Consider the following 144,179-nt stretch of genomic DNA (forward strand, 5'->3'; position numbering starts at 1 on the left):
CTCGGTGTAAGTAAACAATCTTAAAATCAACCGTTACATGTCTGTGCCTAATTCTAGCTCAGCGCCCGCCCTCTCCGACCCGGCCTGCTGGCCACAGCCTGCGTGCAGAGCGACAAAAGGGCCCAGGTTCCGGCCCGGCCCGCACAGAGACCAGGGGTGGGGGCACCATTTCCCTTCTGGGCTCCACTCAACCAGTGCATCCCACCCAGCACAGCCCCATACACACACATGCATGATCATGCACCCCCACCCCGCCACCCACACACACACACTCACTCAAACCCCTGCGAGCACCCCTGTGCTCACCTGCCCTCTCTGTCGGCCCAGCTTTTACCTCCCAGCCCTTCACTGGGGAGGGGGCGGGGGGGCGGATCCAGGTCTTTGGTTCCCAGGGGCGCAACGGGTGTGAACCCATGCATCTTCGCTGGGGAGCAGGCTCGAGAGCAAGTTCTCCTCTGTGCGACAGCTAGCTGTTTCAGAGCACACATGAAGAACAAGAAGATGCTTCTGCTTTCTCATCTAATCTAGCTCTCCGGGACTGCTGACACATTACGGCGGCCGGGACAACGGTAACCTGATTGACACTTCTGATCTCTGGAAGGGCGGAACCTCTGAAGGAGAGTCCCAGTGACAAGTTCACTCTCGCTGCCTCTCTCTGTGGTCCGTGGGGGCCCCGCTCTCTCCCTCATGCTAGGGATGACAAGGAAACATCCCCGCTGTCAGAAATGAGAACAGTCTCCTAATTGACTAGGTTTGCCAATGGCTCCCGGTGGGGAGGCAGCTGCACCACACATTCCGGTGTTTGAAAAGTGTCCCAGCCTTCAGAAAAAGTGGCTGTTATTTTCTGCGCAGCATCCTCACACACGCAGCGAGATGCATCAAAGCTGTGCGTGCGCTTGTATATCACATAGTGAGCGATCCAGTTCCGCTGCAGGGATGCCACCAAGCACACTTACAGCACAGGCTGCTCCTTCCTGGGGAAGCACAATATCATTGCAGAGAGAGAATTAAAAACAAAACCGACTGCAAAGTACCACTCCTGAGTATGCAACAGAACCTTCCGCTTCTCAACTTAGCGTAACAGGGCCATGGCAGGCTAGAGCCAAGCACAGGCAAACCCACCAGAGCAGCAAATATCTGAGCATCTGCCCAGTTGCTTAGGCAGGTTTTGCACCCGGCACTAGTCGCTGCCACAGCCTCACTGTTATCAGTCCTTCAGCTAGGCAAGGTGCCTGCTTGAGCTCTGACTGACTCGAACTATCTGAGATGAGGATGGTGCAGTAGTTCCGACCCACTTCACCCCCACCCCTGCCAATCTGGCAGGCTACATTTCCCATGTTGCGACCTCAAAATGCAGAATGCAGACTCACCTGAAGTCTCGTGCTTTACGGAGAGATTGGAAAGAGAGAACGCAGTGCTTTTGAGGATGTTTGCTTTTTCTGTGGAGCTTTTACCATTTAGAAAAGGGCAAAGGGGAAACAAGGGCAAAGGGGAGGGGAAATTGGACAGGTGATAAAGGCTGGCACCGAGGGCAAAGAGGGGGTGGAAGTGGGGGCCTGGACGATGTGTACAAAATGAATCGGTGGGGCAAATCCAAGCAGCAAAGGGCTTTCAGAGCAAAGATGGGTTGTTCCATTTCACAGTCACCTTGCGTCAGGCCATGAGGCTTCATCGTTACCTTCAGTCCCAAATGTTTTCTGACGGTGACAGCAAAGCAGGCCTGCTCGGCTGCCAAAGAGACAAACCCACGTCTTGGTTTAGGGCTGCAGCCCCCGCATTGTGTTAGGGATAAAACCAGTACATTCAGTACACTGGCCTAGGATGCTCTGGTTTCAGTCTCCAAGACAACCCTGACGTTGGGGCTTGTGTGGTTTGCATTGCTTCTGGCCGACAGAGCCATGAATGAAGCACCTAGAGATATGACACGTTAATCATCTCGTTTTCTTTCAGACCATGCAAAAAAGGTGCAGAGGACTTCAGAAAGATCCCCTGTGTGACAGCTTGCTTCTCGAAGAATCCATGTCAGCATGAGCGCTGACACATTTCCAAGGAGAATGACCCGGGTCCCTGCAAAAGCGGGAGTCTGGTCTGCTTTGGTTAGCTACGCAAACAACACTCTCGGCATCCCCGCGACAATGGAGCCCGGAAGAGCCTGCGAGATGACGGGACTCGTGCAAGCGGGAAAACACCCATCACGCAAAGGGACACTTCCCTATTCACAAAAAGTGAGATGAGGAAGGCGATCCCTTAGCTTTTCACAGGAAGTTTCAAAAGCCCTGCTCCTGCCACGCAATGCCATCTCCTGCCGCATACAAAGGCCATGAAAGCAGACTAAACAGCCATTGTGGCCTAACACCATCCAAGGAATGGGCCAAAAGCAACAACGCTGTTGGATCGATGCATCCCATGTGGCCGTTTTGTCAGTACAGACACCAGAGAAGCTGTCCCCTCCCTAAAGACCTGACATGCTAAAGACAAAACAGGTAGAAAGGGGGAACTTTGTCATTCCCGACTTGCAGGCGAGGAATGCTGGGCGCATCTGCATGTGCCATTCATGTGCCTGAGTGCACCTGGGATTGCAGCCCATTGAGTCGGGCTGGAGCAGCCCCAGCTGGTAGGGAACCAGGGGGTTGAGCCTGCCAGCCCAAGGCTGCTCCTGCCCAGCTTTGTGTGCTGCAGAGGGGCTGGCTGGGGCATGAGGTGGAGCCGGCGTGGGGCTAGCCAGCGCACTTAATAACACCGCCACAGGCTATTACCTGTGTTTGCAAATACTATCTTCTGGTCGCATTGATTACTTTACTGTGGCCTACTAGCGCCATGCATGTAGATGCCGACACTTTGCCACAGAACTAATTAGCTCGGCAGCAAACATCTCACATAGACATGCCCACAGAGATGTGGGGCTAAGCAAGCAGCCAGTGCAGCCAAAATATTTTAGCTTGGGCTTTCTTTTTTTTGTTTTTTTTTGGGGGGGGGGAAGGGCAGGGGGCTTAAGAAAAAGTTTTCGTGTTCAAAGCATATTGGCCAAATCAATTGCAAAGCCACAAGTTGCTCAAGAACCACATGTGGCCCTACTACCGGCAAACATCCTCCACCCCTGCCTGGGGCTTCAGATGCTTCCAAATCCTACATGTAGGCCAAAGCCTGGAGGCTCGGGGTTCGGATGCCCCTCAGTTTTGCCCACCCTCAGCCGCACAGCCACAGGGACAAGCTAGGGAGGACTCTCCCATTTCCATAAAGCAGGCGTATAGCCCAGATCTTCCCACTGGAAGAGAAAGTGGGAGACTGTGCCTGACCTCGGTTGAGGTACTACCCCATGCCAAGAAAGTGGCCCTCCTCAGTGACTAAGAAAACCACCTTAGTGGTCATGGTTGTCTCGGCCGGGCTGAGCCGACTCGAGGTGATTCAGAAATTACTCGTTCGTCAGGGCTGGCTGGTGAATAGAGAGGCTGACAAAGCTTAATAGTTGCAAAAAACTTTACTTATGTCGCGGGTGGCTGCGACGGAAATGGTTCGGTCGTCTGGACAACAATGTGAGTTGCTCCAGCTGGCGAGGCCAATGCCAGTAAACTCGTCCATAATTCAAGCCAGCGGAAAAAGGGTATGTCTGGGACTGCGTTCGGCGACGGGAAGAAGGATCGATAGGTGATCAGTCTATCGATCAGCTAGCCGCAAGTCGGATCTCTAAGAGGCACTCTGCAGCGTGCTCAAAGCTCTTCGACTTGGGCGAAAATCGCACTAGTTTTTAAATGGCCAGCAAGCCAATTACTGGCCGCCATGTGTGAATAATTTAGCACTAGCCAATTGCGGGGCACGAATTTTTATCCGAATGGTGGGAACTCTTTTCACCGTGCATTTCTGTGCTGCAAAGAGAATGCATCCTGCAAAGACAGCTGCAAAGTGGCGGGAACTCTCTCCTGCACGCAGGTTCTTTATGCAGCAAAAACCCTCGCTATGCAAGAGGCTCTCGTGTGTCAAGAAAATTCCATAGTGCCGAGGCACCAAACTCATTGGGTTATGACATGCCCCCTTGCCGACGGCACAACTGGAACTTTCGACACATGAGCACATCATATGGCATCTTTGTTAGAGGATTCACTGACTTGGCAAAGCCTTCGCAACCAATATATATATATATAAATATATAAACAAATAACTATGAACACATAACAACAACTGCTGATCATCGTCTGATTGGAGAACAGCTGCTTCAGTCCATCTTCTCCTATAGTAGACAATGTCAGTAAACACTTAAAATAAAATAATGCCATAACAAGTCCTGAGCAGATGGGTTCTTTGCCGACTCAGTGCCTCCCTCACAACCATTACTCTTTGGCTTCGAATGGACTGCAGTCTGGTCTCATAATCAGATGGTTTTGGATTACTGCTTTTGCTGGAGTCAAACCTGTGAAGAAAACAGAATAACAGGACAAAACACAACAAAAGAATCATAACTGGCTTCACTGTAAGGATACTGGGTGAACGTCGGAACGACGAGTCATCCAGTTGTGATGAACAATAATAGGGGGACAATCTGGCTTCTCTTCCAGTTGGACAGAATAGGTATTGGGATATTGTCCCGGCCGTTGAACTGTCCCTTTGTGAACTTGTGGGTGAGATTGATGAGGGTGAGGTATTGAAATCCACACCAATTCATGAGGTTGGAACTTGGGCTCCCAAGGTGGGGGTTTCTGGACATTAGCTTCATCCCATAACGGCTTAGTAGTGTGTAGTGAAATAAGGACATCGTGATTAAATTTAGTCCAATTTTTAAACGTCCCTCCTCCTCTAAGGCGAAGCTGCTCCTTGTATAGACCTATGTTTCTCTCCACAACGCCGTTGGACTGCGGATGGTACGGCAGATGAAGATGCCATGCCACATTGTGAAGATGAGCAAATTTATCCAAAGCATTAGAGTTAAACGGAGGTCCTCCATCAGACTGAATTTCATGAGGGGGTTGCCAGGTGGCAAACACAGCAGTCAAGGCAGCAATAACAGCAGTGGCATTGCTTTTTCATAAGGGAATAACCTGCAACTGTCTGGTCCCCAAATCAACCACAACTAGTCCTTTATTTGGTGGTTTAGACCCTGGGAGGGGTCCCAGCAAATCCACGTGTCAAACTTTTCCTGCCTGAAACTGAGAAGGATCGAAAGCTCCGATCTGATGCTTGGTTTTATGACATTTTTCTTTAGCACAAGTTTCACAGGCCTGAGCTACCTTTTCCCAATCCCGCCTGGCTCCATATGAGGCCGGTTCTGTAATGGTTCAGCACCAATGTTGATGACAAGCCCGTGGTCCTGGGTGACCCCAATTTTCATGAAGCCACGTGAGGAATGGATTTGCTTCAGGATCAGTGGTAGATGTGACAGACAAAGCTATGTCGGTCCGGAGTGGATCCTCCAAGAGCTTATCAATTACCTCATGCACTGGATCAGTATCTGAACGATGGGACTTAGTGTACCTAATCAATGGAAGGTGTACAAATCTAGTTAACATCCTCCAGATGTCTCGCCAATCATCCAAGTTCTCGGTGGGAAAAGCTGTGCCTGTAAGAATTTTGTAGATATACTGCGAATCAATCGCGATGATCGGAACTGGGAGTGTATCGTTATGATACATCAAACAATGTTCCAGTACCTTCAGGAATCCTAATAATTCACATTTTGGGGACAAATTATCATCTGGGTCAGCTTGAAAAATTTCCTTATCATGACAAGCTTTACAGTAGTACCCATAGGCTCCTTCATGTCGGGAGGTTCCGTCCGAGGCCATCCACGCTGGGGCAGAAGTTCCATACAGTGTAGGAACCTTTTCCTCATCTTCTGGGCTTGGATCAGGTACCGTGTCTTCCAACCTCCAACAATGCCAATTATAATGGTGGGTTAGTACTAGCATATTCCAGGTCTTAGACTCCCCTTGAAAATGTGGGTCGATTCTTCCCACGTCCAGCAAGGGTAACAATGTGGCACCAGGAGCGCGTAACGTCCCATGCCCCCTTGCTAACGGCTCCACCAGTTGTTCGGCTAAGAGAATCTTTCCCATAGCTCCATATCTATGTTGCACCGCTTGAAGCGTCTTGTGGGCTGTATATACCAACTCATCGCGGGGGTTATGCACGACAGCCCACACGTGATTGGTGGTGAATCCAAGGGTTATGGTTAGTGACTCACCCAGATCGATGGCATGGAGTTGTGTACCTTTAACCGTGGTTAGCAGGCGAAGCAGATTCTGCTGATCCCCTTCTGTCCAAGGCGTGGACTTTCGGGACTTGTCACGAATCTGTCGCTGTAATTTAGTGAGGAGTGCCAGATCACTAGGTCCAATATAATGTTGATACCAATTTAAATGACCCAAAAGCTGTTGAAAATGCCTCTTAGTGACAGGGTAGAATGTTTTTAGCGGATCGATGTTAAGACCCTCGTGCGAGACTCCGTGGCGGATGGAACCAGCGTATTGAGTGCCAAGGAACGTAATGTCACCTACAGGATGTAGGCTTGATTTTTCCTCGTTGATGGTCCATCCCTCACTTTGAAAGTGAGGAACTAGTTGGTTTATTACACTGGCAACTACAGAGCTATCGCGACCCATGATGGCAATATCATCAACATAACTCCAAATTTTTAATTCCTTTTCTGGGGGAAGAGAGTGCAAGGCTCAAAAATTCTTCAGGGTGTTATTCATAGCACCAGTGGCTTATGATGGAGCGTTACAATATCCTTGTGGACAAACTGTCCACCTGTACATGATGCCATCAATACACATATTCAGTATTCCCTCTGGGTCAGTTATTGGGATAGAAAAGAACATATTTTTCAGATCTAATGTAACTCCGACCCACGGACTTTGCTGGAACTGTGCCATCTCAAACATACACTGTGGCAAAGTAGACGGATTAGGTTGTTGAAGTACTTGACATCTTTTATTGACTTCGATAGTCTACAACCAACCGAGCTTCATTAGGCTTCCCAGGTTTCGCCACTCCCCATCCTGATGATAGGTAGGTGCTGGCTGTTACGGTCTTAATACAGCCTCGTCGCTCGAGTCCCTGCAGAAGGTCAGTAAGGGACTGTTTCAGAGAATCCTTAGTTGGGATTGGCCGATATCGCCAGGTGGAAGTGTCATGAAGCGTTGGTCGATGCCAGTCCTGCTCTGGGATAATTACGGGTAATTCCTGTAGCACTTGTTCCCTGAGGTCAAGCGTTTTTATCCCTGGGATTCCTAAAATGTTGATGCCCCCTAGAACAGCTTCTAGGGGATATCGGTGATCCTGAACCCAAAACTTGACCTTCGTTGTGACGGCGATAGTGTTAAGCCCTTGTACCTTGATTGTCTTGGTGGTCTTTTGATGATGTATCATCGAGGTAATCACATTGGTCTGAGCTCCAGTATCAAGAAGGAAGGATACCTGTTGTTTGTCATCCGGATCGGTAGGGTTGTAAACAGTGAGTTCAGCGTATGGTCAAGAATCAGTAGGATCAGGTCTGAGTTGAGGAAGGCTGCCGGCGGAGCCGATGGCCATTACTCGTTTTTTGACGGATCCTCAAAATTAAATCCCATTGTTTCAGCCATACTGGCCTGGGCCTTGTCTCCCAAAAGTCTCAATTGAGCCTTTGTTAGTCCGGTGTGAGCGAGAAGAATTCCGAACATAGTTCTTTCCTTCAGAGTTCTTTCCTTTGAGGTTCTTTCTTTTGGGGTCCTTGGAGGTGACCCCCATGGCTCTCCCTGAGGGGTATACCCTTGACGCCAAGGCCTCAATGTTGGAGCCAGGTACGCTGAAGGTCGATCCGTTGTGTCATTAGAAGCTTCCTCACCTTGCTTCATAACTGCCTGCAATCGTGGGAGATGGCCTAAAAGACTTCCCAGTGGTTGTCCTGCTATTGGGTTCAAGAAGAGTCGGAGTGTAACAGCATTCGCTCCTCCGTACACCTCCACGCAGCCATCTATGGCTTCCAAGGGTGTTGGAATTGCCCCGGGGTCAAATAGGTGATGATGAGCCCATCTCTCTTTACACTGGACTGCTGTTAGTCCCATTGGATTTGTTTTCGGGCTCCATGAGAGTTACGACACTCCAACTATAGCCAGGAGAAGTTGTTCTGCTGTAGCCTTCTTCGGGCAACCCTCGTGCCAGGTGTGAAATTTGTGGGTTACCTGTCCTACCACAAGCGCTGGGAGCGGGATGGGCCAGTGGGCACTGTCCGTGATCACATTCAAATCAGTAGCGCGCCCTCCGCTCCACGCTGCTTGTCGTGTCAGAGCACTCGCTTCTTCTTTATCCAGAGTGTCGGATCCAAATTCCACTATCAGTCTTTCTAACCATATGGCCAAGGTTTCTTCTGGCCTGATTTTTCAAGAGTCTTTGCAAAGCTCTTGAATCTCTGGTCTGGTGCGTGTACGAGAGATAGTGGTGGTACGTGTAGCACCATCTTCATCCTCAACATGCTTCGTCACAGCTATAGGGTAAGCTGCGGCAGAGAGAGGGTTAAATTCTGCGTCTGGGAGCATTGGGTACATCCCTCCTCCCATTGCCCCCTCCCTGTGGTAAAGAGGCGTGATTACAGGGAATGGCGTCACCTTAGGGCGTGGAGTCACCAAGGGAATCCCTTCTGGGTCTTCCATAACTCTGCCCCTCCTTTCCGGGTTCTCCGGGTAGCTGGCGCTTCTTTCGGCGCCATTTTCTGCTAGCAGCATCGTGCGGCTGGCACTGTTAATAAACGCTGCTCCGGAGCCCTTTGCTGTCTGCTCCAGCGATTCCTTACCCGCAGTATACATCTGAGCCTCCAGATTCGCGTATTCCCTCAATAGGCCCATCACTGCATGGAACAGCACATTCATCATCTTTCCCTTTTTCCATTTAATTAGACCCCACTTCGGCTTGTGATGGCCCTTACTTTCTAAATCCTCCCGCAGCTGAACAAGGAACTCATGGCCCCGCGACTCAGGCACCAAATCCGGACAGTTGAACCAGTCCGTGGGGGTGGGTTCCCCCCCCCTCCTTCAAGTATCGCGTGCATTGGGCGAACTCCTGAACAGGGGTCAGCTTTTCTGCCTTCCGTGCTTTCACCCCGGCTAGGGATATTGTTGATGTTTCTTCCGGGGGCCAATAGTAAACCCGGTCGCTCCCCATTATGCATCCGAACTCCCCAAGGGATAGCTTTGTTCTCCACTCTTTCACCACGGCTTCTTCTCTTTTTTACGGAGAAGTAACCATCAATACTTCTTTCCTCCCCTTCTACCACCTGGTGGCAAGCGATATGCGCCCATAGATCGTTAGCATTCTCTACGTGGCGGTTCCCGGTGCGCCAGGGGCAGTACCCAATTAAGTTCTCCTCCATCACCATGCCCTTTGATCCCCTTGGCATGTACCGCGGCGATCCCGATCCCATCCTTGTCGCCATGTCTCAGCCGGGCTGAACCAACTCGAGGTGTTTCAGAAATTACTCGTTTGTCAGGGTGGGCTGGTGAATAGAGAGGCTGACAAGGCTTAATGGTTGCAAAAAACTTTACTTACGTCACGGGTGGCTGCGACAGAAATGGTTCGGTTGTCTGGACAACAATGTGAGTTGCTCCAGCTGGCGAGGCCAATGCCAGTAAACTCATCCATAATTCAAGCCAGCGGGAAAAGGGTACGTCTGGGACTGCGTTCGGCGATGGGAAGAAGGATCGATAGGTGATCAGTCTATTGATCAGCTAGCCGCAAGTTGGATCTCTAAGAGGCACTCTGCAGCGTGCTCAAAGCTCTTCGACTTGGGCGGAAGTCGCGCTAGTTTTTAAATGGCCAGCAAACCAATTACCGGCCGCCACATGTGAATAATTTAGCACTAGCCAATTGCGGGGCACAAATTTGCATCCGAATGGCGGGAACTCTTTGCACCGTGCATTTCTGTGCTGCAAAGAGAATGCATCCTGCAAAGACAGCTGCAAAGTGGCGGGAACTCTCTCCTGCATGCGGGTTCTTTATGCAGCAAAAACCCTCGCTGTGCAAGAGGCTCTCGTGTGTCAAGAAAATTCCATAGTGCCGAGGCACCAAAATCATTGGGTTATGACAGTGGTGTTTCCCCTTTAGCTCAGGTGTGGACTTTCAGGACCTTATCCAAGTCACGGCGGACATATATGGCGTAGCCAAGAGCTGACCTCGGAGCTCCTAAATCACAATCCAGCGCTGTAAGCCCATGCTTCTCGGAGCTGGGCTACATGCAGGATGTGGTGTAATATTTGCTGCGTGACCTTGGCCGAGTTACGCCTTCACCCTTCTGACAGCACATCTCCTGTCCTGCCACTTTCAGTGAGAGAGGCTTCGACTTTGTCATTTCTACCTTTTCCCCGCTACATCTGGTTACCCAGCTGATTTTACCTACCACCCACAGCACTTGCTTTTCGCTTGTCACTCCTGCCGCCGGTGTCATTGAACTGTTGCCATATCATCTGTCCACACGAATCTGTTTGGAGGAGACGGTAGGAAGAACAGCAGGGAAAATGGAGCAGGGCTGCAATGAAAGAGAAAAAAAAGGTGTCCTTTATAAATGAGCAAGGCTCTTTGGGTGAATCTGATATCTTTTATCAGACCATAGTTAATCATCCTGATCAATTGTCCCTTTCTCTCTCAGCCACAACTGCTTGCCACAAAGGCAGAGGATGCCAGGGCACTCATGACCCCCACTTAGAAAGTGTCCACAGGCAAACGGCACCAGGAAGCCCACAAGCAGACCGTGGCATCAGGGATAAACCGAGTCACGTATTTGGCTTCATACAGAAGAACACCACCGAAGGCTTAAAAGGGAAATGCTAACCCAGATACATAAATATAAAGTAGCCAGAAGTCAGACCATGCCAAAAGGCTCGGTAGAAACTCGGGGCCAGATTTGCAGACAAGCTGGTCTCAGCTGGGTTGGGAATGAAAGGTGCCAAGCTGCCCTCAAGCAGTACCCTCTCCCTTCCCAATGTAGCTGTCTGGATATTAAGCCAGCTAAGCAACATTCCAACATCCCAAAGGTGACTTTCACTACCATTGGTAGCCAGGGTCCTTCAAGAGACCAATCCAACGGATCTGGGTGACAGGTGCAGTGGCACCCGAGGCAACCCCCTTTCTCTCGGCCAGACACATTCTTCTTCAAAAGCTAGGAAGCTGTTTGCATGCAAACTTACCCAAAGTCTTCGTATGAACAGAGGAATCCCCGGCTCAGAAACAATTCTTCCTCGCTCAGGTTCTGCCAGGCTTTAAAAGCTGTTTTGCGTGGCCCGACTGGGTTTTGAGTCTGCTATGGTGGTGTGGGCTCCAGCCTCAGCTGGGCCCTCTAGTAAAATATGACGCTGAAAGTATATTATGAAAGGACAAAGTGGTGCATAGACAGGAGCTACTCCGACATGTTTAAGACTAAGGAAAATGAGGGAACCTTTAGCAGAGACTGGCAAAGAGTATACACTGTCCGCCTCTGGGACCGTAACCACACATCTGCTTTCCCACACACCCAACTATGAGACACGCATACTGGAATGAGACAGGGAAGTGTGCAGGGGCCGGGCTCCCCCAGACATGGTTGTTCAGACTTGCAGGCTGCCGCTGCAGCCCTCCTTAAGTGGTGCATAAAGGTGGGGTGCCCACACGTGAAAGAGTAAATGCAATCCGGTTCTCCTGTAGGAAGTTACGAGGCTCTGTTATAATAATGGATGCAAGGGAAGGGAAGAACAGCATGGGAAGATTGTTCCAGCCTCCTGCCGAGGGTTCAGGATTGAGAGTACGGTCGGGGGTAGAAAGGTAAGAAAGATTTATTGACTTCACAAAAACACAACTACGTGTAGTAACAAGACAAACAATGACAGACAAGAATAACTTGCATCCGCAGCTTATCAGCAGTCCCCTCCAATGCCTGACATACGACAAGTTTCTCTTTCCACAAAGCTCAGAATAGTCGGGTGTTCCCGATCGGCGCTGTCTGAGAGGTGCTGGGTAGGACCCTGGCATTTGGTCCTTGGGCTCTTTGAGATGATTTCCGGATTGTTTCAGCCAATTTATAACTTCTGAACCGTGCTGATAACTTACAGCCACTCAGATTCTTTTTGCTTCAACTGTCCTTAGACTGAGCAATAGCAGTACAAGCCTTGCATTTCTTTGATAAGGTTAATTTTAACTATGCCATAGGGCCTTAGTACTTCCAGGTTTTGCCAAATTGACTAGGCCTTACTTGATACAAGACCTTACTACATATTAAACTTAATTAGACTTTTAGCAACAACATGTAGCTTAATATCTAAACAAATGACAGACAGCAACACTTGGTCTAATCTTCACAGAGCCTTCAGCAGGCACCTTTATTGCACAGACATAATTTTCAGCTATCACAGAAGACTGTATTTGGAGTACAGGACAAAGCCCCTTTCCTTGAATTTGATCAACAGAGGAGACGAGTCAGGGATGAGAGACAGTGGAAATGTCAAAAGAATTTTTTACTCCTCAAAACCAGGACACCTATGTAACACTTTAACCATGGAGGCAATGGGGAACATAGCTCTTCAGATGACACGTGACTGGTACAGGAGACCTTGCCAATGAGGGCCACGTTCAGAAACACCAGCCAGGCTTCGGGTCTGCTAGTGCCAGCGTGCCTCCTTCTCTTCCCACATCCATGTGTTGCGTGCAGCACGCCTGGCAGCTCGCACCGCTTCATGAAAGGTAAATATGTTTGCTTTATGGCATGACTCCAACCAGAGGCCTCTGTGGGGAAGGAACTGGAATACAGGCAAACAGATAATGGAGAGAACTTTACTCCACACTCGCAAGACACTGTCAAACCAAATAGAGCCATTTTGGGCACAGAATATAAACTCAAGATGCGCTAGAGAGAAAGCATACCAGATTCTCTCTCTACCATCTCAGATGTACTGTTTTTGAAGTGTCCGTGCTGTTCATACTGTCATAACCCAACGATTTTTAGTGTCTCGGCACATTGGAATTTTCCCGCCACATGGAGCTTTCTTTGCACAGTGGATTTCTCAGCTGCAAAGAGAAAACCCCAGTGCAAAGAGCTCCCACCACGTGTATGCAAATTAATGTCCCACTATTGGTCAATTCTAAATTATCCCTACATGGCGGCTAGCAATTGGCTCACTAGCTGTATAAAAGTTTAGAGCAGTTTCCGCCCAAGTTGGAGGACTCCACAACCATCTCATGGGGAACTCTTAGCATGCTGTGGAGCCTAGCAAACTCCGCGTGTGTCTTGGAGGAGGACATAGAGGCCTGATCAGCTTTTAGCCACTCCCCGTCATAGTGGAAAATTTGACATATCCCCCGTGTTGAGCATGCAGAGTCGTACATCGACGACTCATCTCGGTTCGGTGTGAGAAGAGATCTCACTTGTGTTTGTTTGTGTGCAACTGTAACTCAAGCAAGTTTCCTTCCTGCACTGTGACCATCGGCAGTGTAAGTAAAGCTTTCTTTGTACAACCAATATGCTTCCGTGCCTAACTCTACTCCATCGTGGAAAAACCCCACCTGACGGTCCGGGCTACTGGCCATAGCCTTAGACCGCCCTCGGTCCCAACACATACGGGATAGGGATAGATGTGATTGCCTCACCTGGCATCCTTTGGGATCAATATCATGCAAGTTCAAGGAAACATACAAGAGACAGTCTACGGCGTACCCACACATAAGAAGATGCGTCGGTTCGAGAACCTTTCCGGTAGTACTTGGGAACAACAGGGAAAGGTGTCCACATGCTTTAGGGCATGACACCATCGTTAGTCAGGGTCAGGAGGAAATGGTTCCCCAATGAGGGTGTGGTGGAAATCAGGCAGCACACTGGCTAAGGTACTAGAGCGGGCGATACCCTGGGGAACCCACATCCCTTAAAAAGGTAAACCAGCTGGGAGTGCAGTCCTTCCAACAGAGTGGCGCATGCTGGCTCAAGGCCAGTCTTTTTAAAGCAACTCAGGTGACAAACATCCTGTGATTTTAAGGGGAGCTGTGGGCCTAACTACCGTTTAGAAATCTGGAATTGAGTGGCTCGGTTGCATGAGGTGTGATGAAAAATACCTTGAGAGAGAGAGAGAGAGCTTCTGCCCTGAAGAGCACACAAGCTAACTTAGACAAAGCAGAAGCAGCAAAATGTGTGGGAAGAGAAACCGCTGGCCCCAAGTTATCAAGCAGACAGAGACAAAAGCCAGGAATGTTCACAGGGGTTGAGGTGCTGAGTGGCATTTCCCAAGCATCCATGTGTCTCTAGCTCCTCCTTAAAACTCCCTAGGCACACTGGAAAACCTGTCCCCAGCTTCCTAACTTCTGTTCCAGGACTCCAGACTCCCTCCCTGGCTTTTCCCATTTGTTCCAAGGCAGACAGGCTCAAGGGTAAAGCAGTACAGGCAACCCCCACATATCACTCTCAATCAGTCCCTGGAAAAACCAGCGTGAAGCTAAACGAGCGCTCTGCAAAACTGAAAGTATCTGACAACCCCAAATGACACCCATGATAGTTTTTCCTGCCCCGTCATGGTGACGGCAAGCATTATCACAAAACACACCGAGCGCAATGTGAAATGGCGTATCCATTCCAAAGGAGCTTCCCAGGGAAATAGCGCTAAGAGAAACAGCATTAAGCGGGGGTTGCTCATAGGGACAGTGCCGCAATCTTTCTCTCGCTAAGCAGTCGCAAAAAAGGCACAAGCCCATTTTTTTCAATGTTGCATGCAATCTCTCTCTTTTGAGCAATGCACATTCAAGATGGTAAAGCCAACGGTTTTAAGCGGAGCCCATTCAATGAGGTAGCTACACGAGGGTGGGCACAGGGGCAGGTGAGCGGTGTGGCGCTTTCTAGCTGTTATTTTGCTCCATTAAGATATATTCCCTTACCCTTGTGAACGTCATTTATTTTTCCAAATGTTATGGGAGCAGCTTCAGATCAACTGCAGATATTAGTTTACAGGCTCAGCTCTTTACCTTGACTGAAAAGAAAAGAAAGGAAAGGGGCAATGTCACTAAGCAATGCATTGGTAGCATTGCTTGAGATAAGAAATCGCGTCTCAAATTTCCTTTTTTCGGCACCTGTGCATTTGTTCCTTTCAGCGGTGACTGTTCATCCGTCAGGTATCAGATCTCAACAGGCACATAACATCATGAAGAAGCGAGATTATTTTGCTAGGCAAATCCAAGCATAGGTAGTGTGTGAAAGCTATGGTTTGGTGATCTCTAACAATGGGATCAAATCCTTGAGCCTGTCCAGGGAAACAAGATCCTTAATCTAATCTCAACTAGGCACAGGACTTTGAATAAGGGTGCCTTGAAAGTGGATTTTCCTTGCCTGTTTTTAAGCAGGTCCTCAGAAACATGTTGCCATGATAGAATTAGAATTCAATTTCTGAAAAAAAACATGATTCTTCTCTTATTCACATTTGTTCTAACTGGGCCACGATGCTCAAGATTATTTCTGGCTGCCCCAGTAAAAATGGCAGGTTTTCAGACCTATTTCAGCTTCCCAAGGAACAGGTCCAAAGCCTACATGGACAGGCTTGCAAGGGCATTGAGATGATATTGGACATTCGACAGGTGTTAGCCATGGTCTTTTGGGCACGGTATTGTTGTTTTCAGCACATGATTTCCAGGGTGATCTTTTCTTTCCCATTTTGACAAGGCCTCATCTAGAGGCTAGGTTAGATGCAGCACCCGGGAAATTGGAAACAGAAAAAAGCAACAGTGGAACCAGACAAACTTACTCAAGAAGATCTATCAGTTAATTGTACAGATCACTCTCGACTGCTTGCGTCAAGATGCATCGCTGAGGCCACGTCCACACAAGCACGAATGTTTATTTCCCCGGGAACAAAAAGCAGCGGCACACCTTGGGCCACCACTACTGGCATGGTTGCTGGCCCCAGCAACCTTACCTGGGGTTCTGGGGGATTCGGGGAGCTGCAGCCACAGCGATACTGCTGCTTGGAGTCTGGCTTGGAGATGAAGGATGGCTCTGACAGCCGAGCTCTGATTTTGATGGCTCAGGCTGCCCCACATTTTTTTGCATGAGGGTTTTTTGGTTTTTTTGTTTTTTTTTAGAGGGGTGCAGGGGTTATCACCTCGCCACACACACTACCTCGCAGCACGGCAAACGCCTGAATGCATGGCATGCAGCGCTACAGACAGGTCTGTGGTACCACATCCTGCGTGGCTGCGCTCATCTGGCCGTGGCCAAAGAACCCACATGAGTTTGGGACCCCAGGCTGCTATTGCAAAGCATGACCCCACAGTAAAGAGATGTCCCCACCCTCATCACTTTAAACATAATAACAGACAAAAATAACTAAAATCCTTTCTGGGCTTGAGGACTGAAGACAACATAAGATTCAGCAATTTGCCCAAGATGGGAGAGAGAGTGGAAGACCTGGGAAACAAGCCCAGGCCTCCTGAATGCCAGACTTTCCCACTAACCATTGCATTTGTCTTTTTCTGCCAAACCATTCCCAAATCAAACAGTTATCCAAGGGTACCTCCCAGTCCATAGCCGACTGGTGCTGCCTTGGTCAGGACGAGCAGGGCATGTGCCCATCCCCTGCGACCAGTCACGCTGACTGGGTGGGGGGTCCACCCGTGGCTGATCTACATGCCCAGGGGAGGAGACCCCCCCTGCGGCCCATCCTGTGACACTGCGGCCACTTCTGGGAGCGGAGGCGGCCGCTTCTGATAATGGCTACAGGAATCGGCCGGTGCTTGCAGCAATTGCGGCCAGTCAGGGTGCACCGGTGCTCTCAGAGGGTGTATGTGCACCCCCGTGCACCCGCTACAAGTCACCACTGTCGTAGTCCCTGCCCAGGTAGTCTCTGTTAGGCATTGCTCCCTGCACCTTCCTGTGAAAAAACAGAGGTAAGGCAGAGATACAGAGCTCTTCTCTTGATAGCCCAGTCACCAAGGACTGCACTGGTCTAAGAATGCCCCATAGGCCTTACATGATGCGCCTTCCCGGCGTGCTTGCTAAGAGACTAAACCTCACCCATTAGAGAAGTCTGGGAGAGATGTTTCTTGCAATTTCCCTCTTGGGGCAGGAATTAGCCGGAGCCTTTGACGACACCCTTTCTCTTCCCAGCATCGCGCTGTTGCTGCCTTTAGACAGGACAAATTGGCATGAACATCCCATTTTCCCCACCACAGTCAATTACCTGCTTGGGCAATGGTGCCAGGGACCAGGTGCACTTGGCACATGGCGCCTGGTGCCCCACCAGAGAAGCCCGTTCCATCCAGATGGTCCGTTTCTTGGAAGAGATGTCATGCAGTGCAGGCCTAGGCAGAGCAGCCCCTCCCTCTGTGCAGCCATCCTCTGGGGGGGGGGGGTGCGGGGGGAGGTGGCATTAGGAGCATTTCCTTGTGCCGGTGCTCACTTTTGCAGGGTTCCAGCTTTTAAGATGATTCTATTTCCTCCCCTGTCCTAAGTGATAGACAGGAGGGCATCCTGCCTCCATGACCTCTCTTCCACAGGCCCAGAGGATGGAAAGTCCTACAAAGGGTGGCCTAAATAATGCCTGCTCTCCTGGCTCAGTCCGCCCACGCTCCCAGTCTACTGTGCATCAGCACCAGCTCAGAAAAGTGTAGGGGATGTCCAGACAAGCTGATCCTCAGTTTTAAACTATTCGCACTTCTGATGGCATCGGGTATTCTCAAATTCCAAACAAGACAGCTCATCAGCAGTTGTGGAGTGGAGAAACCGCTCTGGAATTAAAAGAGTGAGAACATTTTAACAGGTCCGTGCACAGAGGACAGCTTAGAAGTGGCCTGGCTGAAGATACATTGCAGCATGAAATAGTCTCTTGCCTCGGATCAAAATCATCTCTCACTTCTAGAAGATTCCTATAGGGAATGAATCCAGCACAATGAAATTAAAAGCCCATGGCTCATCATAGAAAAAGAAAAGTGATCTACAGGGGGTTTTAGAGAGATCCTCTCAAGGTACATACCAGGGACTCCACTTTCTAGTGCATTGACTGAAACATTAAAAAGCCATCCACCAGCAACATTCAAGCCAACCAAAAGACTGAGCTGGTTTAGCTTACTGAGGAAGCAAGTAAGTTGGGACATGGTAAAGTATGGCCACAGAAACAGAGGGCAGAGAAGGTCGATAGGGTATTTGGCAGTACCGGTTTGCACTACACCAAACTTGAGGTCATGCCATTCCACATGGGTCGATATCGGTGATGTTAGCAGTACAGCAGGCTACAAAAATCATCAGATAGTTACCAAGAGTATCCACAGCTACAATACTAAGGGTCAAAATAAACCAGTACATAAACCCCTAATAACCAATCTTCTTGAAAGGGTTATAAGCTCTCACACTTGCTATCTTTAATTTCTGGAGGCTAGAAGACACATCTCCTTAGGGTTTCTAATCCCATCATTTTCTACTAGGATGCTTCTTGCATGACCTTCTGAGGACTCTGACAATCAGAGGCAGGTTAATGAATGAGATGGACCACAGCGTTTTTTAGTCCAGCAGTTCTCGCTTTACAAAGGCCACATCTTCCAGAAGGGAAGAAAGAGAGGAGAGCTCTTAGTTAGCAGCCAAAGCTACTTGTTCACCATACTGGTAACAAGTCAAGAGGCTGCGACTTGGATGACTACACAGTCCGGTGGGTGGTGAATTGGCTAGAGGGTTGCAACCAGAGAGTCGTAGTGGATGGGTCAGTATCAACCTGGAAGGGTGTGGGCAGTGGGGTCCCACAGGCCTTGGTCCTAGGACCGATACTCTTCAATGTCTTCATCAACGACTTGGACGAGGGAGTGAAGTGTACTCTGTCCAAGTTTGTGGATGACACAAAACTGTGGGGAGAAGTGGACATGTTGGAGGGCAGGGAACAACTACAAGCAGACCTGGACAGGTTGGACAAATGGGCAGAAAACAACAGAATGCAATTCAATTAGGAGAAATGGAAAGTACTGCACCTAGGGAAGAAAAATGTCCAGCACACCTACTGTCTAAGAAATGACCTGCTTGGTGGAACGGAAACAGAAAGGGATCTTGGAGACCTAGTGGACTCCAAGATGAACATGAGTCGTCTGTGTGAAGTCATCAGAAAAGCTAATGGCATGTTATCGTGCATCAGCAGATGCATGACAAACAGAACCAAGGAGGTGATACTTCACCTCTATCGGGAGCTGGTCAGACCGCAGTTGGAGTACTGCATGCAATTTTGGGCGCCACACTTCAAGAGGGATGTGGATAACTTGGAGAGGGTCCAGAGAAGGGCCACTTGTATAGTTAAGGGCTTGCAGGCCAAGCCCTATGAGAAGAGACTGGGGCACCTGCACCTCTTCAGCCTCCACAAGAGAAGGTTGAGAGGCAACTTTGTGGCTGCCTATAAGTTCATCATGGGGGCACAGAAGGGAATTGGTGAGGTTTTATTCACCAAGGCGCCCCCAGGGGTTACAAGAAATAATGGCCACAAGCTAGCAGAGAGCAGATTTAGACTGGACATTAGGAAGAACTTCTTCTCCGTTAGAGTGGGCAAAATCTGGAATGGGCTCCCAAGGGAGGTGGTGCTCTCCCCTACCCTGGGGGACTTCAAGAGGAGGTTAGATATGCATCTAGCTGGGGTCATCTAGACCCAGCACTCTTTCCTGCCTATGCAGGGGGTTGGATTTGATGATCTATTGAGGTCCCTTCTGACCTTAACATCTATGAATCTATGACTTATTGTCCTTGCCATGATATAAAATTTAGCAAACCACCTTCATTTTTATAAGCAGGTTTTACATGATTGTATGAAAGCAATTTATCTATATCTATCTAAAGTGAAGTCATGAAATAATGATGGACCTAAAATTTCTGGAGTAGATTCCTCAAAACCTTTGGAGCAATTTCCTCAGGGCAGCTTGGATCTCCTTGTTCCTCATGCTGTAGACGACTGGATTTATCAATGGAGGCACCACAATACAGAACAGCTTGCAGGAGATCCAGAGGGTACAGGGAGTCAGAGATGGGCTTCAAGTAGGCAATGACGGCAGTGAAAAGAAACAGGGAGACCACAATAAGGTGAGGAACGCAGGTAGAAAAGGCTTTCTGATGGCCCCGCTGAGACGGGATTGTCAAGACTGCAGTGAAGATGTGAACATACAACACAAAAGATGAAAACAAAACAGCCTAAACCTAAACACAAACTGAAGACAAGAGCGGCCGGCTCTGTGTGGTGAGACAGGATTCTCAAGACTGCAGTGAAGATGCCAGATGCCCAATGCCAGAGCTCACCAAAGCCACTCCCTTTGCTTCTTCTAGAATTGACATGAAACCGTTCAAAATTAAGTCCAATTTTTGTGCAACAGAAGACTGACATTTTTCCCCACATACCTTGCTTTGGCCTCCACTGGGGCGACAGGGTGGTAGCACCTGCCTGTCTTACAGGAGCGGTGGAGAGAAAAGTATGTTTGAGATTGAGAGAAGATGGTGACAACACACAGTGCCTGAGATTGCAAGAATAAGGAGTCATGTAGGGCATGTCCTCCAATTAAAGCGCCCTGTTCCCAGTTTCACTAGGGACCCGCCTAAACTTAACAATTCTTCACGTTTTTTTTTTTCTGCAGCAAAATGCGCCCCCCTTCTGGATCCCTCATTTCCCAGCATCCTTATGTTTCCATTGACATGAGGGAGATTTGGAGGGGCCTGCTTTGCTGCAATGACGTACGATTCCCATCTGAAGTGCATCCCCAGGAAGCCTACAGAGTCAGCTAAAAGGCTGAAAGTGTTTAACCTTTGGAAACCATCTCTACAATATCACATATCAAATGCTGCAAGAAACCCAGCCAGCCGAAGAGGAGCTACCTTGAGGCAGGGCTGCGGACTGGTCTGGACAAAATTGCTGCTCTTCCTTTCGCTCCAGTTATGTGCACACTAGTCCCGCTCAGAAGGCTTCAACTCAAAGGTTACCATTCATGAAAAAAAAAAAAAAAGTCAAAAGGACAGATATCTCTAGGCAGGCATTTTTTTTTTCCCCCCCAACATGCACCGGTAACACATTTCCAACCCCAGCGATAGCAGCAGAGATAACGTTTGTGATGACATGCATTCAACCTGCTGCTCATTATAGAAGGGGAGCCAAATGTTGGGCATGATATTGTGCCTATGAAGAACTGCTGTGCTACCAGCTACTGCAGGAATTTTAAAGGAAAAGTGTTTTCCCCCCAGAAGCAAAGGACACTTCGAATAGATGCAAGAGCCATGTCCAGATGAGGGTGGCTATGCGGCATGGGCCACATCTGCAGTGCCACACACTGCACATTCAGCTCTTCTCCATGCTGCAAGGGAGCAATGCAAGGTGGGTTTTTTGTTTGTTTGGGTTTTTTTTGGGGGGGGGGCAGGGGTTGTGTGTTGCAAGCCCTGGATATCCAGGGATCACAAAAAGCTGCCCAAAACAAAAGTGGAACAGTGCACATGGGGGTAGTGTGCACCGCTGAGAGCCAGAGGCTGGCTGGCTGGAGCCACACTGCAGCTGCCGGCTAGTCTCTTAGCAGCAGGATCACCGCCGCTGCAACCCAGGAGGCACCTGGGACCCCAGGTTAGGCTACTGGGGCCAGCCCAGTGCTGGCCGCAGTCTCCCTGACCCCACCGGGGGTAACCTGCCGCACACCTCTGGTGGAGACTTCAAAAGCATGACAGTCATAATGCAAGAAAAGAAACCATAAAGCAAACATTAACAGAGACAGACCTGCACAACTACCAGTCTCTTTGCAGGTTCAGGAACATCAACTAATGCTATATTGAAGAGAAATGTTGGGGCTGACTTGTTTTCCCCTCCGTTCCCTTTTGACTCGCAAGAAGCAAAATGGCTACACTACCGCCACAAACACCGCTGCGCTCACTGTCACTCCAGGATCCAACGAAATACAGAAAGTTGACCTCGGTTTGCTTGAAACCTAACGTCTCTGCTTCACCTACGTCTTTGGAATGGAAGGGCACCAATACACGTGGTGGACCTCTGCTTGGGCACAGGCTAAAGAGTACACATTGGAGCACTCTCAATTCATCAAGTCTGCTAGAGTGTGCTAATTAGCGTGCTCCGGCAGCATCCGCATCATGTGTATTCAGCCTCCCTGCATTTCAAAAGGGTGGCGGGGGCACTTTACAGCTTGCTAAATGAGCTTTAGTTGAGCTGCCTACCCCTGCTGCTGCTTTGAAGGGCAGGATGCCAAATACAAGGGAGGCTGCGGGTGCTTTACCGCACGACTTTGTCTGGGCCTCTTATGTATGAGCCGTTTACATCTTACCAAGCATTTTCCTGCTGACAGGCACTGTTTGCAAATATTGTTTGCCTAAGAGAGGAAATAAGAGTTTGACCGAGGTAACGGTTATTTTAGCAAACATGGGGCAAGCTTTGCAATACAGGTCTGGCATCTTCAAGGTCTTCCCATTGCCGTTACCTGGTTGCACTTGGCTGATAAGCGTCACCCCTTTGTTCGCATCCTGTTGTGTGACCTGATTTATTCAGGCCGATGCAGGGCCTTCTCTGTGCCATTACATCCCTTTCCTGTGGCCTACAAAGACCGGGGCAAGAATAAGACTCATACCCCGCAAAGATTTGGCTTGTCAAAATTGCAGGCCTCATGAGTTCCAGTTAGGTGCTCTAGTGCCACCTGGGAATTACCTTACTATAACTGACTGCGAGCCCACCTTGTCTGCCACCTTGTCTCTGAGAGAGACAGCTGCTAGATTGAAATTCAGGCCCAGGTAAGACTGCCTGCATTACTCTTGTTAGTATCCACGCACGTCAAGTGACTCAACCTAAAGGAATGGAGGATTCTTCTCTCATCTTTTGCGATCACCGTGACTAATCCCTGGTGAACGCTTAGTTTTTACTGGTGTTACCAGTTCACAGTTCGACAGCACTGCTCCTTTAGTGGCCTCCCCCAGGTACCCAAATGTTATTTCTGTAGCACATAGGAAATTCTGATTTATTGAGCATTGACTTGTAACAGAAACAGGCTGGACCATGTGACTGTGTCAGTAGAAGACATCTCACAGCCAACCACTTGGAATGACCTGTTCGGCATTTCTGGTTCAATGGCTAAAAAAAATGGCCAGGTTATGCACAGTAATAATAAAATGGTAATCTTTTCATCAAAACTCCATTCCAAATGTTCCATGCAGATCATTTTACCAGGCTGCCTCTTTGTCCACAGTACCCCTCTGCATCTCTTCCCGTCATTGCGTTATCATGCCCTCCCAACCCGTGTCGCTCAGCTTGTTGCTTTTCCTTCCCTGTCCTCTCAGATTGTACCTACCTTGTTTTTGGGGCCGACCTCTAGCAGAGTGGGGACCTGGAAACTAGAAAGTTCAACCCCAAATCCTTCTCACGGGGCATGTCTACACGTGTGCATTTACTGCACGACAACCAAAATCACCACACGGTATGAGCATGTATCTCCATGTGCATGTCCATACGGTGCAGTAAATACAGCAGCCTACAGCAATGTGAGCATCAATTTGAACTTGTATCATGCCAGTCTCACATTTCTGCCTGAAGAGTTACTGCACGGTAATGCACGAGTCGACTCCTCACTGTGTAGTAATCCTAAGTGTGTTAACTGACTTGGGACTACCTCTAGTCATGAGTCTGTCCACATGCAGCATCAATGAGCTCAAATGCCTGCATATGTAGATGTCGGCATATTCCCACATACATGCACAGACATGCCAGCAGCCAAGTCATGCTAGAAGCATGACCAAGACTGGGTTCCAAGACAGACACGTGGTCTCCCAAGAGAGATTCTCCCAGGAGCCATTTCACTCAGATTGCTCCCAAGTGACTCTTCTCCATGAGCAGAGCTTTGTGCTGTGGGCAAAAAAGAATGAATGGGCTTTCACGCTTGGGCTTTCTCCTAGGAGAGCAGAGACTCCTCCAGGAGAAAATGAATGTCTGTACCTAGTCTCTGCTATCCCGGTCTTGGCTCTGCCACCCAGTCCATATCCTCTGCGTGGTGAAATCCCCTTGATTTTCACTTTCAGCAGCGTCTAGTGGAGGGGCACCATCGGCCAGCCCCTCCTGAATGTTCCACGGGCTGTGCAACAATACTCACGATGGAGTCAATACTCGGGTTTTTCTTTCGTCTGCCTCCCAGAAACCCAGCTCTTTCCTACCAGATGATTTTGGTGATAAAACCTTGTTGAACTCCCTGACAAAGCTTGGCTTGTGATAGAAATTCATTCTATGTATTCGCTGGTCTTTCTCTTTGGTTTTGAGAGTGTCCAGATGTCTAGAACACAGGCGGATCTCCACCTCTCGTGGCCGTATGTCAGCATGAAAGCAGTATTGGAACTGAAGCATTGCAATCTGGGTGTTAAATGGTCAATTCTGACCAAACCCCATTTAAGCCAGTAAATGCATCTCGTGCACAGCTGAGTTGCAAAAGACTTGTCTTCCCAACTGACCTGGGTGGCTCTGCCAAGTTTTTTTAAAAGGACTTGCCTTTCGTGCTGCCCTGCCTTCTAAAGCAAGGTGCTCCCATTATACAAAGACATACTAAGCCAAAACGACAGCGCATCTGCAATATTCATAGCAACCTTTGTGCCAAGTATAGGGAATGCCATTGCAGCTACTGTAAATGCTTTGGGGATACTATTACTGTATTAACAGTAAGCACCAAGGAAGTCTCTACAAGATGGTTCCCCACAGATCCAGCCATTTCATACACTCCACTCAGGGTAAGGAGGGCTCCACAGAAATAATAGGTATGACAACATGTAAGCACTTTGATGGACAGAAGATCAAACTGACAGTTTAAATGCATTGGGAGCCCGCCGAGCCTAAGGACCAGGCATTCCAGACAGCCTCTCAATAACTCCCATCTACCCAGGGCCAATACCATGCCAGCAAAGCAGCTGCAACATTCACAAGAATCTACAGCGGGTCTCTTGGAACAGCTGGTTCCTGTATATTTTCCCATTCATAAGAAGGATGCTTAAAAAGGTTGCTGTTCATCCCTGAGGGCCTTGTTACTCTGAGTATTCAAGCCTTAAGCCACCTGGCCTTGGGAATCCTCCACAGGTGTGAAATCAGAATCATTTTGCATCCTGACAAAGTGGCAGGAAATACTACTTGATCAGAGAATGGGCTTGGTCATTAGCGTCTTCGATTGCAAGGGAAAACAGCGGGATTTGTCAGCACGCATTTTAAACGCAGTCTTTTGCATTCAATGTCAGGCTGAGGAACGAAACTTCCCAAAGTAACCGGAGATGCCGCTTAAAGGTTCATGACTTTTCCAGGCCACCGGGCACCAAAAAAATATGACTCACGAATTCAACACCCACGTTCCTTCTCTGGTCAGAAGGAAGGCTTGTTCTGTTCATGAGACAGAGGACTGTTATGCTGAAGATTTTGACTACTGTTATCAGGGAGAAGCATTTAAGCTGTGTCTGTACACACAGAGTCCAATAAGAGTTGGACACTACTGGGCTAGGCCCTGGGCAAAAAAAAAATATCTCTCTCTCGTTTGTCCATAGGACTTGCACTCTAAGGAGGATCAAGCCTGATCTTTTGTTTTAAGACCTGGGCCGAGGAGACAATACTAGGATTATGCATATCATCTCTGACAGAAGAGGGCTGACTCTTAGCGTCACTTCCTGCAATGCGGCACAAGTTACTTCATCTCTCTGCACTTAAGTGCCTCAGCCGGAAAATAGGGACAGCAATACTTCCCTAAATGAGGCCTGACATTCAGCCAGGCCATACGTACCAAACTTGAACAATTTAAGTAGTGCTGGTCTGCTTAAAGAGCCCCAGCTCTATGCTAAGAAAAGGCGCGAGTATTGAGTAGTCAAGCCAATCACTTAAAGTCACTATCGATGCTCCCGGTTCCCAGATCCCATAGCATCCCAGCAGCTAAAAAGCTTCTCCCCATTATAGAAAACCTTTGAGAACTTCCAAGTGTAATTCTGCATCAGATACCTGAATAACACGGCTCTGGCCTTTACAAACCCTGCTTTGCCACAGTCAGGGAACAGGAGACATACCGAGATGGCTATCTAAAGGCAAGTGGGCACTAGAAACTTTCTCCGATATAACGAGGGCTGGAGATGTAATGTCTTCTGCTCCGTACTGGCAAACAGCCCTCCTGCAAACAATGTTAAATTGGCAGACTTTGTTGCTGGGCAGCTCAGTTCATCTCTAGAGCTGGTATAAACCTCTATATGCTGCGTGTCCACTAGGGCAGGTTGCCTGCATAAGCTTTACACGTGAACATTTTCAGCATAGCTGAGGACTTCGGCAAAACAGAGGCCTTCAGAAAGAGACTGTTTGCTTCCTCTTTCATCTGGGTATCAGCCAGAAAGTAGTCACTGGACTGCAACCCAGAGTTGATTTCAGCAGAGATGTTAGAGGGGAAAGAACACAAGAACAAAGGCGAGAGCACTCCCAGCCACAGAGAAGAGCCACAAAATGCTCTGAGGGGGATAGAGAAATATTTTATGGCCAGAGACTAAACAGCTGAGCCTGTTTAGCTGACCCGAAGAAGCTAGGTAATTTCATTGTGGTATACAAGTTCATTCACAAGGAGAAAACACCAGGTCCTAAAGGGCAAGAAAGCAGAACTGAACCAGAGATGACTAGCCAAAGAAGTAATTTTGTATCTACCAAAAAATATAAGTCAGCCAACTAAAATATAGAGGGAAGTCTGGGCAACAGCAACCATGAAACCATTGTGTTCGCTGTCCAAAGTACGGCAGACCAATCAGACAGCAGGATTGGAGTCTTGGACTTCAAAAATGCAAATTTCAACAAGCTGACATCACCAGCAGGGCAAGTGCTGCGGGACCAGGGACCGAATGGGAAAAATGGGCACAAAGATTGGTTGTTCCTTAAAAACATGATCCTTAAAGCACACAGAAAGTCCATTCCCAGATAACAGAAGGGCTGGGAAGCCCTCTTGGCTAAACAGGGAAATCACGGTCCTCTTAAGAAAGACAAAAGAGGCTTCTAAACACTAGAAGCTGGGGACGGGACCTAAAGAGGACTATTCCACGACAGCCCGCATTTGCAGAGAACACATAAGACGAGTTAAAGTGGTGACCGCACTTATATTAGCAACGGGAACTGAGGACAAGAAGTCCTTCTTTAGGTACATCTTTAGGGAACAGGAGGAAAACCCATGGGAGTATGGGGCCATGGCTCAGCACCTCAGAAGAGCTGGTTGCCGGTACCCAGGAGAAAGCTGAACTCCCGAATGACACTCAGTATTTCACCAAACCAAGGGGGAAACCACACCAGGCAGAGCAGAGGATGAGCATGGTAGGCCTTCCTACTATTGTCATAGAACTGGTGTCAGAATTGGTGCCAGCAGGGTGGAGGTGGGCAAGGAGCCCTTGGAAGAAAGTGACGGTGGAGCACACAAGAGAACACCTTCCTACTGTTCCCGTAGAAGTGGTGTATGAGCAATTGAAAAAAGGAGACGGGACTGGATGGTCTTCAGCTGAGAGCGCTCAAGGAGCTGGCCAAAGTCATTGCAGAACCCCAAGCGAGACTCCTCCACAACTCATGGCGCTCTGGAGAAGTCCCTGAGGACTGGAAGAGGGCCAAACTTGTGCCCATCCACACGAAGGGTAGGAGGGAGGACCCGGTTAACTATAGGCCAATCAGCTTAACTTCCATCCTTGGAAAGATCTGAGAAAAGCTCATCAAGGAGACTATCTGCAATAAGCTTGCAGAAGGTAGGATTCTGAATGGCAGCCAACATGGCTCCATCTCGGGCAGGTCTTGTCCAACCAACCTCGTCTCCTTCTACGATCAGGTACCTCGCCGCCTAGACATGAGAGCGCAGGTTGACATTGTATACTTTGACTTCCATGATGCCTTTGATTCAGTATCCCACAATGTCCTTATGAGAAAACTGGAGGACTGTGGGCTTAACACTGACAGTCAGGTTGGTGAGAAACCGCCTGCAGGATAGCACCCAAAGAGTTGTAGTGAACAGATCCATGTCGTCCTGGTGAGAAGTGGGCAGCCATGTCTCACAGGGGTCAGTGCTCGGTTCAGTACTCTTCCACATCTTTATGAATGATCGGGATGTTGTTACCTCTCAGCTCTGTGTTCTTGGGGAACCCTGGCACAGGACGCAGCCTGTCTGACTCACAAAGAATCCCGCCCCCACCTGAACAAGAACTGATTATGAAAGACAATGAAGATGCAGCGGGAGACGCATCTAAAGCCCTCCAGATAAGGGTGACAAGAGAGAAACAACTGCCCCAGGTCTCATTTGCATCCAAGATGGAATCAGATGACAATTCATTTACATTGGAGATGGAGAACAGAAAGCCTGAAGCAAAGACCGCAGTGAATTCTGGAATTAGAGGAGCAGGGGAGCACTGTATGATGGGAAATCTGTGCTCCAAATGTTAATTGACCCACATTTACACACACCCAGCTCAGCATTTATCAGACCAATTCTAATCTGGATTTACAAAGGACTCCCCCCACCCCGACACACACACCTCATCTACCCAGAACTAAGCAGAAGTAAAGTTTAATAGGCATCTTGGGCCATACATTCCCCGGTCCCACTCTGGGAGGCCTAGTTAAACTCGATTGACTAAAACTCGATCACTAGGTTAGGAAATGAGGCGGCAAGAGACCGAGTCACAGCGGGTATGGGCAACATTTGAACAAAGGTAAAGAGTTCATTACAGTGTCCAGCCTCTTAGAACCCTGAGCACAAGTGTTGTCATACTGTTCCGGAAATGACTGGTGGAAGTCCTCCCCACAAAGGTTTATGAAAAGTCATGCTAAGCTGAGGCTTGCTCACAACAGGTAAAAATCCAAAATTGTGATGCTGCAAGCTATCTATTGTTTCTGAAGAAACAATGAGGTAACCCAATCAGTATATCTGTTATCCATAGGAATTTCAAGCTGGCTCTTAAGTGTCTGGTTACCCCTTAAAAACGTATGTATTTCCTGGTGGTTAATCAGTTTCTTGAGATGTTCCAAACCAGATACCCACTTCTCAATGGAAAAGATAATTATTTACACTATTAAGAATGCTTTAAAGAAGCTGAGCTGAGGGTATAAAAATCTGTAAAAAAAGCAGCAAAATGTGTGTGTGTGTGTGTGTGTGTGTGTGTGCGCGCGCTTCAAGAGGAGAATTCTCTCTGACACCATCTGCTCTTGTTCTTGAGAAGCTGGAAGAAACAGATAGTCTCCCTTCAAGGATCGTGCTAAGAACTTTAACCGTCAGCATTGCCTTGGACTGGTGCGATCCCAGCTCTCGCTCTTGCTCTCTTATCTCTAGGCGTACGTTTCTGAACCTGAACTGTATTAGTTAAGCTTGAGCTAAGTTTTCCCAAATCGTGAAACCAGGGTAGTATTGTAATTGTTTGAGTTTGTTTCCTTTGCATGGCTATTACTACTAGCACCTTATATATTTCATATACTTAGCAATAAATAACTTTTATATTCAAACTGGTAGTAACTGGGTATAATTTTCCTTCTCTACTTCTCCTTCCCCACTTGCTCTGCAGCAATGCTTCTTTTACCTAAGCTAAAGATCCCTGTAAAACCCAGAAATACTGTGGGGTCTGCTCATCAAGAGGCTAAAGATTGGGACATGCTGAGTTTGAAATACAAAAGGGGATCAGCGTGTACAGACTGATTGACCCAGTTTGGCTCAGACGGGCCCCAGTGAACTGAATGCTGGCCCACAAGGGTGTCAGCTGGACACCCAGCCAGATGCAGAGGTAGTCTGTTCACCTGTGTGCTTGTGTCTGACTGCAGTTTATTGTTGCTCTGATGAACTGATTCTTGGCATAGGAGGGTGTCATCCTGTCCATGCTGATCAACCCAGCCGGGTCAGGCATGTCACGTTAATCTGTGTGTGTATGACTGATTTGGTGACTGGAGGAACCCAGCCCCATTGAAACCGAGTCCTGCAACAAATCTCCATTGGGGGTGAGGACTGGCAGAAGGGAGAGAGACAGCTTCATATAGAAACACAAGTAACACAAGCAGCACACGGACAGAATTACAAAGACCCTAGAAATGTATCCCTAATAAATGATCACACTCCAAGGTGAGGGGCAAATCTGGTAACACTACAAGGTGGAGACAACATAGAAATGGGCCCGGGGACTGTGCCACCGCTATCTGGGAAAGAATGCGTGTTCACAATCAGATCACTTCCTCACATCCCCAAATCATCACCATTCATCAGAGCAGTGTGGAACATCTCAACAAAAAACCCTCATATTTCATTACATCTTACAATGCTATCTTAGTAGATGTAAAACTGATGTTTTCATACACAGACTAATTAGCCTTGATTAAACAGCTTTTCAAGCAGGTTATTAGTTTCGCGCGAATTCCTGGGCAGCCCAGAGTCATTACGAGTTGAACACTTACCGGACCCTAAGCATAAATAGTAACAGGGAGTACCAGTACTGCATTTTAAATCTTCCAAGTGCTGTTGCAAACATGAATGAATTAAACAAATGTTAATTCATGAATTTTCCCCCTTAAACAGAGATCTGTGTTAGCTTCATCTTACATCAGGGGGCGAAAAAAGGAACCAGATCTGAATGCAAAGTCTGAAGACTTAGTTATGAGTTGTGTTCCTCATGGGAAAAACAGACCCAGGCAGGTCCAAGGCTGGGATGAGAAACTGCCGTGCAGTTCAGAGGTGGGTTGGGGAAGTGGCACGGATGAGTCAATGCGATGCTGTTCCTTCCGAGTCTGTAAAAAATCAGGGAGCTGCTGGAGCGACCGCAGCTCTGGGACAGGATGCGAGACCAGGCTCTGGCCACTTGCATTCATGAAGAAGCTTACAGTGCTGCTTTTTGGTGGTGTAAGAGTTTTAAAGGCAAGGGTCCATCTAAAGCCATCATGTTCTGCTGACCGAAATTCCTCTGGTGTCCAAAGGGACGTTAGAGAAAATGCCTGAAGAGTCTGGAAAAAAAAGGAGAAGAGGAGTCAGTCCTATCTTAACCACCTCTGGTTGGTGGCCACGAGCTCATCCTAAACCCACTGAAATTGTGGCGGCTTCCCACTGTGGACTCCAGGTAGCAAAGCAGTTGCACGATTGACAAGAATCACGTCTATCTAATGGGAAGAACGCTCCGCCAGCTTTCCTTGAAGCCTCATCTTTTGCGGGTTCTCTTCATGCTCCTTCCTTTTCGCACACAGACAGTCTGATGACTCTGAAACTCATGCTAAGCTTGGCCCTACTCACAAAAGTGAAAATGCAGAATAATAATGCTAACTGCATATTGCAAGAGGATACGAGTTAATGGCTAGGCCATCTAAGAAAGAATAATGAAATATCCCTTCCAGCTTATCTTGCTGTATTCAGAATGATTTCAAGCACGCTCCTAGGTGTCTAGTGTATAGCCATATGAACTGTCTATCCTTGATTAATTAGCATGGTAAATATTTCTGTTGCGACTAACTCGTGTTTATGTGCAGGAAGAGACCTTCTCCATATGTAATAGATGTCTCCTCTTACTTTAGTATGTTTTTCCTGGCTGTTAATCAGTTTCTTGATATGTTTCAAACTGGATCAACTCTTGTTACCGAAGAAGGTAACTCATTCAAACGAAAAATTTCTGATAACCAGTGATGAGCAGGTTTTTCCTGCCAGTTACTGATTGGGATTCTGTCTTGATTTACACAACTAAAAGGATGCTTTGAAGATGCTGGACTAAGGGTATAAAAAGGCAGTAAAACAGCAAACAGCACGCACGCTTCAAGAGTGAGTAATCTTTCTGACCCCAGTTGCTGATGCGTCCAACTTACTTGAGAGGTTGAAGAGAAGGAGACTGCCTCTTCATCACCTGTTTGGTAAGAAATCATCACCCTATAGCTAATTACTGGACTTTGATTTGGTTTAGGCTCACTTGACTTGATTTTAAATACTTGTAGTAAATAAAGCCTTTCTGTCACTCATTGAACGAGGTGTCATGTCAATCTCTGGGCTAGTCCGGGATCCTAGATTTTTATTGCTAACAAGTCCTACTGGAATAGGTGAGCATCCATATCCCAGCCTCAACAACAGCCCCGTGGTCCCCTCTTATATGAAGTTATGTTACCTTTGTATACTCTCAAGGGGTTATCACAGCTCCATGGAGCCAACTCTTTTGGGATGAGTAGAGCCAGAGAGGGTGCAAAGTGTATGCCAAGGTAAAAGAGGGCTAGTACTATTTTTGCTTACGCAGCTCCTCCAAGGCAAAGGCCAGGGATGGAGCTCAGTGTGGGATTGCATTGCCAGATGTTGTTCCTTAAAACATTCCCGCCTAGTCAGAAGGGAACAGCTGTGCAGGGAGCATAAGAGGCAGTGAAAGCAGACTTGACAAGTCAAAATCTACTTGTCATCTTGTCTAACTTGGTAGCTCAGCAGTAACAAAGAAAGAAAACCCCTTACCCAGGCTCTCCTAAGCCATCTCCGAGAGGTAGACTTGCAGCATTGTTTCTTTTCTGAGCGTATGCTATGCAAAGGGAGACCATTTCTGGCACCCGCAACAAATTAAAGACAACACTCCACGTAGTCACTCACACCCTTAGGCTTTGTTGGGCCTTCACCATTGACATTCAAGCTGTAGAGGCTGACGGACTACACTGAGGGGCATGAATGGGAGTTGGTATCTAGTATCCAGAACTGTCCTAGGATCCACACTCCCATCCACAAAAAAAACATCAGATTTCTGTCTTTAAGATTAAGGTGTGTGCACCGCATCCCCTCCTCCTGGCTATCCCTGACACTGTTAGAGCTGTCAGTTAATGCCCTTGCCTTTCTCATGCAATTGGTCCACATCTGAGCATTGATGCTGAGGGGTCAAGATTCAAACCTGGCTGAAGACAGAACTGAAGGTGGGTGATTATACTCGCACATCAGCTGTGCTCATAGAGAACCACTGAAAAGCAGGAAAGACAACAAGAAGCCAACAGAGCAAGGAGAAATGTTTAGGATGGATGGTTTATCATTAAACCACATACAAAAAGAACTTTAAAAGTCACCAAGTAAAGTAGCACAAGTGAAGAAATGCCAGGCTGAAGATGGCCTGTTCACCACCCTCTTTCCCTGACTCGTGCATGCCAATCCAGTCTTAAGTCACATGGTAATATACTGGGGCTTTTTCCAGGTGACCCCTGCCTCATTCAGTCCAAGAGATGGGCACTGCTCGCTCTCATGAGAGGGCATTTTCAATTCTGTTTTCGCTGCATTATTCACGGTGGTCCTGGGGCCTTATTTACTGTGTGCTCTTATTCAGACCCTGCTCTGTGGGTTCAATTAATAATTTCCTGATAGGTTTTTCCATAGCAGTCATCACACAATGTTTGTCAGAAAAAAAACAAATGTGGTGGGCAAGTTTGTTATTACTCTGAAATAAAATAGTTTTCTGATAGCATACTGTTAGGTTAACAATAATTTAGATTATTGAGAAGTATTAGATTTGCAGCTGAATATAAGGCATGACCTGTGGCCTAGCAATGCTGCTGACCACAAGGCAGAATAATAGCTAAGCCAGCCATTTACTTATGTTAAGTAATCATTTTAACTGTGTTAACCATTTTCTGAGTGAAATGCAGCAAGTTAATTTGTATAAGTCTATGTGCTGTAAACCAGATACAGCAAGGAACAAGGTAAGACGAAGAAGCCATTGTTCTAAGTACAGTGATCGTGTCCTTAAGAAATATCTATTACTGTGCAAGTTTTTGCTAACGTATCATGTTACTGTTACTTAACTTTAAGCTTTTAGAAAGTGCTAGTTCAGCTTAACAGAAATATGCTGTTATGAGGATTTGTGAAGCACCGCCCAAGTATTGCTTTTGTTAACCCTGTAGTCTTGCCTTGTTGTAAAAAAGGATAAAAGAACGCCCCACCCTTTAGTTGGGGGGGGGGGGGGGGAGGCATTTTGCCTCTTTGCTGGCTTATGGTCATTGCTCAAGCAAATAAACTGCAGTAAAGCCTTTACCCGTGTTGCCTGGTTCCTATGCGGCTAGACAACAAACTCCAGGGAGTTTTCTCCCACAACACAAATTAGTTTTTCAGCAGCCCTGTAAGGTGAGGAGATATACCCTCGCTTTACAGATGAGACACTGAACAAGAGTGATTAGGGTCACAGTGTGCACGAGTTGTGGATGCCCAATTCCCAATGCCTAGGACTGAACTTTCCAGAACATGCACCATCTTATAGCATTTTCTCCATTCATAAAGGGCCTCCTTTCAGGTCAGCTGCAACTGCGAGTGCACCACACTTCTGCTTTTGTCCTTGCAAGATTGCAGTTGTTCTTTTAAAGCCGTTTGTGTGCGCGTGCATCATCGTGTACTTCCAGAGATCACTTTCCAAGCGCAGCTCCTCTAAGGGTATTAACTAGGGTGAAAGCTGTCACGGAGAGAGATTCAGCACAAAGTCCTGGGATCCGCTCAGTTCTTCTTTGATGATGTAAATGGTACATGGTGTGTACCGATGCTCTCAACATGGGAGACTTTCACCATATGAACAGCTCCATTTTCCCTACAGGTTTTCAATTGCCCCTCTTTGCACAGCTAACAACTTATATCAAAAAGAAAAAAAGCCATGTTATTGTGCTCACTCTGTCCCAAATAAAGAAGGAAATGATCAGGGATGGTCCACCTACTAGTGCATGCCACATTAAGTCTGAAGCTGAAGACATACCATGCAATGGATAACTCTGGCACCAGAAGGAAGCGAATGTAAGGCCAAATTATGGGAGGGCACAGAGACAAAGCCAAGCTTGCGATCCAGGGAAGGCTTTTCATGTCAGCTCCCTCCACACAAGGGGATGCAGCTTCGTCCTCGCATTTCCTTTGCTGCCCATGCAGAACCATTCTTCGGTGAAGTCATGAGGAGATGATGCAATTTTGCGCACAATCGCATAGGGCAGAACTGGGTTTTGAACCCTAAGGTCCAAGTCTGCTGCTTTCACCTAAAAAATATACTTCCTCTCAGGCCCTCAAACAGGTCAAACCAGGGGCGGACAACTATTTCGGGCAGAGAGCTGCTTCCTGAGTTTTGGCAAGCCATCGAGGGCCGCACAACCAGCAGCCGGGGGCAGATAAATATGCATTGTCTACATTTTTAGGGGCCCTGCATTTTGCTCGCCCCTGGGTCAGACCATGGCTGACTCAGTAAAGAAGCAGGGTCAAGGGAAGGGAAGGATTAGGATGCTGCCCATACGGAGGCAGTCTTGATTTGCCTTTAAGGACTGGAGATCACAATCAAAGGGACAGCTAACACTGCCATCCCTGCAGTCTAGCTGGGAAGAAGCAGGGCAGCAGGGAAAAGGCCAGGACTCGAAGCAAACTTCCCAGCACTTCCCGGATGACAGATTTCATTTTGAAAATGCGGGCACTGAATATTTTGGCATTTTGGCAAATGTCTCTCCTCCTTTTTAAGCCAAATCTATTTGTTTTTGGCATGTCCTCCACCCCCGCCCCTGGAATTTAGTTTTTCAGGGAAATTACTACTTCTCAAAAAATATTTTGCTATGCGCCAGTGCTCGAGGGCATGGGGCATGACACAGGCAAGCCCAAAGGCAAAACAGCAGGCCCTGACCTATCTGAAGTTCATGGGTGCTTGCCCCTGACAACACTCGGGCCAACACTGGAGGCCCACACCAAAGAGCTTGCAATCTGATGGGAGAAGACCTTGAGCCTGAGTCTGGTATAAGTTCTAGTAACTAGTGACAGGACAACTTATTCATCCTGCTGCCACGCTGACCATGGCCAACATAGCCAAATTCTTCTGCAAAACCAACTTAGGATTCCAGTTTAGTTGTATCGACCATAGTTTCATTTCTCTAGACCGTAGTTTTACAACTTCCTTCACTCAGCTTAGCATGACCAGCAGCATTGCTTGGATTGTTTGAAATCCTGAAACCCCTTCTACACAGTAGCACTGATGCTGCTTGTCACGAGTCACACACTCCCCCCCCCCCACCACTCCCAGTCTTCATGAGTCACCGATTCATCTTGCAGACTCGCTCAGCTATTGCAGGTCCTACACTTTCCCATGGGACAGAACACTGTTGGATACTCACACAGTCTCCCATGTTTCCATCTCAGCAATACTCCTTGCACATATGCAGAGAGTTGCACCTTGTGCCCCGTGCAGCTTTGTATCCCATCCCAGTCCTGGGCTCAGTCTGCCAGTCAGCTGATGCAACTCAGAGCAAGCTTCTCCTGGCCTCGGTGGCAACCTTTGTCCTCTGCCACATCCGTCATGCTCCATGCAGCAAAGTCATTGGCATGGGTGCTTTGCATCTCTTCAGTGCTGCCTCCATTGTGTCCAAGCCGATGAGGAAGTTTCTATCACTTAGTCCAGATCACGCCTTAGCAGAGCTTGGCAGAGGAAAATACACACTGTCCACATGCATTCTATAAATAACAGCGATGAGCCGGAAGAGAAACATTGAAAATGAGGGTGGGAAGAGACCTCAGGAGGTCACATCTAGTCCAACCCCTCTGCTCAAAGCTGGACCAGCCCCAACTTGATCATCCCAGCCAGGGCTTTGTTGAGCCCAGGCTTAAAAAAACGCCAAGGACGGAGATGCCACCATGTCTCTGGATAGCCTGTTCCAGTGCTTCACCACCCTCCTCGTGAGAAAGTTTTTTTCCCTAATATCTAATCTAAATTTCCCTCGCTGCAACTTGAGCCCATTGCGCCTGGCTCCGTCATCTGCCACCACCGAGAACAGCCCAGCTCCATCCTCTTTTGAACCTCTCTTCAGGTAGTTGAAGGCAGTATCTGAAGGCCGTCCCTCAGTCTTCCCTTCTCCCTATTAAATAAGCCCCATTTCCTTAGCCTGTCCTCACAAGTCATGTCCTCAGCCCCCTCATCATTTTCACTGCCCTCTGCTGGGTTCTCTCCAATTTGCCTACATCCTTTCTGCAGTGGGCTGCCCACAACTGGACACAGGACTCCAGATGTGGATGAATAATGTGCTGAATAATCACTTCCCTTAATCTGCTGGCAACGCTTCTAACAGGGCAGCCCAGGATGCCATTAGCCTTCTTGACAACAAGGGCATGCTGCTGGCTTATATTTAGCATACTGTCCACTGTCACCCCCTGGTCCTTTTCTGCAGAGCTGCTACTTTAACAGCCGGTTCCCAGCCCAGACTGGTGCATGGGATTGTTCCATCCAAAGTGCCAGACTAAGTGTAATGACCCCATCCTCCCTAGAGGCAAGCTCTGAGGAACTTCCTGCTGGGGTGCTGTTGCCTTTGGCATCTCTCCCAAGCCAGACAGCCTCAGAACCAAGTGCCTCTGATATCTGGGGGCAGTTCAAATATGGATACAAACTCTGGCTCAGGCCCATCGCTAGCAATGGGAGTTCACCCTTTGTGAATATGCCCAGTGATCTGGGGTACTGCTATTTCTAAGGCACACAGGCCCGATTTCAGTGCCTACATCACCAGCAAAAGTAAACAGGCTGTGGATCCTCCACCCTTCCACATACCAGGTGACTCTGTTTCGGTTCTTAAGACAATGACAATAATAGCTTGACAGATATCGCATTCTTTAGGTGGATAATGATAGGATGGCCCAATCCAGGCCAATAGGAACTGGAACAGGTCCATAGCTGTCATTTGTGGTGTTCTCAGCTTCCTCTCACCTGATGTGATGCTATAAGAAGGCCACCCATAGTGAAACAACAGGAAGGATCTCCAGGCACAGAAGAAGAGTGGCATTTCTCCTTAGTGACTCTTTCCTAGCAATGGGCCCTGAAAGGAAGAATTTGCTCCTCAATAGCCAGGTCCTTCTGGCCAATCTCTTCCACTCTGTGGGTGCATCAACAAATAGGTTTCCTTCAGAGCTGCCTAATTAGCTCCACAGTAAAGTTTCAGCATCTACGTGTGCATCCCTATGAGACCTCAGGAAACTAACTCTGCCATAGGTTAGTATTTGTAAATGCAAGTGCAATCCTATGGCAGCAATCTTCGGTGCACAACAATGCATGTGTAGGCACTGATGGGGCTAGCTGGGGTGTGAGGGGCTGCCTTTGAGGGCAGCACATTGAGTCAGGCTGGAGCAGCACCGGGCTGGCAGGCTGACCCCCTCGGCCTCTGCCAGCCAGGGCTGCTCTGATCTAGCTCAAAGTGGTGCAGTTGAAGTTTGTTGTTCCTCATTAATTGCACGTGTAGCTGCAGCCTGTACCTTCCCATCACATCCAAATCTCCGTGTCATTGAAATACTCTCATTGGCATCACATCATAGTTTGGTCCCGGGTCCCTGAGTTGCAGCAGCTGGCCAGTAGGACCACTTCTCTTTAGTTTCATCCTTCCTGGCTGCTCCAGTCAATCCTTAAGCCTTGATAATATTGGGCTTTCCTAAAGATCCTTGTAGGTCAGGTCAGCTTGGTGGTCCAAACTGGGATGTACCCAGAAGAGATGCAGCAGCATCCTTGTGCCTGGTAAGTGTGCCTCCTTCCTCCACCATCTCTTGGGCCTCCATAGAGTCCTTGCTCTCACTCTGCCATACTACATGGGTGCGTCATATCTTCCCTGCTAGCGTAGCAAGCTGGTCTCCCACTGCAAGGATTCCTCTGCTTCTACTGAACCAGGGCTTTCCATGGGCAGTGCTTGCCACTTGCTGCTTCCTCCTATGCAGGCTTGAGTGTGCATTCACAAGCAACTTTTCTGCACGTGCTCATATACATAATACAGGCCCTGCCTAATCAAGTCTGTGTGTGTGCAGATTTAGGAAAGAGTACATGGACTTAGATATCAAAGTATCTTCCCAACCAGGTCACTGAGGGAGCATGTTGTGGGGGTCCCGGGGGTCCGTGCTTGTAAACAAGACAAGTTTACAAAGCATTTGCCAATCCATCTGCACAGGCTGCACATGAGGGCTGCGTTATGCGGGGCACCCAAAGTACAGCATAGATATTTAATTCTGTGCACTGGCATTCCTCCCATCTTCCCAAGCTCCTCTCGGGCTGGCTAAAACCCCGGCTTGTTTCCTCATTTGATAGAAATGTTGGTAAGACACGTCCTTATGAAGACTTGATGCATCAGCTGAGAATTTTTAATTCGTCATCCTAGCTAGCCACGAAAAGAGACTCAAGCTGTCTCAGGGCAAATTGGCCCAAGGCCTGGACCAGACACTTTCCCTCATCCCTTCTGTATTCATCAGCACAAACAGGTTGGGTTTTATTATGGATCCTGGTCATTTGCAGGGAAAGGTCGAGCAAATGTACAATTTGCTTGATGTGATTTGTGAACAGGCCCAGTACCAAGGATCTGTGTCAAGCTCATTCATTGCCTTTCACCCTGCACAGAGAATGAAGGAAAGATATAACACTGCATGTGAAATCTCAATATACCCTTGTGCATATAGGTATGTACCTGTACAAAGCACCAGGCAATAGTGAAGGTCCTGCACAAATAGATCACAGTGTAGTTAAAAACTATTAAATTCCAACCTCATTTTTCCCATTTCCTCACATACAAGCGCTGGGCTTTTCATCATAACAATCTTATTGTACAGGAGGAGTTGGGGCTTGTTTATGATGCACCTTAAAAAGAGATGCTGCTGAGGTGAGGTCACCTCACTAGTGCCAGCCTCCATCCTCCCACTGGGAATGGGGGGCTTTCATCACCACATGCCCAGGAAGGGCATAGAAGGCAGTCATGAATACACAGCAATCCTCACGCCCACACAAGTCCCGATTCAAACAGTAGGGACATGCACAAATACCAAAGCACAAATTCAAGAGTGCTAGTGCTCTCCAGGAAGACCGCTCAATCCAAAGTGTCCTTTAGGTACGGCCAGATGTCTTTGATAGTTCACCAGATTGGATCAAATACTGTAAACCTATTAATCCTTAGCATGAAAGTGTAATACAGGCTGTCAGTGCCGTGAGAACTGTACAATAAAACCCTCAGTCTTTTTTCTCTCTGCTAAAGAATTGCATCTTGACCTTTGTTAAATGCATCAGTAGATGGCTTAAAATGAGGATGAGCTTTTAAAAGCTCACTGGAAAAGGCAAGCTCACATTAAAAATTCAACTTTTACACTGGTCACTTTTCCCGCTGGATACTTTTCACTAACTGCACTGCACAGCCCGGTACTATTATCCAATTCCATTTTAAGCAAGGTGGCGAAGCCTACATGGATTTCTAAATACATGTGCTTGGTCGCATTCCTACAACTGGCATTTCACAGATTTTATCAGCTTTTCCACCTTCGCAGTTAATCAGTCCTTACTAACATGCCCTACAACCCAGATGGGACCACATGGGGAAACAGGAACCTGTGCTAGAGAATATGAAAGCTTAACTGGGGTCCACATGGAAGTGCTTCTTGGCAAACAGGAGGAGGGAAGGAATGAAAAGAACAAGTTGAATAACCTGATGCATGAGTGAGGTTGGGCTAGACTGTGATCTCGGTAATACGCTGGAAATCCAGAGTAAGCAGTCAATGAGCTGACTTGGTTAATGCTATTGTGGATGTGTTTTTTTGTAAGAGAGTGTGAGGACCATCCCAAAATGGCCTCTGGGAGGAGGCCAAACTAACACCCCGAAGTGGGGGGCCAGCTTCACGGAACCCAGAGACCACGGGATCATGACCTAACGCATCTGCTGATCTGCTGAAAATAAAAAAAAGGAACTATGTAACTAACTGTTCTGGAAAAGTACCCAAAATAACAGCTATGGAAAAGGGAACTTCGGCAAGGCCCGAGGTGACTAGGCAGAAAACCTGGGAAAACTGTGTTGCTAGAAGGTGCCGTTTCGTTGTTGTAGAAAATGGTGGGGACTATGTTGCCATCAGAGGATCTGGAACCAGGGGAAGGGTGAGAAGTGGCAGCAACCAATCTGGTCAGAGACCAGGGTAACCAACCTGCCCTCTCTGTCCCAGGAACAGAAGAGGAGATGACGCCTCTGGAGGGAAATTCCCCTCCAGGTAAGGCAGGAGTAAGTGCCGTTATGAAATCCAAAGTACAACAAGCTCACGACAGAGAGCCTACCATGCAGGAATGAGAGGTGACTCCCTGGAAGCCAAGAGATCTCCAAACTAGCTGGTAGGCTGAGCAAAAAATGCAAAGAAAACCTGGGCCATGTAGGCTAATCAAGTCATGGCCCAGGGGTTAGACAAGTTTTTCACTCCCTGAAAATCTTTAGCAGTGCTAGCAAAATTTTCCACAGGGAAGTAGTATAAGTCAGCACAAGCCTCCCTAAAAATAAATTTTAAAATGTCAGAGTATTACACTCACCAGCTAATGAAGTTTGTGTTAAAATCCTTGGACACCTAAAAAATGTCCAAGGATTAACACGCCAGAGAGCCAAAGTAGATAAACTGGGGGGAGGTGGTACGTCAATTAAGTGAGGAAATGTTCATTAAAACAGCTTTAAGAGACCAGTTGAAAAATAACCCCCCGCAAGTCATAGTAACTAAGACCATAGGAAAAAACACCCTTCATAAGAGAACAGGCCCCTTGCAGGGTTTTCTGATGCAATGATATGATACCTGGATGAACCATCCCCTAAAAGATATTATTCAAAAGTTACAAACTCTAATTAATTTAACCAAAAAACAATGAAAATTAAAACAAGTAACTATAATTTAAAAAAAATGTCAACAAATGAGGACAAAAAAAAATCCCTGCCAACAGCTCTAAATTAAGCTTTAAAAAGTGAGAACCCCCCTAAAACAAATTAATAAACAACCCACCAGTGAGTTATATAAACTCTGGAAAAAAAATAACCTCAAGAAAAAGAATAAAAACTGCCGTGCAATTGCAGCTGTCCCCTCAGGCCCCCTCTTAGGAGAGCCCGACACCTCGGTCAGGATCTATCCCAATCTAAAGAACCTGCACCTAAATTAGGGGGGCCCTGAGGAGGGGAAGCAAAATACACCCCCTCCCTCACTCCTGATGGGGCAAATCCCCAGGGATTCCAGGGGGTACCTTTTTCCCCAAATTCAAATTGGAGGGAGGGAGGTGGCCAAATATTTCCTGATAAATATAGGGACAAAAGTAACAATCTTCCAATGGGAACACCCCACCCCCGCAATAGACACCCCATAGTGCTGAAAGAAGTGTGGGGGTGGGGGGTGGACCAATTAGAGAACGGGAAATTAAAAGTATGTAAAGCTAGGAAAGTGAGAAGTCCCAATGGTAGTAACCACAGCTCAACACCCAATATGAATATTGGGAACCAATGTCCTGAGTCACTATGCTATAAATAAAACCCACCAGAAAGTAATAGCCCTAAAAAAAATGGTTCCCATGCCCACAAACGGGCCATGGGTCCGCTCAAAGTAGAATGTGGGGAATACCAAATTAAAATACAAATCAAATTGGAGAAGGGAGCAAAGCCGTGTTTTGTGCGTCCCTATCCATTGAGCCCGAGGCTGAAAAAAAGGTAAGTGAAATGGTGCAGAAACTATTACAAGCCAGACTGGTAGAGCCCACCATTTCTCAGTAAAATGCCCCTTTGTAGCCTGTGTGAAAGGCTAGTGGAAAGTAGAGAATGGTAATAAGTTATCGAGAAGGAAATAAAAAAACCCAGAAAATCAATCCCAGTAATTAGCACACTTCCCAAAACATAAAATGAAGCCCAAAAGGCCAGCGCTTCCCATTTTACCGTAATCGACATCTCAAATTGTTTCTGAGCAATTCCAGTAAGGAAAAATGACAGAAACATATTCACTTTCATGTTCAAAAGGAAACAGTATCAGCCATTGCGCCTGCCCCAGGGCTGGTGCAACTCACCGATATTAACGCATCAACAGGTACAAAGGCTCTTGACTCCCAGCCGCAGGTCCAAAGTGATGTACATGACATATTAATTTAAACAAACACTCCTAAGGAGTGAGCCAATATCTCTCACCAAATGCTACAAGCGATAGAAGCAGCTGGGTTCCAAACGAACAAAAAAAGAAATGCAATAAATACAGTGCTCAGTAAAGTACCTAAGTATGCAATTCAATGCACAAAACCTAAACATTTTAAAACAGACCAAAAAAGCATTAACCCAATTTCCCCCACCCCGCACCCGAAAAAAACTACAGTCCCAGTTGGGACTGATGAAGTGGTATACGGCAGCAATACCAAACTTTGTGGGCCTAGCGCGCCCACTCTATCAAGCACTAAAAGTCAAAAATAAACCATGGACATGGAGAAAAAAAAAAAAAAAAAATCACCAAAAAATGCTACAAGCTATCTTAAAAAACCCTCCCCTACTCCCTCTGAACCCTAACACCCCTAAGTATTTAAGAGCCAAATTCCAAAAAGACACCATCAATGCAGTATTATATCAAAGTCACCAAAAATGAAAACAATTAAAAATTATTAAAAGCATAAAACCAAGCACTACCCAAAACAAAAACTCACTATAAACCATTGCAAAAGAAAATATTAACTGTAGTTTTTAAGCTCGAGAAAAAAAAAAAAAAACAGCTAATAAAAGATCCCCTTTAAAAATTCAAGCTCAGCTGAAAATTTTAACTACTTCCAAAAAAAAAAGCGCCCGCCCACGGGGTCTCCCCACCAAACCCAGTAGCTAAAATAAAATTTAGTTAACTAAGTACCTGCATTAAAAGGCAAAAAAAAAACCAAAAAAAAAAAACCCAAAAAAACAGTGCTCCCGTGGCTAAAAACCCCTATAAAAAGAAAAACCGTAAGCCCCATAACCTGTGCCAACAGCTTTAACTCTGCTAACCCCCACGCTCTATTCACTAACAGAACAGCAAACAGACCAACACCTACATAAACTTAATATGCCCCCCAAAACGTAGTGAAAATGAAGTTTAAAAAAACAAAAACAAATGCTCAATTAGCTAAATAAAAAACAGTAAAAAAAAATTGCTCAAAAAATCAGCCAAGGTTAAAAAGAAGTAAAAGTGTACACAAACAGCTAAGTATATACAAAAAATCCTACTAAATAAATCCCCTATTAAAAAAAGGCTAGATAACATCTAAAGAACAGGCCAATCTATGAAATAAAAAAATTAACAGCATATCTGGAAAATAAGTGGCCAAATTAAAATAGCCATTCAACATGTAACTAAACATCAAAAAAAAATTCTCCCGAAACCCATGCAAATGCTAAGGCAAACTCATTAACTCACCCCTCCAACATTAGCTCCTTAAACTAGCCCAAGCTGCCCATGCCTTTGCACATGAAAAAAAGAACAAAATGCAAAAAAAAAAAGCTTAGGCAAGAAAAAAAAAAAGAGCTACAAAACAAAAAGTGCAAAAAGCTCTAAAAAAATGCCCAGCCTGTAGCAGTTGTCAGCGGTCCCCAAAAGGCATATAAACATTTAGGTTTTAAAGCCAGAAAAAAGTGGCAAATAAATTTTATCAAACCTTTAACAACGAGCAAGGAAAAGAAATATATATTAGTGGCAGCAGACGTAGCCACAGGCTAGCCAGAAGTGTGGCCTATGGCCAAAGCAACCAAAAAGGCAGTAATACAAGCTTTAAGAAAAATAAAAAAAACCTCATTTTTAAAAAACCACACCGTTTAAAAACGAACGATGTCTCATTTTAAAAATTCGATAGTAAAGCAACAGTGTAAAAAAGCAAAGGTAGAACATCAATTCAGCATCCCTTATCATCTGCAGTCAAAGAAAAATAAAACATTTAAATCAGAAAATTAAAAAAAATTAAGAATTACTCAAAAAGTTCTTAAAAAATGAGTTTAACAAATCCCTTAAATATGACGCGCCTTGCAAACACGTGAAGAAAAATTAAAAACCAGTCCTTTCACACAAATACTAGACCAACCTTGTAAATTCTGCTTAAATAAAAGCAAAATCAAATCCAAAACAAAAAAAATAAAAAATTGCAATCACTCCCTCCGACCTCCGTTAAAAATAAAATCCACTTCCCGGCCCAAACAAACAAAAAAAAAAGAACAAAAAAGTCTAGTTCTAGCATAAAAATAAAGCAATACCGTATTAGTCAAAATCCCCACCAGCAAAAACTGAGTTCCTACTGACCAAACAACGGTTTTCCAGAAACGGCGTAAAGGCTATGGTACTGTTGCTAATAAAACTAATCTAAACTAGCTATTAAAATTCAAACATCAAAAAGCAACCGTTATTAAAAACACAATAGCCGTCAGGCTAAAAGAGGCCTGAAAGACAGGCCTATTCCTCCAGTTGTTACCCTGGCTACTAAAAAACGAGGTTTAAAATACATCCACTAAAAGCAACGCGGCCCAATACTTTTTATCTGCCTACAGCCCACCATAAGTACATATCTAATTTTTATCTAACACTCTTATTTCACACCAAAAATTCCAGCAACCTCCAAAGCTAAAAGCTAACAAAAACCACCCCCAGCCCTTACGAAGCACATGAGTGTGCCCAAATCAACGCCACAAAAACAAAGAAAGCGCAACTATGGAGAACTACCTGCTGTACAGTACATGTGTCCAACCTCAATGAAAACATTACATTCCTCTACAAAATAGCTATAGTCCCGAAAACCAATTAATCTCTGTTAGCCCACAACAATAAATATATCACCAACAGGGAAGAGTTTCAACCTGGCAAAGCAAAAAATGTGCAAAACTTCACAAAAAACCATATAAACATGCCGTGCGCGACAGGCTTCAAATAAACTTTATATTAATATTTGCCAGTATCGCAAAATCAATAGCAAATTGTATGCCCAAAAAGCATCCTATCCCGGCAAAGGTATAAGAGGCTTTATATAAATACAACCCAAAACCTAACCTACTAAATACAAGACAAACTAAAACTAAAAAGAAAAAAAAAAACAAAAAACATCTTCAAAATTTCTGTAGATCCTACCCACACAAAAAAAATTCCAACAATTATAAAAAATAAAATCCCCAAAACTTTTATAATGTTCTCTTCATTGTTTTGTTTTTTTTTTAATTGTAGTCCTACATTAAAAGGTTAATGTCACCCAAGTCCATCCGTAGTACAAGTAAACAAAACCAATCCTGTCTGCTTAGCAAACAAATCCCAGTCTACATCAAAAATGCCACAACCGTCCTAAATTCATTAAAAGTTACCAAAACGGTGCTTAACCAAATAAATATAAAAGTAGTAAAAAATAAGGTTACTAAAATAAAACAGCTTACGCAAGAAACCTTAAAAAAAAAAAATCAAATAGTAACTAACGCAAAATACCAAACAAATGTCAAAACCCTAACCATAACAGTCCAACCGCTCAAACAATGACACACCATCATGCATTCAGTGTTAAAAACAATACAAAACCTCACAAACAAAACAAGTTCTGCCATATCTTACATTACCATACAAACCTTATATTGCATCAAGATAAAAAACAAATGCTTTAAATCACGTCCAAAAACCCAGAATTATATCCGGTTCCTATACAAAACAGTACCCAAAATACAAACCCCTTTTTACAAAAGTTATTTCTTCAAAAATAAAAACCACCCTTAAAAATATATATACACATACACACACATACATACACACATACACACACGTAAAATCAGTAAAAGTAAAAACCAAAACTTAACCCCTCTATAAGTATGTCCCTGTCCTTATAGTATTAGCAAAAAGCTTAAACTCCCAAATCCCCTGTAAAGTAACTCTTTCAAAAAAAAAAACTCTTAAACCGTAAAAAATATACACAATACCAACAGCACAAATAAATATACTATCATAAAAACTTCCTAATAAATCCTTGTAAATTGCACCAAAAATATTTAAAAATTACATTTTAAATAAAATTTTCAACCAAACAACAGTAATAATTAACAATACTATTAAATATCTATGTGTAACTTCAGTAACCTAAAATAACAAAAATATCTCCCAAGCTCCTATTAAAAAGTACCATTGTAACGCTACCGCTGTAAAAAGTAAAAAGCGTATCTATACTCAACCTACTTATTCCCGAACTTTATCCTTAACAAAAGGCTTCCCAGTAAATTAAACAATGTCATTAAATCCTTCATAAAAAACTATTTACCAACAATTAAAAAAAAGTAAAAAAGTTAGTACTTATATTAACACTCTAAATAAAACAAACAAACCTGCATATAATACACCAAAAAAGTAAACTCCTAAAATTAACAGCAAAATTAAAATCAGTATCTAAACACCACTAATAAAACATTTTCATAAAATATAACCCCACGTAGACAAAATTAATAAATTGTTACATCCTATAATCATTATTTTATTATACATCATTATCTTATGTTTTTTAATGTGTATACTTACTTGCTATGCCCAAAGGCTATATTAACAAATAGAAAGTCTAACAAATTACATCAACAACTATATCACCCTAAACATTTTTAATCAGCATAAATATATGCAAATGTAACTAGTCAAGAAAAAAAATTGTAAAATCCATCCCAAAAAGACCTCTAAAAAAAAAAAAAAAAAGCCAAACTAACACCCGCGCAAAAAAAAACTTCACAACACCCAAAGGCCACAAAATCATAACCCAATACATCTGCTAATCTGCTAAACCCCCCTGCCAAAAAACTTCTTTATATAACTATTCTAAAAAATTCCCAAAAGAACAGCTATAAAAAAGAACTTCAACAAAGCCCAAAGTAACCCTGATTTGCAACATACATTAAAGTTTACTCTAACCCGTAGAAAGTAATAAAACTAAAAACTTCATATAATTAAAAAATCCCATAAAAATCAAAAGCAAAAAAATATAAAAAAAATCATAAAAACTATACCTTAAACAAAACTAATAAAAAAAACTAAAAACCCAATAAAAAAATATCCACGCGCAGAGCTGCCGGATGATTCGACATGTCGAGATCACGCCTGGAATGCGCACCCATTGAACAAGAGCCAACGGGCAGCGAGTGCCCACTACATAATGCTCGGGTTGAGCATTTCTGCTGGAGGGCATCTTTGAAACATGAAGTGAAAAAGGCCCAAAGGCCAGAATGGGCGCAGAAATGCTCCGATGTCCCAGCTACCACAGGACGCATAGGTGGAAGTAGCAGCAAGGGAAGAAAGGCCTTGGACAGCCTGCCTGCCTGTCTTTTCCAAGAACCCAAGGAGAGGTTGCGGGTCACCCACCTGCACCCTAAACGTACTGGGAAAGGGAGGGAAGAGCTCCCCTCATGGAATGAGAAGATGGAGGGCAGGGGTCGTTTCCAGGGTATACACGGCCAGCGGACTGCTCTTTTCCAGAAAAGAGGCCATCTCAGAAGTAGCAAACACACCTCAGAGGCAAACACATTGCAGCGGCCAAAACATCTGAGCGTGCTCCAAAGGGAGCCTTAAGGGCAAAGCACGGCAGTAATCTAGCCTAGCGCTAACAAGGTCTGCACAGCTGGAAAGACATCTCACAGGAGACTCAAGTGAAGCAAAATAAAAGAACCCCTCCAGATCAGTGCTCGCCAATCTTTTTAAGGTGACCATCACTTTTTGAAGTAAAGGGACAACCCAGGATCTACCACCCGGCAGTGGGGCATCAGCCTGTTGGAGTTGCAGGGGAACCCTGCAGTGGGTGACCACTGCTGTATGTAGATAGCACCAGATATGCTTTTCTTTTCATGTGATGTAAAACCGGAATAACTCACCTGAGGGCAATGGGGTTCAACTAGGAGAACAAACGAGGATTAAATCGGTTTCTTTTGGTAAGAAGAGCTTATATCCAGAGGCAGAATTTGACTCTTTGATCACCTTGGCCCCAAACAAACAAGCCTTTATTCTTTTGTGGGATGGGATCAGAAGTCACTGTAAATCAGGGTCTGGGAAACAACACTGCTACTCCTATCCTTTCCACCTATTACTCAGGATGCCATCTGGCTTGGTGCTGAAGAAAGGCTAGAACGTCTTACACAAGACTTGACACTGTGGTCCAGCAGCAGAGCAATGGAGCGGCCTTCCAGCTCCTAGGAGATGAGATCCTCCTGAGCTGACACTGCCGCGGCTACATCTGCTTTCAACAAGCTAAAAATAACAAAGGCTTTGGTGACTTTGTCCGAAAACAACGGGGAGAAAAATCTGGGACTACAAGTGACATTACAAACCGATACTGAACTCCTTGCAAATCTGCTTCACAGTTCATTGTGCAACGCCTGCTCCAACATGCAAGATTTTTGGTCAAACTAATGCAATGGGACAAGCTGCATTGATGTTGCTGAAGAAATCGAGGTAGGTGTCTCAGACCTAAACCCTCAGACCAGGTGATGGAACAGCAGGTGGCATACGAGGTCCATGCAATGCCAAGGCTTGATCAGAGACTGTAATTAAATCCAGCAGTATTAGGAAAGATCAATGGTTCCTGAAGTGGGGCCGCAGAGAAGTTCCCCGTCCAAAGCAGCTGGGATCCACCCCCCTGCCCAGTCTTGGAAGAAAGGCACATCATGATGGGGGCAGGGCGAGGAAGGACGGGGTCCTGGCATTTCTCTGCTAAGTCCATGTTCCAATGCGGCATTGTCCATGAAAGAAGCTATACTGATGTTGCAAGCTGGAGCCATATGGATACTCACGATGCTGAAAAGCATGAAGTCGGAGCAGTGCTCTGACACCCTGCCCCCCATGCACCTGCTCAGGCACCGAAGACTCAACCTCACAGAACCTCAGCAGCCACTTCACAAACATGCAAAAACTGGGAGGTGGATAAAAATAATAGTCCCAGAAGTCAATGGAGTTCAACACAAGTAAGACGACCTTCTGCCTCTCCCTGGATGGATCCATATTCATGGACCCCACACCAACTTCAGCAGAAGATTACAAGATGAAACCAGAGTGCTTTTTTTTTTTTTAAAGGACCCCGAAGAGATACTGCAGCACCTCAACACTATAGGTAAAATGGGATTCAATTAATCTAATCTAACCTCAATCTCATCTTTACTAGTAAAAGGCTTGCTGCACAATGTACTTTAAAAAAACCCAACAAAATATCAGGACTGCCACAACCGATCCCCCTATAATTTATTTGGAAACCAACCAAAACTGTGCGGTGCACGTTAACTGTCCCCTGGCCAAGTGGAACTGTGAAAGAACGCGCTGCACACGACAGACGCCAATCGTGGCTGTCTAATGCACTCGGATGCTACAGTGACCAATACGTTGTTACAGTCTGTATAAAACAGAACAAGAGACACCAGCTTGCAAAGGTAGCAGATTGCTGGCAGCCAGTTTAGCGAAAGGAATTAGATGGTAAAAACTGCTCTGGGGTTTTAGTATATGACATCCACAGATCTTGTAAACGGCATGCCTCCCTGTAAAACAAGGTACTGGGACACCTGGAAGAGAAAACTGATCCAACGTAGATAAGAGGTGAGTTTGCAGAACAGACCAGGCAGTCTGTGATTAATTAAAGCCGGGCCGCTGAGCAGCTGTCCCAGCCCTGAAGGGAAAGCAGAGATTTGGGAGACAGCAACTGCTGTGTGGATATCAATATGCACAGTAGAAACTACCCTACAGATTGCACTTGATCTGTGGTCACTCTCCTTCTGAAAACTGTGTGAAAGCAGAGCGCAGGTAGCTCTGAAGGCAAACAGTCCCTGGCAAGGGAATGTGGAGGTGGATCGTTCCTTCCCTATTCAGGAGAAGCCGGTCCTCAGCACAGGCTATAGCTTTGCAGGAATCAGGGGGCTCCTCCTTAGTCGTGCCCCTTCACCTTGCAGTAGGCTGTCTCTTCCACTCTGAACCTCCTCTGCTGCCCTGCAACAGCTGGAGCAGCTCTCCTCAAGGGGTCCAATGCCTGTTCTGGAACATCTTCTAGCAGATATCGCCCCAAGGATAGACTGGGCCCTGCACTACCGAGCAGGTAGAATGGATACATTGGCCATAGGCTAGTGCATAGCTTATGCAGCGCGCTCTGTCTACATGTGCATGCTTGTGCACCCACTACTCAAAGGAAGCTAAATCAGTACCGCTGCATCAGTGCCAAAAACTCCATGTACACAGCTACAATACTGCTGTCCAGGGCACTTGTACACATGACAGGGGTTTAGTCTCCACTTCCCCCTAAATTGAAACAGTGGGCTTTAAATTGAAACCCACCATTTCAATTTAGGGGGGTTATTTTTTGTCACATTATTGCGAAGGGCTCAATCCTTTTTTTCTTTCCCAGCGGAGCCTGTCTGCAGCTGGTGGGCAAGTTGCCAGTGGGCCGAGCAACCCCTGAGCTGCGGGGGCCCCAGTCTTTCCCTCCATGGCAGTGGTGCCTCCAAGGGAAGAGTTGGATCAGGCTGGGTGCTGCCTTCAAGCTGGCAGCCCCCCTGGGCAAACCTGGGGGGGCTGCCACCATGAGGAGAAGGACCGGGGTCCCCCTGCAGCTGAAGGGCCACTTGGCCCACTGGCAACTTTCACCCCAGCTGTGGGCAGGCTCCACCAAAAAAAAGGATCGGTCTCCTCAGTGCTTCTGCCTTCAACAGGCACCTGCTGAAGGCACAAGTGACAAGGGGCCTGATCCTTTTTTTTGGTAAAGCCTGCCCACCTCTACCACGGCTGGGGGAGCGAGCTGACTAATAGCTGCAATGCATCATTGCTAACTCAACTACATCAGGGAGTAGTTTAGTTTGCAACGATGCAAACTCATCTAAAACTCCAAAACTCGTGCACATGCAATGTGTGAGATCATTAAGCCACACAAAGTGACATTTTTGTCACGTGTCCATTGTCATGTCGTCACATGTACGAGCAATCCTAATTGCACATAGGGAAGTAGAACAGTACACGTAGTGCTGCTGAGCTGAAGGTGCCCATTCAGGTCCTAAACTTGGAGCCCTCTGTCTAAAGGCAGCAGACAAACACAAGGAGGAGGAGATGGTGGTGCCCTTGGTGGAAAACTCATCGTTTCCTTAATCCCCATTCGTAACCACCAGAGCCCACCCAGTAAAGGTCTGACTCCTAGCAGCTTATTGAAGGAGAAAATTCAGACTCTCCAAGATGCTGGCTTTTTTTTCTTGATGTGTCTAGCTGTATAAAAGAGGTATGTCATGTCTCATCTGGAAAAAAGTCTGAAAAGCTCAGAGCTGCTGTGATAATAAGAGGAGGAAAAAAGTTCTGTATGCAACCTGGATTTTTCTTTTAGGTGAACTTCTTCTAAAGAAAGCATAGAGAAATCCCATCTATATTGCTCGGTAAACAAAGACAACGCACACAAAAGTGCCATGATATTTAACGGACGATGAATCATCCAACCAGTAAAAAGACAAGCACTGAAAAATAGCCACACACTTGACTTGGTACACAGTCCAGATCCCAATTTGGATAATTACATTCTCTCCACCTGACAAGAGCTGGCATACTCAATCACAATACCCTGTTTTAAAACCATTTCTGTTGTTATAAAGCAGACGAAAGAAGACTGACTTTAGAGCATAAAATCACCGCCACACCTTTTACATCGTGTTTGTCAGCAACACCGAACACAAAACACAACGAAGGTCACAGAACACTTTTACAGCAAAGGCCTCAGCACACTCCTTTGTTTAACCTGTAATAAAGCTTTTGATTCACTTGACTCCCGCACAGACTACTCACCTAACATTGTGAACGTGCCACTCAGTGCTCCCAGTTGAGGTCACTTTTGTGATATCACATGAGGTCCTTCCCCTCAGGTGACTTGATTCCACAGAATAGTCTCGGGCCTGACTTATTGACTCGAAAGCTCATTTACATCACCTAGGCAGCATAAAAGATATGCATAAAAGGGGTTGGCTATATCCCCTTTGAAGCTGTTTCAACGCACTCCTTTTCCTTACAATCATTAGTCATGAGATGGGGAGAGAGAGAGGAATGAACTGGGGGCTGCTGATATAGGGTAGAAGTGAAGATAGTTGACACTAATATTTACAACAAATGAATAAGCCAGCAAAATGTGTAACAGCTTGGCGTGCAGCAGAAATAAAGGCTACGGACATGTGTCCTTGCAATGAGTTGTGATTTAGGATGTTCTAAAACGTCATTAGTCTAACTGAATATACGTTTAACTGGAGTGTGTCAGTGGTTCCTCTGAGTGCACAGCTGGTCAGAGACAATGAACACCATCTCTCTACATTAAAATGCAGTGGAATAAGCAAATCTACATCACCCACAAACTACAGTATGGCATGTCCCACAGTACGGATCACCGAATCACGTGGGCTGTGTAATTGCTGGCGGGGATAGAACTGTAACCTGGGTATACATGCCAAAAACACCACTTGGGTGGCTAGAAAACTGCCGTTCAGTTGCACTAAAGAGAACAGCCTTCTGCCCTCGGCTCCCGCGCAGCACATTCCTCTTTCCAGCTCAGTGCACTCCACGAAACAAGGAAGTATCGACATCCACCTAGCACAGGTGGGGAAACCAAGTCCCAGAGATTTGATGTGACATCACAGTAATAATTTGCAGCTAGCGTTCCAGCGTCTGACCCTAGTGCCCTCGGCAACAAGGTGACAGCACTCGGCAAGGACGCCGCAGTCTTGCCTCTGGGATCACAAGCCAGGATCAGAGTCAATAGCTGAGGAAAACAGTCATTTTAACAAGTGTCTCTGAAAGAGATTTTGTTATCCACACTGGACGGTCCCCAATGGGTTGCTAAACAAGATGTTGGATCAAAGTAATGACCTCCAAAGATTTGAGTCACATTGGAGGAAATAAGCAGAAAAAATAAGCACCTGCTATAAATGCATCTATTTTCCAAAAAGTTTGATCTGCTCTGCTTTGCTCAGACCTCAAGGGACTAAAGTGCCTGAGCTCAACTTGTCCCGTTGCAATGAATGATACCACTGGTGGGTTTAAACACAGTCACACACTCAATGTGTTTTGCTGGATCAGGGGTTTTACAGTGGCACGGATCCTGACCACTAAATTTAGTCATCGGGAGCTAGTTTGACAGGCGACTTTGGTCAACCGATAGATAAAGGGGTTGCTCTTTCCACAACATTATAAATGGGAGAGGGATCCCTGCTGCACGGGACAGGAATCCTAGGGACAGGCATCAGGATGGGCACAGCTGAGATAAGAGCTGGCCCCACCACAGATGCAGTGCGTGACCTTTGCTAAGTCATTTTGGCCAGATTTCTAAGAGTGCCTCAGCATGAATGGGCATTTCAAATATGCGTTGGGACCTGTCTCCTGCTGATGTTAACAGAGTCACTTTTAAAAAACCTCTCCAGGCTCCTGCCCACCTCTTTTGGTACCCAAATACCTTTACAAATTTGACTCGGTCCCTCAGTGCTTCATTTCCTCTTCTGTAAAATAGGGATCGCATTTCACTATTGTGCAGAAGGTTATGAGGAACAAAAATACAATCAGAGGCTGTGAGGTACTTGGGTACAATAGGTTTTGGGGACTCAGATATGATAGGTTTGGGGGGGGCACAGAAGTCCTCAGCTAGATATGCAAGCCTATGAAAGTGCTACTCCAGTGAAGTAGGAGACTGTACGTCTCATAGGACCTGGTTTGGGTTTTCTTTTCCCCTCGCCGAAAGCATAATTCAGTACAAGTGTTAATGCAATATTGAAACATGAGAACAAGAGGACTATGGATGCAACAGTTATTACCACTGAGTCATTATCATTAAAGGGAACATAACTAGTTCTCCTTGTTTGTGAGTCTGCAAAACAACTAAGCATGTGTTTTGAAATTATGTATATGAAAGAAAGGCTTCCTTCCCTCTCTTCACATAACACAAGAAGTGTTGGCTGTAAGAAACCACCCACGTAGAATATCACTTGGGTTCAAACTGGGTGTCTGTTCCCAATATTTAAATACAAAGATCATTCACCCCCTAGAGTTGTTGAGGAGATTACGGGAAAGGCCGTCAATTTGTCTGCTTTATATTGCCCTATGATGGTCATCTGTAATACTTAGATAGTAGTGCGGTATGTTTTAATTCGGCCACTTTCATGTTACTGTACTTTCAGGAAGACAATTATGTATGAATGAGACAACTAATCATTCTGGCAAGCATGTTTCCCGAGTAGACTTTTAAAATATAGACATCCCTCACAGAAGTGGGTTTCATTGTTCTGCAGAATGAACCTAACCCAGAGCCCAGCGAATCAGTAAAACAGATTTCAATGCAAGAGGGATCAAGGCTCCAAATTGTCAGGTCATTCGAAGGCTTTAGTATGATGCTTGTGCCACTTTGGCCAATAAGAATGCAAAGAGCCACTTTGTTCAAGGGAAGAGCTCGGTGTCAAAGAAAGGGAACAAGGTAATGCAGGATGAAGACGTTCAAACTTGTGAGGAAAAACTAGTTCCTGCATTACCTCTCCAGGCATTTGGGCATGGGGTCTATTCTTGGTACCTGTTACAATAGGGAATTGCACCAATGAAGTTGTACCTGTTTTACAAACAAATAAGATCAGAATTCGGTCAGGCAGGGTTTGGTGAATTGACCCAAAGTATTCCAAGGTCCAAGTTGCTCTGGGACAGATCCTGAGAAGCAAAAGTCAGTATGGCTCCCCTGATTTCACTGGAGCAACACCAGTCAGCACCTGCTAAGAACTGTGTCTCACTTATGTTTTAGAGCAAAGGACTCCACATACCGGAGCTCATAATGCAGCTATTAAAGAGTCAGTATCTGCCAATTGGTACCAGGCTGCGGTAACTGAGATAACCGTAAGCTGCCTCTACATGCTACTAGGAAATACCAGAGGTATTTCATGTCACTGTTGTGTGGTCTGTTGACTTTCCAAATGACTCCCATTGTACTGCCCTGTGAACTACACTACTCGCTTGTGGGATCCAAATTATTATTTTTTTTTAAGCTAGTTTTTAAAAGAAGTTAAATGTCACTGTTAATGCCTGCAAGGCTGAATGCTCCATGCAGGATTAACCTTCAGGGTTATTTAATTCAGCTATCAAGCACTGGCCATATCAAGCAATAGCCTCAGCATTTGCCAGATAACCAGTAGAAGACATTTCCCATTCGCACACAGAGTGCACAAAGCTGGAACGCAGCGCCCGGGGTTTTCTCCTCTGCCCTGTGTCAAACAATTATAGCATACAAGAAAGGAAGTCACCACAAGCGGGAACCTAATACAGCATTAGGTGAAGGTCCACAGTTCCCACTGAGCTGGGTAGCAGTCATGACCAACCTGCTCATGGTATTATGAATGCCCTGGACCCAGCTCCCCACTCCTTTCATTTCATTGTAAGATGGTATAAAGCTATAGAAAGTGCAGGAATGAAGAACTCCCCCTTCCCATGAGGATTATTCCAAACTGAGTATATAAGGCTGGGGCTCAGCTCCTGAAGTGTCAAATGGGGAAAATATGAGTAGGAAGTCTTAAAAAGTTCAAAACCATAGAAGATCCTTTCCTCTTACCTCTGGTGTGACATGAGCAAAAAAAAAAAAAAAATTATCCATACATTTCTGTATTGAGCCTCAAAGAGCCAGCTGTATAATCAGAGGCTTACACTGCAAGCCATCCAAGGAAAGGCGGAAGGATCTGGGACTCTTCAGCCTGACAAGAAGAAGGCTGAGAGGTGACCTGGTAGCAGCTTACCGCTGCGCTAGGGGAGCACACCAAGGGCTCGATAAGCAACCGTTCACTGGGGAAACCGAGGGGAAAACCAGGAGTAACGGCCACAGACTCCCAGAAGACCGATTCAGGCTCAACATTAGGAAAAACTTCTTCACAGTCAGGGTGGCCAGACTGTGGAATAAGCCCCCTCCAGAGGTGGTGCAATTGCCTACCCTGGAAATCTCAATAGGAGACTGGACGGTCACCTTGCTCGGGCCACCTGACCCCGGCTGTCTTTCCTGCTTGGCTCAGGGGGCTGGACCCAATGATCTTCCCAGGTCTCTTCCGGCCTGACAACCTATGAAAGATGAAGACAATCCATCCTGCAGCCGAAGTCAATAGATGGAGTCATGCAGAACGGGAGTGATGGCAAATGGATCGCCCAGCTAGAATATGAGAGAATTAACAACAGCATAAAACCTCAATTAATCACCAAAATTTACTGCATTCCTTCAATTCCCAGGGTTGGCAAAGATGAAGTAGAAGATGCTAACTAACCTAATTACCCTAATGAACTTCTGCTACTAGACCCAATTAACCCAATCAAAAAAGGTTACTTATCTCTTCAAACCAAAGCCCCCCGGTGTGCCAACACTGTGCCCCAAGGGTGCCCCTGCTGTGTGTGCTCTGGGCAGTGCACAATGAGCTGCTTGTGCAGGCTGAGGGTGCCCAAGCCACGACGCCCTGCTGCTGTCCATCCTCCTGGTACCCAGGCTCACCTGCGCTCTTGGTTTGGGACCCTGAGCTACAATGATCTGGGGCGCAAGCCTGGGGTACCCCGCAACCTCCACTGCCACCCGGAGGGCTATCTGTGGCACCCCCACTATGCCTTCCTGCCCCCTGCTACTGAGGGCGTCATCGCTGCCACCATCACTGCCTTTCTCAGGGTGGGAAAAGCCCATGCCCACCGAGATATGGGAGCAAGGGCTGCTCAATAAAGTTTGAAACTGTGCCCTGTCTCTCTGCACATTGTGTGGGTGGGAGGGGACAAACCAGGGCCAAGGGAGTGCTGGTGGCCCAGGCAGGCAGAGGGGGCAGGGGCAGGGACAGGGACTGAGGCTGGAAAGGCTCTCTCCCCAGCATGGCACGTATCACGTGTCGGGGCTGGTGGCTTGGTGTGGTCCTCCCCATCAGTGACGGCATCTATCTGTGCTCAGTGTCCATTGTCTGCAGTGCACACCGTACACGTACCCAGCTGGGGGCACCCCCGGGGAGGAGCTGGTGATGGTGGTGGCCAGCAATGACATGGCCAGCCATTCTTCATGGAGGGGCCTGGGACTGTGCAGTAGCTGAGGCAGGCAGGTGCTGACCAGGGCTCCCCAAGCTGCTGGAGGACCCTGCAGCTGGGGAGCTGGGCAGGATGGGGTGCTTCATGCCCAAGGCTCCCTCCTATGGTGACATGTCACTGGAGGGGGCAGAGCAGGGCAGGACAGGCCACCTATGCTGATGAAGACAGCCAAATTGTGGCCTGAGCCCCAGGGTGCCAGAATATGGGTCAGCTACTGCATAAAGGTCATTGTCTTGCGGGCACAGCTGGACCAACAACTGAGGTCGGTCATGGCCACCCACTGTGCCTGCAAGGCTTCGACCTTTATGTGGTACTGCTGTGCCAACCTGGAGTGCCCTCACTCCCATATCCCACCCAACAGGGCCTCATAAATGTGGGTTCGAGTGCCTGTCCCACTCAAACTGGTGCAGTACCTCTGCATTGCCTCAGAGCACCATGAGGTCACCAACCTCCTCCTGGTTCCAGTTGGGTGGACAGCACATGCGTGCGCAAGCAGGCAGAGGTGGGCCTGGATGGGGATGACAAGGAGGACATTGTGGGTCCCTCATAGGGTCTCTGGGCCCCCACATGACTGTCCCTGAGGTACCCAGTGCATGGACACGGCGTAAGACAAGGAGCTGCACAGCTGAGGCTATGCCCCGCAGCACCTGCAGTCGCAGGGCAGGATGCTGGGGGTGTGCAGCAGAGAGGTGGCGCTGGCCCTGGTGCACTCGGCTGCCTGCAGGTGGCCCTGGGGGCTGGCAGGCCTGAGTGGGGGCCACAGGCTCAGCTGTACCCCTGGGGTGGGGGCGAGCAGGCACAGCAGGGCTGTGGCCTGCCCAGACCCCTGTGCTGTGTGGCCCCGGGCAGAAAATAGCTGCAGGCTTTTAAAGCCTGCAGACAGGGGCTGCCAGCGAGGCAGCCCAGCCCTGGAGCAAGAAAGACTCCCAGCCACTAGCCTTGGGGCTGGCCTTAGTGACTGGGCAGACCCAGAAGTAAACTTCCTGCGCGGTCACATCTATGCATACGTTACTACGCACATACTAAGTGTGATTAAGTTTGCACCCTAAATTGGCAGCTAGCAAATTTAACTGATTCAGGGAATTTACTGTGCAGTAAGTGAACACACGTATAGAAGTGTGCACTTACTCACAACAAATAAGGCAACTGTACAGTAATGAGTCTCGTGTAGACACGTCCACTGATGACAATATTTCTATCGCCATTGCTGGTGTCATCTCAATGGGCCACGAGATTGCTGGTGAGCAGATATAATGGAAGAACACAGTAGCTGTCTGAGAGCAGACAGCACCCATTTACTCAACATGTTAGCTCCACACAGAGGGCTGGCACTTAAGAGCCATTTAATTAAGGACACAATAGTGCTTTACGCTAGCTCTCTGCCTGGGAGCGGGGGATTACACATGAAGGCCATGATCTAGCACTGCTCTGAATCACATTTCTCTGCAGTCAGTGGGACTGGAACAGGTTCTTCAAATTAGGCAAACACCCAAGTGCTTTGCTAAAGTGCCAAGTCCCTCGCAAGGCCTTCATTTCTGGATATAGCTTCCTATTTCCTGTGAACTGACAAGCCTACAGCATGTGATCACAAGCCAGCTTTCTTTTAGCCTTTTGTGTACAATAATACACTAGGCAGATTTGTACATCCCTGGTTTCCAGTGACAACACAAAAACAGGCCCAATGCCAGGGGTGAAAACACACTCCAACTAACATCCTCCCTTATCAGCGCACAGTCCCCTACACACGTGCAAACTGAGCGCAGTGGCTATGCAGCTCTCTGTCTGGTGGGTTATTAGTGAATAAGAGGCAGAAAGAATGTGGCTTCCTAACCAAATCCCGACTGACGACGAGCAAACCACCAAGCCACCTTTGGGATTTATAAGCTGAGCACATTTCATCTGGGAGTCATAGAGAAAGGTATGGTCCCCGCTGTGCCTTTTATATTACACAGCTGCTTTTCTGACTGCAACTGCATGCTAACTGGTAACTGAAGAGAGCCACCAAGCCTGGTAAATCATAAGGAAAAAGCCTCATGGCTTCTTCATCCTCCTTGACTGAATGAAACATATTAAACGTGCAAAAAGAAGATCTAAAAAAAAAAAACAGTAACAAAGATTTTTCATTTCACCTTATCCATGGTGGCCTCCAAACAATATGGTGCCATCTGTGCCTACCTAATTTTAGGACAAGGCAATGACTAATACAGTGTTTGGTTATCTCTAGGAGCTGTGGGGTAGCAGGGCTGAACAGCTAGCCCAAAAGTAACTGAGCCAATTGTGCAGAAAGGTTAGAGTTAGTGGGTCTACTCCTGATCTCACTGCTGCCAGTATACAAGGGGTGCAGCTCTACTGAGATCAAAGTGACACCTTTTTTACAGAGGTGAGATCATATTGCAGCCACGGGCTTCTGCCCAATTTCTGCTGTCTGTTTTAGGATTAAAAATAGCTGTTGATGAAGTCAGTCCAGCTTTACAACAATGCGGCTGGAAAGAGCCTCTCTCTCACTCCCAGTCTCTACCTCAAACCACAGAAAAGCTCAATTCTATCATTTCATCTACGTGGCTGCAAACTTCAAACATTATTTTGCACCCTGCTTTGATTTCATAGAATCACAGACAATGAGGGCTGGTAGGGACCTCAGGAGGTCTCATCTAGTCCAACCCTCCGTTCAAAGCAGGACCAGCCCCAACTAGATCATACAGCCAAGGCTTTGTCTAGTCAGGTCTTAAAAACCTCCAAAGATGGAGACTCCACCACCTCTCTGGGTAGCCTGTTCCAGTATTTCCCCAACCTCCTGGGGAAAAAATCCTTCCTAATATCAAACCTAAGCTTCCCTTGCTGCAACCTGAGCCCATTGCTCCTTGTTCTGTCATCTGCCACCACTGAGAACAGTCCTGCTCCCCCCTTCAAGTAGTTGAAGGTTGCTATTAAATGCCCCCCGAGTCTTCTCTTCCCCACACTAAATAAAGCCAGTTCCCTCTGCCTCTCCTCTTAAGTCACGTGCCTCATCCCCCTCGCCACTTTTGTTGCCCTCCGCTTGATTCTCTCCAATTTGTCCACATCCTTTCTGGAGCGGGAGGCCAAAAAGTAGACACAGGACTCCAGCTGTGGCCTCACCCGTGCTGAATAGAGGGGAAGAATCACTTCCCTGGACTTGCTGCAATGCTCCTACTAATGCTGCCCAGGATGCTGTCATCTTTCTTCACAGCAAGGGCACTGTTGGTTCATATTCAGCTTATCGTCCACTGTGACCCCAAGGTCCTTTTCAGCAGAGTCGATATCTTTGGATATTGTTGAGCAGATTGAACACATCTCTCTCCAAAAAAGATATTGAACAAAGCTGGCCCCAGGACTGAACCTGGTGCACTCCACATGAGATCAGCTGCCATCTAGATGCCAAGCCATTGACTACTGGCCTCTGAACCCAATCATCCAGAAAGTTTTCTATCCACTCTATAGTCCATTCCCTCAACCTGCAATTCCTTAGCTTGCTTGCAAAAACGTTGTGGGAGACCATATCAAAAGCCTTGCTAATGGCAACGGATATCATATCCACTGCTCTCCGCACATCCACAGGGCCAGTCATCTCATCACAGAAGACCATCAGGTTGGTCAGGTGTGATTCGCCCTCAGTGTGGTGTATCCATGCTGACCATTCCTAATCACCTTCTTGGAAATGGATTTGTCAAGGATCTGCACCAGTATTCTTCCAAGGACTGATGTGCGGCTGACCAGTCTGCAGCTCCCTGGGTCCTCCTCCTTCCTTTTCTTAAAAATGGGCACCATCTTTGGTCTTTTCCAATTGCCTGGGACCTCTCCCACTCACCACAAGTTTTCAAAGATAATGGCCAGCATCTCTGTAATCGCATCAGCCAACTCCCTTAGCACCCTCGCATGCATCCTCTCTGGCCCTACGGGCTTGTGCACGTCAGCTTTTCTAAATAGTCCCTAACCTGGTCTTTTGCCCTCCTCCCCAAACTGTACTGCCCGGTGCAGTAGTCTGGAGCTGACCTTGCCTGTGATGACTGAGGTAGAAAAGCCATTGAGCCCTGCAGCCTTTTCTGCATCCTGTGTCAATAGCTTGCCTCCCCCATTCAGTTAGGGAGCTATACGTCCCTGATCTTCCTCTCGTTGCCATATTTGTAGAAAACCTTCTTGTTTCCCTTTGTGACCCTTGTTAGCTGCAACTCCAGTTGTGCTTTGGCCTTCCTGGTCTCATCCGTGCATGCCTGAGCAACGCTTTTAGACTCCTCCCTAGCTGTTTGTCCAAGTTTCCACTTCTTGTAAGCTTCCTTTTTGTGATTTAGCTCACAGAAGAGTTCCCTGCTAAGCCAAGCTGGGCTGCTGCCATACTTGGCAGTCTTTCTGTGACTCGAGATGGTTTGTTCCTGCACGCTGAGTAAGGATTCTTTAAAATACAACCTGCTCTCTTGGACTCCTTTCCACCCCAGCCTGGCCTCCCAGGGAACCCTGTCCATCAATTCCCCGAGTCAAAGTCTGCTTTTTTGAAGTCCAGGGGCCTTATTCTGCTCATCTTCTTCCTTCCTTTCCTCAGGATCCTGAACTCAATCATCTCATGGTTGCTGCTGCCCAAGTGGCCATGCACTTCTACATTCCCCACCAATTCTTCCCTAGTTGCGAGCTGAGAGTCAATACCAGCATGGTCCCTAGTTGGCCTCCCAATGCTTGCATCATGAAGTTGCCCTCAACACTCTCCAAAAACTTCCTGGATTGCTTGTACAATTGCAGACAGAAAGTACAGACTTTTATACCCGTTATCCTTCTTCTAAGCAGCCTCATGGGGTTTTTGCTCTCCAGTCCTCTTGTTGCTCACTTAGACAACACCAGTCCTGCTACTGCCACTGACGGTTCAACAACCTTCTCCTCTTCAACTTGTACTATCTGGGCCTTAACTCAACTGAAATCTTCTTCCCATAGGCAGAGGGAGAAAAAATGAGTGGGGGGGGGGGGGGGGGCTGAGTACACGTGCTCCTCCTTGCTCTCTCCCCATCCAGCAGGTAAGTCTGTGGGGAAACGGGTGGGAGGAGGGGTGTGGGGTAGAACAGATCAAGGGCCCCGTGGCGAGGGAGGCCAGGGCCTGGGGTGAATGGGGCCCCGGTCATGCCAGGCTGGGTGGTGGGATGATCAGAGCCTGGGCGGCTTGTCCAGAGGTGCAGGGGCTCCCGTCATTGTACACACCCCAGTGGAGGCCCAGGGGGCACATGCCCCCGGAATCTGTACGCAGGGTGAAAGCAACTGCAGCTGTGGGCTGTGTTTTGCACCCAGCTGCAGCTGCCACTGCCTCCAGAATCACGCAATGCCATGTGTATCCCATTGCTGGGTAGGCAGGGGGCTTGGTGCTGAGCTCAAAGCACAGTGCACAGGAGCAGCCACCTCCTCCCCATGAAAACATTGGGGGACATTTGTCCCCCAAGACTCCCCCAGGGCATGCACAGAGGCAGGAGCCCCCTGGTACCCCTAGACAATCTGCCCAGGCTCTGATTGTCCCACAGCTCAGCCCGGCCTGGGCCCATTCACCCCAGCCCTTTCTCCTGTCTCTACTCCACTCCATCTCTTACCATGGGTGCCTGGATCTTGTCCCCCCTCCCAGTCCCTTCCCCTTCCCAGAATAGATTGATGCTTGCTGTGCTGGGCACCCAGTGATCCACACATGGGGTTGTGATCCTGGCTGTGCGCATGCCCCTCCCCACCTTCACTGCAGCCACCCATGCTTGGGGGACGGGGGGGGGGGAGGGGCAGTTCCCCCTTAGGCCCAGCCTTCCGCCACCTATATTTCCTCCACTGCTTCTCCCTCCCCTTTTACCATTGCTTACTATCTAATTCTGTTCGACATTCTGGAATGTGGGTTTAATGGCAGGAACTACATACAAACGCACAGAGAGCTATATTCCAGTCTCTTCTTAACTCACTGCTTTTCTGTGGTACACGTGTGAACAACAGAAGTTCAAAGGGTTCAAAAACTACAAGTTTTGGATCCCTATAACACGTTTCCATGAGGACTTCTATCCAGTTGAGAAAATGAGGATGCTCAACTCTCCATCCTCCCTCTGCTTTTCTGAAGTCAGTGGCTTTATCACTCTTTTGCATTTGAGAAAAGTGAGTGCAAAAGGTGAAAAGGCATTGTAAAGGTCACAGGCATGTTATTTGCACAGTCATGAATGCACAAAGTTTAGGAGACAACACATCTCATAAAAGTGAGCTCTTAACTCCCTGCCACACATGCCTATCTACCTACGTATCCCTGGAAAGGCTAACTGGGGCAGGCAAAGTCCAGCCTATGGCCCAAATCTGGCCCACCAGGCCATTCTATCTGGCCCACAGGGCCCCTAAAAAAATTTAGAAAATTAATATTTATCTGCCCCTGGCTGCCTGTCAAAGATGCCAGGAGCAAGGGACAGTAGGGCCCAGGGGAAGTCAGGGCAGGATCCTGCAACAGCAAAGATAGCTTGCACTTCCTACCCCACAGCCGGGAGACGCTGCCTAGTCCAGCGGTCCAGCCATGCACCCCGGAGCCATGTGGTGCAGAACAGCTGGAAGGTGCGCAGGACAGTGAAGAAAGGCAGGGGAGGAGGTGGGGGAAGTGAGAGCAAACGGGCATCCAGGAGCGCAGCAACAGTTGGATGGGAGTGCCAGGCTGCACCAGTGTCTGGGCCCAGCACTGGCTCGGCCCAGCCCAGGGTCTGCGGGCTGGCAGGGGACTATGGTGCTGGGCCGGGCTGTACCAGCAGGAAGAGAGGGGAGCTGGCCTGGTTCCAGAGAGCCCCTGCTGGCCAGGATACCGCCCTCCTACCATCCCACTCTGGGCCCCGCTGGCACTGGCCCCAGGACACTGATGCAGGCCCCACACATGTCTGGCTGTTGCTGGCTCCTACACGCCCACTCACTCCCAGTCCCCCCTACCCTAGCCCCATGGTACAGGTGGGGGCCAGCATGTTCAGCCCCGATCCCATGCTCTCTGCACTTGCCCGTCTGGGTTGAGCAGTGGCAGTGTGGGACAAACTGCTGCTCAGCAAGGGAGAAAAGCAGCCCCTTTCCTTCCCCATACCCAGTGCTTCCTGGTGCAGCTTCTTGGAGCCCACGTGAGGGTGTCAAGGGGTGGGGCTTCGACACATTGCCAAAACTCAGTAAGAGGCCCACTGCCCAAACTAACTGCCAGCCCCAGGCTAAAATGTAGATAATCAGAAATACAGTAGGTACAGAATACAGACCCAGTTCTAAAATCCCTGAGAAAGTTAAACTGTGTAATGAAACTAATCAGGAAGAGGAGTTGCCAACTGTTCTCATTCCTCCAACAAGGAAATGACTGGAGAGACTTAGTTGGGCTTTAATGGTTAGTGTCGAAATGAAGCAGACAGCTTCTGGGGTTGATAGAGGCATGTTCATTTACTTACTTAAGGCTGAAAAAGCTTATGCTCCCATGTAAATCCAAATGAAAGAAAGGAGGAGAGGTGAAGGTAGAGCAGGAAATGTGCATCCGTACATCAGAAGAAGGAATCCGGGCAAAGCACACAGCACCAAGGTTTCGCATGCGTGTGCACACTCATGCACACACACTGAGCAGTATCCTCTGGAGACCTACGGACCCCACTGTTGCATGCTGAGGAATGACCGGGGTTCATACAGAACCTGTCACTCACAAGAATGATAAAGCACTGAATGTGCACATGCACACAGGTCACTCACCTTTCTGACAACTGCTTCCTGTAAAGCCACACAGCAGTCTCTGAAGAAGAAAGCACAGCATAAATGCTACAGGTAAAACTGCCCCAAAGTTCCAGGAAAGCAGAATGGGATTAGCCAAAATGGCATTTAACACAAGCATTGAGCTCAGAACCTGGCTTTTGCAATTAGCACCATGTGATCTTCCATGACCACTAGCAGCAAGGATAGCTCTTGGTTTGATGTCTCACCTGCAGAGTGACCTCTCCAGCAGAATAGCGCATCAGAAACCACATGCAATGTTTTAGCTGATATTTTCAAAACTGCCTTAGGTGGACTTGGGGTTGGCCAGCAAGTCTCCTTCCATTCAAAGTTCAAGACTCTGGGTTCTCTTAAATCACTTCATCCCTATAGGACATCTCCCCATTGGGCCCCATTTCCATTTTGCCACCAGATCCTTAGATAACCTTCAAACTCTCAGCCGTGATGCGGGAAGAAGGAAAGAATTATGATCAGAGAAATTTGGGGCATAAAGTGCATGTCAAAACTACAGAGTGGGCTGAAGGGATGGACCTTGGCCAAGCCCAGTTTAGTTTACTGGGCTTGGAGAGCTCTTGCCACTAACTGATAACTGTTTACTTCTCTTTTCCCATGCAGACATGCCATGCCATGATACTGTGATGCCATTTCCCCTGAAGCTCCTTTCTATTTGTTGTTAAGAGTATAAAGCAAGGGGGGGGAACATGACTCTGTTACAGGGTTGACTGGCTCCTGGTATGGTCTGGAGCAGGAATCAGATAGTTTGCCTAATGAAGATCATATGGCTGTTGCTTCTTTGCAGATTTCTCTAATATGGAGTTTATTGATGCAGCATTACACTGCATCTTATAGTGATCAAATACAGCTGAAGCCAAAGGCACCCTGCGCTGAAAAATGGAGCATGAGCTAACAGAGATGGGTCTACTGGCTTCTGAGATGCATTTCACTGGGTTGGCTGAGCAACTCAAAAGCTGAGCAGCTCTCTGGTTGCTTCCTCCTGATGGTTAGTTGGTGGGAGAGGAAAAAGTATGCTCAGTTAATCACCTTGCTTCATGCATTTCTTCTGCTAAATCCTGACACCTCTAATTTTTCCAGCTTGCCTCATTGCTAATACACTTGACCGGCTCTGCTGTTTTCTGCTCGGCTACTGGGGCTCAAACAGCCACACCGCACAGGGAATGGCATCCCAACTATGTGCAAGTGCCAAAAGTGGAAGTAGCACAGCTGAAAGGCTGCCATTAATGTGAAACGGATATTTCCTGGAGTGGCTACGTGGGCAACCAAGATCCTCTGAATTAGGAGGCATTGGAAAACTTGGGCCTTTATCATCAGTCATTTGGATTATGCTTTAGTTTCGCATTTGTGTACAATCGGACTTCTTTGGAGTACAACCTACAGCCTTTCTGGTAGAGTTCTCCGTTTATTCTCCATCATTTTCCAATTCATCCTGGCTCCATTTGCATGCACCTAGGACGAGGGCAATGACCCTTTATGACTTCGGGTGACAGTTGATGGTACAAAAAGGAGATACAAGTTTTTATATAACAACATTTCAGCAGTTGTGCGAGCAGCACTTCAAGGGATTGTAACATAAAATTTTGCCCAGAAGAGTTTACGCTCCAAGGGACCAGTTCCAAAAATCTTAAAACCAGCAATTTTTAAACCAAATAAAGAAGAAACCCTGTGGGCAAAAATATGTTCTCTGGACTATGCCTTACACTGAAAGCTGGCTGCAATATTGATTGTGGAGGTGCTATCATTTCCCTGTAATAATGATCTGAAGAAGAACCCCTGAATCCAGATGTGTTGCACACTGGGCAAGTCTAGGTTTGGACCCAAATCAAAAGGCCTGGGATTAGCTCTAGCATTAGCCAGTCTCCAGCTTGAAATACCCCACCCCAGCGAGACTCAAATGCACCAATATTTGATAGAAGAAATATTAGACAATGCTGCCCATGGAAACATACTCTTCTCTGCAATGTTCAATGCGTTACCTTGCATCAAGCTACTGAAATGTCACCTCGAGTTGCATCCAATCAGAAGCTGACATGCTGCGACATGACAAGATACAGTTTAGCAAAACAACACTCCTGTTCACATTTAATCCAAGCTCCATTTACCATGGATGCTGATTACCTTTGAGATTTAGGGAAACAGCTGTGATGCATTACTTGACAAACAAGATTAAAATCCCTCACGTTCTTTACTGTTTCCACTTGCTTCCAGGCATTCAAATGCCTGGTCTTGTTAACTGAAATTCCCTTCCGCTCATTTTGCCTTTATGTGCCGACTCTATTGTTGCACCAATTATTTTAAAAGCATCTTGTTCTTCATTGTTCACTTCAAACAATCCCTTGACCCACTGTCATGAGATCACGTCCCTTTCCAAGGTGACAAACTATCTTGAAAACTAGCGTGCAATCACACTGCAGTGCTGTGACTCATTGAAAAGGCAAGACCTAAAGTAAAACTTAGAAAAAATGCATCAACTGGATGGAGGAAAAAAAAAAACAACCCACTCTGTTCTCAGTGGTACTTGCTTTGAAATGAGTATTCAGTGCCACTTGCTAACATTCACCTGCTGGCTGCAGCAGTAACACTGCATGAATTCACGCTCTGACAGTGCTGTGTTGTTGCAAAACTTCTGCATGGATCAAAATGCAAAATGAGGCGCAAAGTGGAAAACATGACAGATATTTCAGTTGGGTTTGGAGAAACCGCTTGCTTATTTTTTGGAGCCTATGGACTGGTATATAACAGATCTCATGTCTCCAAATGGCACAGGAGTCTCATTGGGAAAGGTTTTTCTTGGATTCCCAAGTCTTTTTCAAGACGTTTGGTATGCCCTTGCTGGCCTTTGGTTAGGCTGAAAATGCTGCCATGACCTGAAGGCAACTCTGGTCTCAGATGATTGCCAACAAAGAGAGCACAGTAGTCCTATTCGCGACTATAGGCCCCAACCAGGATGGCTCTGTGACCATCAGGGGACGGATCCAAAAGCAACAACTACCATGCAAGAGTGTTTTGCCAAGATCCTCCTCAGGGGCAGCAATTTCAGGAAGAAACTAGTTTGATGGCAGAAATCTGGGACAGAAGTCTTGTGACATCACTACTTTTGGTTAAAATCCCACCACAAGCTTGGTCCTGATGCAGTTCCAACTCAGAGCCTAATATTAGCCACTCCGCTTCATTTGTGATTTAATCTGAATCAATTTACCCATCTCTGTCAAGCCCTTCTTTTTACATATGAAGTTTTAAAAAAGCTTTACAAGGAGTACAGTCAAGGATATTCTTTGCCCCAATGCTTCTCTTAGCCTGCAACAGGCTATTCACAAAGAAAAAGTTATGACGTGCCATTATGGGATATAACTTGGGTTAGGGAACACATGAAAACATTACACAATATAATGAACACACGTAAATTATATAATTAAAACCTCATTTCTTAAAATAATCCTGAAGTTGGAACACACAAAGAGAAAAGATACGAGTCTGAAATAAGCCCCACACAGCTGTCTCAAGGCTCGGCCACTTCTGGTCACTGCAAGAGCTTTCTCGTTCATCTTGGAAGTGGAAGCACAATGCTAATCCAGGCAGCTTGGTAGCAACCCAAGGGGTAACGCATGGCTGGACCTGGTCCTGGCCATGGGGGATGACCTGGTGAGAGGACAGCAGGTCCTTGACCACCTGGGCAATAGCCATCATCACCTGCTGGATTTCACTATCCAGCGCAGGGTGTCAAGGGCTTACAGCAAGACTAAAGTCCTTGACTTCAGAAGGGCCAACTTCAATCAGCTTAGGAGTCTAGTGGGGCAGGCGCTGAGGGCACAGAAGGTGGAAGAGATGGGAGTCCATGAGGGATGGTCATACCTTAAGGGGGCGATCCTCCAGGCCCATAGGATAACAGTCCCTTAGAGAAGCCAGCAGGGTAAGAGTGCTCAGAAACCCCCTGGGCTCAGCAAGGGCATCCAGCAATGCCTGAGGACTAAAATGGGGGCGTACAACCAGTGGAAGGGAGGGGCTATCACCAAGGAGGAGTACTCATCCTCGGCTCAGGAGTGTAGGACGGCTATTAGGAAGGCAAGGCAGAGATGGCATTCAGGCTACCGTCAAGGATTAAAGACAACAAAAAATCCTTTTTCAAGTACATTGCAAGGAAGAAGAGGGCACCAGGCAATGTAGGGCCTCTGCAAGATGCAAACGGTAATCTGGTGGCTAAGCCAGATGAGAAAGCTGATATTTTTAACAGTTTCTTTGCCTCCGTTTTCTTGAACAAGGACCGGGACATCCCTCCTACCAGAGGTAGGGACAATGTCGGGGAGAGCTGTGTCAGTCCGTCAGTAAGTGCAGATGTAGTTAGGGATCTTCTGCAAGGGCTGAACATTTTTATATCTCCAGGACCAGATGCCCTCCACCCAAGGGTGCTAAGGGAATTGGCAGGGGTCATCACAGAGCCCTTGACCCGGCTGTATGAGCATTTGTGGTCATCTGGCCAGGTACCAGGGGATTGGAAACTGGGTAATGTGTTCCCAATTTTCAAGAAAGGGAGGAAGGAGGACCCAAGTAATTTTAGGCCTGTAAGCCTCACCTCGGTGCTCAGGAAGATCTTGGAGAGGATTGTCAAGGAGCACATCTGTGGGAGGCCTGCAGGGAAGATCATGCTCAGGGGCAATCAGCATGGCTTCACCAAAGGCAGGTCCTGCCAGACCAACCTGATTGCCTTTTACAACCAAGTAACTAAATCCTTGGATAATGGTGTTGCCATGGACGTAGGCTTTTTAGACTTTAAGAAGGCCTTTGACACTGTCTCTCACCCCATCCTCATCAATAAATTAGGTGATTGTGGCATTGATGCCTGCACAGTTTGATGGGTAAAAAAATTGGTTGATGGGGCGCACCCAGACAGTAGTGATGGACGCCTGGCAAGATGTGAGCAGTGGGGTCCCCCAGGGCTCAGTCCTCAGGCCTGCACTGTTTAACATCTTCATCAGTGACTAGGATGCGGGGATTGAATGCACGTTGTCCAATTTTGCTGATGACATCAAGATGTGGGACAAGGTGGACACACTGAAAGGGAGAGAGAGGCTGCAACTACATTTAGACAGGCTACAAAAGTGGGCAGACAAGAATAGGATGGGGTCCAACGTAGACAAATGCAAGGCACTGCACCTGGGGAGAAGGAATCCACAGCATACATATAGGCTGGACAGTTCCCTTCTTGAAAGCACAGAGGCGGAAAGGGATCTTGGAGTCAATACTGACTCCAAGATGAACATGAGCCACCAATGCCAGACCGCAGCCAGCAAGGCCAGCCAGACCTTGTCATGCATCCAAAGGTGCATCTCAAGGCGGTCCAGAGAGGTGATCCTCCCCCTCTATGCGACTTTGGTCATGCTACAGTTGGCGTACTGCGTCCAGTATTGGGCACTGCACTTCAAAGGGGATGTGGCCAGCCTGGAGAGGGTTCAGAGGAGGGCCACCTGCTTGATGAGAGAGCAGCAGGACAGGCACTGTGAGGGGAGACTGAAGGACCTGAACCTGTTCAGCCTCAACAAGAGGAGGCCAAGGGGGGACCTGGTGGCTGCCTACAAGCTCATCAGGAGAGATCAACAGCAAATACGAAGAGCCCTTTTTTCCCCAGCACCACCTGGGGTGACGAGGGACAATGGTCATAAGCTGATGGAGAATAGGTTTAGGTTAAAGAGCAGAAGGCAATATTTTACAGCTAGGGTGGCCAAAATCTGGAACCAACTTCCCAGGGAAGTGGTCCTCGCCCCTACCTTGGGCAAATTCAAGAGGAGGTTGGACTATCACCTGTCTGAGGTCTTGTGAACCCAGCATTCATTTCTGCCTGTGGCAGGGGGTCAGGCTAGATGATCTGTTCAGGTCCCTTCTGACCCTAGCTCCTATGAAACTATGAAACCCAAGGCTGCTGCCCCTTCCCACTGCCAGAGACAAAGAAACCTTCAGCTCAGCTGTCTCAGGCCCACAAGAGCAAATGATGAAACAAGTTCATTCCTCAGTCTCTGTCCTTGTCCCATTGTATCTGTTCTCTTTATTTTCGGCTTCAATGGTGCTAGGATGCACAAGATGGTACCCATGTTCTTCACACTACTCCAGACCACGGCATCAAGGCTGTCAATGCAGGGGGTGGGAACCAAGGCTGCCCTATCACGTTCTTTGGCAAAACATATCGCCTCTCTGTGACATGTTCCCATTCAAGAAAATGGAAATAGTCTTTACCTTCCTGGGACTTGCGTTTGTAGGGTCGGTCGGCTATTTTGATTCAAAATACTGCTTGCAGAAATTTGGCTTGGCAACTCTGCTAGTTCTTTGTGGGAAGAATCTGCTTTCATCGCACACAACAAATTTGCCTGACATCTGATTATTTGATTTCTCTGAATTTATAGTGAATTCTGTTTTTTGTTTTGTTTTTTTTTTTGGGGGGGGGGAAGAAAAAAAAAAGAAAACAAAGAAAAAGAGATAGAAGAGAAAGAAATACAGAAGAGAAAGAAAAAGCCAAAAAGAGAAAAAGAAAAGCTATAACTTACTGCAAGGGAAAATACATCCTGACCACCATGGACTGTGAAATATTTAGGAGGCCTTGTATAGCGTTTTAAGAGTCTTGGTTCCAATATCACTGTTCAAGTCCAAAGCATTTGTAATTCATTGTAGAAGGAAAGCATTGGCAGGTGGTTCCATCACGTTTCACTGACATTACTCATTGTTCGTTATAGTGAGCCACAAGTGTGCATGGTGCTAGGCGGAATACATCATCCTGACCCCAGATATGGAGCTAGCCGTTAGCACTGATGTAAGTACCAAACATTATCATGCTGCATGCAACTTCCACGTCAGCAGAACGGCTTTATTGCAGCTGTTACCCAGACATGTCTACTTTCAATAACTGAACGTTATCTGTGGAGCTAACCCCCTCGGGTCTAGTTATAACATAACATGGTGTTATGCAGGGGCTCCATCTAGCCGTCTGTCTTAAGATATACCAGCATTGCGGCCAAAGATGTAACTAAAGCATAGGGTTTTCCCTAGACTTCAGCTAGCCCAGGAAAGAGTAACAGTGGAGATGCGTCCGAACAGGCTTCAGTGCAGAAACCAGAGCATACACCCCCTACACTGAAGCCTCTGCTTTTTTTCTCTTCACGGAGAAATTAAGTGATTTGCCCAAGGTTGCATAGTAAGTATGTGGCAGAACAAGGAATTCAATCTGGGTCTCCTGGGGCTCAAGCTGGTGCCCTGCTCTTGAATCACCCTTCCTCACCCACATGAAATGGAGGAAACTAAATTTATAAAAGGAATGTCACAGCAGTGTTTTGGTTTTTATTGGCAACAGGCAAGTGATTTCAGCTAAGGAGGTGATGCCTGGTGCTTAGAAGTGGATCAGGTGGTTTACCAAGAATATCAGTATTTGATTTTCTCTGGCAAGGAGCTCAAAGCTCCTTACAAAGGGTCAGCATTTGACATTACCCCCTGTTTGCAGATTGTGGAACTGAGACTAAGTCTGTATGGCTAATCCAGTGTCACACCATGCATCAGTGGCCTGCCATCATGGGCCCATTTGATCATTAACTTTGCCTGCATCTGAACTACAATTACTTACAGCCCCACCGAGAAAATGATAACAAGTGAAGAGCCCCATGTCCAACAGAAAGCACAGAAGACATTTTGCCTGGCACAGCACAAAGGTTTTCATCCTTGCTCTTGTGAAAATTGCAAGAAGTTTTTTGTTTTTTTCCTCTCTCTTCTTCCTCCTTCTTGTTCTATTATGATCATGTTTTGGTCCCTCCCCCCAAAACCATATGCTCTTTCTGCAAGGCACAGGACAAACCCAAAGATCTTGTCCATGCTGCATTTTTCTCTAGTGTGAATTTAAACACATGGCTTTACAGGTATAACTATTGCTGGATAACTCTTTGTCCAGCAAAAAGGGTATGCTTTATGGGTTTAGCACCTGGTCACTCATATCCTGGGCCATAGAAATTCAGAAGGGACTGAGTGATACCATGAGCACACTACATTGGTATAAGGCAGGACAGAGTGACACCTCACTCATAACATGTGGCAAAGCAAGCTGACAATTTAAGGTGCCACTCTGCTCTGCCTTCTACCCAACTTCAAATGGACACAGCTAACTACAACGAGGTAAGAAGACTAGTCGAGGAGGCACTAAGGTCCAGGAGGGAAGAAGAGTTGGGAGTCCAAGAAGAATGGTCATTCCTTAAGTAGACAATCCTCCCAGCCCAAAGGGAGATAATCCCCACGTGGATCAAAGGGGGCAAGAGTGCTCAAAAGCCCCCATGGCTCACCAAAAGCATCCAGAAATGGCTCAAAGCCAAAAAGGAGGTGTACAGCCAATGGAAAGGAGGGGCTATCACCAAGGAGGCCTACACCTCAGTTGCTTGAGATTGTAGGGGTTTTTTTTAGGAAGGCCAAGGCAGAGATGGAACTGGGACTAGCAACCCAGATCAAAGATGACAAGAAGTCCTTTTTTAAATACTTGGGGGTGAAAAGAAGGTACCAAGTAACGTGGGGCCTCTGCGGGACATTCTTGGTAATCTGGTGGTAGCATCAGATGAGAAAGCTAATCTCTTTAACAGATTCTTTGATTCCCTTTTTCTGAGCAAGGACAGGGACATCCCCCACCAGGATCCCCGATTGACCCAGGGGAGGCACAGCCAGGTCCAGGGTCAGCAAGTACCTAGTCAGGGAACTTCTTTTGGGACTGGTCCTCGTGATCTTGACCCCAGAGTGCTGAGGGAATTAGCAGAGGTCATTGTAGGACCCCTGGCACAGCTTTGCGATCACTCATGGTGCTCAGGCCAGGTGCCAGAGGAATGGGAAACGGCCAGTGTGGTCCCCATTTTCTAAAAGGGAGGAAGGAGGACCCAGGAAATTATAGGCCTGTTAGTCTTATCTCAGTCCTAGGGAAGCTGTTTGAGAAAATTATCCAGGAGCACATCTGAAAGGGGCCAGCAGGGGAGATTATGCTTAGGGGCAAATCAACATCGGTTTATTGGAGGCAGGTCCTGTCAGACCAACCTGATGGCCTTCTATGACCAGGTCACAAAAGCCTTGGACACAGGTGTCACGATGGACATAGTCTCTCTGGACTTAAGGAAAGCCTTTGACACTGTCTCTCCCTGCTCCCCTGAGCATTACCAGGGGTAACAAGGAATAACACCCATAAGTTGACTGAGAGTAGATTCAGGCTAGTCATCAGGAGGCGCTACTTCACAGTCAGGGCGGCTAGGATCTGGAACCAACTTCCAACAGAAGTGGTGCTTGCCCCCACTCTGGGGGTCTTCAAAAGGAGGCTAGAAAATCACCTAGCCGGGGTCGTTTGACCCCAGCATCCTTTCCTGTCCATGTCAGCGGGCCGGACTTGAAGATCTGCTCAGGTCCCTTCCAACCCTACTTGCTATAAAACTATGAAAGTATACTTAGGTCCCTTCCACTTCCCGACTTGTATCCCCTGCCACCCTTTATTTAATGTGTTAATTTAGGTTATAGTTCTACTGTCATTAAAGATACAATGGCAGTGCAATAGTTTTAACCTCATTTAATGCCTCCAATACACAAGCTGGGTTCCCAGGGAGCAGTGTGAATGCACCCTTAGAAACATACGTGCAAGTCTATTTATACAGTATTCCAGGACTAAGCGCTGCATATGATTTGTATCCTAGAACAAATTATGGATCAAACATCCTAGATCCTTGGCTTTATAGGTTCTGATGCTACTTTGAATGAAAGATCAAGCATTCAGACATAGGGAAAGCCAGTTGCTCTTCTATCCACTGGGTTTTCACTTGGATCGTAAGCTCTTGGGGCACGGACTGGACAAGGGGGTCTCACTCCTCGACTTCAGGTTCCCCTGGGCTCCTACCACAATACCAATGATGACATCAGTCATGCTAGGAGTTCTTATAGATTCATAGATGTTAGGGTCGGAAGGGACCTCAACAGATCATCGAGTCCGACCCCCTGCATAAGCAGGAAAGAGTGCTGGGTCTAGATGACCCCAGCTAGATGCTTATCTAACCTCCTCTTGAAGACCCCCAGGGTAGGGGAGAGCACCACCTCCCTTGGGAGCCCGTTCCAGACCTTGGCCACTCGAACTGTGAAGAAGTTCTTCCTAATGTCCAATCTAAATCTGCTCTCTGCTAGCTTGTGGCCATCATTTCTTGTAACCTCCGGGGGCACCTAGGTGAATAAATACTCACCAATTCCCTTCTGTGCCCCCATGATGAACTTATAGGCAGCCACAAGGTCGCCTCTCAACCTTCTCTTGCAAAGGCTGAAAAGATCCAGTTTCTCTAGTCTCTGCCCATAGGGCTTGTTCTGTAGGCCCTTAACCATACGAGTGGCCCTTCTCTGGACCCTCTCCAGGTTATCCGCATCCTTCTTGAAGTGCGGCGCCCAGAATTGCACGCAGTACTCCAACTGCGGTCTGACCAGCGCCCGATAGAGGGGAAGTATCAACTCCTTGGACCTATTCGTCATGCATCTGCTGATGCACGATAAAGTGCCATTGGCTTTTCTGATGGCTTCGTCACACTGCTGACTCATGTTCATCTTGGAGTCCACTAGGACTCCAAGATCCCTTTCCACTTCCATGCCACCCAGAAGGTCATTTCCTAGGCTGTAGGTGTGATGGACATTTTTCCTCCCTAGGTGCAGCACTTTGCATTTCTCCTTGTTGAACGTCTAACCTGTCCAGGTCTGCTTGCAGCAGTTCCCTGCCCTCTGGCATGTCCACTTCTCCCCATAGCTTTGTGTCATATGCAAACTTTGACAGAGTACATTTCACTCCCTCGTCCAAGTCACTGATGAAGACATTAAAGAGTATCGGTCCAAGGACCGAACCCTGCGGGACCCCACTGCCCACACCCTTCCAGGTCGAAACTGACCCATCCACCATGACTCTCTGGATGCGACCCTCCAGCCAATTTGCCACCCACCGGACTGTGTAGTCATCCAAGTCACAGCCTCTTAACTTGTTCACCAGTATGGGGTGGGATACCTTATCAAAGGCCTTCCTGAAGCCTAAGTATATGACATCCACCCCTCCTCCTGTGTCCAAGTGTTTCGTAACCTGGTCATAAAAAGAGACTAGATTTGTCAGGCACGATCTGCCTGCCATGAACCCATGCTGGTTTCCCCTCAGCATAATTTGTCCTGCCGGGCTCTCACAAATGTGAGACGTGATAATTTTTTCAAAGACTTTGCCAAGCATGGAGGTGAGACTGACTGGCCTATAGTTGCCCGGGTCCTCCTTCCTCCCCTTTATAAAAATGGGGACCACGTTGGCCCTTTTCCAGTCCTCCAGGACTTGGCCCGCGCGCCACGAGCTTTCAAATATTCCAGCCAGTGGCTCTGCAATGATGTCGGCTAGTGCCTCCAGCACCCTCGGATGGAGCTCATCCGGGCCTGCCGACTTAAAGGCATCCAGTTCTTCCAAGTGACTCTGCACCATCTCATGGTCTACGCATGGCAGTCTGGTGCCTTGCTGCTGCCTCTCCACAACCCCACTGAGAGACTTGTCGTGCCCCTCACTTAGGAACACTGAGGCAAAGAACTCGTTTAGGAGTTCAGCCTTGTCCCCCCTCTGTCCGTCACCAATTGTTTCTGCCCATTTAGCAGGGGTCCTATTCCTCCCTGGGTCTTCCTTTTACTCCCTATATATATAAAAAACAATTTCTTGTTGTCTTTTACTTGGGTTGCCATCCTCAGCTCCATGGTAGCTTTGGCCCGCCTAACTGCCTCCCTACAAGCACGAGCAGAGGAGCTATATTCATCTTTAGTGATCTCACCCTGTTTCCACTTTTTATGTGCTCCCCTTTTGTCCCTTAGGCTGCCCTGGATTTCTCTGGTCAGCCAGGGAAGCCTCCTGGCCCCTTTCCCTCTTTTGCCTCGCTCATGGATCATCTTGCTTTGTGCCTGAAGGATCATTTCCTTAAGGCACAGCCACCCTTCTTGGGCTCCCATCCCTTCAAAACTCCTACTCTGCAGTGCGTCCTTGATTAATCACCTAAGTTCATTGAAATCAGCTTTCCTAAAAAGTCTAGCACTCTCACCCTACTAGTTACCTTACCCACTCTCTGTCTTATGGCGAATTCTATTATTAGGTGATCACTGTCCCCCAGATGGCTACTGATCTGGAGGTCCCCTACCATGTCATCCCCCGTTGCCAATACCAGATCCAGTATGGCATTCCCCTCTTCTTAGTAAGTACATTATAGAAGTCCAAGTAGGCAGAGACATAGGTCCAAACTGGCTGGAAAATTGGCTCCGGGGCCGGACCCAGAGGGTAGTAATTGATGGAAGTCACTCATCGTGGTGTCCTGTGACCAGTGGGGTCCCCCAGGGCTCTGTCCTTGGACCCATACTGTTCAACATCTTCATTAATGATGTGGACACTGGAGTCAGAAGCAGACTGGCCAAGTTCGCCGATGACACCAAACTTTGGGGCAAAGCATCCACACCAGAAGACAGGCGGATGATCCAGGCTGACCTGGACAGGCTCAGCAAGTGGGCGGACGAGAATCTGATAGTGTCCAACGCCGATAAATGCAAGGTTCTCCACCTTGGGAAAAAAAACCCGCAGCATCCTTATAGGCTCGGCAGTGCTATGTTGGCTAGCACTATGGAAGAAAGAGACTTGGGGGTCATCATTGACCACAAGATGAACATGAGCCTGCAATGCGATGCTGCGGCTAGTAAAGCGACCAAAACGCTGGCTTGCGTCCATAGATGCTTCTCAAGCAAATCCCGGGACGTCATTCTCCCCCTGTACTCGGCCTTAGTGAGGCCGCAGCTGGAGTACTGCGTCCAGTTTTGGGCTCCACAATTCAAAAAGGATGTGGAGAAGCTTGAGAGAGTCCAGAGAAGAGCCATGCGCATGATCAGAGGTCAGGGAAGCAGACACTATGGTGACAGGCTGAGAGCCCTGGGGCTCTTTAGCCTGGAAAAGCGCAGGCTCAGGGGTGATCTGATGGCCACCTACAAGTTTATCAGGGGTGACCACCAGTATCTAGGGGAACGTTTGTTCACCAGAGCACCCCAAGGGATGATGAGGACGAATGGTCACAAATTACTACAAGATCGTTTCAAGCTGGACATAAGGAAGAATTTCTTTACTGTCCGAGCCCCCAAGGTCTGGAACAGCCTGCCACCGGAGGTTGTTCAAGCGCCTTCATTGAACACCTTCAAGATGAAACTGGATGCTTATCTTGCTGGGATCCTATGACCCCAGCTGACGTCCTGCCCTTTGGGCGGGGGGCTGGACTCGATGATCTTCCGAGGTCCCTTCCAGCCCTAATGCCTATGAAACCACCTCTCCGGAGGGCTAGAAGCTTCTTAGTGATTTAAGCCGGCATTTTCCACAGGCAGTTTCCCTGCGCTGCTATTGATACGCCCATTTGCTAAAAGTGCCCTACTCTGTATACTTTCAGGTCATTGGCAGTTGCTGAAAACAGGCTGTTATGGCTCACAAAGGGGAGAGGGAGAAAGTACAGTGGAGGTAATTGCATGTCATCTCATTTCCCCCCCCAGGGTTTTCTGAGGATAGTTTAAAGCCCATCATGTACTTTAAATTGCTGGAGCAAAGCCACATAGTCCATGTCAGACAAGGTTCCTTGGGTGAATTTGATATCTTTTATTAGACCAACCATAAAATATATCAAATTCACCCAAGGAACCTTGTCTGCCTATGTCCTTAGACCAACATGGCTACAACCTACACCCCTGCAACATAGTCAATGTAGCAGTCACCTAGCACAGTTGGTAGGGCAGGGAACAGATGACGTTTGAAGAAGGAAGTTGACACACCAGGTTAATAAAGAGGGGGACAAAGCTTGGGACAAGTGACGTATTAGGTGGGTTTGTGTGCAGCTGTTCTACGAGGAAGATTCTTCTGCCCGAGCTGAGAGCTCTTGCTTTGTTTCTTGACATTCAAAGCTATTTCTGTGCTAAAAAGTGGTGCTAGCGGCACTTAGAGCAGACAAGACCTTTAGCTGGTGCATGCCAGGATGCAAAGAAGAACTCGGATGAAGGCTGGTTCTAATCACATCCCTCCCACCTGCATCTCTAGACTATCTTTGCTCTCGCCTGTGCCACATGGGGGGAGTGATCCTAACACATAAGTCCTTTCTGCAGCAAAGAGACAGCAGACCTACCTTGAATTGGGGATAGAGGAAGGCCATTTGTGCTATCATCAACTGTATCCTAAACACACAAAACACTGAAGCCTTGAGGACTGTGGCATTACTAAGCCCAAGACTCCAAAACTGATTAAATCAGACATACCAGGAAACTAGTTTCCAAAAAATTACAAGGTACTTAATTTTTGTTTTAAGGAGAGCAATAGAAGTAGTGCTCTTTTTCTTTGCTTTCAGACCCATCAGGGTCTCCACGAGTTACATTTTCAAGTTTTTGTTCCTGCAAATAGCTAGGATTGTTTATGCAAAATTGCAAGTTGAGATTCCTACATCAACCCGCATCAGACACCTGGAGCTGGGATTTTACAGGACTACATCAAACATTAGGACAGCTGGCAATATGGGGGCTGCCACAGTGCGCAAGCATGACATTCATTGACACAGCAAGGCTTGCTACAAATAATGACTAAAAGAAAGCAACATAAGTTGACTGACTCTTCCATCACGTTCTTTCTGAAATAACTTCACAACTAAACTGCTCTCCCAATGAATGAATGGCACAAACATTGAAAATGATCCTTTTTGCTGAACGGCTCCTACGCTCTGTCTTCTGAAACGATATTTGCATTTCTCCCAGTGCACCCATAAAACAGCCACTTCTTTTTCTCAAGCTTGTCTTTTATTACCAAAAGAGCAGCAGTTGGGGAAATATGAATTGTGTTCCTATACATATATAATGCAATGATAAATGCGTTCAACATAAATTAAAAGCTCAATGTGAGAAGTTAAGGGGAAATAAAGGCATCTAGGACTCAAAATGCATAAAGACAAGGACAAAAAAAACCCCAGCACACAGGGATAAGCGGTCATAAATAGTATGCACATTTTCGTTAACACACGGGAAGAATAAATGTGCGCCAGATATTTGATCTCAGCATACTGCATTAGGGTTATTTTCTGTATGAACTGGAAAATGGACTGGAATTTTAAAGGGATTTTAGGTCCCTTTAAAGATAGAAACATAAATGTGCATTATAGGGGTTACTGACATTTCTAAAGCTGCAGAGCAGGTGCTACGTACCAGATGGTCCCTGGGTTTTATAGTTTCATAGTAGCTAGGGTCAGGAGGAACCTGATCAGATCATCTAGCCTGACCCCCTGCCACAGGCAGGAATGAATGCTGGGTTCACAAGACCTCAGACAGGTGATCGTCCAACCTCCTCTTGAATTTGCCCAAGGTAGGGGCGAGGACCACTTCCCTGGGAAGTTGGTTCCAGATTTTGGCCACCCTAGCTGTAAAATATTGCCTTCTGATCTCCAACCTAAACCTATTCATCAGCTTATAACCATTGATCCTCATCACCCCGGTGGTGCTGAGGAGAAAAGGGCTCTTCCTATTTGCTGTTGATCCCCCCTGATGAGCTTGTAGGCAGCTACCAGGTCCCCCCTCGACCTCCTCCCGCCAAGGCTGAACAGGTTCAGCTCCCTCAGTCTCTCCTTATAGGGCCTGTCCTGCTACCCTCTCAGCAAGTGGGTGGCTCTCCTCTGAACCCTCTCCAGGCTGGCCACGTCCCTCCTGAAGTGTGGCGCGCAGTACTGGACACAGTACTCCAACTGCGGCCTGACCAAAGTTGCATAGAGGGGGAGGATCACCTCTCTGGACCACCTTGAGATGTACCTTTGGATGCATGACAAGGTCTGGCTGGCCTTGCTGGCTGCGGTCTGGCATTGGCAGCTCATGTTCATCTTGGAGTCAATAATGACTCCAAGATCCCTTTCAGCCTCTGTGCTTTCAATAAGGGAACTGCCCAGCCTGTATGTGTGCTGTGGATGCCTTCTCCCAAGGTGCAGCACCCTGCATTTGTCTACGTTGAACCCCATCCTAGTCTCATCTGCCCACTTTTGTAGCCTGTCTAAATCTCCTTGCAGCCTCTCCCACCCTTTAAGTGTGCCCACCATGCCCCACACCTTGGTGTCATCAGCAAACTTAGACAGCGTGCTTTCCACTGCCTTGTTCAAGTTGCTGATGAAGATGTTAAACAGTGCAGGCCCAAGAACCAAGCCCTGGGGGACCCCACTGCTCACATCTCACCAGGTTGAGTAAGACCCGTCCACCACTACTCTCTGGGTGTGCCCCATCAGCCAATTTTTTACCCATCCAACTGTGCATCAGTGCCACAGTCGCTTAATTTATTGATGAGAATGGGGTGACAGACAGTGTCAAAGGCCTTCTTAAAGTCTAGAAAGACTACGTCCATAATGACTCCATCATCCAAGGATTTAGTTACTTGGTCGTAAAAGGCAATCAAGTTGGTCTGGCAGGACCTGCCTTTGGTGAAGCCATGCTGATTGCCCCTGAGCATGATCTCCCCTGCAGGCCCCCCAAAGATGTGATCCTTGATGATCCTCTCCAAGAGCTTCCCAGGCACTGAGGTGAGGCTTACAGAGCTATAATTACTTGGGTCCTCCTTCCTCCCCTTCTTAAATATAAGGACCACATTACCCAGTTTCCAATCCCCCAACACCTGGCCAGATGACCACGAATGCTCAGACAGCCAGGCCAAAGGCTCCACGATGACCCTGCCATGAGCTCCCTCAGCACCCTTGGGTGGAGGGCATCTGGACCTGTAGATTTAAAAATGTCTAGCCCTTCCAGAAGATCCCTAACTACATGTGTGCTGACTGGAGGCTTGATAAAGCTATCCCTGAGATTGTCCCTACCTCTGGTAGGAAGGATGTCCCGGTCCCTGTCCAGGAAAACAGAGGCAAAGAAACTGTTAAAAATATCGGCTTTATTCTCTGGCGTGGCTACCAGATTACCGTTTGTGTCTTGCAGGGGTCCTATATTGCCTGGTGCCCTCTTCTTCCTCCCAATGTACTTGAAAAGGACTTTTTGTTGTCCTTTATCCTGGACGCTATCCTGAGCTCCAGCTCTGGCTTGGCCTTCCTAATAGGCCTCCTACACTCCCGGGCCGAAGAGGAGTACTCCTTCTTGGTGATAGCTCCTCCCTCCCACTGGTTGTATGCCTCCCTTTTAATCCTCAGGCATTGCTGAATACCCTTGATGAGGTACATGTCTACAGCGCGCAATGCAGTGTCATGCAGAGATACCCCTATCTAGTTGTGAGCACAACACCTCCTGTGCCTTCTTAGGACTAATAAGATGTACTTCTCAGCAGAGTTAATTAGCTCAGACACAGTACCACATTAACACAGCATTCCTGCTACCGTGTGCAGAGCCAGTAGGCGTCTCTCCACGTGTTGCTTTGCCCCATGTCGATATGCATTCAGGCCATGCCAACATGGTAAGCTTTGCAGGTTCAAAGTAGTGCCCTCAAGTAGACTGTGCTGCTCCTGTCAGGCTGCTTCCTATCTTGAAAATAGCCCAGCCATGTCTGCATGGTGCTCTTCATCCTGCTTGCTGAGCGACAGGACCAATTAGTCCACTCTCCTGCTATTTAGCGTCCCCCTAGGACTGCAGGGACACTGCTGCATTGCTTCCAGTGCAGGAAGCCGTCTGCCTGCAGTATGGCAGCTTGAGGACCCTGCTGTGCTGCAGAGTACATTTTTCTTGGAGAGATGGCCTTAGTTACCCAACGTTTCTGCCAATCTGCGTTTTCAAAGGAGCCTGAGCACCGATGCCCTGCCACAGCTAACAAGCTGCTCAGGGCACCCACTCCAGATGCCCAAACAGGGGACTTTTTTCATTAGGCAAGACATCCGCCTGTAGGCACGCTCTCATCATGTCTGAGGCCTTACAAAAGGGTTGCAGGAAGGTGGCAGATAGACCGAGGAGCCACACAGCATCGGCACAAAAGACAGGCGGGGCCTTAGGGAATAGGGGTGGGTGAGCAAAGACAAAGACAAAGACAGAGTGCTGCGTGGGGTTGTGTCTGTTGGGGCTCACCCAGAGCCACCTGGAACCGGACACAGTAAAGCAGAGCTGCTGCCAGCACCTCCAGCACTGACTGCTCAGTGAACAGCGGGGACAGTTTCAGCTGCTAAGACGTGGGCCGCCTAAGCAACTGCCCTGGCTTAGATGTTTCCCGCAAGCCTAGAAGTTTTATGGCTGAGGATCTCAAGCAGGGGGGAAGCCTCTCTCGCCATCCTGTGAGCTGCTTAAGCCCCTCTCCTCTGCATTATCCCCAGCATCGTGTTCCTGGCTCTCTTGGGCAACTCCTCACTCAGCTGGACCATTTCTGAAAATCCTTTTCCTGGGCACCTCTCCCCTCCACCAGGCTCTCCACAGGGAGCCTAAGCAATGCAGAGAAGCCTGGCTTGAGGCTGCAAATCCCCCAACACAGAGGGCTGTCTGCTGGGCAGGCACGGTCCTATTGAGCAAAAGCACATTGACAACCCTGGAAACATCTACAGGTTAATACAGCAATCAAAAGGGGCACAACAGACATGACAGAGCCTCAGAAGCTGCTTCTTATGCATTTATGCATGTATTTGTCTGACACTGCATTAGATACTCAGATTATGTCAAATGTGGGGAACTGCACTTTTAAAGGGTGGTTTTATACAGAGCCTCACCTCGTGCAATGCAAATCAGACAGGAAGACCCAGACAGGGAATGACACAGGATTTATTCCCTCAGCATCCATGACTCTCAGTGGTTACTGAGTAATGCAACAATGAAACTATAGTACTGTTAATATAATATACTGATCATCAGGAGTTCAGTATCTGTTTGCATGCAATCAAACCCTTAACGGAACTTGATGGTGATGACCTGCAAAAGAATTCAGGATTTTTTTTTTTTTTCTTTTCGCTGCAAACCCCAGGTCTCTATAACTTGTGCTGCAGAAGTGCCAGAATAGCACTACTATTACAACCTATGGAGAAACCACTCGTAGCCTAGGCAGAGAAGGCAAAATGGGCAATGGGGGCAGGATCTATATTCTGTTCTTTCCAGTCATTGGGTAGTTGTTGAAACATTCAGTGCAGTTTCAGTAGAGCTCAATATCCTGGAGTCTCAGCTGTGAAATTCAGCCATTTCATTCTTAAGCTGAGCCAAGAATAGGAGCCACTCAAACGCTGCCCGCTGAGCTGGAGCACTTTGAGAAGAATTCCTCTAATGTACTGGCAGCTCCAATGCAACAAAACACAGGACTGACATGTGATCTACGGGCCTGAGTAGGGGAACTCAGAATAAGGACCGGTGTTTTCAAAGGGGTACACTTGGCACCCAGCTACAACAGTTCACTAAAAGCAGACCGGTTTTCAGAGAGGCTGAGTACCTGAAGCCACCAAGATGTTGCCAAACCAGAGGATGTTAGACAACTCTGAAAATCATTTGGCAAAAACACGTGCATTTGAGCAAGCTGCAATTTTGGATAAGTAAAAAGGTTTGTTTTTGTTTTGTTCTGTTTTTTTGGGGGGCGGGGATATTTCTACTTATAATTCCCTAGCAAGCTCATGTATCTTTACTTTTACAAGTAAGTTCAAAGACACTGTACTGACAGCACAAGCTGGTTGGGAGTCAGATGTTGATTTACTGGCACCAAAACCTGTAATGGGAACTTACCCATTTCAAGAAAAAAAAAATTTTCAGGTAGGTCCAAGATGGAATTTGCAGTGAGAGAGCGAGCACGCGCGAGCATGTGTGCATGTGCACCAGCCCAAAGTTGCTGATAGCCCACACTTTCACGGTTTCACTTGTTCTGCTCGGACTTGGACTAGATGCTTGTGTGTGTGGCTCTCCAGCATCCCAGCTGAACACCTCGATCACTAGCTTTTACTACCAGGCTCTTACTTGACCAATGAATTTTATACCAGTGATCAACTGGAATGTTTTCAATGGAAAAGACTGAAAGAGATCCATACCGCTCATCTCACCAGACACCGTGCTGCAATAGCTTTCAGTAACTGATGGAGCAAATTTGAAGTCAGAAGATTAGGATGTGATGGGAACTTCGGACCAGTCACTAGCCTTTGAGTGTATGGCTGCAATCCATGCAAAGAGTATATTTATTTGAAGGCTAAAGATGGCCTTTCCTAATGCCCAGCGTAACACCCGTATTCACTGGTTGATCGACCTTGTTACTGAGACATTAACAAAAGTCCCATAGAGTATGTTGTATCACAGTCACATAGTTAGATGAATTCTAGCGGAAACTTCCAAAGCAAGGGGTAAACAATACAATAAGATACACTATTAAATTGTTTTTGCTTTTCACAGAAATTTAGCATTTAGTGAACTAGTATTAGTTTTTTTAAAAGAAGAAAAAAAACCTTTGATCTGAACCATGAAACCTTACAGCAGATAGTTTTGCTGTCAAAAAGCACAAAACCATGGCTAATACGATCAGATGAAAGTTGGAATCATCATGCCACCCCTAACTGCCTGCACGCATGCATCACCTGAAAGATTCAAGAAGTTTAAACAATTATAGAGCTGAACGGACATCACGTTTCCAACAAATGTTAAGGAATTCAAAAGCATCTTGCTCCCAACCTGGCAGCTCTACAAACAGAACATATTTTAAATGTCCACAATGAATACATCAAGCACATTTCCTGTCTCAAGTGCATCAGTTTAAATTGCTTCCTAACCTGTTCTCATTTCTATTCTTGGCATGCACTGGCAAAACGACACCGTTCCTATATACCATAGCAGATGAGTCAATTCTTCTGTAACACAGCTGGAATCACATCGCTTTTGGTCCCCAAAAGAGATACAAGACTCCATTGAGACCCCATGGATGCAAGACCCTTGATTTGAGTGGGCGTGGGAGCAGGGTTTAACCTAAGGCCAAAACACTACCAATGCTCTCTTCTGGGATTTGCAAAGCAGCACGTCACTGTAGAGAAAGTCCTCTGAAATGGGACATGGTGCTGCCGCACATCTTAGTACTCGGGAACTGTGCCCAATGCTACTGCCAGCTCTTTGTCCAGTAAGATTTTGATCTTGCTTAGAGGGGGCCAAAAACCTTAATATTGCTTAGCATAAGCACCCTATCTACACCACTACTGGGGAGCCCTTACTCTACGTAAGCTGTACATTGAAGCCAATGGAATTACTCAGAGGAGTGCTTGCTAACTGAGATTCACAAATAATCCAGCCTATGGTGACTAGCCATCATATTCCCACTGGCTTCAGTGGGAGTACAATCAGACCCTTAAATAACCAAAGGAAGTCAAGAGTCTACACTCAGATGAGTAAGGGCTGGAGTTCATAGTATGAACACAGACGAAAACCAAGCTGTATTTTCCAAAATATCCCAAGCACGCTTGATACAATGCAATATCCTTGACTTTATTGTTGATTTTATTCATCCATTTTACAGAATACTACAAATTAGCAGCAGACTGCAGTGGGCATGCAGCTATTACCACCAAACGCATTTAACCGAGTGAGCAGAGAAAAAAGGTTACAGTGTGACATTTCCCTTGCAGGTTTCCCTTGTATCCTTCTGCTAGGAACTGTGTCTCCTACCTAGAAGATATGCTGCATAAAATATGACATTTCAAGTGTGAAATTCTGCTGTATGTCTCAAAGGAGAGTTTGGCTGAGAATGACACCTTGTGGAAATGCCCTACAGAACCCAGAAGAAATTGAGCATGCATCTGTAAGAGCTCTGAGCACTTCCATAGGATTTGACAAGAGTCACTTATGGGATTTTTAAAGCTCCAGAAAATAATTTCATTCTTTTCTCAGTTATGTGGACTGGATTCTTGGTGGAAATCAGCCTGAAACTATATTGATTCACATCAGCTGGAGAGTGGCCTCTATTTTCAAGAGTTATTTCTATGGAAGCCTAGTTTTATTGCAGAATCCTACTATAATCTATAGGATTTGGTGGTTTTCAGAGAAATCAGCAGCAAAGCTCTCATAAACTACAGGCCAAAGCATATGCATATGCCCTTTAATGCTCCAAGAGTGCAACATATCCCAATGATTACTACGTAAATTGGAAATTTCCAGTCTCATCAAAAAATAAATGTTTTCCACAGAGAAAATATAATAGAAATTCACCAGCATTATGGTGCGTTAACTGCTTTTACTTTCCCGCACATAATGTGATTGGGTTGAATGAAAACATCACCAGTTAAAAGGCGCAAAAGAGTTAATAAAGTGATTACTTTCAGTATTTGTGTGCTTGCTGGAAAATGTTGGTCATTTCACCTCTTACAGGCAGTTAAAAAGGTTCCTGGAGGACTCTGTTTCTATTACCTAGCAATGGTGCTACAGGTGTCAAAGCTGGACCAAATTTGCTTTACTTTTGCCGTGTTAAAAAGTGGTGCGGATCTCTTGGAAGTGTGCTACAGTTTAGCTCCATAAAGAATACTGTAAAAGGCCAGATTAGCTATCAGTTTTAAATGCTGGAAAAGACAACTGTTGATGGATTACAGTAGAGGCCACCCCGTGACTGGGCATCCTAGGCACTGCCTTGCCCTTCTTATCACTACCATTAACTACTTATTTTGCCATTTCCTGAAAAAATTACCACTCCTTCTACTGGGAGAAAGACTGGAGATGGAATGAATATTGCCGCTTCACAGTGTGTTTCCATACCAGATGATCCACCAAATGAAAGGGCTCTCCAGAAACAGACAGCTTATTTTGCACTGATTATTCATTACAATTAAAAGCAGATGCTATCCTACAACTCCTTTCTTTGTAGCAAAAATAGCAAGTCGGGGCACTTAAGGAACCTGATGAAGTGGCCCAGAAATAGTCTTGACCCTTAGATGAACAGGATTCATTTTAAAATGCCCCCTGTGCCTTTTTTGGTCCTTCCTCTGATACAGCTGGTACTAGCCGCTGTCAGGAGCAGGATTCAGGATAAGTCTGCTCCAGCCATGCCAGCCAGCATCGTTCCTGGCTCTGAGCACCAATAACTGTTAAGTGAAGCACAGGGGTGCAAAAGGAAAAAAAAAAAAAACAGATCGTGACGCATCATAGCAAACACATTGGTGTATCTTTACATGGGAAGCAAAGACCATACCAGCAGTACATCTCATTACCCACTTCACCAACCTAGAACCACTCGGTGATTATTCTCACCCACTCTCTTTTTTCAGACCAGAAGCCACGGGTACTGCACTAGCTCTCTATGAAGAATTAACATGAGGAGGCAATAATACAAATAGCTAAGCGGAAGAGTTGGTTTGATGGACTTTCCCTGGGGAATCGAGAACAAAGTTCTCAGACAAAACCTTGGCTGGGGTGATGTAGTTGGGGACGGCCCTGCTTTGAGCAGGGGGTTGGACTAGATGTGACCTCCTTTTCTATGCACGATGAGTCGTAGAGAAGGTAGAAGCATTTCAAAATCTATTGATGCTTAGATCCAGGCACGATGCCAGAGCCTGCCACTCCTACCTTTGTCAATTATTAAAACTGAAAACTGAATATGAAGAAAGATGATTTTCAGAAACACACCTACGGAGGTGTGACTGCTTACAGGTCTAACTGAGCTCCTGTGTACACATGTACCGCAACCGCATACGTGCCTGGTAAATCCACGTGCAGATCTTTACACTTGCCTGGAGTCAACGGCACTCTGCACGTGTTTAGTCACTTGAAGAAGGCTTAGATGCACTGGACATTGCTCCCTACAGATGTTGTAGGACAAATCTACAGTCAAACTAGGAGCAGAGCTCAGCTCTCTCAAGTTAAAGCCCATTCCCTTATCAGCTCTTGCACATGGCCCCTTAGAGTAACAAAAGCCATATTTTTGCCCTGTTAACTCTGTGCCTAATTCCCATATTGCCTTAAAGCATTTGTGTAAATCTCGTTAAAGTGTTAGCCTGAATAACGATGACGTGAAGAGTAAGGCTCGAAGTTGATCATGCGCTGAAGTGCTGTGCTGAATCCTGGCCCCAAAGAACAAACCATTTTCCCTCCCCGTTTTCTTCTTATTCCATCTCTCTCATTCTTTCTTTCTAATCAAAAAGCAATGCTCCGATTCACAATGATCCCTGCAGCAGAAATCTCATTGCACACTTCCTAAAATTTCATTTGCTTACCTTTTCACAACCCCATCAACACAGAAAGCTTCTAGCAAAATGCAAATATAAATATGTCAAGATTATCAGGAGAAAGAAAATCCCCAAATCCCCCACAGGGAATTCCCCATGGGCAATAAGATAAATTTAAAGTAGATGCAGGAAATGGTTCTTACAATACTCATTCATTTCATCATAATCTAACACAAATAATTACTTAAGCACAAAATCTAGAGGACTTTTTAAGGTTTATCTGTCATTGAACTTTTAGGCTACAACTTCCATAACTTAATTGAAATTATCAGCTCCGTAATCAGCACTGTCCTTGCATACCAGATACAGTCACAGTGAGACGAAAGGATGAGACGGGTTCCCAGCAAGATAAAGTATGGTAGGTTAGTGCTAATACAAAACTATATTTTAGGCTTTTTTTTTAACCTGTTTCCTAGCAGCAATCTCCCAAAGGCCCCTTCCAGTCCTGTTTTCTTGTGTAGCCTCTTACTATTAAGGCTGTCCCCACCGTAATCTTCTTCGATGAAACCTCGTTATTTAACAAGCTTTCATTGTTCAAATAGAAACCAAAGAAAGCTGGCCTTCTTCAAAGAAGCTTTCGCCGACATTTTTTGGAAGTGACTAGCAATTTCGGGTATGCAACTTCAGAGACCTGATTTCAGGGAGGGGGGTTGGCAAAAAAAGCCATCCTTTATTTGGGGAAAAAAACGTTGTATGTAAAATTCAACAAGTTCTCATTTTCTTATTTAAAAGCTTTGGTAAAAATATATCCACTCCCTATCCCTCCACCATCTTTTAAGAAGAAGGGAAAACTCCCCTGAAGACATTTCTGTGGGAATCCCCTCTATATTCTCTGATAATACTTCAGTCATCCGTCTGAGGATCTTGAAGCACGTTACAAATATTTAAATGAGCTAATCCTGTCAGACTTTTTTTCAGAGTATTTTACTGTTATGGCAGGAATTACTAACAGCCTCACAAGTTCTTTTTTCTTCATGTAGGAGTATGGTTTTACTCTTGGAAGGGCAGAATTTTGACAAAACTGAACAACATATAATATTATTCCCTTCAATTTAGCAATGAGATAACCAAAAGAAACAGACTGCAAGTTTGGATGAAGTTGATTTTTGAACTGAGTTCCCAAGCTTGGGATTTATTAATTTGCCTGGTACTTGATTCATTTCGGAAACCGATCCTGTTTTGCCAGCAGGAGAACAACACGTTCAGAGAGGGTGATAATGGCATTTACAGACAGAGGAAATGAGGGACCAGGTAACTCATCCACAGTCATGCAGCAAAATAGGTGGAAAAATGAGACAAGAATCCAGATCTGATGTCAGGCACGACTACTTTCCCAATGCCCCCCTGGACTTTTCCCAGGAGACCATCTTCCATCGGGTGTGAGCATCCCTCGAATAGGCTTTCCCATTTTCAATTGTCACTTCTCTCTAGAGGCACAAGCTTCAGTTAAGCCTATATCCCATTGCTTCCTTGTTACAATCTACTTATTTATATCCCTTGTGTACAATTTATTCCACTACGGGACTCATGAAGAAATCAATTAGAAGCACAGCACATCTACAGCTTGCTCTGAGAGAGATTGTTAGCACTTGACTCACCTACTTACACAGCAAGTTAGCGCTCTTACCTGAATTTCAATTGTGTCGAGACTGACAGGCTTTAGAAAGGATTGCATCTTCTCCCCCCGCCACATGCTTTGTAGGAATGGAAAAATCACATATTATTACAACCTGAGACCACTCATGAATTTAGTACAGCACAATCCAGCTCACCTGCCCATCCTCTAACTTCATGTCTGACTGTTTTCTGTGTCTATATCCAAGGACTTCAATAAACATCAGATATCAGTGCAGAGATTTTCAAGAGATGCGTTCATTTTTGGGTGGCCGATTCCTGACACCTGAACAAGATTGATTTCCAGAGTATCTCCCCCACGTGGCTCAAATTGGGCGCCCAAATTCAGACACCTTAGGTTATAAATCAGTTCTAATCATCTTGGTCTAGAACTTTAACCTAACGTTTGTGGGTGTAAATCTAGCATTTTACATATGCACACTGTAACGCAGACAAGACTTGGAATCGGTGGGATCCAGGCGTGTCCTTCAGTGCTTTTCTGGATTAGGGCCTACTTAGCACACAGTGAATAAAACTATTCTGTTTTGGGGCAGTTTATTCCACTAGGCATAGCTGTCCCAATAAATGGCAAAAGCATGGGATTTTCCTACCACTGCTTATGAACCACAGAAATCTGAGAATATTAACACCTGGGGGCATCTCCAATCTTTTTCCTGTTTGCCTTATCTGTGATGTCTAAAGAGCACGCAAGAGCAGACTCGCCATTAACCTCAGGTTTAAGAACGTATAGAAGCAAAAGGGCTTTGTTACTTCGGCCAGTCTCAGGATTACTGTAACAAACTTTCCATAAGGTTGGTCACATATTCTTAGCCACGACATGCACTGTTTGATCAAAGGGTATTCCCTGTGAAAGTAAAGTTCTTCGCATCAAAGTACAGCCTTATACAATAAATCTAATATTGAAGCAGGCAAAATGCATGTGCGCACACATGTGCACACACCCATTTTAAAGTTCGAAAAAATCCAACAGCAGCTTTGAAAAGTGAAGTATTCTCAAGTTGAAAACCCATTCCCATATCTATCCGTATACAACATTTGAGTAATTAGATAGATAAAAAAGCCATACCTGTTGACTTTCACGCAGTTTCAGAGATATAAGAAGTCACAATTACAAGTCATTATGCTGAAATAAGATCTTTGCTGGGCTTAATTAAGTTAAATATTCACGCAAACAGGATGGAGGAGGTACATGCTGTTCTTAATCAAAACAGAGCTCTACAATGCAAATTGCTCTCTTATGTGGACAGCACCAGGAACCTACAATACAGGGAGCAGAGCATAAGTTACAAGGACAAAGAGACGGTACTTCTGTATGACGCTCACTGTGCTTCCTCTACAGAACAAGGAGCAGAGTCTGCTGAGCCCAACATATGCTAAGTAAATACATTGTACTCAGACTAAACTTCCTTTAGGCTAAATTCGCTGAATAGGAATCTTTCGCTCTCTCTCTCTTGCACACGCACACATGCACACCTCCAATTCTCAAACTTTTGCACCATGTGAAAATTGATTTCCTCCATGAGCACATCAAGCCCATGCTCTGATTTTTGAGCTCATAGCTCCTACTTAGCTTCTGCTGCCAGGTTAAGGCTTTCTTTCTAACCTATGAAAGTACCTAGTGACCAAGCCAAATATTGCTTGCTTGAGCACAGTATAAAAGCAGAAAAGTAGATAGTCCCTGCTCTACATAAACCAAAAAAGGCATACAAGGAATAGGGGGAATGTATAGCTGTAAAGGGCACAGACAGAAATGCGAATTTTTGCCCTATCTGGCCCCTGAAAGCACTCTATGGCCATCACCAAGCAGAAGTGTACGGGTGCAAAGCATTGTAAAGGTGCCCAATCCTGCACAAATCTGAACCCCCATTGCATGAGAGTTCAGAGAAAGAGGTTTCAAAACAACATCTTCAGTAACTTGTGTCTGCTCTGCCTCCCAGCTGTTTTCAGAATGGAAGGGGGAAAGGGAGCAGAGGGAGTTTGGTCTGGGATTGTTTCAGCCTCCGCTGAAAGAGGGGCAGGTGAATTGGAGCCATCCTAAGGTGGGGGTAGGTGCTCCAATCCACCTACCCCACCCTCCAGTACTGGCTGGGGAACCCCTAGAATGAGCTCCCTCTGTTCCCTGCCCCCCTCCCATTCTGAAAGCAGTGCCTGGGCTGGGGGGGAGGAGGGGCCATTGCTAAGGGAAACCACCTGGAGGCTGGCAGCCAGCAGCTGGATTTCCCAAACCTCCCTCCTCCCTGGACCCAACAATTAACTTCTGCTTGGGTTGGGGGTTGGACCCATACTGCTAAACATCTTCATTAATGATGTGGACACTGGAGTCAGAAGCGGACTGGCCAAGTTCGCATATGACACCAAACTTTGGGGCAAAGCATCCACACCAGAAGACAGGCAGATGATCCAGGCTGACCTGGACAGGCTCAGCAAGTGGGCGGACGAGAATCTGATGGTGTTCAATGCCGATAAATGCAAGGTTCTCCACCTTGGGTAAAAAAAACCCGCAGCATCCTTATAGGCTCGGCAGTGCTATGTTGGCTAGCACTATGGAAGAAAGAGACTTGGGGGTCATCATTGACCACAAGATGAACATGAGCCTGCAATGCGATGCTGCGGCTAGTAAAGCGACCAAAACGCTGGCTTGCATCCATAGATGCTTCTCAAGCAAATCCCGGGACGTCATTCTCCCCCTGTACTCGGCCTTAGTGAGGCCGCAGCTGGAGTACTGTGTCCAGTTTTGGGCTCCACAATTCAAAAAGGATGTGGAGAAGCTTGAGAGAGTCCAGAGAAGAGCCACGTGCATGATCAGAGGACAGGGAAGCAGACCCTACGATGACAGGCTGAGAGCCCTGGTGCTCTTTAGCCTGGAAAAGCGCAGGCTCAGGGGTGATCTGATGGCCACCTACAAGTTATCAGGGGTGACCAACAGTATCTGGGGGAACATTGGTTCACCAGAGCACCCCAAGGGATGACGAGGTCGAATGGTCACAAACTACTACAAGATCATTTCAGGCTGGACATAAGGAAGAATTTCTTTACTGTCCGAGCCCCCAAGGTCTGGAACAGCCTGCCACCGGAGGTGGTTCAAGCGCCTTCATTGAACACCTTCAAGATGAAACTAGATGCTTATCTTGCTGGGATCCTATGACCCCAGCTGACTTCCTGCCCTTTGGGCGGGGGGCTGGACTTGATGATCTTCCGAGGTCCCTTCCAGCCATAATGTCTATGAAATCTATGAAATACTTACTCAAGCTGTATGTTGAATAAGCATCTCCTTTATAGAAAAGCTCCACTGAATTGCATAAGCTTATAATCTAAATGTCCTGTGAAGTGAGATCTTCGTTCCCTGACTTTTCCTCACCCCTTAAAAAGGAAGGCTAAGCCCATGCCAAAGAGAGGTGCATGGATGTCCTCCAAGCATCTCCCTCTAATGCTCCAGCATAAAGAAACATCAGGAGAGGAGTCTTCAGCAGGCTGGACAGCAGAGATTTCAGGCAACCATGAGGACTGAAGGTCAGCTCAAGGAGAGAACTCTTAGATGGGCTCTGTCATCTGTGCTGGTGTCTCTCTCGGCCCATAAGGAAGCCCAAAATCAGAAAAGCACAGCGATTGCTCTACATCACCACAGACCCTGGTTTGCCCTTGGTTATGTGCTTTATGCTGTCTTTCTAAGTGGTGCAGCACTGAATCAAACCCCTGGGCTCAGAGAGAACAAAGTTGGTGAATGGCTTTGTAGGCTTCAAGAACAGAATACACCATATCCTATTACAATCTACGGGGTGGTTCCAAAACCCATTTAAAAAGGTGGCAGTAAGGAAAAGATTATATTCTAGAGAGTATTTCCCAATTAGGGTTGAATCTGAAAGTTGAACACATGAGAGCCATTCAATTTGTATAGCCATGATCATGCAGTAATTTTATTTGGTCTTTTAAAACAATCTCTAACAGAAAAGCAATTTTGGCTAGTTCCACCAGTAGTCAATAAAGAAAGATTTTACTGTGCTATTGAAGGAGAACAATAGAAACTTTCATCACCATTATGTGTAAGCAAACAGACCACGTATTCTGCATAAACTATCAGAAAGTGAAGGACAACTTGAAACAGTAAGGCTAGCACAAACTAGAATAAACTGGCTTTCATCAGCTCTAAGTTACTCAGTAAGGGAAATTTAAATTAGCAGCTAGTGGCGATTAGTGATTGGTGAAGCTGTTGCTGTTATAGTATCATCATGTTTCCCATATCATGCTTTGTGTAATTCGAGACGTGCAACAGGCAATCTCCCTGCCGGGCAGTTGTCCATTCAGAATGCATTCTTTAATAAATCAAGTCTTTAAACTTATGTTGTGGTTCGTCTGAGCCTCTGCCCAACGGACCTGGGGACTTAGATTTTCCCCCAACACTATAAACAATGCTGAAAAAAAACATTTCTACTTAAAATCAGCCACTGCCCACACTGCGATTCCTGGACTATTTGCTGGGACAAAAGCCATCACAAGCAACAAAGAATGATAAGGAATTGAACTTGATTGATTGTGTACATTATAAGAATGAGAGGATGATTTGGTAGCTGAAGCTGTGCATTTGGGCCCACAATAGCTGGGCTCATTTCCTAATCCAGCCACTGACCTCCTGTTTTACCAAACCAATTTATTTAGCATCTGATCCAAATTAGCTCACCAACATACCTCACCTTTGATGAACTGTTAGCCTCAAATAAGACTACTAATATGCTTAGTGTTAAACACATGCTTAAACAACTTTCTAAATTGAAGTCCTTAAGTGCTCCATGCCTCAGTTTCCCATGATTGATGCAATAAGCCACCCTGTTGTGTGCGCGCTCTGTATGAACTAACTGCTTCCCTGCGGTGCTAGGTGAGCACCCTGAGCTGCTCTCTCTCATGGGCATGCTCATTACCCCATGCTCAGGGCCACTCAGAAGAGGCTTAGCTGCCTCATTTCCAGCACTTGGCATGTGTGGGTGGGGGGCTTCATGCTTTCCATGCATGCTCCTCAAAAACTAACAGCATGGAAATAAATCAGGCATATCCTGTGCCTTTTGTGGCACCAGACAGGAAAGCTCAAATGCACACATGATTTCACTGGTGCTACTTATCCCATTGATCCCGATACTACTCACAACCAAGCATATGCATAATTCATTGGAGGATCTGTGCAAGAAAAGACCTGTGTCTAAGACTCTTAGATGTTAAGGCTACACCTCCAAGATAATAGAGACCAAAGCTTTTTTACACAATCATTTTGGCCTCAGCCCCATGACTTACAGTTGAAATACAGGGCCAAAGGTCTGCTTCTTTCCAAGACCTGAAGAAGGGTGATTTGTGCCCAAAAGGTTGTCACATCTCTCTGCCAGCTACACAGATGGTTTAATAAAACATACCACAATTCAGACATTTCCTGGACCGTAATAGCTACAGTAAGACTCCAGCCCTATTAGTTGTACTACAGAATTTATTTCCACAAGGTGCGCAGTCTTGATTTGAAAACAGCAACTGGTGAAGAACACACTGCACCTCCAGGTGAATGGCAACCTAGCCCCTTTGATAAAAAACACATTATTTCTCACCTTGAACCTATATTTTTTTCTCAGTAAAAAGCAATCTGTTTTCAGGAAACCCACAAAGACACTTATGGAACACAGTCAAATCACCTCTTAAGGTTTTCTCCAGCAAACTCAACAGACTGAACTTCTTCTGTCAGTCATTAGTTTGGAAGATTTCCCAGATCTCAAGTCACTCTTAATTTTTCTTCTGTCTTCTCCAGCATGTCAATATAGACACCAGAACTGGACAATTCATTCTAGTAATGGGCTTGCCTGAATTGTATACTATGTCCATGCACCTGCTTATCTTCTTAGGATAATATCTGGAGAGCAGGAAGCATCTCTTACTATAGGTTTGGACAATGTGTCTTCATTTCACCCAGGTCCTCCAGATGCTAGTGTACTAAGTCACATAATATGAGGAGTCACCCAAGGTAGCTGATCACCTGAATTAAGACAGAGGTCATTTCTGCATAGTGCTTGAGAAAGCAGAACTTGAATTAAAATGTTGAACTGAGATGAATAAATTGCCACTTTGAGAGAAAGCACCAGATATAAAACTCTTGAAGGATAAGACCATCCCACAAGCATTCAGAAACCAAGCTTATTTGCAGCATGCTATCATCTTAAAATAATGTCAAATACCAGTTCCAGCTACAAAAAAAGGCTTAAAGTAGATGGGAAGTTTTGTATTTCCCTGGTGTTCAAAAAGAAGATGAAAGTAAAGGTCTGAACTCATGGAAACTGTATGCCAAAGTTTTTAATGGGTCGTCTTATTATTATTGCAAACAGCAACTTCAATGATCAAGCTAGGAAAAATAAGAGCAGGTATTTCTGCAAAATGAGAGTGAATGACTAATGCTTTGAATCAAATTGTAAATAGTTTCTACAGTGCATTTATAACCGTGTCAACAATAAACCCACAAACTCAGAATGATCTAGGCTTCAAATTAAATCGTAATGCAACAAATACCTAAAACAACTGCATATTTTGCACTAATGTGTTTTCCTGAGTTGAAAGGGAACCTCTCTGGCTGTACTCACTATTATCATCTGCATAAGAAACATTTCTGCAGTCATTTAAAACAGCTGTGAACAAACACATTTAGACGCCTAATATGCTTGTCTGCTTATTCTGAGGTCTGATATGAAGATTTGAAATGGCAATACTGAAAATAACAGTGAACATCATAACAAACCCCTGGAAAGAAATGGTCTTCTGAATGATTTTTTCAGATTACAGTAAAAGCATAATTTTTCCACACAGCATAGAATATTTCCCAGTGGTAGTGGATATTCAGAGATGAGAATAGGACTCAATTGGTTCTTTCCTTCAGCTTAAGAACTTATGTACCACATAGAACATGAGTCTAAAACAAGGAATTAGAAAGAGCATTTTGCTTTCCTTGAACCTCAACAACAGCTCAATGCCTTTGAAAATGAAAGCACTGTAAGAGCCGGTTCTAAAGCTCATTAAAGTCAGTGAAAAGACTCCGCCCAGTGACTTAAGTAGGCTTTGAATACACCCCTTTTCTAGGACTACACCTACTGTAGAGTGTGGAGTATGATCCAGGTGTACACGATAAGCAGAGTCAGTGGTATAGCATTCGGAAGGGAGTCCCGGGATTATTTGAAAGTCTGGATCTACAGTAGCAGGGGTTTAGGTTGTAGCCGTGTTGGTCTAAGGACATAGGCAGACAAGGTTCCTTGGGTGAATCTGATATCTTTTATTAGACCAACCCAAAATGGTTGGAGAACGGTTATTAAGCAAGCTTTTGGGTTCAAAAACCCTTCATCAGGCTAAGGAAGCTTCAGCAGTTGGTGCGTGCTCTACAGTATGCACATAACAGGCACTACAGAAGCTGGGATGCACAGAAAACTGGGCACAGAACCACGTATCTGCAAGTGCAAAAACATGCCAGACAAACTGGAAACCATTCCAGAAAGTCAGTCCCTGTACATCATATTTCTAACCCCACTTGGTAGCATTATGCATAGTGTCATTAAGATAGAAGAAAGTAAAGCAGACTTCCCACTATACTGAAGCAGTGCCAACAGCTGCCATCTTAAGTAAGTCCTAGGGACACTTTCTCTGATGGAGGAAACAGCGGCAGAACTCCAATGAGCCCCTGGAGGGGCTGGAAGTGTGTCTGAGGCTGCCAATTCAGACTTGAAAAATCAATTGTAGAAGACCTTGGCTGGCACCTGTTGCCTCGCCTGTTTGCATACGAAGTCCCATCAAAGCAAAAGGCAGTCAGAGCACTTGGCTGTGATCCTTTGAAATATTCCTCATAAAGCGGTCTTTTAAAGTGTAGCTGTGCGAGAAGTGTAACAACTTACTGAAAGTCTGCTCACGTTTGGAGCACAGCCCCAGGGCTGGTAAAGCTCAGCTACTCTTCCCCACTCTTCTTACCTGCCTCCCAACTCTGACTAGGCTGTTTTCAGTTCCCCAATCCCTCCACCCGTGGAACTACAACCCCACACAGACACATCAACACCCCTCCCCACCGCAGGGTGTCTGTCCTTCCCTCTCCACTCCCTCCACCTGCTAGGCCCTCTGTCCACCCCAAATTACCTATACAGAATTCCTGGTACCAGCCAAGGTGCGCGCTTGCTGCTCCTGATCTATCACGGCACAGCTTAACAGTACGATACATGAGAATGGACCAGGTGCAAATGTCTGCACAAACCTGAAGGTGCAACCCTGCCTTGCCTTCTGCCTGACTTCAGACTAACACAGCTAACTACCTCACTTTTCTAGACACAGAAGGAGGTTTGCCACGCCTGCCAGGATGAATTCTCCAGGCTTAGGCAGATGTACTTCAAACCATCCCGTTTCCCATACCACATACACAAGTCAGAGGTCAGGTTTTTGTCAACCAGTCCTACTCTGCATTAACTCCTTGACAAGGTACCAAACAAACAGAAGTCCAACAACATTCAAGGCAAGCTGTGATGTTCAGCTCCTCTAAAAATATTCTGCTGCCTTTGTGAATATTGGGGATTTGTACACAGACCCCATGTGCATGTATGTGTGCGTGGGTATGTCCCTGCTTAACATCTGCTTCGTTCTCCTGGAGCTTCTCTTCTTGAAAGTCGAGAAAGCACCTTGTCCCTTCCAAAGCAAAATCATAACAACAACTAAAGAAATCAAGCCCGAAACCTAAGGAATTTTACAACCTTCATTTAAGTAATCCAATTAAGAGCACACAGATAGGAAGGAAAAATTGTTTTAAAAAAAATTGCACTACTAACCTCAAAAAGGGAAGTAACTACTGCAAAGGTTAAAGGTGGCATTTTTATACTCGGCGTCAAGATGAAGCATGGACATGCTGGAGAACATGAGAGCCAAAAGTCTTACCACATCAGTACCACTGTGCCCTTTAATGTTTTTAGTGTTTAGGACTTGTGTGCCTGCCTAGGAAGATAGGGTGTGAAGTAACAGAATACCAACTACTCTTCACTGATTTCCATTATGGACAATTTGAAAGAGCTCCAGCATGGGTTCTATGCAGCTCAGCTCAATTGAAAACAAAGCAAAATTTATTTAATCCCACCCCCCAAACTCAACTAACAAAAAAACCCCAAGTCCCTACTGTAAAAGTAGTGCTTGGAAATACATGTTGAGGTTAAGCAGAACCATAACAATTCTAGAGGATCTCTGGAGTTAGCTGCATTACATTGAGCTGAACTTAAAAGTATGCTCAAAGTGTTCATATACAAAGTTATTGCAGATTTGTACACAGTTTACTTGTGCATGAATAGACCGTGGCAAAGAAATCCTTAATCTGCTTCTTATGATCTCTCTCTACCTTAAGTAATGTTTTGTTTAAACACCACAAGGACCATGAGCACCCATCATATACGCTGAAGGATGAATATGTCTTTTTTAAGACATCAATTAGTGTGTTGGAAAAGAAAATGGATGAAGAGATAAGAACAGCGAGAGAAGAATAGGAGGGCAGCAGATACAGGCTAAGTTTAAGACCCAAACTGATTAGGTACATGCCAAGCTAGTCAAAGCTAACCAGGATCTCCAATCCAAAGTTCAAAAGAAAATCACTGTGATTTATTTTCACAAAACAGAAAGAGGTCCTGCCCTTAAATGTCCAAACATAAATACAACCCAGCTTCCTTCAGTCTGAATCCCAACAGCAGTATTATAAATTGTGCCTCACCTTGGCAAAGTATTTGCAGAGCAGTCAACAGCAAACACTTGAGGACTTCTCTCCAGCAAACTGCTGCACTCAAGCCCCAGCTCCAAACACAGCAAACTATTTAATTAATTAAATTCCCCGCACCTGGCTCAAATCACCTCTCCAGCTCCCAGAGGGAACACCTGTGGCCATTTTTCTAACCCAAGGAAGAAGTTTAACTCCTTCCCTGCCAATTTCTGAGGATGGAGAATGGTTTCTTTATTACTCATTGGGATGAAGTCTAGGGAATAAAAACATTAGTGAATTTTAAGGATTTTAAATAAACTGCGTGTTTCAATATAAGGCCCATCATGGATGCTGAAAATAAAAAAGGGAATCCCAAGTTAGTAGTGCTAATGGCATGGAAGTAGCTGTTGACAGCCATTTATCAGAAGACAAGATTACATCTCATGAATAGATTGGGAATAATGGAACCATTACATTTCAATTTCCTTTTTTCATAATCACAGCACCTGAGACTTGGTGAGAATGAATCTCCTTAACAAATTGTATAATACATAATTGCAATGCTTTACAGAGAGAATATTGGAATGGAAAAGGGGCTGGAGAAATAAATTGCAAATATCAAAGATGTTATTTAGTAAAGCAAGTGGTGGGTCAACTCTGGATTTTCAAGGTGATTTTTTTTAATCCACATTGAATATAGCAACTATTTAATATGTCTTACTGTTGTGGAAATAAGTTTAACCAGGCCTCTTACTTGACTAAGAAGAGAGAGAAAGAGAAGAGAAAAAGATGCTAATACTGATGCTATGTGTTTTAAAATGTTCTAAGATATGGAAAAAAACATCATGCCTTGTTTTGTCTGTGTGCAGATGTTAACCTCCTCCTTTCTGCCAAACCAGAAGCTGATAACGGTTCCCAAAATATAATGTTTTTGGGGGTTTTTTTTCTAAATGTCTGACAAACAAAAGATCAACATCTTTCTGTTTCTCTCATGGTTGCTTTGTCTGAACCCTGCATCTTTTCTCACTGTCTAAAGTATAAATACGCTTGTAAATTTGTAGAGGTCAGAGTTCCTTTGAGAACTCTCCCTGTGATCACTTGTATAGCTTTAAACTCTCCCTGTGATCACTTGTGTAGCTTTAAATAAACCTAGATGGCTCTGCCAATTCTAATACAACCACAATGAGAAGTTTGATTTCTTCCACACTGTGCATTACTTCCATTGGGTTATACTTTGAGAGATCAGAAAAACTTGTCTAACTACAAAGCAATTTGAAGGAAAAAAAAAACAAAAACAGAACAACTCAGACCCTCTTCATTGTGCAGAAATTTTTCCTTGCCTGGGAAGAGTATTCAGAACCTCTTTATAATATTTTATACACCAAACAATGTTGCATTTTCTGATAGATTAAGGTGAAAGGTATACTGCATTTCCATTAAAGAGTATCATAAAAATCCTGATAAATAGTCATTTGCAAACTTCATGGGAATGCTCTCAATGGGCTATGATTCATTATTTGTTTCAAGAAGTACATCACTCAAAATTAATACACTAATATCTATCTAATCCAAAATATGACGGAGTACTGGCATGGCAAAGACAAACAGAAAGAAGAATCTATCATGGCTTAAGTCAAAAGCATTGTTTTAATTAGAAACTTGCCTCCATGCAGGCATAATTGTTTGACCTGGACTCCTTTATGCTACAAGAATAACGCTCATAAAGGACAAAGCTCAGTATTCCAGGAACCTCGCTGCTAATATATATTATATATGCAATGCACAAGTTCATGAAACAATTCAGCTACAATAGAACAATTTATAGGCCCAATACTTCAGGAAGATACTAGGAATGATGTCTGTTCTCCAAAGTAGTCTATTTAATTACTTGATAGTAGTCATTACACCAGTGTCATCCAGCTGCGACCAACATTAGGATCACAGAAGAAAGTTAGCAAGACATGGTAGATCATCTGTTTCAGCTAAGGCAAGCTCAACATGCATTCCTCCAAAAATTGATACATCAGACATCAAACTAATTTTAGAGCATGTCTTAGCTAAGAGGCACCAAGGAATGCTAAAGGTTTTACAAACTTTAAATCACTTCACCAGCTAATTTGGGGGTGAAACATCTCATACATATCAATTCCCTCCAACACAGAATGGTAACTCAGTGGTTTTATGCATCTCTGGAGGATGTACGTTGGTGATGTTCAGTATTTAAAGAATTGAAATGAAGATTCATGACACTTCAGAGAAAAAAAATTGCTTGGCTATAACTGGAATATGGCCAGAACATTGGAGATAACACCACTATTACGACCTCTCACAAAAGAATGGTGATTTTCAAAATCCAGTAACATATTGTGTGAAAAGAAAACCCCTTAATTAAATAAGACTGTGCAACACCAGGTCACACAGCTGGTGAAGCCCTGATTCTGAAAGAAAATAACTAAGTCAAGCTGCCCTTTACTAGTAAAACCCAGGGAGAGGATTGTAGCAGCTGGTACCCATACAACTTAAACTCATAGCACATTAATTTTTTTGACAAACAATTTTATTTTGGCCTCACTTGGGTCTTGAGAGGAGAAGAAGAACCTAGCACAAGAGACATGTACAGTGAAAGGTCTAGAAAGCACCAGCCTTTAGGTAATTATCACAGGAAATATTTTTTTGCAAAAGCAGGTAATTTACCTTGCAGCTTCTGTGCCAGCTTCTTCTGAGCTTCACAGATCAAAAGAATGAGTTGACACAGATAACCTGAGTTGAATTAGAAGCTTTTCCACCCACTTACTGCCAGAAAACAAGGGAAAAAAAAAAAAAACCCTACATAAAATGCAAACAAGAAAACAAATGCAACAGAAAGGGCTGTTTATGTTTTAATGGCTGTGATATAATGCTGCAGGTGATAGGCAGGATCCTTCCTTTTTGAAAGACATCAGAGAATTAACTGTCGGCACAGTGAAAGATAAAAATGATCTTTAAAGGATGAATGTGTGATAAGTGCTTTTGAGCTTTTCCTTTCTGACAGATGATTCTTGCCACTGGAGTGTCACAAAAGTAAAACATTTAAAAAGGAGTGGGGCCAGATCATCTCCTGGTGAAAGTCAACATGGATTCATGAACTTTGTAGGAGCTCTCCCACTTCACACCCACTAAGGATTTGCCTTATGCTGTGGGTGTTCAGTAGTAGTCTCAACCATTCCCTTCAACACCTTACATTTTCATTATGCAGAGATCTAGCTTGCTTGCTTTCTTTAATACATCATTGCTTTCCAGGCCTGTGCCTCTGTAAGGTAAGCAACTAATTAGCAATGGAAGACATCTTCAGAGCCTGTCTTATGTACCCTTTCTCTGGTTTGTTTGTTCCTTTCAAGACAGTTGCAAAATCCATGGGAAGCAAAATAAGAGGATGCTCAATTTTTCCTCTCTTTTGTACTGGTGTAAATAAGGAACAACTTTTTCAAGTAGAGAAGCAAGATTGAGGAACACAGAATGCATCATAAATGTATTTGGAACAAAGACACTTTAACCAAACACCCAAATACATTTTCTCTGCATGTTGGAAATGAATGGTCCACCAGCTGGGGAGTAGACGGCATGGGCAGAGCCCTGACTTGACACAGTTGGGTTTTTGGAAGTCAGTTTTTGGAAGGACATTGCAGTTGGACTTCCCTCTACTTCCCCAGGAAGAAATGGAAACAGGTACATCTTTGAGAACCTATTCCTGAGGCGCTTTTGTCTCAGCCTAGCACACAGCATGGTTATGTATATCAGAACAATTTTAAGGCATTTTTTTTTTCAAATGTTAATTTTTCTGAAAATGGCAATGAAACCAGAAGTCTTCCATTTACCATCCACTGGCTTCCAAATCTCCCTTTCTTGCCAGCAAAAAAAATCTTGGAACTGATCTTCAGCAGCCTAACTGGGTGAGGTCCAGTTTTAGCTTCAGCATTTCCATTCGCAACCAAAAGTGTTCACATCAGACCCTCTGAAGTCAAAAGAGTTATGTACCTGTTTGTCTGAACTAAGAACCTGACAGGTCATCTTTGACTCCTCCTGGAACGGTTAGGACATAGAGCAGCACGTAATGACTAGAACAACAAGCTGGAAGCCACTTAAATGTTATAGGTAAAGTCCTAGGCCGCTCAAGTCAGTAAGGCTGAAATTTTACCCCATATGAAAGCATTTGCAGAAACAAAAATGAACCCAGTGGAAGCATCTCTGGGATATGCTTGTAAACCCCTCAGACCAGTTTTATTTCAGGTGACACTTGAGTCAACAGCTACAGATGAGTAACACCAGTAATACCACCAGTCAATTGAACTGCCAGAAACCAACAACAAACTTCCATCTACTTCTACTTCCCAGACAACAACATTTTCCTCACATATTGCTCAGTTTTATTTTATGACCATTTGGGGTATGAATGTATTTATCACAACAAGGTCCCCAAAATCCACAGTCTATAAATGTAATTGCTCTCTGTAATTCTCTCTATATAAAAGCCTTCGTCTGTCTGTCTCTCTGCAATGCTTTATTCGCACTCGGATTGGTTGTGTGAAACAACCAATTCTAAAATTAGAATTTTAAGGATCCCGAGTTGGGCATTTGTAACTGTTCAACATTATTTGGTGGAGAACGCAGGCATTATTCTAGGATTATTAGCGGATTGGTAATTGGGGAGACTGTGTCTCCAGATAGAAGCCACGTCCACGGAGGTGGGTGGGCAATAGTCACCCAAGGGGGTGGATAAGGATTTAGACTCACCCAAGGGGGTGGGCAGACTCAAGGAGGGTCTGGATTTAGTTGTCACCCAAGGGGGTGGATTAGGATTTAGACTCACCCAAGGGGGTGTGCAGACTCAAGGAGGGGTCTGGATTTAGTTGTCACCCAAGGGGGTGAGCATATCTCAAGGAAGGGATTTGGTTATAGAACTGCAGGGGCAGAGTCAGTTGGGAGCGTGAGGACTCAAGGAAACTGAGAAGCTTGAGGCATGTTGAGGAAAATGTCTTTGTTTAGGAAAAAAGCCCCTAAGGTTGGAGCAGGAGGCCAAGAAGATAAGTGGGTATGGAGGGAGGAAATTCCCCCTCTCCATAGGGAGATTCTGAAGGGTGGACCCAGTCCATGGAGGGAGGATGTGTGCACCCCAGTCTTTTCCATAGGGGACATTGAATCTCAATTTGAAAGATTTTGCCTTTGTGAAAAACCCTCTGGTCAAAGGCAACGCAGTGCCTTGGTCTGGCTGCTGTGGCATGCTGTAAAAACAGCAGTTGAGGAAAAAGCTCAGCGAGCCTCTGAAATTGAGGAAAAGGAGGAGCTAATCCAAATTCTAAAAGATAGATGTATTCAATTGGAAACCAGCAATCAGACTCTAAAGGGGTTGTCTCGGAATTTGGAAAATGAAAATGAGCAATTGAGAAAAATAAATCAAGACAATGCCCCAAAATTGGAATTATTGGACCAAGAAAAGGCTAGCCGAGAAGCCTTGCAAAAATTGGTAAAAATAATGGCTAAAAACCAACCTGAGAAGGGAGCCAAGGTCAACCATGGCCCCTGTCTAAATACCATTAACCATTTGAAAAAGGAACTCCAGGAGCACAGCCTGCAAGTAGCAGCTGTCATCCGGGGAGACTAAGCCAGGGATCCAGACATCCCCTTCAATCCAGGAGAGATTTGGGGTGGGGAGATATGGGGAGATCCAGAGGATGCAGGGGAGCCCTCTCCTGAAGACCCTAAGTCTGATCAGGAAAGGACCCTGGTGCCTGAGGTGACCGCAAGCACGTGGACCTCAGTCACTCAGGATGCTCAGGGAAAACCCACAGAAACCACACAGGTAATGGTCCCCCTCAGCGGAGCTGATCTAGCAGCCCTGGGCAAGACCCTGGGATCTGCTAACATTAGGAATTTGGGACAGTGGTTGCAGAAATCCCTGAATGTATTGGAGTGTGAAACTCTGAGTGTCCGGGAATGGCATCGCCTACTAAAGGCTTGTGCCACCCCAGAGATTCAGGCAGCTATGGATCAGGAGGACAGCTTTGGGGGAGACAATATTCTCCAGAGCAGAGTGGGTTTGGGGATCAGTTTGGGAAGAAAGACATTTAAGGGACAGTTCGGGGCTAGCCACCAGACACCTGGGGAACCTGTTAGGGACTATGTGATCTGGTGTGTTATGCTGGGATTGCTGTCAGGGACGGTTCTGCCCCTAGACAAGGAGAACAAAAGGACTTCAGACATAAGAAGTATAGATTACCCTCCTGGGTTTTGGAAGGAGGTACAGGAAGGCATGCATCAGCCCATAATTGGACTGATGGGGCCTCTCCGAGAGACCGGGAGATATGTGCTGGGAGAAGTCCTAGCCCGGGCCCAGGATGCAGAGAGGTTAATTGGACATCAAGGGTGGGGGGTGATTGGAGCCACCCAGTTCAGAGAAAAGCTTAATGACACACCAAATTATATGGTTACCTATTCTAATGAAAGTGCCTACCCCAAACCTGATAGGGGGTTTGGGGGTCCAAATTATTGCCCCAGCTCACACTGGATTAACCCCAGGGTATCAAAGGAAAGAGTGGGGGAAAATGGGATTCGGTCAGCAGTTTGGAAGTTTTTAATGCAGCATGGGGAACCAAAAGGGAGATGGCATGGAAATCCTCTAGCCGAGCTGCTTATCAGAATGGCAGAGCTAACTGGGGAGGGAGCAGCACCTCCCCTTTCTAACAGGGTAGCAGCCTCAGTCCCGGTCTCCGAGGAGCACTGATGGAGCCCCCGTAATGGGACCCCTGAGCAAAGCCCTGGCTCATGGGAGAAATTGGGGACCCTCATTTGGGATCCAGGAGGGAGACCCCAAATACCTGTTACGGTGGGAACTCAAAGGTATACCAGTGCACTCCTGAACACCGGAGCTGCACTAAATGTATATGGGAGGAAATGGGACCTAAATCAGGAAAATGGGTACATGTGTCCCAAGAAACTGTTTAAGGGGGCAGAATAGATCTAACCCTGAATCTAGCCTTGTTAATAGGATCCTTTGTGTCATGAGGAGAGCATCCCAGTGACCCAGCTTGGAGAAAAAAAAAAAAAAAAATGAGCCACCAACCACCTAACCCTCGAGGAACAATCTCTTAACCCTGCCGGCCACCCTTCTTGGCTAGCAGGAAGGAACGGCTCTGAGCCATTGGAAAATACGCATTGGACGGGCTGATCAGTGCTCGATGTTGAGGCAGGAAAAGGCCAGAGAAGTCTTTGACTTGTGACGGCCACCCTCCTGTAGGTAACTGCTCCACTTTTTCACTATAAAGGAAAAGTACCCCAAAAAAATGGAAAATGCTGTGGGCGCTGCCACTGCACATGTCAGCATTGCACTTTGTAAATATGAATAATCAGCCGCTGCAAGGAGTTTTCCTTGGCAGGTTTGTGTGTGTTTGTTTTCTTTTGCAGAAACCACAGTGTAGTCAAAGGTGACCGACAAACCAGGAGGCCTCACTACTATCAGCAGCATCTTCCTCATCACAGCCATGGCAAAAATTGTCTTGTCTGTTTGTGTTGTCTTGTTATATGTTTTGTGTTTGTTTGTCTGGTTTGTTTTAAGTTGTCAGTTTAAATAGATATGATATCATAAAGATATAATAAGGGTAATTGGTAATACCTCATCTAAAAATTGGACCTGTCTGTGGATCCCAGACCAGAACACTTCCGTCCGGTTGGACTGGAAAGTTGTTCTGATATTTGAAACAAGGGCAGCAATTCTCAAAAGGTTTTATCTTCCACTTGGTTAGCAAAAGGATATTTATTAAGGGTCATGTGTACTTAGGGGTTTGTTGTTTTTTTTTTGGTTTTGTTTTGTTTTTTCTCTGTACTTCTCTTAAGGATTTAAGTGCTATTTAGAATATCAGTATAATAAGATGTGTGTAAAAAAAAACTGCATTCAAAGTCATATTTTAATAAGCAAAGAGACAGGTATACCATTGTAACTGTTCAAATCAACCTCGTTATGTTATTTTCTCTCTCCCATCCCCCAAGGCTTTTCTCTGTCAATATCTTTTAACTGCCTAAGTTTTGTTTTAACTTCAAACCAGCTGAAGATGACACACCTCCTGTCTATATAGCTGAACAATGGTGTTCAAACAGTATAGTGACATCACCCTTGTGTAAGGCCGATGTCAAGCGGGGGAATAATGTAGCAGAAAGCCCCCTTTTCCTCTTGCCTGCATTTGCTCTCCCCTCTTTGGATATGCTTTTCTTTTTCTACCTTTTCTTCCTTCCTCTCTCTTTCACTTTAAGATAAGGAATTGTATTTTAAAATTTGTATGTGTGCATTTTGTATCTCCCCTTGTAGTTTGGTATTTTTATCTATTTGTGTGCCATGGCATTTGTAGCTTATATTTTATACTCCTCACCTTTCAACTTTCAACTAAATGTGTTTTAGTAAGTTATACATTGTAACATTGTTAACAAAGGCAGGAATCAAACTGCCCTTCCCTGTATCAGGCTGGCCTCTGAAAGAATGAGTGAATCAGTGATTGAATGTGTAACATGGAAGCAGGCAGCGATTATCACCTGGAAGCTGAACTCAATAGAAGACAGTGTAACAACTGGGAAATCTCTATACCTCACTGAACAAGGGCTAGAAGCCCTGGCCTGACTTAATCAACACCAGAGACCAACTTTTGGGCTGAATATCTCCAGATCGACCGCTCCCAGAGCCCTATTCTAAATTCATCAACGGACTCCCAAACCTGCACGTACATGCGGACGACCCCTGGGGCTGACAGATGCTGTCCAGTAGCCACCAAGGGGGGAGGGGGGGAAGTCCCACGAGGGTCAATGACCTCTGGATTGGGCAAACCAGAAAACTGGGGAGTCACCAAAGTCTGCCAAGGACAGATAAAAGGCAGTGAAAAGTGACCCTCAGTGGCGCCCTCTTGATCTCCAACTCGACCAGACCTGTCCAGCCAGAAGGACCAGCCGGCGACCCCCTTCTGGAAGATAACACCACACTGAAAGAAGCCTCAACGACAGACTCCAGCGCTTGTAGGATAGGTATACCTGACTCTGTAGCTTGCTACTGTGTGTGTGTATGTGTGTGCATGTGTGCGTGTGTGTGTGTGGACCAGCCCCAAGGTTTATGATTACAGTGTTTCAATCTGCCTAATAAACTAGAATTTTAAGGATCCCGAGTTGGACATTTGTAACTGTTCAACAAGCCCACCCTTGCAACCTATCCAGGTCTTTCTGCAGTCTTTCCCTTCCTAATAGCGTGCCCATCTCACCCCAAATTTTGGTATCATCAGCAAATTTGAACAGGTTGCTTTTCACCCTGTCGTCCAAATCGTTGATAAAGAACTTTGATAAAGAACGTTGATAAAGAACTCATCTAGACCCAGCACTCTTTCCTGGTTATGCAGGGGGTTGGACTCGATGATCTATTGAGGTCCCTTCCGACCCTAACATCTATGAATCTATGAATCTACGAACTTGAACAGTGTGGGCCCAAGGACCGAGCCCTGGGGGCTCCGCTGCCCACTTCCCCCCAGGTCGAATATGACCCATCCACCACCACCCTCTGAGTACGACCCTTCAGCCAGTTCTCAATCCATCTGATGGTATAGGCATCGATGCCACAGTCACCTAGTTTTTTAATGAGGATGAGGTGGGAAACAGTGTGAGAGCAGTAGACGCAGCTCTGCAGACATGGTGCAGATGCGGAGTGCCACTGCCAGGGACCTCACCCTAGCGCTGCCACCTGTCATGGGCTCTTCTGAGGCTTCCACCCAGATGGAGCTCTTTAAAGATAAACCTGGCTGAATATAGTATCAGACTTAACTAATTTAGGTCAAACCAGCTTATGAAAGTTCTGTCCCAGACCCCTTCCTAGTTCAACTTAACTCAGAGTCCCCCAGCACCCTTGTCTGGGCTGTGCTGTCTGCTCCAGAGCGCAGGGCTGGCCCCACACCCCCAAACCCTAACTGGAGCAGTAAGGACTGGCTCAACTGCCCTCCTCCCACCAGGCAAATCTGTGTTGGGGTCTGGGGCTAGGGAAGGGGTTAAACTTCCCTTTCTCTGAGTACGGAGCTGGCCTGGCCTGCCCTGCCCTGCTTACTTTGTGCTGGCTGTGACTGTAGACTACAAATCCCAGAGGCACCTGAAAGCAGGAAGAGGAAGTGATGAGCAACCCTGCAGAGTCCTGCTTCTGTAAGTCTGGACTGCAAATCCCAGAGATGTCAGTGGCAGCAGGAAGAGGAAGCAAACACCTTCCCCATGCTAGCTATGTGCCAGAGAGCTCTGCTCTAACATACCCTGGCTTCTGGCTTGAGCCAATGAAGGCGTGTGGCTATATTTCCTGAATCAAACGTGAATATTGGTCATTTGCTTATTGGTTCAATCATTGCAGTTTAAACTAACCTGCAAAGACGGAATCAATTCAGCCTCAGGCTTTTTGACTGTCTGTACTTAGCCACTAAGATCAGCTTAATGTACAGGGAACTTCCAGTGGCACAAACAAGTCATAATATTTCTTATATTGCTTTACATTCTTCCAGAGGCAAGGATTTCTTAGGGTGATATCTTTTATTGGACCATCTATGTATTAGGGATAAAGTTAGGCAAGATTTTGAACACAAGACATTCTGTGAGAGAAGGGTAGGATTTCACAGATGTTTCTATTATATACTCTACTGGCACCACTGACCTTCCCTCAACTGAGAGAGCACAGGGCTCCATTTATGGATGTAATTGTCAGGTCTTGTGGTCAGAGCCCAGTGAGGGATGTAAGAAAAACTAACTCTTACTCCTTTTGTTAAGCCATTGTATGGCTGCACAGTTGACAAGAGTGGTTCTCAAACTTTTTTGTACCAGCACCCATTTGTAAAACATCAGTGGCCGGTCCGAACCCACTGCCCCTCACCCCCAGGCCTCGAGCCCCTCATGTGTGAGGCAGAGGGGTATGGGGAAGTGGGGCCCAGCAGCCCCGGACAGGCTGGAACTCTGCCAGGCTACAAGGGAAAGGCCATGGTTTTCCATTTTTCAAGTTTGTTCACAAACCTTTCACATATTCTTGCGACCCACTTTTGGGTTGCAACAATATATGACACTATGATATGTTCTAAATCATAGTACGGACTTATGATCTTAAATTGTCCTTTGCTCTATTTTATCCCACTATCTCTCTGGAGCACCCAAACAAATTGTTTTTCCTTCTTGGTGCTAGTACCTTCCCAGTCCAAGTGGATGGTATTACACTTCCCATTTCAGTCATCCTTTAACTGGGCTATGAATACTTAGTTCCTCTAATCTCTCCTTGAAAAACAGTCTCTCTGTGTCCTTAATTATTTTTGTTGCCCTTCTCTACATTTCCTCCAGCACTTCTCTCCTGCCAGCTTTGCAGTCTATTCCCTCTTAGTTTCACATCTCATTGCCAAGTTGGTAACAGATGGGAGATATCAAACATTTGGATGCATCATATATTTTGTAGATAATAGGAGTAGTTCTGTTGTACTACTTTGACCTATTTGTTATGTGGTGTTTATTCTGCCTGTTCATTGCATTCTTCTCCTGCTCATAATTTTGCTAACCTGCAAGGAGGGGAAGGATGGCCAGATAATCAAAATACTGAATACTAAAAAGGCCAACATAATACAGCACAGTACCTGAGCTACCAGAATATATCAGGTATTAAAATGTTGATAGCTCATGCTCTGAAAAGAGAGCAAGAGGGAATAAAAAGATCAAAGGATAGAACTTTGGAGGCGGGGCTGGGGGGATGGGGCTGACACCTCCAATACACCTGCACCACCCTCCAGCACCAGCTGAACCCCAGCCCCCGACCAAACTCCCTCCGCTGTCTTCTTCCCCTCCCATTCTGAAAACAGCAACAGGCTGGGAGCTCCGCAGACACAAGTTACAGAACATGCTCTATTTTGGAGCATGTTCATCTGAACCTTCATGCAGTGAGGGTTCATATTTTCATGGAATCGGGCCCTTTTAAAGCTGTCTGCAGCCAAACACTTTTGTTTGGTTATGGCTGTAGACCACTTTCTGGAGCCAGATCAGGCAAAAATTAGGCCAGTACAAAGTGGCTGGTATTCGCTTCGGATTCAGATTTGGCCAATTTGGGGGACAGCGATTCAATTTGGTGATTCAAATAACTGTTCTGATTTGATTTGCCCGAATATTATTTGGAGGGGGGGAGAGCGAGGGAGAGTCAGGGGGCTCATGTAGGGCCCCCCATGAAGCATGGGGCACTGGGGGGCAGTGAGGATCGCCCCCCTGCCTGGAAGCACCTGGTAAGCACTGGGGCTTTTCTTTACAGTACTGAAATGCGGCTGATGGGAACAGCCTTGGGGGAGGTTAGGGGAGCGGGTGGAGGTTGGGGGGCCTGGCATGGTACCCTCTTCCAGCTCCCTCTCCCACACCCCTAGATTCATAGATTCATAGATGTTAGGGTTGGAAGGGACCTCAATAGATCATCGAGTCCGACCCCCTGCATAAGCAGGAAAGAGTGCTGGGTCTAGAAGACCCCAGCTAGATGCTCATCTAACCTCCTCTTGAACACCCCCAGGGTAGGGGAGAGCACGACCTCCCTTGGGAGCCCGTTCCAGACCCTGGCCACTCTAACTGTGAAGAATTTCTTCCTATTGTCCAATCTAAATCTGCTCTCTGCTAGCTTGTGGCCATTATTTCTTGTAACCCCCAGGGCAACCTTGGTGAATAAATACTCACCAATTCCCTTCTGTGCCCCCGTGATAAAGTTATAGACAGCCACAAGGTCGCCTCTCAACCTTCTCTTGCGGAGGCTGAAAAGATCCAGTTTCTCAAGTCTCTCTTCGTAGGGCTTGGTCTGCAGGCCCTTAACCATACGAGTGGCCGTTCTCTGGACCCTCTCCAGGTTATCCGCATCCCTCTTGAATTGCGGTGCCCAGAATTGCACGCAGTCCTCCAACTGCTGTCTGACCAGCGCCCGATAGAGGGGAAGTATCACCTCCTTGGACCTATTCGTCATGCATCTGCTGATGCACGATAAAGTGCCATTGGCTTTTTTGATGGCTTCGTCACACTGACGACTCATGTTCATCTTGGAGTCCACTAGGACTCCAAGATCCCTTTCCACTTCCATGCTACCCAGCAGGTCATTCCCTAGGCTGTAGGTGTGCTGGACATTCTTCCTCCCTGGGTGCAGCACTTTGCATTTCTCCTTGTTGAATTTCATTCTGTTGTTTTCTGCCCACTTGTCCAACTTGTCCAGGTCTGCTTGCAGCTGTTCCCTGCCCTCCGGCGTGTCCACTTCTCCTCATAGCTTTGTGTCATCTGCAAACTTGGACAGAGTACATTTCACTCCCTCGTCCAAGTCACTGATGAAGACATTAAAGAGTATCGGTCCAAGGACCGAACCCTGCGGGACCCCACTGCCCACACCCTTTCTGGTCGAAACCGACCCAACCACCACGACTCTCTGGGTGCGACCCTCCAGCCAATTTGCCAGCCACCAGACTGTGTAGTCATCCAAGTCACAGCCTCTTAACTTGTTCACCAGTATGGGGTGGGATACCGTATCGAAGGCCTTCCTGAAGCCTAAGTATATGACATCCATCCCTCCTCCTGTGTCCAGGCATTTTGTAACCTGGTCATAAAAAGAGACTAGATTGGTCAGGCACGATCTGCCTGCCACGAACCCGTGCTGATTTCCCCTCAGCATAATTTGTCCTGCCGGGCTCTCACAAACGTAATTTTTTCAAAGACTTTGCCAAGGATGGAGGTGAGACTGACTGGTCTATAGTTGCCCGGGTCCTCCTTCCTCCCCTTTTTGAAAATGGGGACCACGTTGGCTCTTTTCCAGTCCTCCGGGACTTGGCCCATGCGCCACGAGCTTTCAAATATTCCCTCCAGTGGCTCTGCAATGATGTTGGCCAGTGCCTTCAGCACCCTTGGATGGAGCTCATCCGGGCCTGCCGACTTAAAGGCATCCAGTTCTTCCAAATGACTCTGCACCATTTCAGGGTCTACGCATGGAAGTCTGGCGCCTTGCTGCTGCCTCTCTACAACCCCAGTGAGAGACTTGTCGCACCCCTCACTTAGGAACACTGAGGCAAAGAACTCATTGAGGAGTTCAGCCTTGTCCCGCCTGTACGTCACCGATTGTTTCTGCCCATTTAGCAGGGGTCCTATTCCTCCCTGGGCCTTCCTTTTACTTCCTATATATCTAAAAAACAATTTCTTGTTGTCTTTTACTTGGGTTGCCATCCTCAGCTCCGTGGTAGCTTTGGCCCATCTAACTGCCTCCCTACAAGCACGAGCAGAGGAGGTATATTCATCTTTGGTGATCTCTCCCTGTTTCCACTTTTTATGTGCTCCCCTTTTGTCCCTTAGGCTGCCCTGGATTTCTCTGGTCAGCGAGGGAAGCCTCCTGGACCCTTTCCCTCTTTTGCCTCACTCGGGGATCGTCTTGCTTTGTGCCCGAAGGATCGTTTCCTTAAGGCACAGCCACCCTTTTTGGGCTTCCATCTCTTCAAATCTCCTACTCTGCAGTGCGTCCTTGACTAATCGCCTGAGTTCATTGAAATCAGCTTTCCTAAAGTCTAGCACTTTCACCCTACTAGTTACCTTACCCACTTTCCGTCTTATGTTGAATTCTATTATTAGGTGATCACTGTCCCCCAGATGGCTACCGATCTGGAGGTCCGCTACCATGTCATCTCCTGTTGCCAATACCAGATCCAGTATGGCATTCCCCCTAGTGGGACCGTGTACCTCCTGTGTCAGGTGGAGGTCCTGTACGCAGGTTAGAAACCTGCCTAGTACTTACCAGCTCCCTGCTGCAGCCACCAGGGACTGCCCAAATCATCAAAGCTCTCTGAATCTTTTTCCAGAGATTTAGAGAGCTTTAAATTGATTTGGACCTTTGAATTGGTCCCCTGCTTTGATTTGGATTCGGAGATTCGGCTGCTGAATCTCCTGCAAATCAAATCAGCACCCCCGAAGCTTCACACAACCCTAGCAAAAACTGTCACTTCTGTCTGCAATCTCAGACTTTGCTTATTTATTTCTACAAAAGCAGAATGAAAGTTTTAGACTGTTTCAAGGCATTGGTGTCCCACTAATACTCCTGGGGAAGAAAACCTCCATTCCTGCTTGCAAAGCAGTTACTGTGTGGAGAACATGGCTTCACTTTAGGAAACAACTCTATACTGAATGTAGCAGCAAATGTAGCAGCAGGGACCAAGTTTAGGATTAGCATTTCCCATGATTACACCCCTTTTCTCTGAGCTAGAAGCCTAAACTGTCAGCTGTGATATGAAGAGGCTCATCAACCTCTGGACATTGCCCAATGGTTACTAAAAAGAACTGGGGAACCACAATGAGACAACACGTGTTAGATGGGCAAACAGCATGCACTGGGCTGTTGCACACACATGCTCATGCTCAGGATATACATTTTACTTGGGTACAGTATCCTCTGTGGCAACTAGACAATTTCTCTCCAGTCACAGCCTCACTTCTCAAATGCTTATTTCATTAAAAAAAAATAAAAACCGATAGGCTAGATTTCCTGCATTGACCATGCTCTATCCAGAAGTATAGTCTGCAATCTTTGCTCAACTCACTAAAAGAAAAAAAAAATATGTCTTGGCAGAAAACTTCGGTTTTCTCCAAACTGAAGTTCTCCAGGGAAAATACTAATTTTCAATTCATTTTTTCTTGCAATTTTCTGATTAGGAGAACGGACGCATCCATTCAAAACCAAAGATTCCATTTTGAGGTGTCAAATTTTTTTGACAAAAACACAGGGGAATTTAGTTTTGGTATTTCCAATCTGAAACATTACAATTTTTTTTTTTTTCTGGTAGTGTTGGGATGATTTTGTAACTGTGATGGTCCAGGAAAAATGTAAGGGGTGAGGATTTTTGTGGGTGCATATTCGGGAGGTCTGAGATCTGATGAAGGCACAGTAGGAACCAAAAGCTTGTTAGTAACACTTCAAACAGGCCAGTTGGTCCAATAATAGGTATTACCCACAAAAAAAAATCTTTGTTGTTGTTGTTGTTAATTCAATTTATTTTCCTAATTTGGAATCGAAGGTGATTTTGCAGAAGTGTAATTCTTCATAACAGCAAAACATTTTTTCAAAGCATTCTTCTAACAAAGCTTTCCCAAGGTATCTATGGTAAGAGACTGTAATATAATGAAATAATCAATGATACATTCAGTAGCATATCTAATGTTTTAGTGATTCTGCTATTACAAGGATATAACTACATATACATTATACTTATTTGTTATTTCACGGCTCTACCCATGGTTTACAAGGTTAGAAATTATACGAACTCTGTGTCTTAACTACAATTATGTGGGTTGGCCTGACAAGTGACTGCTGAATGATGATGAATTCAGGCCTTTGGCTAGGACTGTACAGACTGAGAGCTTCAAGCTGATAGATGAAAAGGTAGTAGCAGCAAACCAGGACTTCATTAATCAATTCAATTCATTTTTCATAGTGGTGTAATGAATATCCAGAGGCTGTTTAACAAGCAAACATACATTGAGAGTAAAGATCTGGAAAAGCCTTAAGCAAACTGTAGAAACAAGTCATTGTTTTTTGTCCGACAATCAGTCCTTTGGGTAAGAGAATGTCTATGTCTCCCATGCATAAGAAAGCAGTGATAGTCAAAAATGTAAACTTTGAATATAGGTACAAACTTGCTCAATCCTTAGTGCAAAACTAGATGTTGTGCCTGTTTTTGTTCAATTTTAAGCCTAGGTCCAAGCTATTTCTAAGTCAGTAATGTCATTTCTAGGGGACTCGGGAGTTTTTTGGAGCTCAACCGTATGTGCCTTAAAGGAGTGTTCTTTTTTTATTCTTTCCAGAAAGAACCAAGCATTTACTCTCTGCAAATCAGACTGTTTTCAAGTGCCTCATGCTGGGTACCAGGAAATACTGAAGTCCTTCCTTGTCCTATATATATATACAGACATATCATTGCCATCTGAAATGTTTGGTCTACCTGCACTTGGAAGATGCTTGGACAATTTCAGGTGATTTCCTGGCTAATGAAATTATATGAGAAACAGAAATCCAAGACACCAGGGCAGATTCCAGATCTCGGCCCGACTCACTGCTTTGTATCCCTTTTATACCTGTATAACACTGTTGGAATTGCTCACTGTCACTCTGCTTGAACAACACGGCAATAAATGGGCCTTTAGACTGTATTCTGGTAAAGCAGATTTCTGACCTTTTGAAGATCTCCCCTTCCCCCAAACTGTGCTTCGCTCTACAATACAGAAGCTCCTATTTCTCATGCACATGTATTGGATGTGTATACTCTGTTTAACATCCTGCTTTTGTTTGTGTGAATATTTATGTTGCCAGAGAGATGACTTTCCAGGGCCACTTACCAAGCTTCAGAGAAATGAATCAATATAATAGGACATGCTAAGATAACTGCATGTTTATGCATTCAGATAAAAAAAAAAAAAACACACAAGAGGAGCATGCTTTTTCTGCCAAGGCACAACAGCTTGCATACATTTTAGAAGGCTTGGAATAAGACAACCTATTTAAATGAAATCCATGAGAAAATGGAAGTAAATTCCCTTGGAGAAAATAATTGCACCATTAGATACAGAAAGCAGCTCATGAACCTATGTCAGGGCTTTGCTCCCACCTCAGCCAGTTACTAGTGTTGATTCCCCAATTTAGATCAATGTGTTTTGCATCAATGCAATTCACTCTAGTTTTGAGTGGCAATGTAAATGGCACCTTTCCAGGGTTTACATGAAGGCTTTTTGGTAATATATGTGTAAAAAAATAAACACTGAGCGAACTCTCTTTTGATGGAAATTCATAGTGTGGCCATTCAGAGTAGAGCCACACTTTGAAACACCATAAAATAAGAGATTAAAACACAGGTAGGGTAAATCCTTCCCTGGAATCCACCATGTGCTTCCAAAAATAAACCCAAGCTCTTAACTTCTAATTTCAAGATAGAAAAGACTCCAGCACTAGAAACCAGATCCTCTGTAAGTTTAAACGGATACAAACAGTACTGATTTACACCATCCAATGACCTGACTTTAAATATTTAGTTCACCAGTTTTGACAATGGTTATTTGCCAAGTTGTGGCAGCTACTAGAGCAACTAAACAACTAGTCATGTTCCCAACCATAGAACTGAGGTATTTTGTTCCTTCTTGTTTAGAGAGCAGACCATTGATGTTCTAAAACCACACTGAAGTGGAATACTAGCTGTTTCTCTATGGAATCACAGTAGATTTATCAAAAGGACATACCGTACCCAAGCTCTTATCTCTCCATTTATGGCAGATATTACATTAGCAAAACGGAACTAGGAAACAGAGCAAAAGCATTCCCCAGGTAAGGTCAGGAAGCTCTCATGTTAACCCATTCAGAGTAGGAACTTACTAGGTAAGTAATATGCCATAGAATAAAAAAAAAAACAAATAAAATGCTATAAATCAAGCCAGCATGGAGAAACTATAGACAAGTCTCATTCAGAGTATGAGCTACTTAATACAATGCATTAGTGCATCTGCGAGAATCTTGCTGTAACTTCATGCATTTACTTTCAAGAAAAGCTAAGGTTGGGTTGCTCACCCCTGGCTATGGAGTTAAGTACTGCACTCCCTTTGAAAAAATCTGACCCTAAACTTACCCTCATTAGTACATTGCATCTGGAAGAATGGGACATTCCATGCTAAGTATTTTTTTTTTATTTTATTTTAATGACTATTTATGTTAGAGAAGAGTGAATATTTGATTAAAAATAACTTAGTTGGCATTTTTTTTCCATCTGTGAACAGATTATGATACTCTCTCAAAAATAATTAATCAAAAGCTTTCCATGAATAATTCCTAATCTGTATATCAAGAACAAGGACACAGTACCATAGAATGGCATCTGAAAAATGGATGCCTAGACTACGACGGCATACGGTTTTGTAAAGGTAGTGGAAAGGGCTTGAAATGGGGGTTCAGTTTGTGCATCTGCCACAGACTCCTATATAGGGTCAGTGTGGGCAAGTTAAAATTTTCTCTGACTCATTTCTTTATCTGCAAAATGGGGACACAGTCTCTTTCATCTATTTAGACTGCAAGCTCTTGTTAGGGAAGCACTGCCAATGATTATGTGCATATGCAATGCCTTAAACGATAGGCATTCTCTCCTGACCATCTAATCTGCAAACCAAATTCAATTACTGCATCTGTGCTGATGGCTCACAGGTCTATTCATCTTCTTCCAACCAGTGCCTTTGTATCCACATTGAAATCCTGATCCTGGCATCTCCTCACAGCTGTTTAGGCATCTACTCATGCTCAACATGGCTACACAATAGGTCTCCTAATATTCTTCTCCAGACCCTGTTTTTACAAATGCCTTGGTTGATCACTCTAAGACCCTTGTCTTGCCAGGCACTTGACTCTCTTGGCATCTCTCCTTAGCCAGTTCCTTCTCATCACAAACAAGTTTCTTAGCTTCCCTCTTAAGGTCTTTCTATGCCAGAATCCCGACATAGCAGTTTTTACATACTACTGCACTGCCACCTCTGGTCATTCAAAGATGCCTGCTCCTACCAGCCACTATTTCAGTTTTCAAATTAACACCTTCACATGATCTCCCATGTCACTCATGCTCAGAAGAGGCACCCTATGAATATCTGCAGAATTAATTTATTACCTTCCCCGCTCCCTACCACCCAAAAAAAAAAAAAAAAAAAAGGTTCTCTTTTTGCATGATAAATGCAAAGAAGATAGAAGGTGGTTAGGCCACTGGAGTGCTGAGGCCATGCAGACCAGTACTATCTCATTGTTTCTTTGTGGTCTATGCTCTGTCTGTAGCTCCTTATTATACCTTTTTTAGTATCTCTGGAACAAGGCCTGTTTTCTCATTTCTCACAATACAATGGACCAGTACACAGAATCCTTGAATAAAATACCTAAGTGAAAGGGCTCCAGTTGGGGTTTCTAAACAGTTTCTTCATCCCACTATTAAATCATCATCCATTCAGAATTCTAAACAGAGGAATAACCATGATTTTGGCTAATTCTCTCCCCACTTCAGAGGGATATATAATCCTGAGATGGTGCAGAGGCACTTGGAGGAACTGGATGAGTTTAAGTTGGCAGGCCCAGATGAGCTCCATCCAAGGATACTGAAGGCACTGGCTGATGTCATTGCACAGCCACTGGCAGGAATATTTGAACACTCATGGTGCATGAGCCAGGTCCTGAAGGACTGGAAAAGGGCCAACATGGTCCCCATTTTCAAGAAGGGGAGGAAGGAGGACCCAGGCAACTATAGGCCAGTCAGTCTCACCTCCATCCTTGGCAAAGTCTTTGAAAAAATTATCAAGGCTCACATTTGTGAGAGCCCGGCAGAAAAAAAAAAAAAAATTATGCTGAGGGGAAACCAGCACGGGTTCATAGCAGGTAGATCATGCCTGACTAATATAGTCTCTTTTTATTACCAGGTTACAAAACACTGGACGCAGGAGTAGGGGTTGACGGTGTTTACTTAGACTTCAGGAAGTCCTTCGACACGGTATCCCACCCCATACTTGTGAACAAGTTAAGAGGCTGTGACTTGGATGACTACACAGTCCAGTGGGTGGCGAATTGGCTAGAGGGTCGTATCCAGAAAACCGTAGTGGATGGGTCAGTATCGATCTGGAAGGGCAGTGGGGTCCCGCAGGGCTCGGTCCTTGGACCGATACTCTTCAATGTCTTCATCAGCGACTTGGACGAGGGAGTGAAGTGTACTCTGTCCAAATTTGTGGATGACACAAAGCTATGGGGAGAAGTGGACATGCCGGAGGGCAGGGAACAACTACAAGCAGACCTGGGCACGTTGGACATATGGGCAGAAAACAACAGAATGCAGTTCAACAAGGAGAAATGCAAAGTGCTGCACCTAGGGAGGAAAAATGGCCTGCATACCTGCTGCCTAGGAAATGACCTGCTTGGTGGAATGGAAGCGGAAAGGGACCTTGGAGTCCTAGTGGACTCCTAGATGAACATGAGTCGTCAGTGTGACGAAGCCATCAGAAAATCTAATGGCACTTTATCGTGCATCAGCAGATGCATGACAAACAGAGCCAAAGAGGCGATACTTCTCCTCTATTGGATGCTGGTCAGACCACAGTTGGAATACTGCATGCAATTTTGGGCGCCGCAATTCAAGAGGGATGTGGATAACCTGGAGAGGGTCCAGAGAACGGCCACTTGTATGGTTTAGGGCTTGCAGGCCAAGCCCTATGAGGAGAGACTAGGGCACCTGGACCTCTTCAGCCTCCGCAAGAGAAGGTTGAGAGGTGACCTTGGGGCTGCCTATAAGTTCATCATGGGGGCACAGAAGGGAATTGTTGAAGCTTTACTCACCAAGGCACCCCCGGGGGTTACAAGAAATAATGGCCACAAGCTAGCAGAGAGCAGATTTAGGCTGGACATTAGGAAGAATTTCTTCACAGTTCGAGTGGCCAAGGTGTGGAACGGGCTCCCAAGGGAGGTGGTGCTCTCCCCTACCCTGGGGGTCTTCAAGAGGGGTTAGATAGGCATCTAGCTGGGGTCATCTGAACCCAGCACTCTTTCCTGCCTATGCAGGGGGTTGGACTCGATGATCTATTGTGGTCCCTTCTGACCCTAACATCTATGAATCTATGAATGATCTTAAATGGTGTTATATGCCAAACTCCCACTAGGTTTTTGACTAAAGCAATTTTCTTTCCTTTTGGAAATGTGGATTAGAGAAGTGTGGCATTTTTGAGCCTATGACAGACTCCCTTAAAGCTCAGAGCAACTGAAAATGTGCCTATATTAGGAAGAACAGCCCTCACCTCTCACATTTAAGCTTGAAAAAAATAATAATGTTAGATAATCCTGGCATCACACAGGATACCTGATAGGGCAATTACTTAAGCAACACAGAGCTAACGACATTCAGATGCGTTGACATGGCATGGGAACCCATCGTTATCTAAGTGAAATAGAAGCAACTGCCATAGGCTTTATTGGTCTCTTGTGCCTTGCTTATTAGGTTGGGAAATGTATTTAGTTTTCTTTTTCTCAACTGATCTTGTAGCCTCAGCATTCAAACCCAATGACTAAAACACCACCACTCTTTCTTCCTTTATTCATTTACTTTTGAACTTTTGGTGCAATATATTTTCCTCCTCCATTATCCAACACAGACCAACAGCTGTGAGCCCGTGGTGGCTGTGCAATTTATATAATCTTACCGAGTGTTTTTATCCTTAGGCTGCTAATTTTAGTGTGAATCAGAAAATCAAAAATGGCCTAAAATTACTGGGTGGAAAGATCAGATGATTTAAATTGGCACAGCAGAATTGACTTCAGTTTCCACAAGCTAAGGGATTGACTCATGTCAAGCATCTTTGTCAAAGTTAGAGACTTCTTCCAGGTTCAGAATAACAGCCATATAACTAAGTCCAGTCAACATAGCTGAATGCATCCTTGACACCAGGCTCAACAGAAAGTCAGAGTCATAGAGAAGTAGGATTGGAAAGGATTTCAAGAGGTTTCCTAGTCCAACCCTTTGCCTGAGCCAGGATCATCCCTATCCAAACCACCCTATACAAATTCATAGTCTAGCCTCTTAGCCACATGACTGAGATGACAAGACATAATGCCAGCACACTGCCACTAGGAATGTGGAGGACCTTGATAGCCAATATCCTGCTGCTGCGGGGGGTTGCAAACTATGCTGGAGACATCCCAGGAGATGGCCACACCCCCTGCTACAGAGGAAGCCAAAAAGCCCCACAGTCCATCCCAGTCTCACCATGGGGTGAAATTCCATCCTGATCCCAAATATAGTAGTTGGTCTGACCCCAAGTAAAGGGGCAAGACCCTCTATCCAGGAACCTCTTGGTTTAAGTCCTGCTAGAAGCCTTGCCACACCCCAGTAAAAATCCCCTGCCTTGGTTGCAGCCAACCAGTGTGATTGGCGACTGGTGCCTCGAGTCGGGGTGGGGGTGGAGCACCGGTCAGCGATGGTGGGGGCGCGGGGTTCCCCGGCATCTGATTGCACTGATGGGGGCTGATTGCGCTGATGGGGGTGGGGGGGGGTGTCCCCCTGAAGCCAATCTCACTCACCATGGTCCCGCAGACACTTCCAGAAGCAATGCAGCCACTTTTGCTGGCAGCCCCACTCCCTGGCTGGCACTCACAGGGGGTGCACAAGCTCAAAAGGAGGGATTTCAGAGCAGCAAAGGGTCCCCTAGAAGGGAAGATGAGGCCACCATGGACAGAGGGCATACCACCAGCCTCTCTCACACACCACGCTAGGGGATGGGTGGACCTCGGCCTACGACCTCCAGGCTGCTGACATATGACACTCAAGAAAGAACCTCAGGGTGAAGTTCGTGTACTGGCCAGATGTACCTTCCCTCTGTGAACTCTGGGACTGGTACATAGAGAATTCTTTGCATTATTCTTATCTGCTATCACTGTGTATCAATAAAACGTGCCTATTATTGAATGGAGAGGTTGTGGTTGGTTTGAGGGTTTGGGTCCAACAAGGGATCTTGGTCATAAATTAAGTGCCAACACTCCCCAGCAACATGCTTTAATCACAAAACTACCCTACCTCTCTGAAAAAAGAATGAGGTTTTGAATAATTCATGAGATGATCCTGATGGACTTCTCTGTCCTTAGCAATCACTTTCTGCTTATCACTATAACCATAGGATAAGCTCTAAAACAGAAGACAGTGCCCCGTGTGTAAAACAATCCCTGATACCCATCACATTTGACTGCAATCTGGAAGTAGGAATACATCTATTTTAATACAGCACCTAGCACACAAAGGGACCCCTGTGCAGTCCTGAAAACAAGGACAAATGGCTTTATGCAAAGGGATTTCAACTGCTCAGGTACAGACACACCAGCAAAAATTATTCCTTCTGAGACAAATGAGATAGAAAATCCTTTTACCCAGGGGAGAAATACTGTCTTTTAAAAAAAATACTCTATCCAGTGCTTCATTTCAACACTTCTCAGTGTTAAAGCAGGCTCTCTAAACTATGGCACCCACACGGTAACTTTATGCTGCTGTTACAGTTTTCAGTCAAGTAAAATGATTTGCTACCCAGGCTTAAATTGCCTCTTAAAAACAAAGAGCCAGGCACATATGTGACAAGTACTCAGGGTTTTTGCAATTCGAAAAAAATAAATAAATAAAAGGAAATAAAGGATATTAACTCCTTTTCTTTCTTACTTGTTTAGTCTTTATTGATCAGGGGGATTAGTGTTAGGAAAAAAAAAAATCTCCCTCGTCACATCACGTGTGCGAGTGCAAGCACCAAGGCCTCTCTTCATATTGCTCCCTTATGCTCTGCCCCCAACGGATGAATCCTGCAGAATTTAAAGGACATTAAACAACAAAATTGTACAGCCATTTAACACATCTCTGAACAAGTGACTGTACCATCCTACAGGGAAAGAGGGGTTATTCTATTTTGAGCAATGGGATTATTTTCATTGACTTTAACGGACTTTCCATTAGGCCCCTCATTAACAATGTTCCTTACTGAAAATGTCTTCAAGCTAGATCTTGTCCTTCATTCACAAGAGAATCTCCCCTCTGTGCATCCATGGCCTATCTGGATTGTATTTCTGGGAGCAGGGAAGGAAGGAGGAGGAAAAGGCAGGTGCTCAGTGCCCAACATATGCCCCTGCAAGCAACTGGGCAGAGGAAAGATGACATTTTCCTTTCCCTCTCACTCCAAGCAGCCTGCACTCTTGGATGGGCAGCAAAGGAAGAGAGAGCTGCATATCAAAGAGGGGTGAAATAACTTTATTCCCCACAAAACAGCATCTCTGAGGCACAGTTTATTCCCACAGGCCCTCTCAGGGTAATATTAAGTCAAATAAAAGCAGGGCTGGATGATGGTTCAGCACAATAGAGCATTGCTTAAGGCCAAGTTCTCAGAATTAGGTGATGGTGTCAGAATAGCAGATTTCTTTGTGTGCATGTTTCTAGCACTATGATTGCAGTAAAACAAACAAACCCAAAACAAACAAACAAAAAAACCAGGTTGAAAACATGTCTTAAGTGCAACCAATGCAGAGTAACGTGTCTGAGTCTGTTGCAGCCTCCAGCAGAAGGTGGAGCACTAAGTGCCACCTTGCCGTCAGAGCCATCCAGTGCCTGAGCCCCTGCTTTGGAGCAGTGAGTTGTGTGTACCTGCGAGGAGCAGGGACAGCACAGCCTTGATCCAAGCCTGAGTCAAAGCAGCCATACAGCGCTATAAAGAGAGCTATCGTTCTCTATGATGACAAGCATCTGAGTTAAAATCTCTTCTCTCCATTTTTCAGCAGGTGCGAAACGAGATTGCTTAGCTTGTTTTTGCCAGTTTTCACAAAAACTTCTCTGATGCAGTCTCTGTGCATCTAATGTTTTACTTTGACCTGATTCCTAATTGCCTGATGTCTGCACCAGCATAATCAGAAAACTCTTTTTTGTTTTTAATAGCACCTCCTGCCCAGGCGCTCATGAAAACATCCCCACGCTTGCTTGGGATGTGACCTTCATTTTCCTTTGTGAATATTCAGGCTAAAACCGGTAACACCCTCATGCACCAAAATCATCTGTCATTACCTCTCTCCTCTTCTTTCTTAATGACCTCACAGACTCAGAAGGGTTCTGCGAGGTTAAAAACTTCACAGCGGGAGAACTACAATTCAGATAATAATAAACACAGTTGGGGAATACAACTGACCTCCTTATGTTGTGAAAAATACTCAGGTGCACAGTAAAGTGGAACAAACAATAAATGTCTTCAGCTCTTAGCGGAAAGGGTGACTGTTTTCTCATGAAGTTTCTCTAAGAGTTCAAATTTGGCAAGTCAGATTCTTCGTCTGCAGACCTGCTCTGGGCTTGGATAGAGCTGTGGCAGCAAAAGACTTCACTGATTGCTTTTGTGGGGGCGGAGAAAAAAGAAAAATCTGAAAATTACTTCTTGACAGGTCGGGCTGAGCACAGTGGTTCAGATAGAATAAGGCAGCAGTCCTTTCTTCTGGGCCTGCATCAAAGCACAGTGGAAGTGGGGACAGCTTGTCAGGCAGTCTACGTGATGGGGATATATGACACACGAGTTCTTCTCCTTGCTCTACCTCTGGGATCTTGGATAACCTTGGGCAGATTACTGCAGCTAGCTGTGCCTCACTACTTTTCCTCCTGCACTTTGTCTGTCCTGTGTATTTAGGGCATGAACTGTATCTCATTATAAGGTTGTACAAAATCTATGAAAATAGGCCCATGGTCTTGGTGGACACCCATAGGTGCAATCCCATCAATCATGAAAAATCATGAGCCAGAAGGATGAGATTAGTTTCAAAAAAATCTTTTTGGGGGAGAGGGGATGAGGAGGAGTCAAGTTTTTTATTATTATTTGATTTTTCGCTTGAGAGCATTTAGGAACCCATTTCAAACTTTTGACTGGAGCCCTGAGGGCTGCAAACTGACAGCTTAAAGCAGGGACTTCCAGGTAATTTCCTTTTTTTGGGAGCTGTAGCCTTAAAACAAAGAAATCAAATCAACCAGCATAAGATTTGCAATAAAATTGTGGGAGACTCGGCAAGTCTGCTATTATAAGACATGTGATACTTGGAAGTGTAAACTAGAGCTGGCAGATTTTTCACTCTTTTAATTCTAATTGATATGTCAATCCTGGAGCCTTCCAGCAAAACCTTCCCTTAACAAGAAAACAGCCCGTTATGTTTAACCAGAACCCAATAAATGAACCAGGTAAGGGGCAGTTTTAAGTCGTGTATTACATAAGAGAATATTTAATACAACCCATGGCCAAACAAGCTTTAGAGGGACTCCCCAGGGGCTCCAAGTTAAGTCAAGCTCTGCTGGATCAGACTTGAGAGCATTGCTTGTCCATCTCGCTTTGCACTGGCTAGATTTGCTATTTCAGTCAATGAGAACATCTGGTGTCTTTGGTCTGGGCATTTTCCTCGGTAGAAATATTTATTTCATGACAACTTCTGCTTTCCACAATCTCATCCTTACACATTTGGGGGCATTTCCAATCAAAACAGTTCAGGCTAAAAATACTTCTGGAAGTGCCAGTGGGGTGGGAAGTGGAAAAGTAAATCCCCCCCAGTTGTATCTGGGGTTTATCTAATATTTTGCCATTTTTTTTTTTTTTATATTTTCTTTCCCTTTTTCAAAAAATAAAAGCAGCAAGGAAAAATTAAATACAAAGACTATGTATATATTGTTTATAATTTTATAAATGCTTTTATTTCATACCTTTGAAACCAAAATCAATTTCCTCAATGACATTCCCTTTCCCCACATGGAGCACTTGCTCTCCTTCATTACCAGCAGTTTATTTGTGTATTTTGGCTGCCTACATTGATTTTTTTTGAAAGAATAAAAACCATACCAAAATGCTTGCTTTGGGAAAATGGAATGAAATGTCACATAGGCCCTGGGAACAAATAAGAGGTTACATTTGTGGGAATGAGGTAGGAGTTTTGCAATGATTCTAAACGGTAAGAATTGCTTTAATGTCAAAGATGATTTGAAATTTGTACACCATCAGAACAGTAGCTGGACAAGTATAATGAATTCTATCATGGGGGTCTTGGGCGATAACACAGCCACATTTGCATTGTAATGATTCCATTGACATTGCACAGGGTGGAAGGACCCAATAATGGGACTGATACCTAAACTACCATGTTAGTGAGTATTCGTGGTGCTAGCTATACCAGCCTGACATCTGATTTCAATTAGGTTTGTCACTCTGGAGTAACACTTTTGACTTTGGATTTATATGAAGGCAACACAAAGCAACAATTTATTCATTGTGCTATAGCATGAGAGAAAGATGTTCTCATGGGTAAGCCAATGCATAAGGATTTGAGATTGAGACTGAGGTGCTGTTTCAGCCTTTGCTACAGAGTACCCAGATGACCTTGGACATGTGGCTTAATCTCAATGCCTTAACTTCCCTCTTGCAACGTGGAAATAATTATTAATCTTTTCTTGCACCTGCTTTATTCTTTTTGGGTCCCTGATCCTACAACTACTTGTGAATAGACTCAAAAAGTAAGTATGCCCTTAAGTATTTGAAACATCTGGGGCAAAGAGCAGATACACAGTCCAACAGATAAGGAACTAAATGGTATTAGAAGACTTCTCCAGTAGGCCACACTCATCTCCTATACCAGGCATCAGTCCCACAAGAACCAGGCAGGTGCTTAACTTTAAGCCCATGAACAGTTTAGTGAGCATGTGCACTAAGACCCTCAGACAGGACACATGCATGCCACTGCTCACAATTCATTTGTTTCTAACGGCAAGCTGTGAGGCTGTCTGTACCTGCCTTTTTTTCCCAACCGACTTAAATAAGAAGGGCTCCTACTAGCATAGTGCAGTATTTAGCCCCAGCAGCATAAATCTTTCATAAATAAAAGTATTCTGAAGAAAATACAGTGTAATGCCAACTAAGGGATTCAGACTGGAGAATTCATCCTTGCACATAAGCTGTTTTTACAGAGCTTTGCATGAACGTGTAAGTGACTATTGATAATTCTACAGTAGGTTTATGTGTGTAACACGCACACACACACACTGAAGTATTAGTGGATTGTACATCATTTTCTCTTGACAAGCCTAATATTATTTGACCTGGTTACTTCTAAAAGTAATAGACTAAATAAATCTCATTTATGTCATGTCAGCAATTCCCAACAGGGTGTTAGCAGCCTTGGACACTCTCGATTTGTGCACCAGGTAGAATAAAACACAACAGCATGGGAAACCATCCACTCACAAGGAGATGACTATTTCACTTTAAATCCAAAAGCAAGGAAACCTATTCAAAACAAAGTGCTTGCTCTGAATGCCAAGGAAACCATGAAATCTGTAGATGCAATAGGTTAGCGATGGAAGAACAGGTATGGATTGATTCCTAGGATGTATGATATACCTGCAATTAAACTAAGCTATACCCTAACTTTGTAGGAACAGCACTGGTACCTTTGGCAGGTTATACACAATGTATAGCATCAACCTGTTCTTGGAGAAGCTCATTCAAAGCATCTCATTGCTACGTGGGAGCTGAAAGGTCCCCCTCAACAGGTCCCTGCAGGCCACTGTTCCAGAGAAAGCCACCGTCAGCACATTGCAAGTGATTTGTACTGGTGTATGGAGGAAGCCAAGACATTCTCTAAGTCAGCTCTACCTAAGGGAAACATTGGATAAATTGGCCATTATGGCAAATGGAAAATAATGACAGTTTTTAATAACATGATCCTGAAGCAAATGCACAGGTTGGGCTTTAGGAACATAGGACTGGAAATGACCTGCTGGATCACTGGGTTGTATGGCCTACTGTCACAAGCAACCCCATCACGTAATCCTGTTAATTAAATGACCAAGCTCCATCTTTAAATAATTACTTTTTTGCCCTCATGTAACCCAACTTGGTAAGAATCATAGACTCCTAGGAAATGAGGGTTGGAAGGGACCTCAGGAGGTCACATCTAGTCCAACCTCCTGCTCAAAGCAGGACCAGCCCCAACTACATCATCCCAGGCAAGGCTTTGTCTAGCTGGGTTTCAAAAACCTCCCAGGATGGAGATCCCACCACCTCTCTGGGTGACCTGTTCCAGTGTTTTACTACCCTCCTAGTGAGACAATTCTTCCCAATATCCAACCTAAACTTCCCTTGCTGCAGCTGGAGCCCATTGCTCCTTGTTTCCTCATCTGCCACCATGGAGAACAGTCCAGCTCCATCCTCTTTTGAACCTCCCTTCAGGTAGTTGAAGGCTGTTATTAAACCCCCCTCAGTCTTCTCTTCTCCAGACTAAATAAGCCCAGGTCCCTCATCCTCTCCTCACAAATCATGCCCCCCCAGCCCCCTCACCATTTTTGTTGCCCAAGTTGCCCACATCGTTTCTATAGTGGAGGGCCCAAAACTGAACACACTACTCCAGATGTGGCCTCACCAGTGCTGAATAGAGGGGAATAATGACTTCCCTTGACCTACTGGCAATGGTCCTACCAATGTAGCCCAGTATGCCATTCCCTTTCTTAGCAACAAGACCACACTGCTGGCTCATATTCAGCTTATTGTCCACTGTAACCCCCAGGTCTTTTTCTGCAGACCTGCAGCCCCCAGTACTGGTGCATGGGATTATTCCATCCTAAATGCAAGACTTTGCACTTGTCCTTGTTGAACCTCATGAGATTTATTTTGGCCCATCTCTCCGATTTGTCTAGGTGCCTTAACCAGAAATTAAATGCCCTATGTGACCTTGGGACAGTCAATTTGTCTTTGCCTCAGATCCTCATCTACAAAAAGGAAATGACCATACTTCTATTATGCCCTTCTTTATTCTCTTCAGATTATTACTCACCATCAGTGGACACAGAAGGAAGTGTGAGCCCCCATCTCAGCTCGAGTTTGAGTACTATTGTAAAATGAATACCTAGAGTGAGTGTGCTTTGGGGCACAATCTGACTTTGGACAGCATTTAACACACAGGATCCTACATACTTACTGCAGTGCAAATAAATAAAAGGAGAAAAAATTCCCTCAGGCAAATTATTTCATAATTGCCCACATCAGTATTTCTTGCAGGTTTCTCTTCTGCTGCCTTCTTCTGGTGACACGACATGAGACTAGAGACCCTGCTGGTCTAAGCATGGCAAATTCTGGCCAGGTACAGTCTGAGGGTGCCTGCAGACATACACAGAATAATTGACTCAATTAAGTCTGCTAAAGCATGATAATTAGTTTATTACAGTTTAATTAAAGCACCCCCAGCACCATTTTGAAGCACCGGGGTGCTGATACACCAGACATTTGGCGTGCTTTCATTAGAGCAGCTCTCAAAGCCGCTTTAATTAAAGCACCTCCCCTCCACCCCCAGACCACATGTAAAAACACTCTAAGTGATAGAAACCAGTCTAAAACCCAGAAGAGAAGTTCATTGCACATAGACTGGTCTAAAAATGGTGGAGCCTGCTCTAAGATAGACCTGGATCAATGTGCTCTCAAATTTAATCAATTTAGGTTAGACCAGTGAATCTAACTTCTGTACCAGATCCCCTATCAATTCAAGTTAGGTCACTGTTCACAGGTATCCCACGCTCCTTTGTGGCTCCTGCTAGCCCCTCCTTGCAGGGAGGTGCAGTAGCACTTGCCCCACTCTCAGCTCCTTCCAGAGCCCTGCCTCCTGCCTCTGGTCAGCTCTCAGCTGCAGGCAGGCAGCAGGAGTGGGGAAGGGAGGCATCTGTTTTTCTGTGCACAAGCCCCAGCACCTTGGCACCAGCATCCCTGAGCTATGCCTCCACACTGCATGAAGCACCCCGTGATGTACACAAAGACCTGACATGAACCCATGAGATCGGGTGCAGCCCCATGGAGCCTGACTGGGTTGCGGGACATGGACAAGCATGCCTCGTCCTACTGCCCACCTGCAGCTGACAGATGACATGGCATCAGGAGAAGGCTTGCTGACCCATGCCCAGAAGCCAGGTTGGGCTGCTTGGGGCTGTGCCTGAGCACAGGGCTTTTCCTGGGCTCTGTGTCAGGTCTGTGTGTACATCGTTGGGGGCAGAGGCATGGTCCAGGGATGCAGGTGCTCAGGAAAAGAGATGACCTCCTTGCCCACTCCTGCTTCTTGCCTGCAACTGACAGATGCCTATGGCTGGAAGATGAGGTGGCAGGGGTGGCCCGGGCATTTGGCTATCTCTAGCAGCACAGGGAGCCCTGGGAGGTGTGCAGGAACACTCCCCAGTGTGTAGAATCATAGAAACACAGACCCGGAAAGCACCATCATCAAGATCATCAAGTCCAGTCCGCTGCCGTGGGCAGGAAGTTGTTGGGCTCAGATGAGCTCAACAAGGTACCTGTCCAGCCTCACCTTGAACACCTCCAAGGAGGTTGACTGCACCACCTCTGCTGGGAGTGTGTTCCGGATTCTGGTGACCCTTACAGAGAAGAAGTTTTTCCTTATGTCCAACCTGCATTTACCCTCTATTAGGTCATGCCCATTGGTCCTTGTCCTCCCTTGAGGTGAATAGTTGCTCTCCTAGTTCTTGATGCTCCCTACTGACGTACTTGTAGGCAGCTATCAAGTCACCTCTCAGCTGTCTCTTACACAGACTGAGCAGGCCTCAGTTTCTGGAGTCTCTCTTCATAGGGCCTGCCCTCCATGCCCTTAGCCATACAAGTGGCCCCTCTTTGTACCCTCTTGAGCTTATCTACAGTCTTCTTGAAGTGTGGTGCCCAGAAGTGGATGCAGGACTCCAGCTGAGGCTTCACCAACACCAAATAGAGAGGGAGGAGCACCTCCCTGGATCTATTGGTCACACATTGGCTGATGCATGCCAGAGTTTTATTTGCCCTTCTGGCAGCCATGATCTGCTGCCTGCACACTCCTGTAGACACACCCCTGTGATGCACACCAGGTCTCCAGGCAGGGGTGTGGTGGGGAGTGGATTGTGGCTCTGCCGCAGGCCCCAGCACCACGCTTTCGCCACACCACAATCCTAGGGTCTCCGCGGAGATCAGCGGGGACCCGACGTGAGCAGAGTGCATGGACAAGAGGACAGGATGGGGACACACAGGGAGTTTTGTTGAACTGCTGTGCCGTGGGGACAGCGTGAAGGGGGTGGGGTGCTGACCCAGCTCACACCAGCTCAACAAAACTCCTTATACGGCCCACAAGGCCAAATAATTGCCTCCCCCTGAGATAGTCTCTTCCCCCTTTCTCTCATTTCCATAGACCCCAATGCTGCCAAAACTTAATCACATGCTTAACTTACTGCATTCTGGGTATCTCCACTAATGCAGAGTCTGTGCAGAACTTCCCTTATGTACTCTCAGTCCAGGGGGTGTCTTTCACCATGCAAACTTCTCGCACACCTTTGGCCTTTAACAGCAACAAGAAAAGTCTACTAGAAGTATGAGCCCAAGCTCTCAATATTGTAAAACATGGTACAGCTTTTAAATCTTCTGAGGTTTTTTTTGTGTTTTACCATGGAACAAAGCTTTAAATCATGAAGACGACAGCAAAATTGCTTTTGCTTTTTTTTTTAAAAATGGGGTCTCGTACACTACAGAGTTGAGGGCAAGAGATCATTTTCTGCAGCAGCAGGGCTTGCAAGACAACTGTAGACATGCAGGAGACAATAAACACAGTTAACTCTCCTAGCTCCCAGTTCCTGAAGATCATAGGCTTGGAAGGGAAATATTATAAAAAAAAAAAAAAAAAGACCTTGGTCTGGGAGTGTGTTTTACTAAATATCCCATACATTTTATTTTAAGCTTCTGTTAATACAGAGGAAAATGGTACATTATATATAGGAAGCAGGAGAGATATTAAAAAATGTCAGTGCTCCCAACTTGAGCTTTAGCCAAGGCAATAGAAGAAATACAGACTTGGTGACCAACAGGTTTAATAATGAACACATCCTTTATATGACTGGTACAGGTCGGTGTGACATAGCTGCTGGCTGGTAGAACAGATTTCATGGTCCAGCATTGGTAACAATGCTTTCACCAGAGTTTCCCCTCCAAAAAACATTTTTATACACGACATTTAGGCAGCACAATTTCTGACAAGGCATCCCAACTGGCCAGATCCCAAAGCTAGCCTAACTCCCTGCTAGTGACACCAGTTTTCACCAGATGAGGACCTGACCCACAACTGTACACAAATGCACAGCTCGCCCCATAAATACAGGAGGTGCATAAGTGTTGTCTCTTTCTACCTATATAACATACTATTTCCTTATCCTCTGGCAGAATATTTATTATCTATATGCCAACTTACATCTATATATATCGCTTGCATTACTGACACTTGCAGAATGAACATAAAATACCAGGTGTTCTCATTCACTTTGCACCAGTATAAATTACAATACGAGGTAAATGAGAGTCTGGTAGCCCATGAAAGACATTAGGAAAAATTCTGTCACTAGGAAGGTAGTAAAGCACTGGAACAAGTTAACTTGGAGAAGTTGTGGCATCTCCATCCTTGGAGGTTTTGAAGCCCCAGGTAGACAAAGCCCTACCTGGGATGATCTAGTTGGGGATGGTCTTGCTTTGAGCAGGGGGTTGGACAAGGTCCCATCCAACCCTAATTTTCTATGCTTCAAAGGAAACTAATTTTATTGTTATTACAGCTATGACTAAGAAGGAGGCTGCTTTGTGCCAGATACTATACAAATAACATAATATGCAACAGCTGGTAGAAAGAGTACAGGCCAAATAGACACAGCTGATACAACACAATTGGGGAATGAGAGGGGAAGTGAGTTGCCCTACACCACCATGAAACTAAACAGCAGGGCTCAAGTAAGAACCGAGTCTCCAGACCTGCAGCCCCATGTGCTGTTCACTGCACTATGCTGCTTTCTCAACACCAACAGAGCAGGAATCCATTAAGATGAGGGTGCCCATTTTGTTGGCTATCTCCATCTGCCTAGGCATTTATATCATGCTCACCACCCTGGTTACCTATGTGTCTGTTCCAGGAAATCATTTTGAGCAGTGCTGTATCCACCCAGTCAATTATTTTAGGAGTGGTTAGAGATTTTCACTCTTACAGAAGTAGTTTCTTGGCAACTAATAGAGCTCAGAGGAGACATCCCTCCTGATTAGAGCACAGATCTTCTTACTGACACCTCTGAACCTTTTTCTGTTTGGTTGGATGTTCTGCAGACTTCCTGGAGCAGGGGGGGGGGGGGGGGGGAGGGGAATCCCAACTTTAATCAACTGGTAAGCTAATGTTGAGTGCAACTGCCACCTTGCTTCTCAAAAAGAAACTGGGAAACATACATTAGGCAGCATGATTGCGATGTTCCCTTGTCCTGCATACCCAGCCTCCATGCAGAGTGTTTGTAAAGGTTTATCAGCCCTTTTTATGCACTTGGCACTGCCCACTGTGGAAGGCCAAGGCTCCTCAGGACTTTCTCTTTTGGGGGAACTAAACCTCAACTCTATTCAGCTTCCAGGGACTAAGCATTCCCCAGCTTGTAAGAGGCACTCATCACTTGCTCTGATAGATCCCATACACCTCAACTTCATGTTGCTCAGAAGTGCCACGTGAGAACCAGCACATTGCTGCCATGTTCCAGAAAGAGAGAAATGCTCAGCTTGTTGTATAACAATTGTTTTAAGGCTCCCCTCAGACCCCAATCAAAACTGTGAAACAAATCAGGCAACTTCGCCAATCTGCAGATTTAAGGGCAAAAGGAACCACTGAATCAATCATCAGCATGATCTCCATGTAATACAGAGGTGACATTTTATTTAGTTCATTTACCCCTGAACTGTGCCCAAGTACTCATCTTCGGCTTGAATGCTCTAACAATTTAACTGCATTTCCCACTCTTTGACTGGAGCTCCCAGAAAACCTGTGCACCAGCTCTCAGAACCGCTGGTGTGGATCGGTACATGCAGCTCCCCAAGACCTAAATTCAAGACTTGAAGCCTGAAATGTCCATGGTTGGGCCATTAACGTACTACAAAGGAAAGGTTAACTGTGTTTCTAAAATCACATAGGCAAGTCTGATGATTACAGCCAAGATACACTCAATAGTATCGCACATAAGGAACCATGAAAATAAATATGAAAAATAAGACTCTGAGATGAGTATCTCTCTGCTATTCTGGAAATATTTAGCACCTCATTGACAAACAGAATCAGACATTTATGGTGTTTTAAGAAATGTTGCAAACAAGCTCAAAACACAGGTTATTGCAGTAAACTCAAAGAGGAATGATGGTTCAAAGGTTACGAGACCATTCCAAGAGAAGCAGTTCAATTCCTCAAGGAACTGCGGACAGGACAAGAACTGCTTACAGACTGGAAATTATATGTGGTAGGCCGCATACGCCAGGTGCTAGGTGAGTCCCTTAAATGAGGGGCTGCATACGCAGGTGTTCCCTGTGCTGCTACTTTGCTATGATCATCCACTACAAAATTCACAACCAGGGTGAACACTCACTAGGAAACTTTCATTCCTCCCCTACTCCACAGGACAGAAGTACCATAGATGGAGATCTGTGGATCCTGGTGGTCCCTTTTCTGGTTCCAGCACAGGCAAGACTTTGAGACACAGAATCAGACATTCTTAGACAAAACCCAAGTGGATAAAATTACTCTTGGAGTATGCACAGAGTTAATGCCATACTTTAGAAAGCAGGTGAGGGCAGGGTGGCGGGATGCATTTTTGTGGGATTTTTTCAGCGAGTACATTTCGTCTCTGAGAAATAGGCAGCGGCTCAAGCACAATACATTCTTGTAGAAAGTCTGAATCTGTTTCAGCTGAGACCTTCCTAGTCACCTCAGTGGGAATCTCCTACTTTGGGGAGCTGGACTCAGGAATACGGAAACTGTTGGCACACTGATATAGATATGATTGATATAAGCTACATATTCCCAGGGTGGGCAAAATGTGACCCATGGACCAGATCCAGCCTGCAAGCAAGCATCCAGGTGGTGGCACCACACGGCAGGTCCTGGGCAAGCTGTGCTTGGGCCCCATACTGTGCTGGCAGGCAGTACCTAGGGCCTGCAAGGCTGGATTTCATCTCCCAGAAGTAGCCCTGCCAGCCCACACAGCACCAGCAGAGGCTGGCGCCCAAAAACGGCTTGTCCAGGGCCTGCCACATTGAGCTGGGTGGGCAGGTGGGGTTGCTTTCACCCAAAATACCCCCTGGCACCAGCAGAGGCTGGAGCCGGAGCCTAAGCCTGAGGATGGTTCATCCAGCTTCTACCTGGGGTGAAGCCTGGCTGTGGGCCTCCACGCTGTCCCATCCCACCCTGCCACAGGGCCGGGATATGTGTGTGTGTGTGCATGTGCTCCAGGGGCCCTTCTGTCAGGGTGGAGGCCTGTGACCAGACTCCATCCCCTGTGGGCAGAGGCTGAATGAACTGTGCTTAGGCTTGGGCTCCAGCTTTGGCCTCTCTTCAACAACAGGGGGATGCTGGATGGAAGCAGTCCCACCTGCCCACCTGGCTCTGGCTTTATATCACAGCCCATGCTGTGAAGTCACGTAGCACCTCTTCCCTACTGCTGGCAACCACCTGGGCCATCTACTGGGGATAGCAGGTAACTGCCAGGTGCCCCAATTGGTGCAGGGGAGCAGATATCCCTGAACCACAGCTGGTGCCAGGGGAAGAGGCCCCACACTCACTTGCCTGGCCCAGCCCAGCCTGACTCGGCTCGGTTGCACATTCCTGCTGTGGATGCAGCCAGCAAGTGCTGGCTCCCAGCTCTGGGATAGGGGCTTGGGGGTCCTACAGGCCTGAGTGGGCTCCTGCTCCTGCTCCCACTAGCCCTGGCTCAGCTGCAGGGAATTCTTGTGTGCGTGGGTGCATAAGGTTTTCCACATGCATGTGAGAGCATGTGTGTGTGGCCCTCAACAGCTCATCAAAACTGGTTAAGTAGCCCTCCAGTACAAATAATTGTGTCCCTGGGGGCCCAGCTTTGACATACTCCTTCCTCACAGGTACCCTGAAGATCCCTCCTTGAACCAGACCGCTGGCCTTGGTGCTAAAAACAACTGCTTAGAAAGCATGTGATAATATGTGACCTAGGATTAGGGAGCTAGGGTCACTTGGGTGCTAAAGCACACAGTGAATAGCCCTGAAATTGCAAGTTTGAAGCCAAAGCAAAAGTGCTCCTGGTGCGGCTTGTCAGATTCCCATGAATCTGCAAATTCTACTAAATATCTTGTCACAAGGGCATGAAAAAATGAAAGGATTAGGGCAAGTTATGTGAGTTTCTATCACCATAACAAGACCATTGTATTGCAATATAGGACCTGATTTTCATTTATGCTAAAACTGATTTATTCCATTTCAGTGGTGTAACTGGGAACTAAGTAAATAGAAATGCAATTTGTACCAACTTCAAGAAACCCTTAGCACTTCTCAAGTGGCACAAAGGAACTCACTGAAACAGATAAGTGAGTCAAGAAAACAATTTTCCTTTACTGCTTTGGCATAGCAATTCTTCAAGCACTTCTTGGGATAAGAAGTCTGCAGAAGAAGCCTTTGGCATGTAAGCTATAAAAGGAAAAACAGGGTTTCCAAAAAGTGATCTGGTCAATAATAACCTTTTTCTTCCTGTAGCCTGTCACACAGACTTTAATTGTGTCCTCTGATCTCTGTTGAAGTTAATAAGAGGAGGGGTGCGAAATGCAGGGAACATCTACACAGGACAGAGAGCTCTTAACCAGGATCCAACACAACTTCATGACCAGTAAATAGGACTCCAGTATTGAAAGGAAACATAAAATGGCTTTGGTGCTAAAGTTAAAAAGACAGTAACAGCTACTAAGAAATAGTCAGTCTTGATGCTCTGAAAGAAATGAAGCAGAAACAAATTTCAAAGCCAGAGTCTACCTGCTGCCCTCTTTAGTACTGTACATCAAAATGTGTATGGAGTTATTAAGGGGCCCAACTCAAGTATAAAGCATCTTACATTCACACGTTCATTAAGCCTACAGGGTTCAGAGTTTCTGAGCTTCAAAGTCTAGAAGAATTCCCTCTGGGGCATTAGATGATTTAAGTTCTTCTTTTTACCTCCTGTCACTAAAGGCCTCTTCTATTTTCACAAGCATGCCATAGAAATATCAAATATAAATAGATTTAGAAAGGCAAGTTTGGAGAGGAAAATAGCAGAGTCTCCTTGACAGCTTGTTCCCTTTCATTGGGCTTTGCAGCCTGCCCGTTGAAAGGAGAAAGGAAATTGTCAGAATACAGTGCTGTAAATACACACGCCAAGGCTACTTCTGGGTCTGCAGTGAGTTGGCCGAGGCAAAAGTGCACCCTCTTTCCTGAAGTTGCGCTGAAATGTTTGTCCAGTGTCATCCTGCAGAAATTTGGGATATTAAGAGTAACTGGTAAGACAAGGAGGAATCACGAGTTTGTCTCTGCAATAGGGCCTGGGGGAGCAGGATTCCCTTCTACATCACAGTCCTCTGGGACCTTGATGATCCCTGTGTGTCTTTGTTCCCTATCTGTAAAATGAGGACATGGTTCCTTTTCTCACCCGTGTTGTCACTTGGCTCTTTTTTTTGGAGGACTTGGACAATATTCCACTATTCAAACATATATACCAATTCAATGGGTGCTCGTCTCATCAGGAGACTCTGTAGGCACTGCTGTATTATTGACAATAACTGTGGCCCAGTTTCAACACATGGAGCTGCACATTGCATGTTAACAATGTTAACCCTGATTCCTGGGCTGCTTAGCCCTGCTTCTAGTATGTGGGACCTGGATTCAGGCCTGTAAATGCCTACGGACTCCTGAGGGGGTGCAAAGGCTTCAAATGGAGCTGAGAGGACCCCACATTTCTCAAGAGCACCTGGCGTGAGTCAGTCCTCCTTCTGTGAGCTGAAGGCCTGTGTGAACAGGGTAGACTGAACAGCACTAACTGCCTTCTACTTGCTAATGTGGACAGTTCCTTACAGCATGCTGCATTGTTGAGTTTGAATTCAGGTCATGCTCTGCAGTCAGCATTCAGGGTTGGTACACACTGCAGAGCAGGAAAGATTTCAAGAAGGCTGGAAAAAAGGGTCCACACTGAGATGTGGAAGCAGACCACACTAAGCATGTGATGTATTGATCTAGTCACTATTACAGGGGAAGGAATTATGGATTCAGATGCCCTGAGGGAAGCTGGATGAGCTGCAGTTTGCATGGTGGCTGATGTACATGGAGGAGTTGGCTGACACACCCCGAATTCCTCCTGGCAGCTCATAGGGAAACACACATCACCTACCATTTTCCTTTTGCCTTGCCTCCCCTGCTACAGCTAAACACTGCACTGAGTTTCTTTCTTTAGCTGCTTGAGAAGAAAAACCTATCAGGTGTCAGTTCCTTCTGTCAACTAAAACTCCACCAACAGAAAGTCCATGCAGTTTAGCAGGTGCCGCCATCACATTTCACATCAAAAGCCTTCTATGCAGTGTTTTGGGGGTCTAACTGGTACAAGCCTTTGGTGATCATTAGATGCTGCTAGAGAATGACATTGTCTAATGATGTCTGGGCTTAACTGCAAAACAGTTAGGCGAGTACAAATCTGGCTGCGGGGTAGGACCCAGAGAGTCCTAATGGATGAGTCTATGTCATCTTGGTGAGAAGCAACCAGTGGTGTCCCTCAGGGGTCAGTGCTTGGTCCAGTGCTATTCAACATCTTCATCAATTATTTGGATGTTGGGGTGAAGAGCTCACTGGCCAAGTTCATAGATGACACCAAGTTATGGGGAAGCATGGTCATGTTTGAAGACAGACCACAGATACAGGCGGACCTAGATGGACTGGCAAGTTGGGCAGACTGGAACCAGATGAAGTTCAAAATTGAGAAGTGAAAAGTGCTCTATTTGGGGACAAATACTCCCCAACATACTTATAGGCTTGATGGCACCAAACTGAAGAGCACTGTGAATGAAAGGGACCTGGAGGTAATAATAGACCACAATGAGCCGGCAGCCAACAGGGTAAATAATACTCTGGCATGCATCAATCGATGCATCTCCAGCAAAACCAAGGAAGGGATCCTTCCACTCTCCTGGGCATTGGTGAGACCGCAGTTGGAGTACTGCATCCAATTCTGGGCACTACACTTCAACAGGGACATGGCAAAGCTTGAGAGAGTCCAGAGAAGAGCCACCTGTATGATCAGTCTGACACAGCAAGCCATACGAGGAAAGGCTAAGGGACCTGGGGCTCTTCAGCGTGAAAGAGAGAAGGCTGAGAGAGGACCTGGTAGCAGCTTACCACTAGATCAGGGGAATACATCAAGGGTCTCGATGAACAACTGTTCACCAGGGCACCCTTGGGGAAAACCAGGAGTAATGGTCACAAACTCCTAGAAGACTATTTCAGGCTCAGCATTAGGAAAAACTTCACAGCTAGAGTGTCCAGACTGTGGAGTAAGCTCCCTCCAGAGGTAGTGCAATCACTTTCCCTGGAAATCTTCAAGAGGAAACTAGATGGTCACCTTGCTGGGGTCACCTGACCTCAGTTATCTTTCCTGCCTCGTGCAGGAGGCTGGACCCGATGATCTTCTGAGGTCCCTTCCAACCTGACAATCTATGAACATGTATCTTTTGCTTCCTCATACTGTTGCTGGGGCTCATAAAACATCAATATAAGGCAACCGATGATATACTGGGTCCATCGGTGAGAAAAAAAGGACAGCAGTGCTATCCTTTTTTCCCATCACTAATATATTTATTCTTTACTTGTACTACTACTGCTAGTGTCAATTGTGGGGTCAGCACAAGTGAAGAATGGCTGTATGGGTAAGAAGCCAGATTTACACCAATATTTTGGGCCCTACAAATGCAGACATGTGCTACGTGACATTCACAAAACCTACTAAGCATGCCTGGTGCCCAGATCTTATATTTTTGTGTTGCTCTACAAATCCCATTGGGTACCTTCCTTGCCAGTCTTCATGCTACCTGCTATTTAGCAAGAGATCAGCTGCTCACACTTCTCGGCCCATGATGCCAGCCTCCATTGCATACTTGCTATTTTTTCAAAGAATAACCTTCCTGCTTTGACCCATGTCCTTTAGACAGACAAGGGGCTTTCCATAAACACCTACAACACTGCACCTGTTCTTTTCCTTTAAATCTCTCCTTTTGTATAACTCCCACTCACACAGCTAGGCCAATGGTAGGAGGAGACAGCTGTTTACTATGGTGACCAATATTGCTGGTAATGTTTCGTTGTTTCCTTCTCTTCCTATTATGCAGAGTGAAAGTGCATCTAACCATCTCGTACAGCCATTTTACAGACACTCCCAGTGAAATGGGCATGACCGCATGCAGCAGATTTATTAGGTTCGTTTAAGAAAGCACCTTGAAGTCTCTGTGGATAAATGTTTGGGAAAGATTAAATGACAGTGGCCAGATCTTTAGCTGGTGTAAATCAGCACAAGAGCATGGAAATCCGAGACAATCTAACACCAACTGAGCTTCTTGTGCAGTGGCAGAAATATCTGGTAGCATGGGCCATGTATTTCTACTAAGCAGGAAGGCAGAACTTGTGACTATTTTAATGGGGGGAATGGTTAGACAGGGAACTGTGGGCCCTCTGACCAGCTTGCTTTCAGTAAGGAAAGTATTTTGATTCCCTAGTTGCACTCCTATCTTGCCTTGAAAATGCAAAGACAGCAAAAAAGAGAGAGAGGGTAACATATTTAGCAAATGACAGCAATTCCCCAATGATGATAAAAAAGCAGCTTGTCTGTCACTGGGCTCCTTTGGTCTTAGATTTTGAGATGCATTATCTTTGCAGAAAATAAAATGCAAATAAAGACTGAGGGAAAGAGAGGCCCTGGAAACAACAGAAAGCACATCTCAGAGGCTGACAAACTTAACCAAAGTAGAGGAAAAAGTCAAGAGCCTGGTACTCTCTTGTCAATGAAGTCATTCACATGCCTCCAGCACAAAGCACAGGGGAGATGGATACCCTTCCAAACTGACAGAGGAAACATCTGATTGCATTCATCCTTAGAAAGCTCTGAAATCGCTTCTCCCCACTTTGTTTCCTTCCCAGATAGATGCCCCAAGTGCCAGAACCCATGGTCACAGAGCCCTGACAGAAGAGTAACTTGCTGTGTAGACTGTTTGTGAATGAATGAAAGTTTTTGGAGAGTATATTGTGAATTGTAACAAACAAGAAATTGTAAGTGGGTTGTACAGAACTGCAAACATGGCACCAGATCCAGATCCCTACCTGTCACAGGGTTTCAGTATAATTCAGTGGAATTGACCCTGTGACCAATTCTCTGCTCTCTCTGGGACAGAGAGAGAGGGAAAAAATCCAGGGAAAGAGAAATGCTGAGGCTTTGGCATCCTTGGTTAACACAGCACTTCAGCACACCAGGTAGATTGGTTTTCTACTGGCACTCTCTTATATATTTGCAATAGATTCCTTTGAACTTATTTCAGTATAATCAGAGGGAAGGAATCATTTAAACCCAAGCATACCATATGCCACATAGGGAACAGGAGAATGTTTCTCCTTTTTCCCTAGGCCCAGATCCAACAAAGCACTCAAGGGGACTATACTCGTATATTTAAAAGGTAAGCTCATGCTTATGTGTTTGCTAGAGTGTGCAAACCCCTCTCTTTCTCTCTGCCTTCCCATTTTATCTTCTAAAAGGACCCATACACACAGGAAGCTACAGGGAATTCAATTAATCTCTTTTGTGATTAATGAAGAGACAATTCTTCCTGCAATC

At 45.8% G+C, this 144,179-nt stretch overlaps 1 long non-coding RNA gene across 4 annotated transcripts; it reads right to left on the minus strand.

Moving 5' to 3' along the window:
• Positions 1-12,278: 12,278 nt before the first annotated feature.
• Positions 12,279-101,098, minus strand: LOC132244223 (uncharacterized). Of its 4 annotated transcripts, none has more exons than XR_009455802.1 (5): positions 100,912-101,098; positions 56,579-56,758; positions 52,396-52,536; positions 30,342-30,884; positions 12,279-12,725 (listed from the first exon to the last, which is right to left on the minus strand). It is a non-coding gene; the product is annotated as an uncharacterized LOC132244223 (long non-coding RNA). The 4 variants fall into 4 exon arrangements; XR_009455801.1 differs by lacking the exon at positions 52,396-52,536 and adding an exon at positions 58,074-58,168 and having other exon boundaries at positions 100,912-101,097; XR_009455800.1 differs by lacking the exon at positions 52,396-52,536 and having other exon boundaries at positions 100,912-101,095.
• Positions 101,099-144,179: the final 43,081 nt, after the last annotated feature.

The sequence above is a fragment of the Alligator mississippiensis genome, chromosome 11, assembly GCF_030867095.1.
Source record: "Alligator mississippiensis isolate rAllMis1 chromosome 11, rAllMis1, whole genome shotgun sequence".
Classification (NCBI taxonomy): domain Eukaryota; kingdom Metazoa; phylum Chordata; order Crocodylia; family Alligatoridae; genus Alligator; species Alligator mississippiensis.